Source organism: Filicampus tigris, chromosome 1, assembly GCF_054856515.1.
Source record: "Filicampus tigris isolate MCC_2025a chromosome 1, RoL_Ftig_1.0, whole genome shotgun sequence".
In the NCBI taxonomy this organism is placed as follows: domain Eukaryota; kingdom Metazoa; phylum Chordata; class Actinopteri; order Syngnathiformes; family Syngnathidae; genus Filicampus; species Filicampus tigris.
This window is the reverse complement of record NC_141217.1, coordinates 12,314,337-12,458,515: the sequence shown is the minus strand read 5'-3', so window position 1 is coordinate 12,458,515 and position 144,179 is coordinate 12,314,337. Positions and strand designations below refer to the sequence as shown.

The window sequence follows — 144,179 nt, the reverse complement described above, 5'->3', positions numbered from 1 at the left end:
TTGTAGCTAAGGTAACCAATGGCAAACACTCCAACACACCAAAACAATAACAGCGCAACTAATACAACTCTGGCAGAACCAACTAAAACTGGGAATTAGTGATATGGGCAAGAAAAATGTATTTTTTTTTCATGATAATTTGACGATATCCTGCAAAAAAATACTCTAGATCTGTACTTTCTTCCCAGAACAATGATGGATAGACAGCAATTCTGAACAACAGTTCTTATTCATTTTTTACTGATCTTCTGCAAAGCATTGCACAACAATATACTATGGCAGTATTTAAAAAGTGGAAGTCAACCCAAACATATTTTTTCAAGAATATGTTCCATGCAGGGCCACTATTTAAAACACGGCATTCTGATTAATATTGCGTTTGTGGAATATGAGTTAAGCAGCAAAATCCACCCTTTTTTAGCCATCTCAGGGGGTGGCCATTTTGTCACCTCTGTTGGCTGACAATGACATCACAAGTGCTCAGGGCTCAGGTAACGACCGATCGCGGCTAACTTGTTTTCTGAAACAGAGCCTTGATTGGTCGTTATCTGAGTCCTGAGTATCTGTGATGTCATTTTCAGTCGACAGATGTGACAAAATGGCCGCACACAGAGAGGCTAAAAACGTGTAGATTTTGCTGCTTAACTCATTCCACAAACGGAATGCACTGTTTCAACTAGTAGACCTGCGTAGATCATATTCCTGAAAAAAATATGTTTAGGTTGACTTCACCTTAACAGTGAATAACTTCAAATTATGTCCAGGCTATATATATATATATATATATATATCACAGCAGAATATGTCAGATCAGGTTTGCTCAATAGTTTCATCGCAAAACTTTTGTTTATAAAGAAAAATGTCAGCAATTATCATTAAACAAAGATGAACGGTAATGATGTCTCGCAAATGTTTACTTGCTTTGTCATGAGGGTACAGTACGTGTTTGCAAAACTGCTTTTCTGGGTGTGCTGCGCAGCTTGACTTATTTAGTAATAGTTGTGCTTGTGGCGGTGCGAGTGGACGTTGGTCGAAGTTTGTAGACAGAAACGCAAACCCGTTTAAAATGATAGGCAGACAGGATTATAGGCAATTACTATTTGTTTCGGCCGGACAAAAAGGCAGATAGACGGACGGCGGAAGGGTACCCCAGCTGTCGGCAGAAGGCGATAAATGGACTGGGAAATTTTTGTAAAATGCCCTGGTCTGAGTATTATTATTATTATCTTGTGTTGATTCGCATAAGAACAGTGTTTCTCAACCACTGTGCTGACAGAAATCAGATCAATGGCATTTTTCCATTTATTTCAATGGGGAAAGATGATTTCAGAAACGAGTGATTTGAGTTACAAACGTGGTTACTAAATGATGTCATTTCAAGGCACCACTGTATATCCGTTCTGGTTCAACTAGGCCCAAAATTCACACTGTAAGTACATTGAAATGGGATTATTATGTCAATTTCGGACTCCTTCGCATATGTTGTGACGTTCCAGGTTTTGTAGGGTGCTGTGAAATTTTGCTGATGTAAAACAGGTGGCTGAGATCAATGACGCTTGGGAAACACTGCATTGGATTGTGCAGGTGTACCTAATGGAAGAGTCCTGATGGGGGCCGAGACGCAAGACTTCGCAGCCCTCTACCCCCACCTGCAGTCGTGTGCCAGAAAGCCGCTGTAAATAACATCAATCACGCAAAGTGATGCGTTGACGTCCGATCCGAACATGCCAATTAAGCAAAGGTCGTTTTAAGAACGTGGAGCGAGTAAATGCTGGCAGACAACATGGATGACATCGTTGCAAAAGTAGACAGCTCCAATGTTGTTCTTTAGTTTCCGCGGATTAATTGAAACTCGATCTTGACAATCATGACGCGTGCTAATCAGACGTGCGAGTGGCGCACACGCAAACATAGCCTACGCCTACAGACACACACGCACACTCACACACAAGGTAATGCAGCTTTGTATGCGCAAACTTCTCAAAGGCACACCTGACTGCAACTGCGGCACCGTGCACGTGCAAATGTCTCACTTTGGAACATCTGCACACTGCAAGGCCGGCTGGGCAGAAAGGCGGGGGGGGGGGGGGGGGGGGGTGTAAACAAGGATGCGCTGCATGCACGACTCACTGGAAGACAAACGACTTGAAGTTGCACACATATGTGTGAATAAGGCTCAGAATGATGGCAATACAAAACAACCGAAACAGAAAGAAACATAACCCTAACAGTTATCAGGAGAGAGTGTGTGCCTTCCTAAAAAAAAAAAAAAAAAGAGCTCCCTCTAATAACCCCCCCCCCCCCCCTTTCAGAGCCCCCTGGCTCCTGCAAAGACGTGATGAAACTACAAAACAAGGTCCAGTCCAACAATCCAGCCCCTCTCTCCGTCCCCAGCATCTCGTCACGCCAAAATCAAGTTGTCCACAAAGTCACTCAGCTCTCGCTTTCCCTGCATACGCACGCCCACCCGTACACGCGCGCGAATGTTTTACCTTGGCTGCCGCACACCAACACCGCCATAAGATGCACGAGTTGGAGCATCATGGTTGAGCAGCTCCTTCGCAGCTATAGAAAGACGCCGTGCAAGAAAAACACACGCAAGGATCAGCTCGGATCCGTTCATCCACTCCGTCTTGGAGTCCGCGGGCGACTGTGGTCCACTGGTTCTTCTCCACTCCTTCCTCCGCCCCTTCCTTTACGCGCGCTCCCGCTGCCACGCTCGTTCACCGAGCACGCGCTGCACCCTCCCCAGCAGCTTTCTGCCAAGCTAACGTCACAGTTTGGCCAGAGGTGACAAAAGGAGTCACAGTCTGTATACTTAAGTCGAAGTTCAAATATTTGTGCAAATAAATACGAATGGTACAAAAACAAACAAACAAACTCCTGCACTTAGCTAAAAGTAAAGGAGCACAAACTCTGAAATTTACTAAGTACAAAAGTGAAGATGAATTGTTGTGTAACTCATTATGACAACTTGACAGAACAAAAAAAAAACGGACACAAAATAGTTTTGCTCTTTTACGAACTTGCATTGTGTTTGTTCAGAGACGAAAAAAAAAACAGCTTTTCTGGCACAAGACAAAACATTGGCCACAAATTATTCTTGTAGCTGTCAACAACATGACTATACCATATCTTGCTTCTTCAAATCTGTTGCATCATTGTTCACGAAATCTTTTTGTTTTTTTAATTCCCATTTTATCAGTCCTCAAAAGCTCAATCTGTGGTTGATTTCACTTCTCTTTACGTAGTCATGTCCTTTTTACTCTGTGTCGTCATCCGCAGTTGGGGGAAAAAAACATAAGCTCAATTTGACAAGTAGAAAATACAGATATCTGTTTTCAAAAGTAGGGAGTAAAACCAATGTAAAATACAAATGCCTGAAAAATCCATTGAAGTACAGTAGGTGCACACCAGTGTTTTTGTACTTCATTATTTCCCACTGCTGCTGTTGGGATAAATACATTTCCTGTTTGCTAGTTTTGGGAATTTATTTATATTATTGATTGCTTGTACAGTTTTTATTGGTTGGTTGACTTGGTTGACTTGACTCATGTCATTTTCAACCATAGCCTAAAGTGTGGGGAAGGAGAGCGTGTGAAGTTAGAGGGGTTCACCTCTGGTATTTCATTAGAAAGGTGTGCCTTCATGGTGCTTGTTTAAACATTGAGGATTGTCCACAATGTCTACAGTTAAGATTCCGGGGGAAAGCCTTTCTTGATTGCTTTACTGACAAAAAGGTGTGTCTCAAGATTTTCTTTGCATAAACATGAATGAGCTTCAGGTTCTCCCTGACATGCAGAATTGACTTGAAAAAGGCCCCATCCTGGTTATATCCTCACAAGAAGAAAGGCTCCATGATGACTCATTGAACGAGAGTCTTGGGAAAGGTTTGCACAAGGCCATTTCTTCAAAAAGCTCTCGTTTGAAGCAAATGATAACCGCTGTCAAGATATGCCAGACAGTATCTAACAGGCAGAAAAATCACTTCACTGATGCAATTGATTGCATATTCTAGCTCCTTTTTGAACTGCTCAAACAAAGCAGCCCAGGAAATTGCAGATGCTCTGAGTTTCAGGGAGTTTGATTTTTTAAAAGAGGAAAATAATCCCATTCCAAAATCTTGAAGAAATAGAAATAATCTGTTCCAGGGTTTTGCCTTATCAACACCGTGTACGCACAAAACGGGTCCTGAAAGATGCGTACGCAACTTCCCGGGCAAAGTATGTGACCTATCAAAAAAAAAAAACTTGACGGGAAAAAGTGGACAGCGGCCGGACTTATCAAAGCTGCGTGCGCACAAAACAGGCGTGAAAGATGCGTACGCAATGTGCTGCGTTAAGTATGTTACCCTCTCCCCCAAAAATTGAGGGGAAAAAGTGTGCACATTTACGGACGTTTTAACCTATCCGTACGCACATTTTAGGGACAAGAAAATTCAGCAATGCAGTCGGTGTGGTGATGAATTGAAGATCATGCTTCCGACACGCGTCCAGTTTCACTTCAAATCAAGCGTAAATCGCGTGGATTGTATTAATAGATTTAGCACTTTATGTGCAACTTTGTTCTTTATGTTCTGCCTGTCCTTGTAGAGATGCTGCTCATGCTCTTTAAAGTGCCCTTCTGGGATAAATGAAGTGTTTTGATTGCAAAATCCCATATTTGTTCATTGTGGTGTGGTGCGGCGGGGGTGGCGGTTCCTTCGAGCAACTCTCCTATCTCGTAACTCTAGAGGAATAAACAAAGGACACAAAACCACTTTATTATTTTATCATCACTCTTGCACTTATTGTATATTGTCATTGTAATACTGAACAGTACTTCAATTTCTTGATCATAGGCATCAATGACTCTAGTTGCGACAATGTCACACACACAAATAACATCAACTCGGGGAGGGGCTTTGTTTTTTTTTTAGTTTGGACGGTTGCACATATATAAAAATAACCGGGGGAATTGTCTACTCCTAAAAATATTTAAATAAGTGTGACGAATTGGGTTATCTGTGTTGTGATGACATTTGTGTTTTGCTGAGTTTTGTTGTTCCCGAGGTTCCTGAATGCATCGCGTGACTGGGTATGGGATATGTGTGCAAGTGAGGGAGGGGTTAGCAGAAGGCGAGAAGGAAGAGAGATCCATCCATCCATCCATTATCGATACCACTTCTCCCCACAAGGGTCGCGGGGCGTGCTGGAGCCCATCCCAGCTGTCTTCGGGCAGTAGGCGGGGGACACCCTGAACTGGTTGCCAGCCAATTGAGGGGCACACAGAGACAAACAAACATTCGCACTCACAATCACACCTAGGGGCAATTTTAGAGAGTCCAATCAACCTACCAAGCATGTTTTTGGAATGTGGGAGGAAACCGGAGTACCCGGAGAAAACCCACGCAGGCACGGGGAGAAATGCAAACTCCACACAGGGAGGCCTCAGCCGGGCTCGAATCCACAACCTCTGAACTGTGAGGCGGACGTGCTAACCAGTCGACCACCGTGCCGCCACACAGTGCCATTTCATATATTTTTCTAGGAATACACAATCACAAGTTTGCTCCATGGGGCGTGTAGCGACTCCAAGCAGCCTTGTCGCTTCTGAGAGAAAGTGGGTGGGTTGGGTACTTGTCTGACGCGCTGCTGTTACGGTGGCTTGACAGTTGAAACACTTGAGTCTTGAATGCGCTTTGATTGGTTTTAATGAAACAGTGGCTTTCACAGATACACTCTGGATGGTTTGATGGTAGCACATTATGCCATAATGAAACTGTAGCGTATATTAGCGTAGCGTGGCGTGGCGTAGTGGAGCAAAGTGAAGCGAAGTATATGGCGAAGCGGTCAACAAAAAATACGGCTGCCCAGCCCGACTCTCTCTACCGTACAGCTGGTAAGCACGCCTATTTAAATTACCCGGCATTCACCACTTACGACATGTGACCCGAGCACCAGCCCGTTACCATAGCAACCAAAACACCACATGACATAATTCAATTATGGCGCCTACAGGGCGGACTCATAATTTGCTCTTATTATGCATACTAGATGTTATGTTGAGACTCAACTGTTCTACAACTAGGTACCAATAAAGGGTGCTGGTGGTTTGGATATGCCTGAGTTACCGAGGAGACGTAGAGTGAACTCCCAGTCAGTTCTGTTTTAATGTTAAGTCACCAGCATTAAAGCCAACTCCGATGAAGCTGATGTGTGTGCATATATTTATTAATATGCCAATATACACAACACACACTATCTCAGTGTCTACAAACACGGTATACTGTACTTATGTAATATTTGTACCAAAAAACATGTAAGGACAACAACACACAGTAAGATGTTACAGCGGATAAACCTCACTTGTGTCAGTACAATTCAGTTTAAACTAGTTCGCAGTATAACAAAATAGCCCTCTGTGATATACAAACAAATAATGTGCAACATTTTTTCTTTTGCATCAAACACTACTTGTTTTTTTTAGTTCTGTGAGAATATTTTAATTAATCAATAAAAACGGAGCAACCAATTTAGCAAGAGCTATTAACATTATCCCTACAATACATTTTTGTCGACGTGCTAAATTGTGGGTACATAGACAGATACGTTGAAAACGGAGCTACATTAGCCAATACTAATGCTAACAGTGAAACGCATCATTAGATTGCAATCTATCGCCGTAAGCTTGAGTCCAAAGCTATTATTTGAGACAGAACGACTTAATGAAATACATATTAATAAATTGGATATACACGTTGCTGACTTTACCTGCTGTGAAGATGCGTCTCCTGAGCCGCTGGAAAAGCCGTCCGATCCGCTCGCGTTCGACATCTTTGTTTTCTTTTCTACGCATGTGCGGGGAGAGGAATTGTGGATCGATTAGCTCCCCTTGGGACCTGCCTGTGTTCTGCGTGACATCATCCTAATTTGCATGTTGTGCAGATTGGTCCTCTCACAAAGTGATTCGTATCCTCAGCTGGCAATTCGTGCGTAGTGAAGATTCGTAGTCGTAGAAGCGAGAGTTGTATTCACTCAACAATGACACCCACAGTTTTATTCGTACTCACAAGAAAAGAAGTCAAACCCTCACAATTTTGATTCGTACACACAAGAAAAGAATTGAAACCCTCACAATTTTGATTCGTACTGTCAAGAAAAGAAGTCAAACCCTCACAATTTTAATTTGTACTCACGAATTATTACTATTACGGATACGAATCGTTAATCGCGCGTATGCCTTTTTGACAGCAATCTTACTCCACAGTTTGATAGGTCGGATTTTTTTTCGTACACCATTTTCTGATTTTGTGCGTACGTACACTTTCAGTTTGAATCCTACGCACTCTTTGATATGTGATACCCTGAGCATTTTGCTGTAATCATTATTGTCGACTTTCTGGCTAAAATGGCGATATTGAGCTGAGCATGAATGATTAAACTGTATACTGCTTGAACACAACACTTACAAACATTAACAAGCAACAGCTAAGCAAAGTAGACACAACAAAAGCCTCTGACCAAAATTACTAAACGAACGTTTCTTGACAACATTGAAACACATTAACACAAGACATTTAAAAGTAAAGAAATAAACATAGGGTATCTGACTAAAATACTTTACTGTGAAATTAATTTTAAAAATGGACCTTGAAGAGGGAAGTCAACCCAAACATATTTTTTTCAAGAATATGTTCTATGCAAGCCCACTGGTTGAAACAAGGCAATATGAGTAATATGAAATATGAGTTAAGCAGCAAAATCGTTTTTAGCCTTCTCAAGGGGCAGCCATTTTGTCACTTCTGTCGACTGAAAATGACATCACAGACCCTCAGATCTCAGGTAACGAGCAATCACGGCTGACCTGTTTTCTGAAGCTGAGTTGTGATTGGTCATTACCTGAGACCTGAGTAGTTGTGATGTCATTTTCAGTCAACAGAAGTGACAAAATGGCCGCCCCCAGCAATGGATAAAAATCGGTGGATTAACTCGTATTCCACAAATGCAATATTAATCAGAATGCTATGTCTCAACTAGTGGGCCTGCTGGGAACAGATACTTGAAAAAAATATGTTTGGGTTGATTATCACTTTAAAGTCGAAGTCAACCCAAACATATTTTTTCAAGAATATGATCTATGCGTGTATTTGTTGAAACACGGCATTCAAATTAATATTGCGTTTGTGGAATATGAGTTATGCAGCAAAATTCCCCCAATTCTTTTGTAGTTATCATGGTCAGGTGCCCTGCTCTGTGTTTGTATCACAGATAAACACAAAAGGCAAAACACACTTGTGGAGTTCATCTCGTATGTCAATGGGTGTTTTTATCATGGGCCACATTGTAGTTTCAATTGCCCTTAGGGGGAAAAGCACATAAATGTATAATCGCTACGGGTGTAATGGAATGCAGAAAATCACGGGTCAGTATGGAGCTTATCTTTTGCGTAAAGGGGACCAGATTTAATGAGTTTTCAAATGAAACATCAAGAGCTTAAAAATTTTTCCTTTGAGGAAAGTGCAACATCAATAGTTAGTCTTCTTTTCATGCAATGAAGGATGCAGTGCAGACAAGTGCAACAGTAACAGTTTGAACGGTGAATTACTACGCTATAAAACCACGAATGGCATTTGTTATTGCTTAAGCTAGACCTGACGAGCTTTGGAGAGGCTGTTGAAATGCCGCTGGCAGTGGCGTTTGTACTTGTCCTTTAACGTCTTTTTTTTTCTAGCATTGCACTGATGTTCACGTTGGCATGTTTAACACACATTAACTTGTTTGACATTGGAACTGAACTGTATAACTTTGTGTAAGTTCAAGGATGTTTAAAATGTAGCGATTCCACAGTAAAGTAACGTATTGATGAGCCCACTCGGTTCTTCTTCTTGATGGTGTAAGATAAGCACAAATAACCTTGAAAAAGTCAAGCAAGTGGAAGGAGCAGCATGACTTTTGTTCCTATGAACATTATTGCACCGCATTACATCATGTAAACCGAAACAGGCCATGATGACAATTTCTACCAGTTTACACATTTTTTTTTACCTGTGATAGCGGATTAATTATGGATTTTTATTAAAGCACCAACGAATAAATTCATGAGTTGGAATAAGAGCAACGTCTCGCTTTTCTCTTCCCCTAGATCTCGCAAAGTTTACCGAGCTTGCTTCTTGAGGGAGGTGCTTTTTATTTCTCTTAAAGAGGAAGTCAACCCCCAAATGTTCTTTACAACATGTTCTATGCAGCCACACTAGTCTAAACTTGATATTCTGATTAATATTGTGTTTGTGGAAAGCAAATTAGGCAGCAAAATCCACCTGTTTTCCATCTCAGGGGGCGGCCATTTTGCCACTTCGTAACTCATATTCCACTATTTCAATTGTAATCCAAATACTGTGTTTACACTAGCAGGGGCGCATTCAACATATTATTGGAAAGAACATTTTTGCGTTACTTGCGCTGGTAGTGGTAGTGGTAGTGAACGTGTATGGCTGCAAATGATTCTTAGATGATATGCCACTGGCTACTACCAACAAAATAACCAAGAAAGGGGGGCCTCTTTGTTGAGTATACCCTTATTAAAGTTCAAGTACTGTAGGTCACATCCAGTGTCATATTGCTCTGCTATGCGTGATGGTGTGTTACTATCCACTATTGAAATAGGCTGACCAAGTTTATTAAACTATTACACTCATATTTACACAAAGGGAGTACCACCTCAATTACTGCATGTGATTGAATTAACACACCTCTAATATAAAATGGGTATCGGGGTCATTGTCTGTTTGGAAATTTAATTGCTACTCAGGCACTCTCCTCTACACACATCCGTTAGGCGGGAGATGATGATAGCTTCCGCTATTATTTTTATTATTATTGTTATGATTATCAGCATATGATTATAACTGAAGACTGTAGATGTTTCCTTTCATTCATGAGATGACAAATGAAACCACATGTACAGGTATGTATGTTTTTGTCATATCATTGGTACACAGAGGAGAACAATCACTTTGATTGAAAAATCATCCACGGGTCTCCTGGCAAACAATGTGCAAGGTTGACATAAGTATCATTCCACAAAAAACACACACACCACTTGTAGTGTCTCGTGGTAGTAAGTCACTTTACCTCTTTTTGCCGGTCCGTCCTCCGTCCACAACCTGGATACCCTGACGTCCTCATCCCTCCATCCTCATTCATAAAAAATTTCAGCCTCCTACCCCGTCCGTCCTCATCCTTTTAAAGCGGTTTTCGTCCTTACTCTCCGCCCCTGCCTCCCCCATAAAAGTGTTTCTTTTTAAAAGAACCCAACACAATACATCAGCCGGGACTAGACCCGGTTAGGGACCATTAGAGGGATGGACGAAAACACTACCTCCGTGCTTGCTTAGACCGTCCTTACTAAAGAGAGTTCTTGTCCTCCGTCTGACCGTCCACACATGGGCATCCGTCCGGGACGGACCATTCGGTCCCTGGGATGGAATGCCCAGCTCTGGCGATAAAACTTTAAAAAATGGGAAACTTAAAAAAAATAGTCAGACTAAGCATAGTCGGACGCCCATTTTTATTCCCTGGTTAAATTTACTCAACTGTACTTCGTCAGGTGGTTGCACAAAATAAAATAATCTACATCCAGATACATTTTGTTAAATTGATGTATAGTTTAATCAAAATTGTATCCGGATTCAGGTGATTATATTCCGTGCAACCACTTGACAAAATAAAATTGAGTAAATGCAGAGCGACATTTTTTTCAGTGTAGGCAGGGACCGGAAGTAGGAAGCGGTTCTTTGAAAAGCTCAACATGGTTGCCACGATGAAAGAAAACTTTCATTTGTATTTATTGCCACAAAAAGGGGAAGGTGATTTGCTGCTCAAGCAAAAAACATCAAACATTTATTTTGATCTCGGTCTAGTGATGCAGATCAACAACAACTGTGGCATGAATGTCTGAGCAGTGACAATTATTGTTTATTGGAGCTTGCAATACTGAAGTTGAAGTGGATTCTTTGGTATTCAGATCAGTTTCAGCCAAATGTGGCAACATGCATCTAGTAATTATTGCGCGACAGTGTGCAGCATATGGGTAATACTGTGGTGACATTTATTGTATCATATACTGTATGTATTTATTTAGGCACAGAATCACTAAATTAACTTTTACGGTCTGTCAGTGGCGTGGGCCACACAAGAGCCATAAATTGAATTTATGCTCACAGATTGCAAGCTTTTTTGCCATTAAAGGATTTTACACCACAATTGGCACTTAAAATGTCTGAATCATTTACATAATTAGGCAGCAATTTCACATTTAAATCTACATGTATCATTATTTTCAGACGGACCGGTCTGCTTATCCCCCTATGACGGACGCCCATTTTGTAGGCGATAAACGATTGACAGGAAACTTAAAAAAAATAGTCGGACTAAGCAGAGTCAGAAGCCCAATTTCCCTGTCTATGTAATCGTCTATTTTCGCGATAGTAGACGATTACTATTTGGTCCGGATAAACGGACGGCGAGTTGTACCCCGGCTGTAGGCGGAACGTGACAAATGGCCCGCAAATTTGTAGTAAAATGCCCAGCTATGGTTATTTTCCTACACTGGCAGATACTTTCACTTGTTTTTAGTCTGAATCCTCTCAAATCAAGTATATATTTCATATAATATTAGACGGGTCATTTTTACAGTGTATTTAAAGTTTCAAAGGTTCCTCCAGTGACTCCAACCGAACAAGGATAGAACGGTAGGGGGCGCGGTCATTCTCCTCATTAACAAGAGGCGTTACTCATGGAGTCACTTATTTCCTAATTTCTCCCAAATGTATTGATAAGATAGAAGATGACAACTCTTTTCATTTTCCTGATCAAAAAATATATAAAATGAACTTGTTAGTGAAAACATGGCCATCCCAGGCCCATCGTCCCTTTAAACAGCTCTGTCTTTTTTGGAGGCATTGACCATTATAAAGACAGCAGTGAGCGTGTGGGCTGCAGATGATGTGAGTGGTTAGGTGAGATGTGAGATTGTCCAGGGGAGTCTCTCTCCAAGTAATCCCCCCCAGGCACATCAGGCGAGCCTCTCAGTGGTCAGACGTTCGTCAGCTCGCTCATTAAAGCGCCTCATCCCTCCCTCCCTCCCTCAATTGCTTCTCTTCGCTTCAAATTGCCTTCCCAGCCTCATGCTGCGCCAGGGCCAAGGGGTCAACAGATTATCTTCTTAATCCCGTTAATCCGTCCTCACATCAGGCAGAGATGATTCTCACAATAATTGTATTCGCTGGCGCCTCAATTAGACAGAAGCAGAGGTCTGACCGAATGAGGTAGAATTAGACGGATGGCCATACATTTGTGGCATGGAATGTGTGCGCGTGCATGTGCCAATGCAAATTCACGGGTGTCCCGATAAAGTGAATTGACGACAATCTGTGCGCTCCCCATCATTTCTCATTAATGCTCTTCTCCAATGTGTCCATGGTTGCTGCCACCTGTGCATGCTTTCCCTGTGCTCATATAGATTCCTTTATTCTTGCATTCTATTTCTTCGTTTGAGTGTCTTCTTGACACATGTTCTTCCTGATTGGCATTTCCACCAAATAAACTTGATTAAAAAAACACACACACACTCAAGAGGGTCAAACATAACACACACGGCATGCAGTCTACCCTTTGATTAGAAGTGACAAGCATATGGCATCTAACCAGTCAGTGGCAGCTATCCAGTCGGCCAACGTAGCTGTCTACATCTTCACTCAGCACTCACGCGTGGCAAACAGCACAAACAGATGGACTAAAAAGCACGACACCAGTCATCTGTCCATCCGTTTAACGATCCAAGAAAGAAGTCCTTTTTTTCTCAAAAACCTCCTTGGTACCGGTTGAAAGGGACCTTTCAAGCGGAACAACAAAAACATTACAAAAAAAGTTCACAAAATAAAATGTAGCAGCACTAAATGTGGGCTTCTGTGTTGTTGTTTTTTGTTTGTTTGTTTTTGGAACACTTAAAGTGGAAGTAAACCCAAACATTTTTTTCAAGAATATGTTCCCATCAGGCCAAGTAGTTGAAACACGGCATTCTGATTAATTTTGCATTTGTGGAATATAAGTTAAGCAGCAAAATGCAGTCCTTTTTAGCTATCTCTGGGGACGGCCATTTTGTCTTCTGTCGACTGAAAGTGACATTACAACTGCTCACAATGACCAATCACGGCTCAGATTCAGAGAACAGGTGAGAGATGGCTAAAAAGGAGTGCATTTTGCTGCTTAACTTATATTCCACACACGCAAAATTAATCAGAATGAAAGGTTTCAACTAATGGGCTTGCTGGGAACATGTCATGTCATCTTCCACACCGCTTATCCTGTATAAGGCCGCGGGGAGGTGCTGGAGCCTATCCCAGCTGACAATGGGCGAAAGGCAGACTACACCCTGAACTGGTCGCCAGCCAGTCGCAGGGCACACACACAGACACCGTCACTGAGCGGGAACCGATCCCACGCTGCCCGCACACAACTCAGGCATGTGTACCACTACACTATCAGCGACTTTGCTGGGAACATATTCTTGAAAAAAATATGTTTGGGTTGACTTCCGCTTTAAAGCATAAATTTCAAGATGACTGCCCTTTTAAGTAATCAACCTCTCTAGTCACCATGTGCTTATCAAAGGTACGGTAGAAAGTATTGTTTTTGGATTTGAGGTAGCCTACTGTGTTTACATTACACTCCATCCCACATTTCTATTGAGTTTGTCGATTTACAATGGTGTCATGCAGTTATCCGTCAACTGTCACAGGACTCCAGGTTTGTCATAGTTGGTTAAGAAATGGGCAATGATGGAGGGGGCTGACATTTTTCGGGTACTATTGGGGAACTACTGTACAGCTGTCCTGAATGTCAATCAAAATTCCTGAATTTTTAGGCTGGCTCACTCACCTGTATAACACAGTATAGGGCATTACCGATGTGTCCCTTCTGCATGGCAACCCCACCATCTGCGACAAAAGCTACTACTCCAAGATGACATGCGCGTTTGTAAATACTATTAAGTGTTGAATATATTCATGTTTTTGGAGGACATCAATTTAGTAATTCATGCAGTTCAAATGAACTGTCAAGAGTCCTTGTGGGAAAAAAAGCGTCTTGCACACTTTTGAGCTTGGTTTTATAGTGGCAACTTGAGTTTAAATCTTTCATGGCTGATGGTGTCTCAAAAGCATACAAGGTAGATCATCTGTGTCTCAATTCAGTATAATTTGCTTTTAATTTTACCTGAAAAACACATCTTTTTTTTTTACCGAATCTGTTCTTTGCTGAAGCATGAGGGTAGCCAGCTGACGGTGCCACTGTAACTGACAACTTCTGTTATTTTTGTTATCAGTGCTTGTTTAATTCTAGGATGCCTGTATGGAGTAATGAGAGCCTCTCAAAGACTGAACTTTACCATTTTCCACCATTCAGAGTATATTATCCCACTGTCGTGAATTGTGACTGACAGAGGTTAGGTTTACATTTCACAGCAAATTTTGTCCTGACGGACTTTGCTTTCATTTCATTGTTGACGGTTCTGACAACAGGTGGGGTCACTTTGAGTGATAACAGGTAAGCGGTATTGTTAGTGTAACCCAGAAGTGGGAGGGTGCTACATTAGTCCATTCATATATAAATCTGTGGCCAGGACCTGCCCTCTCTCCTTTACAGTCTACAGTCTACAGTCTTGAGGTTGGCCGAGCTCTTAAGCGCTGTCTGCCATATAGTGCTGAACACTTACAACAACGTTTACCGCTCAGCTACAGTAAACATTTTTATTTTCAAAAATGAATCGAGGACCACTCCAGGTGTGGATGGGGGGCGCACTGCCAGTTGCCCAACCATATTTCACTGTTACAACCCTATAATCATTTTGCATTCAACTATACATTATCCCATGCCATGGACCAGAGTGGCAATATCACTTGCGATGCATTGTGCTGGAGCCCCAGGGTCTCCACTTCTCCAGGGTGCAACGCTTGATTAATATGCTACTTGATACTCAGCAGGACTCAGCTTCAGGTGTTTTCTGGCTACGTTCCTTTTATTACCGTGCCTGACTAAAAGGGACTAAACTGAAAGTCAAACAACTTTCTCAAAGGTAATAGATATCATTTTACCACTCTAATTCAAGTACAAAGCTAAATCATAGCTTCAGAGGTAAGTTTCTGCGGTGTCTTCCTCTTTGACCTTCCATGCCTCCAGATTTGCCAATCTGATGTCATTTGAGGTGACCTTTTTCTTGCCCCTTTCTGATGTAATGCTTATCTTTGTGGCCCATAACACCCCCATTGCTGCATTCATCCTGATGTGGAAAAGTCAGCTTTCTTCATATCGGCAGAGGCAGCCAGAAAGATTTAGGTATCTTGAGTGTGCGCGTGTATATGTGTGTGCGTGTGGCAGCAGTGGGCCCCAACTGACAGAAAACGTATGCGAGCCATTCTACCGAGTTGGTTGAAATTGCTGTCCCACAACGAAAATCAAATTTTCAAAACAAAATCAAAGTGTTGAGACCTTGCATATTTAGTAATATCTTGTTATGATCTATTTTACCACAAGGCATTAATTGAGATACTATTAAACTGAATGTATAAAAAGTCATCTTTTATATGTCACTTCCTATTGGGAGGTGGCTTTCCCAATCTGTAACTCCTAAATTTCAATTCATGAAAAAAAAATGTAGAAGATTTTGCCAATTTAAAAAATACTTCACTTTTATAGAAATTTTTGGTTGCTTTTAAATGCATGGTGAAAGATTTACATTGATTTTGTAGATTTTTTTTCAAATTAAAAGTTTTCATGTAGAAAAAACTGTCCCAACTTTTCATGTTACTACTGAAACGCAGAGTATTTGTCTGTAGTCAAGGCTTGGTTTTAGCCACATCCCCAGAAATGTCACCAGTAAGAGACATTACCTTCATGTTCATCACTGGGCACATGGCGAGTAATTAGTTGGCAGCATTTTTAAGTTATGTGCCCTCCAAATTCTGAAATTCAGCATGTGGTTCTAAGGACCGTCAACACCTCATTTTGGCAATAAAATGAGCACTTTTGATTTTAATGCTAAATGTACTGTTTTGTATCTCCGTACACATACTCAAACCTGTCTGTGGTAGCCACGTTGTGCCTGCATTGTTGAGTATTGTCAACAACTATCATAAAACGTCACTACCAAAACGGTCACATAATGGTTTCGGTAGTGACAATATGATGTTTATTTTTTAATAAAGTAAGTTTGAAATTATATTTTACATAAATACATATGTCATAAATAGATCCTTCTGATTTTAACAATATTATATTCCATATTTTATCAAAATTTGAAGAGAAAAATAAACCCGAAACAGTCACTACCGAAACATACAGATAGGTTTCGGTTGTGACATAATGGTTTCGGTAGTGACGATATGATGCAGTGACGATATAATGTTTATTTTCTAATAAAGTAAATTTTACATAATATAATACATAGATACATAGGCCGATGTCATACATAGATCTCTCTGATTTTAACAATATTCTATGTCATATTTTATCTTAATTTGAAGGGAAAAACACCAAAATGCCAAAAAGCCTAGCAGAGACAGAGTACAGGCCAAGGGTTACAATGACCCAGTGAAATCCAAAGAATATTTAATAAAGGAAAGAGAAAGAAATAAGAGGTGGAAGGAAGAAGGAAAGCTAAAGTCTACCAATGAATTATCCGGCTGAGGGCAAAGAAAAGTCAGAAGAGCATGGAGGAAAAGACAAGACTACCGGATGTCTCTCAAAAAACAGAGAGAGAGGGAACATACCTACAGGGAAATGTATGTTACAAAAATGTTTGCCATTTCAATTAAATTTTCATTTGGAAGCTGAAACCACAGTTTTTCAATGTTGAAGAGCCCTGTGATGGACAGGTGAGCGGTCCAGCGTGTACCCTGCTTTTGCCTTAAGTCAGCTGCGATCAACTCCAACCCCCTGCAACCCTGAGTACAGCACAAAGCAGTAGAAAATAGGAAAAATAATGTTTCATTAGTTATAATACACGATAAAAGTTAAAATATAGCAAAAGTAGTTAAGTGATTACAATGCTACCCTCACACAAAGTTTTAATGTAACAGCAGCAACAATATGGTCACTACTGAAATGTTGCAGTCACTACCGAAAAAAATGATGTTTCAACAAAAATAAAAAGTATTGAATCATCAACCAACAATTTTTGATAATGATTGTATAAGGGTATGTTTGTTCTAATTAATGATGACTTTTGAAGTCAATATGATCAACTTTCTACAGTTTACAATGAAAAATAGCATATAAATTTTGATTTATTGCGGAAAAAGTCATATTAAATTCTGTTAAAAATTCATTTTGATTGGTTTTGATGTCAAAACCATATATATTAATTCATAAAAATACTCTGTAGAGGGGGGAATGGAAAAAAATATGAATCGGCTAGTAGAATTATTTTTATTCTTCTGTAATTGTGTGTTTCGGTAGTGACACATTTTAGGGACATGCAAGATATTCGGTAAAAGCTAGAAAATACTATTTGAAAATTGACTGTACTTTTACTATATTTGTGCCCCTTAGATATGGTGCAACATGAATACAATAAAAGTTTTTCGGAAATAAATTCAAATTTCACACATTTTCCAACTCTGAATTTGAACCAATTCAGTCGAATGGCCCATTCAATAACATCAAACTGGTTCATCTGTGATAATGATTGCAGGATTTTTTCACAGCTATTCCCACCAAATAAAGTAAATTAATGACCCACTTCTCACTGAGGCCGGTTTTGTCTTTAGCGGGGAAGAAAATGAATGAGACTGTACTCAGTCCAATAAGGCTTCCTTCTTTCCATGGTTAATCGATCAACCAACTGCATCGACACACAACACAAAGGCGACCATCATTTTTAATTACTGTATTACTTGGATGCTGAACTTGCAGATGCTGCATGCCAAAGAAAGTAGCAGTTGTACACCAAAAGGTATTTGCCAACTGCCAAAATAAAGTAGAAGAAGACATGAAGATGATTATGAAGAAGAAAAAAAGAGGAATTAGTCATGGGAACTAATGTGCGACGTATCGCTAGTTTAGCATGCGGCTTCCGCCACTACGAGAATTTAGCGGCACACACACACTATCAGAGTGGTGTTCGGGGCTCAGAGTGAATTTCTGAACGCACGTTAGGGAACGGAAATTTTGGGTGCCATTCCTAGGTAAAGTCGAAATTTATGTCAAAATACTTTGTATAAAAAAGCAAAAATGCATTAAAATAAAAAGCATAAGATGCTGTACATAGCATGACTGCTGAGAAGTGGATGGAGAAGGAGAAGAGGCGAAAAAGGCAAAGACACTGCTGGTGTGGGTGCCAAATGTGATCAGGTGCAAAATTGTCTCGGGGTCCTTCGCTTGCTGATGACGTCATGCTACAGGATTGCTGGGAATGATCTAAGTGACGTAGAAGATTGTGGTTGGTCAGGCAACTTTAGATGCGGGAATACGCGGAAATGTTTTGCACTTTAGAGTGTAAGTGGAGGGGTTGTTCGGATGTAATCCAACGTGGATGCTTTTTATGAAGAAATATTTCATTACTTATCAAAAGGGACTTATAGCAGCCGTACGACTGACTCAAAATGGTCGGAAAGCCGAAAGCCCACAATACGCAAGGCATCAAAAACCTACACAATACAAAGTGACTGTTTGACTTTTTATTTGTAAATTTGCAACAAACAAATGTCTTTTTTTTTTTTGTTTAACTGCATTTATTCTCAACGTAAGCAGTGATTTGACGTACACCCCACTCTAAGTAATTATTTTCCTGCTACTTTAGATAACCACTCTTATTACAGACATCAGGACAGGCTCCGCTTGGTAGTATATCAGGCGCAAGTGAGCGCTATATTGAGGAGTTGCCATGACAATCTTGGCAGTGGGCATCATTCAGGAAGATGCCGCACATTGGAAAAAGTGTTGGCATCCTACCACTGGAAAACCGGAAGGAAAGATGTAAAAAAAAAATGGGTACCGGTAAATTATTATTGTTATTATCAGTAGTAGTAATATGGTAATTAATTATTATCATTTGAGTTGACAGAAATCAGATGGTCTTTTTTTTATTCTCAGGGAAAATGCTCATTGTAACTGCCTCTTAACTCAAAATAATTATTTTGAATGCTTGTCAGTCACTTTGTGTGTATGTAGTCCTCAAATTGCTCCAATTATACACTATACTGTGTTCTGAAGGTTTGCATGTTTGACGTCTCGAACCGGGAGGTTCCGGTGAGGTGGACTGTGCTGTGTCGGAGATCAAGCTAGCTAGCATCCGGGCTAGTTAGCATCCGTCGGCTAAGCATAGTCATCCTCTCTCACGGCAGAGCCCCGTTGCCCTCGGACAGTCTACCAAGCCAAGCCTCCCCTCGCCAGTGAGAACCGACCTTCATCCCCCCTCGTACAAGGAGAAAAGTCCCCGCTCTCACCTGCGCTTCCTACGGAGAGGATAGCGCTCTCGAATTCATGCAAAATAATTTGGTTCAATAGAACATAGAACATGACTGTTATGAATGTAACAGATGTTTTGCATTTTATGTTGCAGGTTCATTTTGACAGCCACAGACCTTTTTACAAAGTGGGTTGTGGCTAAATCCCTCCAAACAAAAACTGCACCTGAGGTGTCCAAAAAAATTGTTAATATTCTCTTTGACTTTGGACTTGTTGAGAGGATCATTACTGATCAAGGGTGGGAATTTGTGAATGAGGTACAGTTATGTATTTGAAAACAAACATTCTACATTTGGAATTAATCATAATGTACCTTATAAGCAATTCGGTTGTGTCTACAGGTCATCCAAGCAGTTTTTGAGTCTTTGGGGGTCAAACACTGTATTATTACCTCAGTGTACCATCCCCAGTCCAACAAACAGGACGAGCGCACCAATGGCAACATAAAGACTGCACTTGCTAAATACTGTGGGGAAGATCAGAAGGACTGGGACGTCCATCTAAGGGGAATTGTGGCAGCAATTAACACATCGAAGCAGGTAATATCGTTGTAAGAATGTCTAATGGAACCGATTTCACCAAGACAGAAAAACTTTAGAATTCTACTGTTTTGTTGTTATTTTTCCCCCTTTTTTTGTGTAACAGTGATCTACAAAGTATACACCGTACCATGCTCTTTTTGGAAGACACCCTCACCCACCTTGGTGTAATGAACATAACTCAAGAAGAGGGTGGTGATAAATGTTTTGTGGTGGTCGAGGACGCAGAGGAACAGTTGGAGGCAAAGACTTCAGAAGTTGCCAACCTGCATGTAAAGGAAATGGTGAAATGGAATTGCTTGTGTCTAAGAATCCTAACCATGACATTTAAGCCATTCAATATTTTTTCAGATTTACCAACATTAAAAAAAACGCACAGGACAGACAGAAGAAGTCGTATGACAATAGAAAAAGGTGGAATGTGAAAGCTTTTAGCTTTCAAGTTGGCGATGAGGTCCTGAAAGCAAACAAAAGGAAGGAAGGCCAAAAAGGAGGGCAATTGGAGGCCAATTGGTCTGGGCCATACATCATAAACTCCATTACCGAGAAAGGAGTGGCAATGCTTTCAACCACTGCTGGGGCTCACATGAAACAAAATATAAATGTTTCACAACTGAAGCCTTTCATCCGGCCGAAGTTGAGAGGTACTATAATTGTTTTTAAAAAGACACACTGCAGGAGAAAACTTGATCTGCAATACTTACAAATACGGTGTTCTCTAATTACTCAAGGTGACAGCTCCCAAGGTATGTCGATATTTTATTGCATTTTATTTAGTTCATAGGGCTATGCCACCGAGTATCAGAACCTACTGTAACTATACTTCAGCTCTACCTTTGTTTTCAAACTGAAAAAGAATATAATTTTCAAGTGTTCTTCAATCTCTGATCGCTGAACAAGAGCCCATTTCCGGTCATTTGATACCACACGAGTCAGTACAATGACCATGACATTGGCTAGGCCTGGGATATTTAAAGCGTATCAAGCCTGTTCACGCCATGCTGGTAGGTGTATGTGTCTGTGCGTGTACACTTCAAATTAGATTTATACGCAATATTTATTGTTAAGAGTTCAATATTTTTGGGTGTTTTTCGATTTGTAATTTGTTGTTTGTAGCTCAACTATGTACTTGATGGTGATCAATCTGGGGCAGAGGTTCTTGTGAAGGATGGGGACATCTGTCTTACGAGGGAAGACTTCTGGAGCCTTGGTCTTCCTCAATATATGGAATCAAATGGGTAAATATGTCAAAGCTATTGCTTTGGGCTTCAGAAGAATACACTAAGTACTTACTGGTACTTCTGTTACTCTGTTACAGATTGGAAATGCTTGTTTCAAGCTGATTAAAGAAGCTGCCCAAATATATGTATGGTTTTGTCATGTATTAAAACATGCATCACACCCTTGTAAAAGTAGGCCCTAATAGGTTTTCATCTTATTGAAAATCTTTTTCCAAATGCTTTAATCTGAACAATGAAACGTACCTGTTGTTTAAGACAGTTTTTCATGATGGACATTTTTTTTAATCAATGTACGGAAACAATATCAATGGTGTGGACTTATATGTTGTTCCAACATGGAAGGACAAAAAAGTGGACCCAATGGATGCTCCGCCGGTAAGTTATTTTTTACCTCTGATCATCTGTATTTTTTTGGCATATCTTTGGAAATTCACTTTAAAATGCCAGGATGACATAATTTCCAAACATTTGGTAATCATCCCGGCCCGGAGTCGACAGCCCGGAAAAGCAGATCACTATTTGCTTTGTGTAAGTCCATTTTAAATCCCATCAACAGTGTGAATAATTTATTATAATTTTGATCTTTTATTATTATTTTTTTAACATTTATCTAGTTTTATGCTGTGTGTAATGTGGGTTCTTTTGAAAATGGTTCACAGGTACTGAAGCCAGCACAAAAAGAAATGTATGTGCTGGATTCACTCAAATCCAACTGCTTTGGGGACACTAATTTCCAGACCATCTTTAGGTTTTGTAACATAACATTCAGCCCTGTTCTGTGGCTTGTTCATTATGGGAATACTAAAGAATTCATAGTATCCAAAAATGCAAGTAAACAACTAATTGGTCTGATCTTGCACAAAACTTTATTTTCAACCATTGCTTCACAACTGTCAGATCTGCTTGAGGATACTATGAATTTCAGTTTAGCATGCATACGATGGAACATAGAGTCTCGTTCAAAGGCTGGTTTGAATGCAAGACTCATTCATTGGCTGTAAAAATGTTTTTGGGGCTTGTTAAAGCCCTGTTCAGTGGCTATTTTTCTGATATGAAAACAAGTGAGGTAGATCATAACTATTCCTAATCATTTCTACAGTGATCTAGCTCATCACATTAATCCAGGCCAGTGGGCAATACAATAAGGTTTGGCAGAGACATTCAGGTAAATCTCATGAGTACATTAGGATTGTATTTTGAATGCATTCTTTTTACCATAACACTGCTATATTTACACTTTAACATCTTCCTAAACATGGCTTCCCGAACCAAACGAGTGGAAATAGTTGTCGTATCTTCATCTTGATGGTAAATACTTTTCAAGTGTAGCTTCAAAGACTTTTGGGCTATTTTTTTATTTTTTTATTTCATAACTGAACAGATATTGCTTTTACAGTATGCACTCAGCATGAGCACAGGTGTTCCACTTTTGTTCACTGAGGTGGGTACTTATTTTTCTTACATGGAAGCAAATTTAAAAATTGATAATGAATTAAAGTAATTATAAAACAATGTCCACAGTTTTCACAAGACTAAACATGAGCCAGTAAGCGTTACTGTTTGCATGACTCTTTAAAATGTCTTTTAGATGGATATGGAACACATCCGCAAATGGTGGTGCCTCAGTCTGATGGAACGGTTCCAGATAGATGGGTAATCTAATGATTTAAAATGTAATTAACCAAAGTACTTTCACATTACTTAACTTTTTATTGTGCCACTAATACATTACTTACAGCCATGGACAGCGATTGGCGCACTGGACCAATGAATCCAGAGCCTTGCTCCAAGGGTCACTGCAACCAATTTACAGGATCCCAAAGGCCAGAAAGAGAGGACTTGAGGTAATCTTGGTAATAGCACCAATGGCCTGCTCCCATTTATGATTGAGTCATGTAGAATATTCATATTATGTTTTTCCATGTGTCTATTTCGTCATCATACCTACCAGCCTGCTTGCTTATACCTGCTTACAAACATACAGTACATACTTACATAAATGCTCACTCGCTCACTCACTCACTCATGTTTTTCCCCAAAGGTTAAGTTGGAAAAGGCCAACAGCGTCGGTGCGCGTACCGCTTTAAGACAATTACGTGAACAACACATGAACTGTGTCGACTCGGCAAAAGACGCGCCAAACTGTGTTTATAAGGAAGCGCGTCTGTCAACGGGATGCACTTGCCAAAACATTCCAAACTTTACGGACCTTTGTGGACGTCGTGCATTATGAAGCAACCCCAGAGGAAAAAAATTGTCTGCCGTATGGGATTATTTTGATCTCATTTTGGAAAATAAGGTAATTGTTTCAATCTCCTTATTTCACCCACTTCCTCCCAGATTTCCGACTTATCTTGTTCCATTCTAATTTAAATTAATGCCAAGGTAATAGCACCTTAGTTTACTATTCACATTTTTTTTTTTTGCAAGTGAAATGTCGCATTTGTCACACAGAGCTGTCTTAAGGCCCTGATAGACCAAAAAGACGCTGACAGACGCTTACCCTCTGTGGCGTCGGGCCAGCTGTCGGCACGTCACGCTGGAGGAATACACCGCAACGACAGACAGCGACGCTGACCATTAAAGTACCTTCTGCGCATGCATAAGATGTAATACCCTTCCATACCATCGGCGGCGGTAGTCACCATTTCTCATGGTTAGAAAACTCCAACCAGAAAGCTGTTGGCCGGGTGTGGGTTATAAAAACGTAAACAATGCATTCAGCTCTATTCTTCGCTCACGATAAACTCCCACGCGAAGTAAACCATCACGTTCTTGACACGGTATTGTGAAATACTTACATTGTCAACCCTCGCTCTTGTACTTGTAAGAAGATTAAAGCAGCGGCGGCGTGCTCACTGTTTTTCTGCATTTGTCAGTTCCTGTTGGTGCTCCGAGCGCTGATTTGCTAGCTAACAGCCAATCAAAGTGACCAAATGTCACGACTGGCAAGGCCGATTCAACACACGTAAACGCCCCCAAGATGGGTTACGACACTACGACGGTGGCCACTACACCAAACAGACGGCGCATTCAGACGCCACGACGCTTCACGACCTTCGACGTCGGTTTGGTCTATCAGGGCCTTCCCACAACAAAAGCACCTCCTCACTGCTAAGGCTGTTATGACTCGTTGTTACGTGACGTACAGTTGCTATGCAGTTGCTATGGTCCTTTTATGCTTTGGCCTTTCTGATGTAATCTAGGCCTGATCTGTTTTACAGTTTAAAAGTTTGAGTTACTCAGTGACACGTTGTCAGTACAGCAAACTTTTTTTGAGTGAGGATGCAAACTCTCTTCCAGTTCTGAACTCTGTTGTTACTTTGTATGTTGGTGATAAAGACTTTTTACTCTTCAACTTCCGCGTCATGTCCATGTATGGGTCCAAATCCCGATCCTCACGTGACAGAGGCACTAGGGGGCCAAGCATGAGAACGAAGTTCTCGATTCACCCAGGGTAATCTCAGGTATACAGCCATTCTCTTACTTTCTCACAGTTGTTTTGTTGATAATTAATTGGGAATCAGTAATTATTACTGATTTATTCTCCACTTCATGTTCAATATTTAAGCTTCCAGGAAGCAGTTGCTTGATGAGGCACTGCTGAACTTCAGTGTCATGGACTTCCAGCTATTTCAAAAGTCCAAAGATACTTGACAATCCGACCCCCCCCCCCCCCTTTTTGTGTGGTCGTCTCGAGCACGGCTGGCCATCACCGCCGATATCATACCGGGAGGTTGCCCTGGTTGGAGAGTTCTGGATACCTCCGGGGTGTTCGCTGTTCCACCTCTTGGTAGCGCTTAGGTTCCTACGGGGCAGCTGGGGGCGATGCCTGTGGGATGGGGATAACCTAACCGTGTGGCCGAGATGGCTGCTGTTGCGTGCAGACTTGCCCACCCGGTGGGGGGTCCGGAGTGAGATCGCCAGGTGGTGCGTCCCCTGGGCATGGTCTCAAATTGTTGCAGTGAATGGCTCGGAGGGGACCTTCCTTCCCCTCGGGCCGTATGGTGAAGATGGGGCGATCTGGCAGCTGGGAGACCACCACAAAGGGTGTTGGGACCCACCGGGGTGCAAGCTTCCCCTGAGCCCGGCGGCAGAAATTTCTCAACAACACCCTCTCTCCTGGTAGTAACGGCAGGCGGCGGGCATTTCGGTTGTAGTTCTTCTGGTTCCAGTGGTTACGGCATCCGGCGTTGTTACGAACTGTGGCGTAGGCCTGCAGGAGGGTCTGGTGATGGTGCTTGACCCACCCGTCCAGGCTGCTCCCTTGCTGGGGTGGCGTGACCTCGTAGAGCACGTCCACCGGTAGCCGGGCATGCCAGCCGTGGACCACGTAGTGAGGCGTCATCCCCGTGCTCGCATGGGTAGTGTTGTTATAGGCGTACACGAGGGCAGGTAGGTGAGTTGGCCACTGGACTTGGTGTTGGGCGCCGATCGTGCTCAGCAGTGAGAAGAGCGTGCGATTCAGCCTCTCGCAAGCCCCATTGCTCTGTGGGTGTTACGGGGTGGTCCTCACCTTCCAGCACTTTATTTCAATTCCCCCAATCATGAAATCAAGTTCCTCGTAGCCCACAACAGGGATGCGAAGGCCGTTGGCCGCCCTGAAGTTCACCCATGATATGCAGTCGGTGTATTCCCTGAGTTGGTTTCCAAAGTGACACTGGAAGAGTGTTTGGCTCATTAGTGTAGCTTGTGAGCCAGTGTCCAGAACACAGCGCTGACGTTGGGGGTGGCAGGGTTGCGGGCGCCAGGGTGCTTGGGGACCTGCGGCGGCTGCTGGGGGTGTAGCAATTTGGGCCGCCCTCAAGTGTTCCCGCAATTCCTCTATCACCGATTTACTCAGGAGGGTCACCTGCTCTTTGAGTTCCTGTCGTAGTTCATTGCGCAATTCCGCCTTCATCAGCTGTCAATCTGGGGTTGGTGGTGGAGCCCTCTTAATGGGAGGAGTGAAGACTAGGGAGTCTAGGGCCTCTTCAGCCCCACCCAGCTCGCGCTCCAGAGCCCTTGCCTCCTGACAAGCCTCCGTGAACGTGGTGGCAGAGTTCCGCCTGAGCTGCCTCTGTAGCTCCTGCTTCACTGGCCCAGGTCTCAGTCCCATGATGAATTGGGTCCATAGCAGCTCGCTGTCATCTCCAGCTTCTAGCGGTTCCCTGGCTCTCCACTGATGGTTCAGTTCCCGCAGCCGCAGTATGAATGCCTTCAGTTCTTCTCCCGGTTCTTGTTTGCAGTTGAAGAATTGTACTCGGAGCTGGGCTACCGGCTGTGGTGCCCCATATAATCTCCCTAGCTCTGCTAGGATTTTCACCCTGTATCACGGTCACCCGCAGCCGACAACACTCATCTCCCACTTAGCCTCACCATCTAACGCACTCATCACAAAGTCTACTTTCCGTTGCACGTTTAGCCCCTGCGCTCGAATAGATGCATCTACCTGCCCCACTACTACTACTAAATAGTCCAATACTCCACCCCCCGTTGGCTGCAGGCTCCCTCTCACAGCCCCGCTTAAAAGAAACCCCGTTGCAAAAATTTCAAGGATTATTAAACCACCTTAAAATAATGCTAAAATAAGTTGTAGCAGCGCCGGTGCGCGAGGCGGGGGGATTGTCCTTGTGCGGCGTTTGGCGTGCGTCGTACGCGAGCATCGTACGCGAGCATCGTACGCGAGCATCGTACGCGAGCGTCGTCCACGAACGTCGGCTGTGGTGTCTCAGTCGGCGTGCGTGGCACCGCGGGTCGCTCCTTTTCCCTCTGCGGTGTTTCGATCGGCGTGCAAGCATGCGGGCCACTGCGGGTCACTCCTCTCTGCTGCAGTGTTTTGATGGATGGACGTGCGTGTATGCCACTGCGGGTCATTTGCCATTGGTGAGTATGATTGTTGATATAGCTTCCACTAATGTTCTTGCCTTGGGTGGATAAGGCAAGAAACTAGTGAACAACTTCCCCAGGGTGGCGGACACCTTGTCTCTCTGTTTGACTGCAGCTTGGACAAAGACGACCATACACAAACTCATATTGTTGTTGTTGTGAGTGTTTTGAAACTGTTTTTGAAAAGTGTGTTTTACTTTTTATACATACATACATGCACACGCACACACACCCCCACACACATACACACACACGCACACACACACACACTTCCTGCAATTTTTGAACAGGGCTCTGAACCTGCCTGTCGAGAGCTGAACCTGCCTGTCAAGAGGACACTCGGATCCGTTGTGACATTTATGATCGCTCTTGCGCAAATGTCTGTGTGTGGTTTTTTTATGTATAGTAAAATTTGAACATAGAAAAGAAAGATGTTCACTTTTGCAATTAATGCATTCAACATCTTAAAAAGAGAAAGCAAAATTTGCGACTACAGCTAGTAAAGTTAACGTACACATATATATATATATATATATATATATATATATATATATTTAAATAAATAGATATTTGCTCCAATAAATAATCCAATATGGCACACTACAAATAAAACGACATGTTAAACTTTGTACATTTTGTTCATAAAAAGAAATGCAACACAACACACCTTGCATGAATTAAATAATTAAATTAAAACTACACCACAGGACAGACACGTACACACATGCAGGTTACAAATACCATAGTGACCAAAACATTTGAGGCTGAGTACAGAGTATATTGATGAGGAATCAACATTGCATTATTTCATTATCATTATTTCCATTATCATAATTATCAATATGCACCACCACATCCCACCACAAATCCCAGTGCAGGGTTCTCTTTGAGGAAAACTGTAAATAATACAATATTATTCATAGGGCTCAAATATCAAAATGGACTGATTTAAAAAAAAAAAGTAAATAAATGTTTATATAAAAGCAGGATTAAGATATAATAAAAGTGTGAAGCTGAAATAACAGTAAAGTAAAATTGTGAAAGAGAAAGAAAAATAATGTATAAAGTAAAACAAAAGCAAATTAAAGTTATAATTGTTCTGTACTGTAATTGTGTACTTTATGTTGAGAGAAATGGTCAAGGTGAATGGGGAAACATTACAACTAGGTTATTCGAGCAGTTTGCTCAAGTGGAGGTGCTGTGATGTCATCAACAAGCGCGCAGGCCACCGAATGACCCCGAGACAATTTTGCAGCCCGATCACATATGGTACCGACACCGGCGCACAAACAGACGCGATCGAGACACTCTGCACATGCTCATTGCTCAACCGCAAGAAATGCTGGTCTTTTTTTATTTATTTTATATGTATCAATAAATTGGAAGAAAAGCACAGTTAGTACAGCACCCATAGGCTATGCCATATTCTTTTTGTGGGCTATTTTGAACCCCGTCACATTCTGACAGAATACTCCTTAACTTTCAGTGTCACATCAAAATTAGGGTTAATTTGATGAATTAGTATTTAAAAGGGATGTACCTTCATTTATAATGTTGCACTTGACAGTTAAGAATAATAAATCCTCTGCTTCAGTAGGAAAAGAACATTGTGTTCTTCCGCGATTTATTTTATTTTTTAGACCTGATCGACACTTTTCTTTGCCTACTGCTCATTTGTGCCAACGTGTATTTTATTTAGTGATTTTCATTCTTTCTTCAAGCCTGGTAGGTCCTTTCCAAGCACCCCGCCCCCGTTTTTTTTTAACTTATCTTCACTGAGGTGCGCAGCAGCCTGATCACAATCTCGGATTTTCTTTCCCTTCCATTGCACCTCTTCAAGAGAGAGCTCTGTGACTTCACAAGGCTTTGCTATTGATCACTCCATTTTCACAACACTGTTTTTATTTCTTCAGTGCACTGGAAGGTCTCCAATTTGGTAATTTCTCTCATCATCACACGCCTGTTCCAGTTCTATTGTTTCTCCAATACGGTATATTTTGATGATTACTTCAACAAAAGAAAGACTACCAGTCCGTAGCAGAGTAACACTAACTGCTGGATGCGGTGCCAGGTGTGTACAAACTGATGAAACACTGTTTGGGTATCAGTCATAAAACTAAAATGGTATGTAGATCTTTCCATGGTGACATTCATCACAACTCGCATATATTTGTTTTGAAAAGCAAGATAAAGTTAAACAGTAAAAGTGGAGTGGCACATGCACTGGCCTAGAAGAGCGTTCGACAGCCCAAAGCATTTTCTTTGGTTGTAAAACCCAATGCAGCAGTGATTTACGACATTCATCATTCAACCCTCTCCAAGTTGCAGAAACTCCTGGCTGACATAAAATTCTATTATTGTGGCCAGCCTACGGTGGATTGAGCCTCTGAGACCTGGATGCAACAGCCTGCTCTCCCTCATTTCACTCTCCTAAACAGGAGTAAGAAGAGGACATGGGTGAGGTATGGTACCAAGGGAGCTGCCCCTGTTTCGTGATCCGCCTGCCCAGCTATCAATCTCACTCAGGCCTCGGCACTGGCCCATGGATCTTTCTGATTGAATTCTTCCAGGCCCTAACAGCTCCCAAGCCTTCTAGCAACACGTGTTGCATTTCTGAGCCTCGACTTATGGGAGAAAATGCATGCATTTGATTCTCATTGTAATAAAAGCTTTGTTGCTGTACTTTAATGTATTTCCAGACACACACATACATATACAAGTACACACACATATATATACATATATATATATATATACAGAGCTGGGCATTTTCCACAAATTGAGCGTCCATCATCCATCGTTTTTCCCAGGGGAAAAAAATAGTACAGGCCGGTCCGCCTCTACCTTTAAACGGCCGTCCGTCAGTGTGTCCGACTAAACTTCAACACTTATAATTTATTTTCCCAAGCCACCAGAGCCGCAACATAAGGATGAAAGAGGCGCATGCGGCTCCGGAGCAGCAGGTGGTCGACCCCTGGTCTAGCCTTTTCCAGCCACTGTTATGTTTTCTCAATGTCCGCCACTTCGTTAATCGTACATGCCATGCGGGAGCTTTTGTACAAGTGTATATGGATAAAATTCAACAACTTAAGACTGAATCCATACCAACAAACCTCCAATCCAAATGGAATTCATCCGCCACCTACATTTAAAATGTTCTTGAATTTCTCACACATTGATTAAACAATACAATTTTATTTATATAGCGCATTTCACAACAGCTTCAGCTGTAACAAAGCACTTTACATACAACAACAAAATAGCCATAATGCAACAAGTGAAATCAATAAATTAACACAAAACACTATGTACAATAGACACCGGAAAAACAGCTGAAAATGCGTCAGTCTCAGGTCAGAACAAAAGCCAACGAATAGAAATGTGTCTTCAAACGGGTTTTAAAAATGGACAGAGAGGGGCCATGCCTCACATCCAATGGAAGGTCATTCCAAAGGGAAGGACCAGCGACAGAGAAGGCTCGATCCCCTCTGAGGCTCCGCTTCGTCCTCGGCACCTTGAGCAGCGCCTGGTCCGCAGACCTGAGGCTGCGGGATGGTGCGTTCTTTATTCAACCAACACAGTATACTCAACACATTTGTTTCCCAGAACTTTCAAATGTATTTAGCAGTGACAAGTAAGTGCCAAAATGAAAAATGACTCCATGATTCAGAGTCTGTATCACATTTTGGAAAAGAGCTCTTCATATGCATATTTTACAGGAGCCACCGACCGACACACATTTAACCCAGTAGTCAAACACTTGTTCTGCAAAGAGCTTATGAAAGTGTCAGTGGTGAGAAACAATAAAGCATCTTTACGACAACAGCTTAAGAAAATGCGACTGCGGAGAGGCAGCGTGTAGTGGTTTGCATTGATGTATGGCAGAGGTGAGTCATAATTAATTTACTGATGTGAACGTGGAAAACGCCATGCCAATAAAGAGGCGGGGAGGAAGAGGACTATTAAGAAGCAGCTTGCCTGTCTGTCCCCAACCATAAATACTAAAAACATCATTACTGGCTAAGAACAGAAACATCAATTATCCCGATTATTGGTGATGGAGACCTGTAAAGCAAAAATGAGCTTGCCGGACTTTAATGCCCGTCGTCAAGTTAGCGAGCATGAATGTGTTTATGTGAGGAGGATGACGAAGGATAGAGAAGGTGACGGTGATAATAAACATTCCAGACACATTCAATCGAAAAGTGCTGTGATGACTCAGCACATTATGATGTTCCAGAGTTTGAGCAGGAAGAATTGTACCTATAAACAAAACAGCTGCTTAATTAAGCCATACAGAAGAGGATGAATATTTGTAATTTTTTAAAATGTTTTAACATTTTGAGTTGCCACATATACTGCACTGTATTATTGTTTTTATCGAAGCACAAACAACATGGCGCACCTGTGTCATGTGCTCTGACACCAACAGTGAGTATCACTTTTGAGCTAAGGAAGAATAAAAGAAACGTATGCTAATACAGTAAATGGAAAATGAGTTAAATTAGCCTATTTGAGTTATTATTTTTGAGTCTACAGCTAAGTGAGCGTATGAATATGAACGGGAATATACACAGCAGCAAATTCATCAGAGCCATTTAGTGTGTCATCGTTTACATTGGAACAAAAATGAAATGTATCTAAAATACTGAGTTTGCGCAAGTGAAACTGTTTTATCGCTGTAGTGACTACAACGTTTTGCTCCTATTTGTGTAGCACTCAAAGTTTTGCTGGGTAAATTGCTTCAGACGCTTGAAAAGATGAATGTCCAGATGTGTTGGGATGAGAATACAAATGGTATTAGTTTGTTGCCCATATTCCTCTGAATTTAATGTAGTGTTGTATGCCATCAAAAATAATAAAGCAAACAAAAAAAAAGCCTCAAGTTGAAAGCAAAAAAAACATCCATGTGTCAAACAATTCCAATATCAGTGTTCCAAGCCAAGGACCGTGTGCTAAAGACCGTGTGCTTCTCAGCCAAAAAACTCCTGCTGATGGGGTGGGTACTTACTTTTAAAGTGGAAGTGAACCCAAACATATTTTTTTCAAAAAAATGTTCTATGCAGGACCAGTGGGTGAAACAAGGCTTTTTCATAGATATTACGTTTGTGCAATTAGAGTTAATCCACCGGTTTTTAGCCATCCCCGGTAATCGGCCAATTTGTCACTTCTGTCAACTGAAAATGACATCACAACTGCTCAGGGCTCAGGTAACGACCAATCACAGCGCACCTGTTTTGTCAAGCTGAGCCGTGATTGGTCGTCACCTGAGCCCTGAGCAGTTGTGATGTCATTTTCAGTCGACAAAAGTGACAAAATGGCCGCCCCCTGAGATGGCTACAAACGGATGGATCTTGCTACTTATTGTATTCCACAAACGCAATATTAATCAGAATGCCATGTTTCTACTAGTGGGCCTGCACAGAACACATTCTGGAAAAAAATATCTTTGGGTTGACTTCCACTTTAAAGATAGAGGACTGCCTCACCTGTAGAAGGAGCACACTAAACAGAAATTATTACACTGAACACATGATAACGATCATGATCATGTCCAAAAGAATACATAGAAATTGGCTCCTGCAATCGCAGTTTGGAAAATATATGCAATACATAATACAGTACATCCCTGAGGTATTAATGTGATCTTGTTGAGGGAGTGTAAATAGTGGCGCAATACTTGTAATCTTCATATCTGGGAGGAACCTGCTCCTCGTTTGGAGGAAACTCTAGTTCATTAGCCTGTCCTCAAGCTGCCACCGAATTTGCTCAAGAAACTGATTTATTCATTGAGTGGCCAGCACGTGGTCCAGAAGTTTGCAGAAGCACAGAGCACTCTGCCAGCTTTGCAGAATTAATCATATGGAATTGGCATTCACAGGCCGCTGTGTTGCAGCCGCTCCTCAGTCCGCAGCAGCCCGGTGACTGGCAGCTGTGGGAATAGATTGTCCTAAATGATTTGCTTTTCCTCCCGAGCCTGGCGTGTCACCAGCCCGCCTTGGTCTTATCTACGTGGGTTTCGCCGTCTGTAGCCGCCGCCGCTAGCGCCGTGCGCCATTTGCGTGCCAGCCCTGACAGGAATCAGCCCATCTGAATAGGGAGATGTCATTTTCTGATGTGGTTCACTTTTTAAACATTGAATTTTCACGGGGCTCCGGGTGTTCTGGGGTCAAAACGCACCGTTTTGTGTGTGTTGTTTCTATTTGGAAACAGTCAAAACCGATGCAACAGGGGATGTAATAACTTTGCACTTAGGGCATTGAATCCATCGCAACTGGATTGTTGAGGATGGAGTTTCGCCTCTCGTCCGAGCTGGCTTCATCAGTTCATGCTCTGAGTAAGAACTGATGGGTTGGGGAAGGACTCAAGTATTTATCCTCTAAATTAGAGCATAATCAAGATGGGATGCAAAAGGACAATTATAAAGACTTAGCTTACAACATAGTCATGTGGAATCACCTGTGTTAGTACAGATTAATCACAAGACAAGAGGTCCATCTAGTTGCGAGAGCAAAGTGGATGGAAAAGACAAAAGTAACAGATGCACAACTTTGCTGCTCCGTGTGGATCAGGTCTATCTGAGAAACAGATTTTTTGTTTGTTTGTTTGGCCAAGAGAAGTTGACCATCTGATACACTTACAAATGTGGTAACACCCTGAGACAAAGGCTAGTGGTACAAGCTAAAGATTAGTGATCCCTACCCAGAAAAACAAACACAGAGGATGCTTTAATGCTAGTATGAATGTGAATATTCACAGCCGTCCTCGCCCTCCTTTGCGCTATCTTACTATGTTGCTCACAAATGTAAATGATAATACTTTCAATTGGGACTGCTCGATTTAGCGATTTTGAACCGTAAAAGAATTTTCTGGATAAAACGATGTTAAAAATGTTCAAATCAAATCAAAGATTTTTGGTGTATCTTAGCCACCGTAGTTTCCTCTGCATTTCCGCTTCCTCCCACAAGTGCACAGTCCGAAACAACGACAAGATCCATGGCTACAGGCGATTCTGCTATTTGATCAGGCAAGTGAGCGTTCAGTTAAAAAATTGGGCAAAAATAGATCTGCAGTGTAGTGTTTGCCCCGCATCTACAATACAACCCGTGAGCAAGTAACTCAACGTCTGAAAGGCGTCCCTTTTTTCCTCCTCTACAACGGACCACTGGTCCAGTCGGACTATGCATCCGTACTTAAGCTTGACGGTGCACTGTATTATTGAGTAACAGTTTTGCACTAATCATTGATTTATGTTTAAGTAAGACCAGGGAGAAAGGTGAAAGGCTCACCACGAGCTGGTTGGCAAAATGACTTGCTGACAGACCGTTTGGTTTACAGACTTGACTGTCTACCTTCTCTCATGTTGATGATTTCGTTTCAGATGGTATATGCACTTTCTTCTTTCATTATTGGTTTAATTAAGAACAGATCTGAAATCTATTGTGTAAGTAAAATGCTGTTAGTCCCAATGGATTTTTCTGTGTGTATTAAGTCAAACTGACCTGCATTTTGAGTTCAAAGAAGGAAAAATTAAGTTAAATAAAAGACATTAAAAATACTTCATTTTTCATTTTTTATTTTACAAAGAAATCGTAATCGTAAAATCGGGTTTGAGAGAAAATAATCGGGATTTTCTTATTAGGCAAAATCGAACATCTCTATTTTCAATTAAATACTTTTGTTGGCAGAGATGGACATTTTATGAAAATTTGCTGGGCCGTTTATCGCATTTCGGTACCCTTCCGCGGTCCGTCTATCCGCCTTTTTGTCGGATCTAGGAATGTATGGGAATTTTGGGGAGTTTGCTGGAGCACCTCGCCTACACAGGCACTCAAGTCTAAAAGAGCATGGCTGGACACAGTAGTAGAAACAGTGTGGCTTTACATTTTTCCTCGTCATTCGTTGTGATCAGGCAGGAGGAGTAGGACCAAACGGCAAGCAAAAAAGAAAGAAAATGATCGAAATGGCTTACATCTTTGATGCAGGCAGTGCCCAGCAAGGGATCAGAATTGTTATCTGTAAGACCATATGGCCCCCAACCAAATGTTTATGACATATGAAGGTGAAAGGCTTCACCTTGCTGGTGTTAAACTGGTCTTTTGAACGGCCGCACAAGTTGACCCATCGATCACATTTATCCCTCTGAGTTTTTGGCTTCGGGAAATGAGATAAACAAGCGGAAAACAAGCAGCAGTAACAGGAGTCGTCTGAGAGCGTGCATCTATACTTGGTCTATGTTGACCCTATTCTTCATAATGTGATGTCACGCGGTCTAAAAATAGCACTTGCGCGGCACACGATGAGGACCCATTAGCTGACCAAAAACTTGCCTGATTTAAAATACACGAATCAAGTAGCAAACGTACCTGCATCAAACGTAACAATAATCATCAATGTCAGATTATAGACGATAACATAAACGAGCGAAAATGCCCTTCCACTTCTTAGTCTGTGTTTGTTTTTTTGTTTTTTTTTTCACACGCAAAATGGGCATCCATCATAGGCGGCTAGAGGCACCGGTCTGTCAGCTAGGGGGAGTGCCCAACTCTCCTTGATGGTACAGAAAAACAGAAAAATCCGATAGTAGCACGGCTGACTCAATTAAATGGTGATTTTTTTGTTTCAAGCTTCAGTTAAATCCATTGAATCTTCCCCGACATTGCTTTCATTTCAAGCTTATATTCGGACTTTACTCAATTAGAGAAAGAGGCTGACGTATTTGCTATTGCCGGGTACAGGTATTATGTGAGATATTGCGGGAAAATGTAACATATCCAGCATTGTACAGAGATGTGCGTCATCACTAAGGGAACCAATTCATGCTCAGCATTGATGTTCTCCAAAGTGGCATGATAGTGACAAAAAAGGTGCCTCCAAAATGGGATGCAAACAACCCAGCTTAGGCCAAATCTCTCACGCAGCAGACGCCGGTGCCTTTTACAGGTGTGTAGTTCACTTTGATGTTTCAAATTAAGTTGAGTGTGACTTCTGTGGAGGTCAACGACATTCCATCTGGTGCTCATGGCCAACGCTTAGACTCCAATATAACCATTGTTTTGTGGCCCTATTTGATGGATTGCTCTGTGTGTGCTTGAGAAAAAAAACAAAACAGAGGCCAAGCCAATTGGTTAGCTGTAATGACATAATATTGACTTGCTGTGTCGTCCAATCTCCACTATTTCAGACTGCAGAGGCTGCATTAGATTCAATAATGATAGCTTCACTGTAACAATGCCATTTGTAAATCAGTGAACTGATGCGGAAAGTCTGTTTTAATTTAGTCCCTCGAATTATCATGGTAATGTTTTTCTAATTAAAGTGTCTGCATGACCAGTAAACATTAGCATTTACATTCACTGCTCAAATGATTTCTTTTATGACCATGAAAATAGCCACAAAGCTGCGCTGTTATTGTTGCTAATGCACTCTTATTGTCTCTTGTTGTTTGTCAATCTAATGGGAATTATCCGCCCCTGTCCCGGTAGATGGAAGTCAGTCTCAGAGATGTGATGGCAAATGTGACGCTCTTGAAGTGGGCGAGAAAAAAAAGGGAATACTATTTTTCTGATTGCCACCACTGTGATGACATTTTTTTTTTTTGTCTCCTCAAGTGTGACATTGGAGTCCATCCGGTCGGATGCAATGTAATCTTTTTCAGTCACATCATTGTGTTTTTCTGTAACCTTCAAGTAAGAAATTTTTTTTTTGTTCCTAACGCTGTTGAAAAAAAAAAAAAAAAAAAAAATCCAATCAGATAAAAATGATAATAGATGGCAGGGGAGCAGTAAAGACATGGAAGCGTGCATCAGACTGGCCCATAAAGTATTTCAATGTTACAGTACTTCATTTTGACGCCATTTGAAGGTTCTTATTTCATTGCTGATCGGCAGGTGAAAGGTGCCTTTGAGGAATCAAAGATAAGTCACATAAGTCATACTGTCACACTACAGTCCCCTTTTATAACCTAAATCCTGCATTGCTACTGCGAGCTTGGCTTTCCTTTGAGTTGAGGAAAAGATGAATCTGAGAAGATGGATTCTTTCGCGACAGCGATTATTCCAGCCCAACACTTGAGGTTACGCGGGAAAACTAGCACAGGTGGTTCCGTGAATGTATGCCATCGCTCCACGGTGGCTTGTGGGCAAAAACGAGCCTCTCTCTCCCTCTTGTCGTCTCCTGCCGGGAGCGAGCCGGGGTTGCAAATGAATGCGGTTGCCAGACACCCATATTTTACCTTCTCATTAGCAGCAAAGGAGGACGAGGTAATTACCACGCCAGAGCAGCAGCAGGGCTCAGAGCTCCAGGAAAGAGGCTCCAAATGATGAGATGTGAGTTTTAGCCGGGAAGGATCCCCAGCCTGCAAGACAACAAAGACATCAAACAGCTAAACATTGCAAAGAAATGTTTCATTTAGTCGAGGAAATATATAGCAACAATCAAAACAATACCAACACTAACAAACAGACCGGATGATGATGCTCCATCCAAAGATGCCTAATACTAGCAATAATTGTACTCTCATTATTGTACACTCTTGCCAAAAACAGATGAGCCATGACAGTTAGACGCTCAACAATTTCAAGCTGTCCGTCACACACGCAGCATCCTTTCAGGCCATTCCAATTTTCCCAACATTCTGCACTTTGACTGAAATGTTAAACCAAATAACAAGAGCTCCCAGCTACATTCTTGCAAGAGATAATGTCAATGCAGCAAACAGAATTGAAAGCAATTTAGACTCGGGCATAAAATGAGAAGTTCATTGGAAAGTACAATTTATTCCATGCGCATAACCAGGTGTTTTTTTGGGGTTTTTTTTTTAACTAAAAATGACAACAATGCTAGTTTAATCTCCCCTTGCGCTATACTAACATGCCCTCTATCTTTATTTTTGGAATCTTTCAGTCATTTTAGAAACTTTTTTGTCCTCTTTACTTTTAAAATGTGTTTAAATCTTGTCATTGTACGTTCTCTTAGTAAATTTTGTACTGCTGTGGTTGCTTTTATGCGGTGTCTTAGCGTGAAGCGCATTGATTTGCCTTGTGTATGAAATCTACAAAATAAAGCCAAATAAAGCAGCCTTTCTCTCCCTCTTTGTCTGCGAGCAGTATAGAAATGACTAAGAAAGCTGACTGGACCAGGTCATGACATGTCTGCTTTTGTTTTAATCAACTTGCACAATCGCATTGCAATATGAGCGTGGATCTGAAAAGCGACAGTTGACCATTCCAAGCTCTTATTGCCCTTCAGTTGAATTGAAATCATTTGAGGAAAAGCATTTACAACACGTGTCCGCTGATAGTGTAGTGGTACACACGCCTGAGTTGTGTGCGGGCAGCGTGGGATCGATTCCCGCTCAGTGACAGTGTCTATGTGTGCCCTGCGACTGGCTGGCGACCAGTTCAGGGTGTAGTCTGCCTTCGCCCATTGACGGCTGGGATAGGCTCCAGCAACTCCCCGCGACCCTGTATAGGATAAGCGGTTTGGAAAATGACATGACATGACATTTACAACACAGATTGAAAGAAAGGCTAGTGCACATAGCGTTAAATACTTTGGTACGGACCGCGATAAATGCGAATCCATTGACACGGCAGCTCACATCCATCGCAGATTTCTGCAAACGAGCAGTTCGATATTGAGCCTGCCGAATGATCTCGTCACACAAAATACACCGGAGGGAGAACTTGACCAACTCGCCCCAGCAGCACCACCTTTTCAATCATTGTCCCCATAATGTTGGCAAAGCTGATGTGTTTCAAGCAAATTACAGACAAGTGATTTAATTAGCAACCACGCACACACCCACTGATGAAATTGGATTTTTGTGTGTGTGTGTGTGTGTGTGTGACAACTGGCATTGTGGAGTCCGCAGCAGACGCCCGGCGCGCTTGCTATTTGACTTCCTGGCGCAGGAAGCGAGAAAGCGGTGGCGTTACATCAGAGGGAAGCCATTACTCCTGGGTTGTGGGCGAACGTTATGCGTGGCAATGACTTGTGTCATGTCCCATTAATAATGGTAATGATGGCATTAGGGGGCTAGCGCGGGATGTAATTCAAAGATCTTCCGAGCGCGAGTGACAAGGTCATCGCAAATGACAGCACGCAAGCCTGACAGTCACTTACAAGGAGAAATATGCACTACTTCTTTAGGATGACTCAAAGTATCACAGAACCCGGGACTTACACAGTGTCATGAGTCATCAGCCACAATCAGGAATTGTCACATTAGCTGATAAATGAACGTGTAAATCCGCCACACTGCTTCCATTTGCTGTGGATGCTAACAGACTGTATACAGGTATATCTCACAGGTATTATTGATCATTTTGTCTTTTCGGATCAGTTTTTCTCAACTGTTGTCACACCGGGACACGTTTCTTTTCCTAATGTCACTCTGTTGTAACCCGTTTGTAAAAGTTCAAAAGAATGAATAAAACATATTGTTCAAAAACGGCATTTGTGAATAAACGTGTGTCTTGGCTTCCCAGCTTCCAGACATGAATAGGACATGTAGATTGTTTTTGTCCAATTAGATTTCAGCTGCTACGCGTCTGATTTTGCTCATACTTTTGAACCGGAGAGGCTCGATGTGATCTTATGTTAACGCAGTAGTAGATTCATAATGATAGACAATATTTGAATGAAATTCACATTAATGTCAAAGATAAAAAAAAACAAGCCATTAACCAGAGCTGGGCACTTGACCCTTTTTTGCCCGTCCGGCCTCGACCCCCCACTCTTATTCATAAAAATGATCCCCACCCCAAAACCCCCACCCACCCGCCGATTTTTTGTTATCCTAAAATTAAACTGCACTGAAAATAAAAATGCAGGTATTCGCCCCTAAATAATGGGACGAAAGTTCAGGGCAATTAATCCCAACTATCAGGCGCTGTCTGCGCTGTTGCGTTCAATGTGCGTGGATTCCTCTGCTTTTCTGAGTTACGTTTCTAATTTCCCCGAAAGGGAATCCACAATAAATCCTCATGAGTAAATGTGATCATAAAAGCAATGCAGACTCGAGGATCGTTCATGTCCTGATGAGAAGTAAGCAAACAAAGATTCAGCAGTCTCTTTCAGTGGCGCCTGCTGTCTCAACTGCAAACGCCACACGCGACGACGATAATTCAGCTAAGTCGCTAAGGTGCCGCACATCATAAGAATCCATTTTGTTTGGGGGAATTCATCTAAATTTGCTCTGCACTCTTTCTGCAGGGACATTTCATTCTAGGACACATTTTATTTTGAGTTACCGCTCCGCAGCGGAGATGTTTTACAGCGTCGCCACCACACGATTGATTTCTTTTACTTGGGAGTAATGGCTTCTCCGTGGGAGAGGCATCTTTCCACTGCTGAACATCTAGCAGCCATTTCTCCCTTGGCTCCCTTGGCTGCGCTACCGCAGCGATCTGTCTAACTTTACTGCAACAACACTCGCTGTGGCTGCAGGAGCTGCTTACATCTGATTGAGTGAGGGTACAGTTGACCTTCAGCCATTTTACTGAGACTGTATTAAAAAGGCCCGGGAAGAGCTGGGATTTTTATGGCTGAGCCTTCCCAAGGTCCTACTGACCTGATGGATATTACGAGGATAAATCAAACTTTCATGCCAGCATGGAGTCGGATGAAGTATGAGCACGTGGTGGCAGGATGGCGGCGCGGCCAGTTTGTGCATCTGTGCGCGTGTAAGAGTTTGGTAGTTTTGCAAGCAAAGTGTGTTTGAGTGACTTTTGGCCTTACACGCATCCAGGCTTTTTTTAGACAAATATTGAGCCCCCCCACACACACACACACTCTCATTAGGTGTTGGAATACACATCCTCGTTTGTTAAAAACGCAGCTACACTACACTGCGGAAGTGTGCTTTCAAATGTACGCCAAGCCTCTAGGCAGCAGTAGTTAGCTCAATACTGTCCATTCAGAAGGAACTTCCGTCCTTTGACGTCACTTGCACGAACGCAAAAACATGGCGCCAGGCTCGTTCATGAGGACCGACAAGGAGTCGGAACTGCTTTTAAACATTTCAACGAGAAGTAGTAGTTGGTTGCGGACAAATAAGCGCCTGGAGAATGGCTATAACCGGCGCAACTCCGCGGGCATCCATGTTGACTCACTTGAAAACACAAGTCGCACAAGTGACGTCGGAGCACTTTTGACGCATAGTGACGACGTAAATCTCCTGGTCTAAGTGTCCACAGCCAAACGCGGGTCCGGAGAAATCCGCAAACTTCCTTTTTTTTTTTTCTTTTTTTACGTTTTCAATGAAAATAATGTGTGGATGATAGGGCTAACCCGCAAGCTAATAGCCGCCTTTTGCAAAACCTCCGGGTACGTATAGAGTAGACAAGGCCTCCATGACTAGCGTGTGGGTGCAGGTTTGAAACTGCATGCGGCTGTCAATCAGACAGCACAGTAAAGGCCCGCAGTTTGACAGTTGTAGTATATTTAGCCTTGTCTTCTGTGCTCGGTGACAGCTCGCTTTCATGCGCGCGGCTTAACAATGCAATGGGGTGAGTGCGAGGACAGCGGCCCATGGCCGTCATGTGCGCGCGCCGCTGACCACAGTCTCGCATTTGGGCGGCCAGCGAACGTTCGCCATGCGGATTTAAGCCACAGTGAGCGCTGACAGCTTGATCAAACTTGCTCCTCTGGAATTACTGAGGGCAGATCGTCTTAATGACGCACGCGCAGTCGATGACTTCTTAACGCTGAAAGCCTCTTATTTTGGCTCTTCATCAAAAGCATATTGTGGCAGCAGTGCCCAAGCTGAACAAATTATTCCAGCTTGTGCGTGTATTTAAATCAACACTGACAGGTATATGCTCGATTTTATGGTCAAAAAGCTAAATAAAGGAGTGAGGTTTGCAGGATTTATATCAGCTACCATCGACACTGCCCGAGGAGGCCCAGTGGCATATCGGTTAGCACTGTTCCCTTGCAGCAAGAAGGTTCTTCAAGATTCAAATGTCTATTTTAGAGCTATTGATGTTCTGTGTGTGTGTGTGTGTGCTCTCTGCAAATACTCCAGCGTCCTCCCACAGACCAAAAACATGTACTGTTAGTTTCATCAAAGACTCTAAACTGTCCGTAAGTGAGACTCTGTGGTTGCCTGTTTTCTGTTTGTACTCCTCATTTTATGTGTATGTCGATGATTTTTTTGGGGTGTGTGTCAAATCAGATATTTTGTCATTTTTCTTTAGCAAAATATGCCGGCATGGCCAACGAGCTGCATCACAATAAGGTGGATATTTTCCCATCCTCTGATTTGCTGGTCGGATCAAAACTTGTTAGAGCCAAGTTTGACTATAGCAAAACATATCTGTAACAATCTGCACGCATGAGTACATTTATTTATTTATTCTAATAACCACAATGGCTGAGTGAAGCCATTGTGAAAAATGAAGTGAAGTGAAAAATCAACTTGATTTAAGCCATACTTAAAGTAGGCCTGTTCGATTTTGCCTAACAAGAAAATCCCGATTATTTTCTCTCAAACCCCATTCCACGATTACGATTACGATTTATTTGTAACATAAAAAATAATGAAAAATGAAGTATTTTGAATGGCTTTCATTTAAACTTATTTTTTCTTTCTTTGAACTCAAAATGCCAGTCAATTTAACTTAATACACACAGAACAATCCATTGGGACTAGCAGCATTTCACTTACACAAAAGATTTCAGATCTGTTCTTAATTAAACCAATAATGAAAGAAAAAAGTGCATATACCATCTGAAATGAAATCATCGACATGAGAGAAGGTAGACAGTCAAGTCTGTAAACCAAACAGTCTGTCAGCAAGTCATTCTGCCAACCAGCTAGTGACGAGCCTTTCACCTTTCTTCCTGGTCTTACTTAAACATAAATCAATGATTAGTGCAAAACTGTCACTCAATAATACAATGCACCGTCAAGCTTGAGTACGGACGCATTGTCCGACTGGACCAGAGGTTCGTTGTAGAGGAGGAAAAAAGGGACGCCTTTCAGACGTTGAGTTACTTGCTCACGGGTTGTATTGTACATGCGGGGCACACACTACACTGCAGATCTATTTTTGCCCGATTTATTAACTAAACGCTCACTTGCCTGAGTAAATAGCAGAATCGCCGGTAGAATGGAAGTTGTTGTTGTTTCGGACTGCACGCTCATAGGAGGAAGCGGAAATGCAGAAGAAACTACGGCGGCTTAGATACACCAAAAATAACAAAATCGAACGTGCCGATATGAACGATTTTAACATCGTTTTATCCAGAAAATTCGGTTACGGTTCAAAATCGCTGAATCGGGCAGCCCTAACTTCAAGATTCATTTTTAAGGTTGACTTTTCCAGAAAAGCGAGCTTCACGCCTTGTTTTAGTGCGCTTTCGTACCGTATTGACGGCTGCTATAATTGCAACATGATGGTGGTATTAAGAGGTCGATTACCTCAAAATGACAAAGACTTCCGAGAGCCTCTGCGAGTTTTGGCTGCTGACAACACAGAGATAAATTTGAGACACAATCATAAATGAAAACTTTGAAGACATTATCAGCGCATTTCTAATTAGTCGGACAGAGAGGTTCTTTGATATAAATTACTTCACAAAGACAGTTTTTAATTACAGTTTTTGTTACGATACACCAAGAAAAATGGTGTTGTTTGTAATGTTTATTTTGTTTTCTATTATTACACATAATTAATCTATTTGCTTTGGTTATCTTTGGCTGCATGTTGCTTTACCCTGCACTTCTGTAACAGTTCAATTTCCCCTCTGGAGTCCAATGAAGGATGATCTTATCTGAACTATCTCAAATTGCTGTGTATGGGGGCCATTTATGACACTGATAGATGTCATTTATCTTCACGTACCTTACACCAAATGTTTTTGTTGCGTAATTGTCATATGATCAGTCCAAAGCAAAGTAGCCTTCCTCACCCCTTGACCCTTAGCAGAATAAGATGCGCTAATGGATGAAGGGACGAATGGATGGCAGGACAAAATATCTTCTGTCAATTATTTTTCATCTTTGTACTACTTAATCGACTTTTGTAGTTTCATAAATGAGAGGAAAGAGAGAGAGGACGCGATTGCACCAGCCCTCCCGCCTTGTTTCTATCTATTTGTCATATTATATTGGGTAAGGAATAAATGACAAATAAAGATGATTTATGACGAGGCCAAAGCCGTCTCCGTCTGAACAGCTAATTAACTGAGTGATGCATCTGTTATAAAACATGTTTGGTTTTTTTTTGTTTATATTATTATTTCATTTCAGTCAGCATGAACGACAAAGGCTGTGAAGGCTAATGGTGACTATGGCGTACAGAGAATTAAAGAGCCAACACAGCACAGGCTTTCATACAAATTATATATTGGGCGTAAATTTAACAGCACCATTGTGTTCCATCACCCCGAAGAGCATCTTGGACCATTATGCGGCCTCCCGTGGCAGTGTTCCCTCTGTCTCCTTTATTGTGTTTAATCATAAATCCATTTCTCTTGCTTCTGGGCCAGACCCTCTGCCCGATGAGACACCATGTTGCTTTAAAAACCAATAACAGAACGCCTTTGGCAAGTTTTCATACCATTTATCATTGTTGTTAAATGTAACCGGTATGATGGGGGGATGCTCACAATTAATTATATGGCAGGTTATGAGAACGAGAGCGAGACTAGGACTGTCAACAAGGTCACCGTTAGGATCGCCTGTGGTCCAAGTCGCCCTCCGAGTCAGCGGAATAAAAGCAGACAAATCAGGTGGGCTTTATTTTGCTGGACCAGGTATTTAGTCAAGAGTGGAATAACTTGGAATGGTATAATTACATGACAGGCTGTCAACGGTTGAGGGGAGATTTGTTTCCAAAATCCACATTTTTTTTTTATGTGTGTGCATTTATCATGACTTCTCATCTGTAAATAATATGCAGCAGCAGCGGCTATAGAAGTAGAGGCAGAAAAAGATTGTCTGTAGTGTCAAGGTAAAGCAATTTCGATGGAAACAAATTACGGTTGTGTTTTGCTTGTTTCCCAATGTGTGTTAAATAAACAGGTAATAGAAGATCAGTTAAAGCTAGGATCTAGCTTTCTGTTTTTCAATTTCCAATTTTTAAACGAAAAACGAGAGATCGTTGGCATTCAACGGAGACAGCAACACTGCTTTCTAGCGGATGGAAGAGGGACAGGCCTTTCTACACATGAGAATGACGTTTGTCTCATAAATGCACAGTCACTGAATTTAAAACACCATAATTACATCTTGTGGGGTTTATTTACTGCATGCCCTTTGTTTATTATTAATTTGTGGTTAATGCTATGGTAAGAAAAAAACATTGATCTATGAAAGCTTTTTGTTAAGAAACAATATTTTCTCCCTGTATTGACTTGGATATGCACTTCCATCTCCATGTACTGACAGGGATTTATTATTTTATTTAATTCATTTTTGCACTGATAATAAATCATTTAGCCAATGTTCAGTTCTATGAGGTGCTCCTGCACTTCTAAATCAAACTACTTTGTTTCCTGAGACGAAAAAAAAAATGAGGTGACAACTCCAAAACTGAATCGGAGAAGAACAAAAACTCGGAATCGGTATAAAAGAGGCTTCGGAACTAAGGAGTAAGCACTAACATATTTCACTGCATACCATGTGTGATATCTGATTTGGAGAGATCCCCTCAATGTATTTTTTAACAATTGTGTTTGTAACAGAAAATTGGCCAAGCTTCAGCACAACAACTAACACACAACATTTCCAGGGATCGCTTTTTTTTCTGCACGTGAACCAGTTGTCGAAAGGATTCAAATGTCACCAGTGACATCATTTGCCTTTAACAAATCACTCTTCATAAATTACTCCCTGAATTTCTCGACACGCTTTGAAGCCTCTGCGCTTTGTCTCCCATCACTAGTGGTGGCATTGACAATTTGTTTGACTGCATCGAATCATTAGCGTTAGTTCATTAAACAGATTTGATGAATTAACTCTCTCATTGCTCAGCTCTGTGATTCACATACACTCTGTAACACATTTATTTAATAAAAGCCTGCCTCACCACGCATCTCTCTTTCTCTCTTTCAGATAGCGCCTCCACAAGGGGCTGCAAATATTCCAAGCAAATGCTTATGATTAGCACGTTATACCATTACACAAAAGAAAAACAATTTTGATTATTTTTATTTTTTGTGGGGGGGCTGCACATGATGCACATGTCAGAAAATGTTGCGATCAACATAATGTGTGAGGAAATTGGTTGTGCTGGAATAGCAAACATTGGTAATGAAACAAAATATTCATAAGCTTTTGCCAATCTCTTCTGATTGGCCCGAAGGAATCAAGTTGGAGAACGACAAACTCCATTGTGGCGCAGAACACACAACAATTTGTCCTAGCCGACTTTTCCAAGCGTGTTTTTCCGTCGTGAGGAAGCAGCACTCTGGCTTTAATGAATAAGAGATCAAATATGTGATTGCATCTGCTCCACTGATGGTATCTTTCTATCTGTACTGCGCCGCTATGGTGCACAATGATCCAAAATATTGAATGTGAAATGTCACCAAGATGAACGACTCCATTTCCAGTTAACTGAGGACATTTCCTGCTCGTGATGGATGTGTTTATAGCGTGGCAAATGACCTTGACAACAGACGGTGATTACACTTACGCTTCTTTTGTGCCTTTGCAAGGCCTGTGTGCAACCACAACAAAGCAATTAAAACATAAACAGAGGTAGCACATAGACTCCCCTTTTGCTCACCGCAGCTACGTTGAATCAGGCGGATGAGACAACGACAGACGGGTCATGTTTTACTCTGACCCTATGATTTCTTATTTAACAGAAGCGCATGCATCATTCAGGTATTTGTGCAACTAATCACTATATTTTCATATGAGGATTTGGAGCCATTTCAAAATAGTCACCTTTAAAGGGGGAAGTCAACCCAAACCTATTTTTTTCCAAGAATGTGTACTATGCAAGCCCACTAGTTGAAACAACGCATTCTGAAAAATATTGCGTTTGTGGAATAAGAATCAATCCATCCCTTTTTAGCCATCTCAGGGGGCGGCCATTTTGTCACTTCTGTCGACTGAAGATGACATCACAACTGCTCAGGGCTCAGGTAACGACTAATCACGGCTGACCTGTTATCCGAAGCTGAGGGATGATTGGTCGTCACCTGAGCCCTGAGCAGTTGTGATGTCATTTTCAGTCGACAAAAGTACAAAATGGCCGCCCCCTGAGATGGCTAAAAAGGGATGGATTTTGCTGCTTTAACTCATATTCCAAAAACGCAATATTAATCAGAATGCTGTGTTTTAACTAGTGGGCCTGCTGGGAACATAATCTTGAAAATAATATGTTTGGCTTGATTTCCCTTTAAGGATTACATTTAAAACTTTATAAATGGGGAAACATGTAGCTCAAGTCACGGATTGTGACAAGCATTTCACCGATAACCTGCCAGTGGGGCATCTTATCTTATTTAAAAGGAGAAAAAAAATCACTACATCAGCGTATTTCCAGTTTTTATACACTTTATGAACTTGGCTTTATTCATTAATTTTTCTCAACAACTAAATCTTCCAGGCAGAAAAGGTTTGAAATTAAAATGCTAGCAAGCTTCATCAATAGATCATTAAAAATGAGTTTGGTTCATAGCTTCTATCTTAAAGTTTTTTATTTTATCATTGTGCAATTACCTTTAAATCTAAAATTTGCTGTTCTCTTCCATCCTTCCTGCCAGGTGTAATTACTCATTTGGAAGTTTGAGCCAATCTGGTTGTTTGGAGATCTGTTCAAATAAACCCCTTTGGTTTAACGAATGTGGACGTGCTCTGGGACGGTTTCCCTCGCCTGAGCTAAAAAGGACTGAAAGGAGCATGAAAACAACTTTAAATGTGCCGTTTGTCACTCTCTGCAAATTGGAGCTTGGATCTACTGTAATGCGCTGCCAATTCACCGATAGCACTGTAATTAGTTCCTGCCGTGCCACAAGTTCACACACAAACTCTTTCAAAGGGAAATTCACAGGGTTGATTGGATAGAACACATCACACAACCGAGTCGATTACGAGACAGTGTTGTTATGTAGAACAAGGTGTTCCAAGTGCGGATGCCAGGCACAGAAAATAAACAACTTCAATCCTCACTCTTTTTGGGAGCAGTTGCTGGGCAACTAATCACTAGAAGGATGGAAGTTTTAGAACTAAAAAAAAAAAAAAATCTCAAGTCATTATGTACTTTCGCCTCGGATACATTATCCTCAATAAGATACTTCGTCCGTAAAATTATAAAGAAATAGCCCAGTCAATCAAAGAAAAAAAGTTCTGCCTGCTATGTTCCTTTTAAAAACACAAGTATTATTATTAAAATAATAATCATTACAACCATTAAGTATGGCTTGACACCAGGAAAAACAAACAAACTAACCCAACAAAAACGCATTCACTTTAATAAAATAGCCAGAAGAGAAAAATCCGACAATTGCACGGTATTGGACGTAATGAAAAAAATAGAATGACATTTTCATGTATTCTGCCCATTTACGGGATCCAGATCTGTAGAAAGACATTCATGATGAAAAAAAACAACAACAACAATAACAATGCAATTTAATATACTTAAAAATCCTCTCCAATGCTCCCCCAAACATTAGCACTTATTATATAATTCTGGACTTAAAAACGTCTGCAGGAAAAAATAAAATAAAATCAATCCCCACCAAAATAGATTTTTAGCATTAGAAATGTTAACATAATTTGAGGTGCTCTTATGTTGATGTGAGTGCGCAGCAGTGTATGATAGCAATAAAAGGCGTAATACCAACTTGGTGCTTGGAAACCCGGATGGATGGAGTTCTTTTTTTTACATTTCCATAACACATTTTTCCAGATTTTGTTCTTGTCCAGAGAAACCATTGAAATCAGTGAAATATGGAAATCAAAAGTGTACAGGCATGCATACAATCAACCCCATCTTAATGCAGGGGATGGGGAATGGGCTTGCCCGCAAATAGCAAAATTCAACATATAATTGATAGCCAGTGAAATGCATTGGAGGAAAAAAGGTTTTTAAACTTCAAACCCCAAAAATGTATTTAAAAAACATAGATACATATTAAATACATGCTTTCCACACAAAACGGGGGGAAATTGGTGGAAAAAAAAGAAAATACCCCCTTCCCCCCCCCAAAAAAAAAAAATGTATATATATATATATATATATATGTATATATATATATATATATATATATAAACACTGTGGGCTAAATCATGTATTCATTTTCTATTTTTTATGCTTTTATGTAAACTCCTGTGTGTGTATATATATATATATATATATATATATATATATATATATATATATATATATATATATATATATATATATATATATATATTTATATATATATATATATATATGGAGAGAGAGCGAGAGAGCGAAAGAGAAAGAGAGAGAGAGCGAGAGAGAGAGATGCATTACCGTATTTTCCGGACTATAAGTTGAATTTTTCATATTTTGGCTGGGGTTGCGACTTATATTCCAGAGTCACTTATGTGTGAAATTATTAACACATTATTAACTGTATATCATTTCACATAAAGAAACATAAAGATAAATCCTTAAAGCTAATAAAATGCATGGATAATTTAAACAGTTAAATCCTAATATTTTGTTAAATGAGTAATTAAAATAGTATGTTAAAAAGGCAATTTGACTGTCTATCAATACATCTACTTGCCGTGCCTGTGGTCTTACACACACGAACGGAGCGGAGAAGACAACAGAGCGATAATTACGGCCAAATACATAAATACTTTTGGAGTCTTGGAAACATTCTACATGGTTGGTGATAAATGAAAGACTTATTTAATCGATCTACGACCGTTTTGCGGAGTTTAAATTTATTTTACCTTGTAGTGTTGTCCACATTAATTTAGACAATTTACCCTGGCTGAAGCAGGTAGTATAGACCAATGATTCCAGTCAGAGAATCAGGAGACACGGAAGAAACGCACCAAGACGGAACTAAACTTTGGTTCCCCCAGTCTTTCTGACATACCTGTTGTAAATTCCTCATTAGTCTGTGTTTGTACAGGCATTGGTTTACTGTTTGACTTGTGTGTTTTACACCAGACATTTTCGGGCAGCTAATGGGTCCTTTCTTGACGTTGAATTATGTCGGGCATATTGTTGGACAGCTAAGGGGTCCTAACGATAGACGTTTGGAGTCTGTTAGCCGTTAGAGGTAGCCACGTTGTTCGCTATCACTGTGTTCGGTCACGCTCGTTGAATCGAGTGACTGTTTGGATGAGGCGCCCCCGGTGAATCCCCCCCAAATTCACATACAGGCCTAACTCTGCGTCTGTTAGCCATTAGCGGCTAGCGGCAGATGCGCGCCGTCTCCGTGGTCATGTACGCGCTGGGATTGAACGAGTTGTTGAGCTCTGTGGGATGGATTGAAGTGCTACTGAAGCCACGTTGTTCCCGATCACTGTGTCCGGTCATGCTCTCTGGTTCGAGTGACTGTTTGGATGAGGCGCTCCAGTGAATCCCCCCCAAATTCACATACAGTCCTAACATTACCGTAACTTTCTTGTAATTCTACATGTGTGAATGTAAGCTAAATGTTACCATCGTAGATCGGTGGAAATGATGTGTACTAAGCGCAAAATTTTATTATATGGATTTATATGGACACATTTATCAGCGTTACGCAACGGAGGCAACTTGGCTTCCGGGTGGTGGAGGGGGGGCGTTGTGTAATGTAACGTAAGCATACCGTTCAGCCTGTTGTTGTCTCTATTCTATTTTTATTTTACATTGTTCGTCATTTAAATTTTAAATGACATGTCTATTCTTGGTGTTGGATTTTATCAAATACATTTCCTTAAAAATGCGATTTATACTCCAGTGCGACTTGTATATGTTTTTTTCTACTTTAATACGCATTTTATGGCTGGTGCGACTTGTACTACGGAGCGACTAATAGTCCGGAAAATACAGTATCTAATTTTTGGGAGGGAACCCCCCCAAAAATTCTTTACGAAGAAACCTCCAATATACATTTTCTACAAAAAAAAACTTCAATTTTGTCATCCCCATGACCTCCAATTTCTAATACTGACAAAAATCTGCCAACAAGTGAATCTCTGGGTGCCAAGATGTGAGTACGTGGGACTCCACTGTAGAGGAATCAGAGGAATCCTAATTCCCCCGCCTCTCGGAACATGCAGCTCACTGGCCACCATTTCCCATCCCTGAATCGGTGTGACTATAGTCCCTCCAGCCACTAGGCTGTTTTGTAACATTGACTCCAGGTGGGCAGGCTTCCTGGGTCTATTTCCCTGCAGCAGCCGCGGACACCAGCCAAAGGTCAAGGAAGGAAAAATCATCATGGAGGATGGATGACAGACAGAAAGCAAAATGCGTGTGGTTTGTCAAAAAAAAAAAAAAAAAACTTGTTGACGAAAGGCGCTGTGCATTAAGACTCAAACCGCAGGCCTTGAACTGAGAATAAATGAAGCTCTGCCAATCCAAATGAGTCCTTGCGACCTCATGTTACCCTCGCGGGCGTGATGTTGATTTGGTGCAGGGCTGCGGCCACATCTCACAGTCCATTACAAGGTCTCCTCAGGATATTTTGTCTGCATTTGAGGCCATAACCTCAAAACAATATCTTCATAAACATATGGCAGCATCGGAATATTATGGATGCATGAAAATGGGCTCTCATATCTCGGAGCATTGTCCCCATGCTTGGAAAGAACGACGAGCTGGCAAGTCACTGGGAGGAGGAGCATCATTGAAAGTCTGGATGATGGCAGCGGGGAGACTGAGGAGGCTTGGGAAATATGATGATGTGCTGTTCAGATGAACCAAAATCAATAGGAGGAATTCACTTGTCAGTAAAATGGCCTGTCAGTCAATAGCAATGCGCAGTTCATCTGGACCAGAGCGCTGAAAAATGCTAATGGTACAATGTCCATTTCATTAAATGTTGGTAATTAATAACTAAAACATCAGCACACTTCTTCTGCGCTTGAACTCTGTTGGCCTGCAGAAAATTTGCACAATGAGACCCTGCTGAATAACGATCAACGGGTTATTTGAGATTGCTGCCGGTTCTTTCCTCTCCATTTCAGTAACTGCCTGACAATAGCGAGCTCATATTTGTCCAATATATGAAGGCATTAATAATTGATTGGCACTTCTTTATCTGTTGCTGCTTCCTCTTGGTCACGGTGGTACAGAATGAAAAGAATCAAGAGGCATATTAGCAATTTTTCCTAAAACTCCTGTCAGTCTGAAGCCTTTTTGAGATTCCGCACCAAAGATTCCATTAGGATGAGAAATTCACTTTCCATTCCCCCAATGAAATACGCACCGCCGGAGCATTTGCAACATTTCTTAGAAGCAAAGCTTTATGATGTATCCGACTACAAATCCTGCCAAATTCTCATTCAAGTGTGCGGTCCTTCATTATTTTGGGTGGAGCTGTAATGTTTCAGAAAAGCTCAATCAAAATTAAATAGAGAGGTTTGACATCAGCTCAGAAATACGACAAGTATATTTAGACTTTTGAGAATCGAGAAGAAATGCAGCATTTTATGTCTGTCTTTGCAGGAGCTCAAAGTGAGATGAAAGTGGACAGAGTTCAACCAAGTTTAGCGCGACAACTATTATATCCATTTGACATGGCATCAAGGCGCATGCAGGCCTCCGATTTAGGGAAAGTGCAAGATGCTTAGAAGTGTTCATTGTGACTGAGGTCAATGCAATTAGCCTGACGCCAGTGAGGCGAGTGACCTTGGGGTCGAGCAACTTTGTCTCCGAGTGGATTTTGTGGTTGAGTGTCAGGGAGGGGAGGTCAAGCGCCGGTGCTGTATGTAGTACAATTCATCAGAATTGTAATCAGCCATCAAATTAAACATATTTCCCGATTTACAAGGGAACTGACCCACATGACTCGACCTTATAAGACTATGTCCGCATATTGTAATAATCCTAATTAAAATCTTCTGGATGGACTCCGACAGCTGTATCAAGCTGCATAGTGACATCATTTTTATTTCTTGAGTCGCAACTCCACTTCTACATGAAGGAGTTGACACATGAAAAGGCTCATGACTCAACTAAGAATCATTAGAGACCTAAGTGATACCTGACAGGTCTGTCAAGCTTCATTCAAGAGAGAACGGGTAAACATATCACCGCCGTACCTATGAGGCTCAACTTGTAGAAAAACAGCACCCTGCCTTGAAAACAGGTCAATACTCAGCCTCACACACAGTACGGCTTTGACTTCAAATGCATGTGACCACACCGACTTGCAATGTTTTTCTTCATACACAATACTTTTTGCTCACCATCACTCTCAACACTCTCAACACTGAATAGCAGCAGAATAGCAGAAACGGCAGCCATAGCCAAGTTGTAATATGTCCGACCTGTCGAGAACCCATGAAAAAATGGGAAAAAAAAAACATAATAAAATAAATAAATACAAATTAAAAATAATAAGAATGTGTAAAGATCATGTCTACAACCTCTTTGTCTTCATTTTGCTAATCATCTCCTAAATTAAAATCACACCAAAACCTCACAAACACACAAAACATGTTTTACTCGCACCCAACAATTCACAAAAAAACTCTGTGTGTTTTGCAAATACAAAACATCTGCCAATTTACATGACCGTAAAAGTTCTACAACCGGGACTTATCTGACAATTGCAGTAAATTAGATCTGACATGTTTACATGCACTTCACATACGCTATAATCACACACACAAAAACCGCACTCAAAAAAAAAAAAAAAATTCAAAGAAACAGTGACTTTAATTAATGAGAGTGTCATTATCAAGGCAGCATTACACTAAATATGTGTGTGGATCCATGCCTGCCATGACATACGCCTCAAATAAGCATAAAATAAAATAGGGCCTATGTCAAAAAAAGAAAATGACCCGCACCCCGAAAAAAAGCTGAAGCGATTTGTTCGGTTGTGCCTACATCACTTCAATTTTGGTGATATCAAAATCCATATTTACACACGCAAACAAATCTGAGTACGGAAACCAAACTGTGTTCATCTGCTTTCTCATCATCGAATAACAGCTGCTATCCAATAAACCGCAAATTGTTGCATAATGCTGCTTACATGAACACTTGAACAGTTTGATGACCCCAGAAATGATCAGAGTTGATTAAAACGCACATACAAAAGGGGATTTTTCTGGACAAAATGCACACTACTGCCACCTGGAGTTGAAATGAAACTTCGCTGTCTATTCAATGGCATTCAATCCATAAGAATAAACATTTGTACTAGGATATAGCGTTGCCATTCAGTACCGACTGTGCCTAAAAGTACGTAGCATTTGCCTTGCTTCTCACCTTTAGGATAAAATGTGAGACTTGAAAAATAAAAACACCACCAGTGTTATTTTTACTGGTGCAAAATGGAAATCCAGGTGTGCTTGAGCGTCAAAAGGATGGTGCTATCTTTGTGTGAAATTACTTGAGCCAGTAGGCAAAATTAGACGTGTAACAAAAGTTTCCTTTCAAGTTTGTGAGAAATGAAAAGAAAGACACACCACAGAGAAGAAGCACCCCCAGCCCCCACACACACACACACACACGCGCACCCCCACGCACACATCCCCAGCCCCACACACACACGCACACACAAATATGAAAGTTGGCTAAACGCGCAGGACTCTTTTACAATCGTACTTTGAAGGATAACTTTGGGTAACTTAACTAAATGCCAGCGATGAACATGCAGCGGAGAAGTACAATTATGAAACATGAATTACTTATTGTCGTATCATTTACACTGTCAACCTCGAAGCTCAGGTCACAGTGAGAGTCTTGTCTCAAATAATTAAACCAATCGTCGAGTTAATTAAACTGAGGGCAAAGACGTCTCGTTTAGCGGCAAGATCACGCATCATTGGCAGGTGGAGAGTGCCGATGGGTGGGTAGGACACCCTTGTTAAATTACAAGCTATGTTCATCTATGTTCAGGATTGACGGCAGTGGGCAAAGGAGACACATTTTTATGCTCCAGCACTCTCTGTGAACCATCTGGCGGGCCTGACCTGCTGCCTTTTGTGGCGTCGACCTTCTTTGCATATTTTAACATGTGGCGATGATTGGCACGCTATCAACTATTTAGTGAAAGTGAAGAAACACGCCATTTCAGGCAACCAGACTTGCCATTTTAACATCCAGGACAGAATATTTGTCTCGTATGAATATAAAAGACTTCACGCAATAACATGATTAATTTCCACGTAATAACACATGGTCATTAAATTTAATGGTGACATGAACAGGATTTAAATTGAGGCCGAGCCCTTTTTTAAATAAAACATAATGTGCGCATCAGTAGTACACAGAAATACTTCATTTAGGGCAGCAAGAGAGATTAATGGGTGAATTAAATGATTCAGTGACCCCTGCGCGGAAATTGTGTTTGTGTCTGCACTGCACTGTCAAAAGGTCAGAGCGCCTTCGGACCCGGCCCGCACAGTCGGGAATGCAAGCCGCACTCCAGTCAGCAACAAACACTGTATGGCAGTGCATGCATTGTACTATTTTAATTCTCTAATTATCCACATGCTTGTCTTTAGTCCCTCCGCTGTGATTCGTCATAATCACAGTTTATGTTATTATGTTATTATGAGTTACTGCATGTTATTATTACCAATAATATTAACAGACTTCATTAGTGCCGGCAGGTAGACTGTATCCTCATTTAGCTTGATAAAACAGTGATACAAAGATTGTGGTGTTGTGTTCAGAGAACAAAATGTCATTTAAAGTAAACAGCAGCCGATTAAAAAAAAAAAAAAAAAAACAGGATATGCACATTTTAAAATATAACAAAGTACTGGATTTAAGAATTCATTCTATTGACAACATGCATAGAAAAATACTTTTTTAGCATAATCAGTGGTCTAAAAAATGCTAATCATCGCTCGACTCACTCTGCTCGACAAAGAAAACCAGGACGAAGTAGATATTTTCAAAATTAGTTTACCCTCTGAAACACTTCAGATAATCATGCCTATTTGTTGTGCTCTTTTTGTAACACTCCACAGGTGAGACTCCTTGTGAGTTGGACTCCAGAAAACTAAACAATTAGATGTAGTAAAAATTACATGTAGAGAAAAGTATGGACTGCTATTGGCCGTGGATGAAGTTAACAGCCGTCAGCTGCTGACAGTAAAGTACCTGTACGGTTGACTGCACCACAATAATATAAACTAGAACAATACAATAAGTAATAAAAGAGTTGAGCTAGAGGGGTCAGAAAAGTGGCTAAATATAGCTACAAAGATGAACATTTTCAATGGTGTGTGTGTGTGGGGCGGGGGGTGGGAGTAGAACAATTATGCAGTACTGTGCAAAATTCACCAGCTTTATTATTTTAATGACCTTTTTTAACTGCAGTCATTTTGAGATCATAAAACAGTAACGAGTAGAACAGGCACAGCAGGACTACATTAAAAATATATGCAGCTGAGTTTCGCAAAACTCTACAGAGGGGTGACACTGGACCCATTCAATTTTGGTGACGGCTCTGGATAAAAAAAAAAAAAAAAGGTGTACTGTCGATGTATTGTATGCATTTATTTTACGACTTTTAAAAAGGATGGAATTTACTGAAAATGCAATAGTAACACCAATCTTCTGTTGTATGGAACACGTGTGTGGACTGCAAACGGAACAGCAAGGGGATTGTGATGGGCGCAGGGGGTATCTCACACATGACCTTGAGGTAACAATACTTTTAATCCACTGTCTGAGGGGAAATCACTCACTGAACTTGGCTCACATGGTTGTTGGACTGGAAGAGACAAGTCAACATCCAACGTTGAGTATGTTCCCTTGCAAGGACACTAAGTGCTAAGATAGCCAGCTAATGTTTGTATTGGATTCCCCCCCCAAAAAAAAATCAACTGATGAAATGCATGTGTAAGGGAAGACATTTTTCCTTGTATTAAATTAGTACTGGAAAACTACGATGGAATATTAAAGGTCTAACACGATCCAATTCAAGGAATGCTGGTCGATTACCATTTTGCTTGGATGAACAATTTTCCCCATTGGAAATAATGGGAATAATCCTTTCCATGGTTCATTTTTTAATGTTAATTTTACATTACATGCAACTTTACATTTGAACATTTTTTCTTAACTGATACAGAAGAGTAAACCGAAGTTGTTAATACACTGTAAAAAAAGAGAAAAAAAACTGTGTGAACGCAAAATTTCGAGGCAACAAACTTCAAAAACATTTTAAGTTGGGCAATTCAACTCAATGTTTTGCTCTTGTGAAAATTGCCTCTCCTGCATTTCATAACATATAAGCGTTAACAGAAGGGTTGGCCCTTTTATTGAACTTTAAGATACAACTAAAAACAACTTGCTAACATTGCTGCCATAAATGTCAGTAATTCAAATGCGCAACTATAGAACTGTAAGGCAGATGTGCTAACCACTCCTCACCAAGCCGCACTTTTAATACCAAGAAGTACAAATAAAATATTCCGCCCTGACTCTCATGTGTTGTCGGACTTTAGAGGCATACTGTATTTTCCCTGCTCTGTTTCCAAATTGACAGCCACGAGCATCTTCACGCATTCCTTCACGCTGCATAACTCGAAATTGAAGTGTTACAGATCCACTGGTGCTGTGTACGCTGTCCAGCTAGACCGTGAAAACATTACGTAATCCATTTGTAAGTAGTTTTACGGGTGCAACATGGAAGATTTTTGACCAGGGCGACCTTTGGCTTTCATGCATGTTGGCTTTTTGTGGTGTGCAAGCCAGGTCATGTGTTAATGGGATCTTGTCAATAGCATTGACCACTAAACACAGCGACATGGAACCAGAGTGAGGCTGATCCTCTGAAATACTGCTTGCACTTCGTCTTAGTTCCCTAGCAACAATTGTCTCTCTATTTCTTCCCAATTTGTGTCATGGATTTGTACAGAGTGGTAACTGCAGGGGGGTTGACATGATTAGTCGATGAGTTGACTTTACTTCTCTGCTTTTGGCGTTGTCTTTGTCTCAACCCTTACAAAGGACTTTTGACTCACCCGTCTGATGCTATCACCGGACACCCCCCGCGCGGGGCAGTGAAATACTTGGTCTTCATATATCTGCATGGGTCCAAGAGTACAAAAATAATCGGGATGTGGATGAGAATAGCGGTAAGCCTTGACAGTTTCGTCTATTCCAATCATCAGTCTAAAAACACGGAAACAAGCAGCAATGTAAAATGAAGCTGCAGCTTCGTCGCTAAAATGTTATGTCCGGTAAGGCATGGGCAACAATGTTATTCATATCCAGAGATGGGCATTTTATCCATTTTTTGACAGTCCGTCCACCAACCTGGGTAGTACCCTTTCCGTCCTCATCCCTCCTTCCTTATTCATAAAAATAATCATCGTCCGACCCCGTCCGGCCTCGTCCCTTTAAAGCGCTTCCGTCCTTACATTCCGTCGGTCCGCCCCCCCGCCGCCCTCGTAGACCGGAGCCCGCCAGGGGAGATCGTAAGAATATTTAAGATTGCTTTATAATGCAAAACGTTTTCAGTTTTTATTGTGTTATTTCACAATTAAATAATTATTTCAAAATAACGCAAAGTTATTTTAGGAGGAAATGAAAGACTTCCACTTTCGGGTCATTTAAGTGTACGTCAGCAATGGCAGGGATTTTTACGGTCAAAAGCTGTCCCACACAAGGACATACTTCATATGCAACGGGATAAGGTTAGTTAACAAATCAAAATTGCCATTGACCTATTTCCTACACTCAAGACATTTATTATCCTGGACTACACACACAAGACAGACAGGAGTCAGTCAGTGAAATGGCATAATCCATGGTATAACATGTGTTGAACCACTAGAGGGCAGACTATGCCTGTGCAATGTTCTTGCAGGGAAGGCACAGGGAGAGTGTTGTACAGACAGTTAATTAAGGCGACTCCGTGGTAGCACAGAAGAGAACAATGAATGGTCTTGCTTTTTAAAAGAACCCAACACCGCACGTAAGTCAGTATTTGACCCAGTTATGGACAAATAGGTAAAACCCACTACCCTCCCCTTGCTTAGTCTGTCCTTTTTAAAAGACTTCTAGTCCCCCGTCCGTCCCTCCACAAAATCGGCGTACGTCACGGACGTTCCGTCCATGGGAATGACCATATCTGTTCATAAAACAACATGCACCAACATCACCACACTTGTTTGTCTTTACGACACGGTCGTAACACTTATCACACTACGGCATATGGCCGTACTATGCTGCAAGCGTGTGGAAATATTTTACCAAACGCTTTACCGTAGCATGGTTGATTGCAAAACTAACTATCCTCAAATACAATAAAAGCACAAGTGAAACTGCAACTGTTAAACGAAAACAGCGGTGACTTCTATTTTTAAATATTTTTTCTATGAAGCTCAGGCAAAGTAAGTAGGTCTTCATGTGAAACCAGTGTCCTGAAATTCCTTCCTGCCCGTCGAGATGTCCTACCAATAACGCCGATAGCGAGGTGGGTTAAGGTTGGGGTTGGTGTCCGGCTTAGGCTGTCAAATCAGCCGACGGTAGGAAATTTCGTACGGGTAGGACATTTTGACAGAACACCGGTCCATGGCTCAAAAATATCAATGACATTGTTGATTGAACAACTTTGACTAATATAGTTGAATACAAAAACAAAACTTTAGTGAGTGCAAAAGGAATGTAAAATTTGTCTCACAAACCTGCTTTATACTTGCTTGAGATATATACAGTAAAATGACTATGCTCCATTTGCCTCAAAGGGGAAGTCAACCCAAACATGTTTTTTCAAGAATATGTTCTAAGCAGTCGACTGGTTAGCACGTCCGCCTCACAGTTCAGAGGTCGTGGGTTCGATTGCGGCTCCGGCCTCCCTGTGTGGAGTTTGCATGTTCTCCCCATGCCTGCGTGGGTTTTCCGGTACTCCGGTTTCCTCCCACATTCCAAAAACATGCATGGTAATTTGATCGGACTCTCTAAATTGCCCCTGGATGTGATTGTGAGTGCGGATGTTTGTCTTTGTGTGCCCTGCGATTGGCTAGCAACCAATTCAGGGTGTCCCCCGCATACTGCCCGAAGACAGCTGGGATAGGCTCCAGCACGCCCCGCAACCCTTGTGAGGATAAGCGGTATCGATAATGGATGGATGGATGTTCTATGCAAGCCCACTAGTTGAAAGAAGGCATTCTGATAAATATTGAATTTGTGGAATAAGAGTTAATCCACACGTTTTAAACCATCTACGGGGGCGGCCATTTTGTCACTTCTGTCGACTGAAAATGACATCCCAACTACCCAGGGCTCAGGTAACAACCAATCACGGCTGACCTGTTTCCTGAAGCTGAGCCATGATTGGTTGTTACCTGAGCCCTGAGCAGTTGTGATGTCATTTTCAGTCGACAAAAGTGACAAAATGGCCGACCCCTGAGATGGCTAAAAAGGGGTGGATTTTGTTGCTTAACTCACATTCCACAAACGCAATATTAATCAGAATTCCGTGTTTTAACTAGTGGGCCTGCTGGGAACATATTCTTGAACGGGAATTTTTGAATGTATTCATACAGGAGGACGCATCTACAGGACGTAATTTGTAAAAGTTGAAAATTCCATCATTTTTCTTAAATGGCATGTTTTAAGGTTTCAATTACAAAAAAAAACATATTTTTCTTCCATTACTCTTGGTTTTATTGGATTGTTAAAAAGTTTCTGTTTTTTTTGTGTCACCCTGTATAATAGATACACTTTTTGTTGATAGTCAATATACAGTATAATAGTCTCTTTTTCTTTTTTTGATAAATACTCACTAGAAAAGTCCATCAAACAGCAACAAAATTGTGAAGGTGGCAACACTAATGCTGATAGATAGAAACAATGAAGGCCGTGTGAAAACAAATATGTTTGGTCTGTATCAAGCGAGGAGGAGGAAACAGACATTTAAAGAATCGTGAAGGATCGATGGCCTAAAAGGAGAGCAATTACTTGCATCAGCAGAACAATTGTGCTGTGAATTAAAACTGCGAAAAAAAAGACACACACAAAGAAACAAATGTGGCCGTCCTAAGCTGAGACACAGCTTGAACGATCCATTTTGTGGTTTTGTTTGGCGTGACAATCTCTCTTACTTTTCTTGAATAGCAGGCCGGCTCACAAAAAAGTTTGTGTTGATAATTTATGGCGTATTTGCTAGAACAAACATGCTCGCACCCTCAAAAACAAACACAGCGTTCTCCGACCAATCTTAAGAAGTCCTACGTGGAAATGCACAGCACGTTTCACTTGCTGCCCCTTAAAGTCGGAGTCAACCCCCAAAAAATCGTTTTATGCAGGCCCGTTAGTCGAAACACGGCATTCTGATTACTATTGCGTTTGTGGAATATGAGTTCAGCAGCAAAATCCACCCATTTTTAGCCATCGCGGTTGGCGGCCATTTTGTCACTTCTGTCGACACTTTCAGTCGACGGGAGTGACAAAATGGTCGCTCACTGGTGCCGCCCACTGAGATGGCTAAAAACGGTTGCACTTTGCTGCTGAACTCATATTCCACAAACACACTATTAATCAGAATGCCATGTTTAGACTAGTGAAGGCGCATAGAACATATTATTGCAAAGAATTTTGCGGGGGTTGACTTTCTCTAAGAATTTCAAGCAAAATGCTCTGTTGAAATTAATCTTTTGGGCAGCAATTAGTCATGCCAGAGCACAAACACTTTAAAGCTAGTTGTCCCCCCCGAAACATACATCAAGATAAATGGGAAATCAATTACAAGTCTGAGCAACATGGAAAAAATCCCATCCCTGATGAAGTCCATGTGGCTGAAAATTGACACAGGTGTCAGCTTCAATCTTCGCTTCACTCTTTTTCCAAACTCAATCTCACACATCCAATGAAATCGCACATTCTCTGCAGTTTTTAGATATGATATTTACTCATTTCGGTATGCAAATGAGTCTATTAAAACAGTGATGAGGATGGTGGTGGGGGAATCCATTATGGTCACGTTACAATGGTGCCACAACATGTCGTCATTATCCAGGTCGGAGTTTTTGGGTGGTGCCATTCTGCATGCAGAAATGGAAACGTAAGTTGCTGCTGCACCTGCATCGCTCATTCGTTTGCCAACTTGGAACATCCACACTGTTTATTTCCATATAAATAAAGCTCATTTAAATTGCGGTGGGGGGGATGCTGATCTAAAATTGGCCACCAGTATGTCTAAAATGAATAAAATACAGCTGCTGCTGCTGCTGGTACCCACTCATTATTTCTGCTGTACAGTATTTAATTCACATGTGGCAGATTTTTCAGTCAGATGCTGCAGATCTCAAATGGTGGAAAAGTAACCAAGTGTGTTTATTTGAAAGCAATACTGGAGGCCAAAGTTGAGCAAGAAATAGCCAAAGCTCACACTGGAACTTGAAATGTTTGTACCCTGAAATAACTGGCAACTCTGCATTAGGGACAAGGATGGCACTTCTCACCTGATGTTTTCTTAAAATGTTGTATTTAATACAGGGCAGTGATTCCATTGTCTCATAATTCCCAGGGCTGGTTCTGTCTGATTTGATGAACCTACAGGTGCATTTTTTCCATTGCCCTATTGCACAGGTGTCAAACTCTGGCCCGTGGGCCAGATCCGGCCCGCAACATCATTTTACGTGGCCGGCGAAGACAAATCATGTGTTGACTTGACGTGTTTTTGTTTTTTGTTTTTTAATTGTCTTCACTGTTAACACAATGTATTCGATATTTCAAGCATTTACCAATCCTTCCTTTAAAATACATTGAAAAATAGTTGAACAAACTATTTACTCGCTTCTGATTTCACAACTAGTGATCCATCAATTAGTTGTGTATAAGGCGATCATACATTTGCACGGGTTAACAGTCGTGACGGCCCTCCGAGTGAAATCAGAACTACGATGTGGCCCGTAACAAAAATGAGTTTGACACCCCTGCCCTATTGGGTACACTGAAAAAAAAAATTGTTGAATTTACTCGATTAAAATGTAAATGTAAAATGAATGTGAATCCAGCTGATTTTATTTTGTGCAACCACTTGACGAAAGAACATTTCAGTGTAGTTATATGGAGCCCTGAATTCTATAGAATAAAACACATTGTTTGTGTGGTTGGTTGTAGCTAAATATACTTAGCTACAAGCAAACACATAAACATGTCATGGCCATGAAAAATTATCCAAGCGATTCTGTTGAGCTACGACACTGATACAAGAGTTTTGGTTGTTACTGTAAACATTAATTAAATAATAGTGTTTTACATGCAATTCACAACATAGCAAATAAAAGTACATCAGAGAGAAAGAGAGCTTGGGTTCCCTGGTAGTCTAAATGGTTGGTCTCTCAACATTTTTTTTTCAATACAAAAACTCCACTTGTGACTTCCCAGCTAAATTGTGAGTTTGTGGTCATTATGGCTTTCTGTCAGCAAGAGTTTACCCCGTCACCCACTGCTCCTCCACCTCATTATTCAGCTGTGGATGGATGGGAGGGAGGTTTTGAATTGCTAAGTAAGGAGATCTGTGTGTGTTTATGCCCTGTATGTGCGTATGTACAGTGGGTACGGAAAGTATTCAGACCCCTTGAAATTTTTCACTTTGTGTCATTGCAGCCATTTGCCAAAATCAAAAAAGTTCATTTTATTTCTCATTATTTCTCTAGAAAGAGGTGTGGTCTTCCCAAACTTCTTCCATTGAGGATTATGGAGGCCACTGTGCTCTTAGGAACCTTGAGTGCTGCAGAAATTCTTTTGCAACTTTGGCCAGATCTGTGCCTTCCCACAATTCTGTCTATGATCACCCAGGACAGTTCCTTCGACCTCATGATTCTCATTTTCTCTGACATGCACTGTGAGCTGTAAGGTCTTGTATTGACCTTTCCTAATCAAGTCTAATCAGTTTAATTAAACACAACTGGATTCCACTAAAGGAGCAGAACCATCTGAAGGAGGATCAGAAGAAATGGACAGCATGTGAGTTAAATATGAAGCTCGCTGCAAAGTATCTGAATATTTAGGACCATATGATATTTCAGTTTTTCTTTTTTCATTAAATTGCAAAAATGTCTACATTTCTGTTTTGTTTTGTTTTTCTCCGTCAAGATGGGGTGCTGAGTGTATATTAATGAGAAATAAAATGAACTTTTTTGATTCTGGCAAATGGCTGCAATGACACAGAATGTGAAAAATATCAAGAGGCCTGAATACTTTCCATACCCACTGTGTGTTTTGTCAAGTAAGGTAAGTTTAGCCTCAGAGAATGTAGAGAAGATTCATTGCCAGCTTAAACAAGGCGCTTTTGTAACCTATTGTGCAATACTCGTAGATCCTAGGGGCTCCAACCTGTAAGACGGAGAGTCGGTCCAGGTTTCCCGTACTGGGAATAAAACCCGGAGGATCTGACAGAACATATTGTAATATCATCGTGAACAAATGACTCAGGAGAAGTCAGAGCAACTACAGCAATAATACATGAGACAAAAAGAAGAGGATTGCTATCACATTTGACAAAGACCCTTCCAGCTGCAGCGTATAGAACAACGAGCCGTGTGCCTTTTGATTTTCCTGCCGTTGTTCTACCTTTAGACTCAGGCGTCTGGAGCCTGGCAGCTGAATTTATTAGAGAGTTGAGACAGCAATCAAACAGACAAAGGCGGCTATCATTAACTTGCTCTCTCCTTCTCACTTCCTCTGCGGCCGAGCACATCTGAAGAATGACGGTGAAGCCTGCTACTCCTACTGTCTGCTAATGTCTGAAAAATGTGCGCGGGGAAACAAAAGACTCTGGAATCATCCTTGCACTTGCGATTCTCCTCCTGAAAATTCAACCTTGAATTTCATTTTATGTGAACATGCTCACCAACGGCAGCCCAATGCAGGCATATCGCTATTCAAGAGGGAAGTCAACCCCCCAAAAATTCTTCACTAGTGTCTTCCCTAGTCTAAACATGGCATTCTGATTAATATCGCGTTTGTGGAATGTGAGTTCAGCAGCAAAATCCACCCGTTTTTAGCCATCTCAGGGGGGCGGCCATTTTGTCACTTTCTGTCGATTGAAAATGACATCACAACTGCTCAGGGCTCAGGTAACAACCAATCATGGCTCAGCTTCAGGAAACAGGTCAGCCGTGATTGGTTGTTACCTGAGCCCTGAGCAACTGTGATCATTTTCAAGCGACAGCAAGTGGCAAAATGGCTGCCCCGTGAGAGGTACAAAAACAGATGGATTTTACATCTTAACTTATATTCCACAAACGCGATATTAATCAGAATGCCGTGTTTCGACTATGACTGCATAGAACATATTTCTTGTAAAAAAATATTTTGGGTTGACTTCCCCTTTAAGTGTGTTGGAAAGGGAAACTGCCGGCCTTGCCGCTGGGTTGGTGTGGGGCCAGGTGGTTCTGAAACCTGTAATGGAACAGTGGCTTTAGTGCTGTACCAAGTACCAGTACCAATACCGATTTGTCAGCAAAATGGCTCAGTGCAATTATTTTTAAGTATCGGTATTTGGAAAATAAAAATGAAGGCAGCAAAGCGCAACGCTGTATTAAAAGGGGCGTGGCGGTAAGTATGTCAGTGTGAATATAGAGACATCAACATTTCTGGCTGCAAACTCTGGCACACTTGCAGACATTAAACCCCTCTCAACAAAATCAAAATGCACAAAATATTCTTAGAATTTTATGTATGAATACAAATAATTGGAAATGATTTAGCTCTCAGCTATTATTCCACTGTTTTACTTATTTTTAAATTTTTGCCGTAGTATCATTTCAATAACGGTATCGATGTACTAAGTGCGGGTAAAGTATCACGAAGTAAAACTTTGGTATCGTGACAACTCTAATCACTGCAGTAGTGCCTTGCATCTGAGTGTAATTCAGAGGATGCAAAAATGCTGACGTCATGGCCCCGACCGACCTTGTGAGAACACCTGAAATCTGATTGGTTTAAGAAACAGGCCCATTGCTAATATAATTTCAGTTAGCGCTAATGATTCTGAAGGCCCTTGACGGATTACATTGACGTGGCAGTACATAGTGGTTGAAATGATTGGACATTTTTTTTTCTTTAAAAATTGAACATCCACACACAGTACTGGAAAAAGAGCAGTCAAGAGAAACACTCAGAATTAAGAAAGTAGTGTGTTGGGAATAAATTAATGGAATTTTGTGGAACAATTATTGAAATAACCTAACCTCCCACCACTGTCACAACGATACTGAGGGAATTGATATGGGGCAACAAGTCTAATGCAAATCATGAACCGTCACCGAACTAACTCAGCAGAAAAAGAAAAAGAACTTCAGTTGGATTTGCAGAGTTACATTGCATGTCTGTAGATGTCCCCTGTCCCCCCCCCACAGAACCCCCCAACCCCCCACCCCCAACAGCATTTTGAATGTTTGCATGAAGGAACAGGGTGTGCTCAACAGAACTTTGTAAGTCCAACAAGGAACTGAATCTTATTTTGTAATAAATAAAAGACGACAACAGTGTAGCCGTTCAATATTTAATGAGTGGCTCGGTGCTCATCTCTCTCTCAGCATGCGATTGGCATAGGACAAATATGTAACAGCCCACCAGCTGTCACTTATTCAAATACAGGAGTGGTGCAGACTTGAAAAGTCATGCTTACAATCTGACTGTTTCCACTGGGTGCAGTAAAGCTACCATCTTAATTTTGTTTTGAGTCTTAAGAACTAATGGTCAGTGTACCCTTTGCTACACATCAAAACGTACACATTCAGGTAACAAAGAAAGCATGTATGTATGTGGGGAGGTTGTAGAGGCACACACACGCACACTCACACACACCTACACACGCACGCACACGCGCACACACAAACACGGCTAGGACTCAATGAAGTGTTGTTAATGTCCAACAAGTGTCTTCAGCAGATTTATTTTCAGCATCTGACACAACACGAGACACAAGGGCATGTTGCAGTCCTGGTAACTCCCGGGCTTCTCGCTCTAATGATCCCACAACTTATTAATTGCAATAACTAATGAGGCCATTCAAACTAATAAGCTTTCCCACCATTCACTAATGAGCACCTACAGTGCTCAAGCTTCCAGGCCTCCACAAAACCCCTCAGACCAACTTAACACCCTACCTGCTCATCACAGGGACGTCAAGGTACACCTTGCGCATTGTAGTGTGACCTAGACTCATGTTTGGGAGGATTTTGTAGGCACAACAACAAAAAATAAAGGCAACCCTTATTTTAATGCATCTGGACTCTTCTTGGTTATTGAAGACGTTTCCCTTTTTTTTCTACCGTTTGAAATTCCAAGCTGAACAAGACTTTTTTTTTTTAACTACAGGAAATAGAAACGGCAAATGATAATAATAATGTATCATTTTTGTCAGCATCAAATAGAGGTGTTCTGTCACGATGTTAGCTGGCTAACGCTAATGCTGTGTATGTAAACGTAGACTAGCGTAAACATTTGTTAGTAATACTGGCACCCCAAGCTGGCCCAATTTCCCCAGTCATGAAGGTGACCACTTTCCTCTCTCCCCTTTTCAACATTAAATATAACTTTGGCAAGTACTACATTTCAGCTCACTATCACCATGACAACAACCTCAGGTGGACACACGCTGATGATTGTACAAATCTTCACTTCATAGGCACAATTAAATGGCTGTATGTACCACTGCACAGAGTGAATATTCATTTAAAGGGGAAGTCAATGCAAACATTTTATTTTTCAAGAATATGTTCTATGCAAGCCCACTAATTGAAACAGGGCATTCTGATAAATTGCGTTTGTGGAATAAGTCTTAATCCACTAGTTTTTAGCCATCTCTGGGGCGGCCATTTTGTCTTGTCTGTCTTGTCAAAATTAATCAGAATTCCTTGTTTCAACAAGTGGGCCTGCTGGGAACATATTCTTGAAAAAAATATGGGTTGATTTCCGCTTTAAATCAGAGCCGTCCCCACCGGTTGGCCCGTAGAGGGCCGTGCCCGTCAAGGTGCTCATAGACAGACACATGGAACAGTCTAAAATTCAACGTAAATGATAAAAAAAAATAATATATATGTATTTTTTTAAATGCTTACAATGCTTAGTATTTCAGTATAATATTGGGTATTTTGTGGACAAAGTGTTTTCTTTACTAAGCGATATACACTAGTGACTAGTCAGCGCCTCTCTGGAGAGGAAAAGGCAGAAAATCGTTCATATTGGGGCAAGCACTCTAATATTTTCAGAGGTTGATGTGAGCATAAGCAGAGATGTCAACATGATTTTTGGTGACGATTGACAGAAAATTTCAGACATTAGGGGACATTTAGTTTTCTTATATTACGCCTTTAGACTGTACCTGGCACAATCCAAGTACGGCTAAAGGGGAGGGACATATTACATGACAAGAGTCATTTGAACCCGTCTGATAAAAGGGGTGTGACAGTTCTCCCTCGACACTCATATTTTGCAAAAGTGGCTGTAAGCTGTAGTACTTGAATGGCTCAAATTACCAGTGACTAATTCCCTGTGTTTTTAACAGACTTGGCCTATAAAAGATGATTCTGTTCTCGAATTCTGATTCTGAAGAAAACACAAATTTTAGTGTTGTAAGGAGTAGATGTGACAAGCATTGCCCAGCACATCAAATTAATGTGAATTACCATCTGATACCTCACGACAAAGTCGCTATTGTTAAAGTCTATAATTAGCTTAACATGTTTTTGCGTCTGTAAATCATAGAGGCTGGAACGGCGCCTGAGAGAAAGTGGGCCACTGGGAGAACTGATGGATAGTATTATGCCATCATAAAGGCGCCATGGATCATAAACGATCGACATAACAATCATGAGTCAGTGTAAGGGTGAACGGGGGGAGAGAGCCATCTACCCACAACAATAAGCGCAGCAGTTAAGATGATTAATCAGATAGCCACAAACTAAAGAAAGGCCAAGCTGGTGCCTTCTTCGCTTTGTCCTCAATTCCACCTTCATGGAATGTTGCAACAAAACCAGAACGGCACCGTTCTCCCACCACCCTCTTTGCTCCAGCTGTTTAAAAGAAGCATTGCGGCTTGATGAGCTACGTTGAGGACATCGACTGAAAAGTGCCAAGACCGGAAATGACCTCTTTCATAACTTGGTGACACAAGGCTGGACCTGATGGGCAACATCGTTGCTCACAAACGACCCTCAACAATGATTTGCACTTTACAAATTACATCATCAACGACTACATGCGGGCCTGCAGAAACGGGTAGAAAGTGGTCTCATTTGTCATCATCATAGCGGCTTAGGACGAGGTAGAGGCGGGAGCCTGTTGATGCTCCTCAAAGGGATTTGCAGCTCTCAAAACTGGACAAACACGCTTTGGGGCTCAATTCCAATGTCTATTTTTTCAGATGCAATTGGTTAATTTGCCGATCTAATTCTGTCACATTTTGTCACATTCTCACCGTTTTCTCTTTTGATTGCCGAACTTTTCCATTTAGATTTCAGGCAGTCAGTCCTAGCAAATTTAATATGTTGTGGTGTCAAAACAAGAAACAATGAGTGTCTGTTGCAGTTAAACGCTAATTACAATCTTTCTCTCGCAATCTTTTTGGCCCAAATATACACAAAAACATTTTCAATTACTGTGGAGCCGACAAATAAACAGTCAGTCGTTGCATTCTGCCATTTGATGAAACCGGCTCTCAGTTTGCCAGTTAGAACCACTGTGTCATTATTCTGACAATTTCCAAAGTGCCCCCCTTTAAGTGGGCAGAGACTGTGTCACATTTGATTATTCCACTCGGGTTGTGAATTTCTTTCAATGCGTTACACAGTCCCACACAATTGCTCATACCTTTTTGAAATACATATAATGATCTATAATGTTTCCTCAGCGACACTGGCAGGTGAATCGCGTCAAAGGTTGGAGTCACAGCCATATAGGAAAGGAAAAGGGAGAATGTTCACGTTACGAGGAGGAAAAAATGGTTTTCCATATATATATATTCATATATAGATATTTCATGCCAACAGATTTTTAAGCATGCTTAATTATTCAAAAAGCTTTCAGAGCATAAATCTATTAGGCAAAATGTTTGGGCGTGCTCAAGCACCCCTAAATTGATTCCCAGCACCCGTCAAAATCGAGAGGATTTTTTTGAACTTCGTTTTTATTTTTAACGTACGTACGTCCTTTTTTTAAACCAGCTAGAAAAGTGTACAACCATACAGTACTGATTAAAATGTAATAGTTTACCAAAAAAAAAAAAAAAATTTAAAAAAAATACAACTATGATCCTCGAATGGCCCCTATCAAAAGGTAAAATCTTCATCAATCATAACTCACATTTTCTTGTCCTGCTTAGATGATGTCTTTTTTAGTTTCCTTAACAGCCATCAGAGGAAAGCAAGCTGTGCAAAAGTGCGGGGGATGTTTTTTTAGGTCTAACCGCAGCATTAAAAATTTTCCAACCACGTTTGTGCAATAACAGCAGGGAAAGTGTGGGTGTTTTGAACCCTTTTAACAGGATAGGAGTGGGTGTTGCAACATGCAAATTCCATACGAGGGCCACGCCTCTGACAGCCATGTTGCCATCTTATGCGACGCACCGCAGCCCCTTTTAGGAGTATACGATTCAAATATTCTAGTAAGTCAGTCATCCTAGACTTCAGTTTCATTTGCCGAGTGCCCAACACACAAATAGGGAGGCCTTTCATGAAAATATACAAATAATTGCACATTTTGACAAATGTGTTTATCCATTAATGCTCTCACCGTGCACATGAGGGGGAAAAAAGACATTTGAAAATACATTTTTTTAAATTATTCAACGCATCATTTGGCACAGAAGTCAGAGCCCGGAATCCGGCATTTCAGGATGTGATGTACAACAACAGAACCTGGACAGGAAGGCAGTCTGACTGCAGCCAATATGTCAAAATATGATTAATTTTTAATGGCACTTCTGAGCTGTCGAGGTGGGCATGTAAGACCGTGCGCTACGCACAAAGCACTACAGTGTTGTCTCACTTTTCGCTGGGGGATACGTTCCAAGCCTCGACCCCCGGTTTTAATCACATGACCTTCTCAATATGGCGGATTCTTATCATAAAAACAAGTTGTCATGCTGAAAATAAAATGATCGCGATAAGGAAGTCATTTGTTTATTGTTGACTATATTTCATAGAGTATATAAGTTCCACTCCAGTGTGTTTTCCATGTGTGTGCAGAGCCTGCTACAAAACTAAAACTGTAATATCGTCGCTGTCCAATTACTGTATGTCCAATTTTTATTTTTTTTTCACATTAATGCGATGTCTGTAACCGGAAATACCATTCACGTATAAATAAGAAAATCGAAAAAAATGGACATAAGTGTTTTTCACAGGATAGCGGCGATATACTATAAGTATTTCTTGTGTAATGAAATTCATCGTTTACTGTGCCCTCATAACTATAACCAAGCTAAAATGTATTCTATAAATCAAAGTACAGTGCAATTGTACATCTCTACATTCATTACACAAGTTTAAAAACATACTAAGTAACACAATGTTCATTTTCAAGCGCGGACTATTGTCCAGCATGTGCAAGGAGAGAATTGATGCAGTGTTGACTGTGTTCTTCACTTATGTCAAGGTATGACCAGTCTGTATGTATGAAATCATTCACAAAGAGAAAGAGTGCAATGTTGCACAACTTTTATCTTCCGGTCTGCCTCCGCAGAGTGGTCAAAGGTCACGGTCGGCTCATCCCGCTCAAGGACACGGCAGAGAGCAGATATGGTAAGCCTGAGGCTACGGCAAAGGTCAGCCTCTATTTCAGGCATCCGACTGTAAACGTAATTTATCATTGCACACATTCGGGTTATACAACCACATAAATAGGTCTCTTGAATACATAGATAGGAAATGCTGCTTGCTTTGTATGTTTGTTTATTGGATGGATAAAACGTAACAGAAGATAACGTAATAGAATGTTGGGGTTTTTTTTTTAATTAAAATGCACATCAAGCGTTATCGTTAAGTACAATTTACATGTTCAAAAGGAAGTGGGAAGAAGGGGAAAAAAAACATATTTAGTCCCACTCCTTGTCCTTTGAATATTTTGATTTATTTCAGGTTAGTACAATAATTGTTTATTCATATAGTGTGGCCCAAGCCCCCCACAATTATGGTGTTTTGCGCAAAAGTCCCCTTTCCACCATATTTCTGTTATTTTTTACCTAACTACTTTTAGAGTGCAGATAATCATGTGGTTAAGTTCAACATCTAAAATTGCACATAACAGTATATACAATTGAACTTGGACATGTGCATACATGCGCTTTGCCCTGATTTGGAGAAAGGAACACTTTGTCTTGCTTTACATTCATTTATTCAAAAGAGAATCCTCTTTGGTCCATAAAAATCAGTGGAAATTATACTTCAGGGATGGCAGAGCATGGAACCCGTTGTTGGTGCATTTATTGTACCTTGCATATCTCCGCTGACTAATACTTGCAGGGCACCTGAAAGTGGGCTTGTCTATTTATGATCTCTGCCAAATACAAAGTTATTGATTTGGAATTATGTCCATTAGCAGGATTATGAAAAATAAATGTTCTGAAAATCATGAAATGTTGGCCAGGATATGAAAAAACATGCAAGTACAAAATTGGGTTCACTTTTTGCCATTACTGTCCACTAGGGTTGCCAACTGTCCCGTATTAGCCGGGACGTCCCGTATTTTGGGCTAATTTGGTTTGTCCCATACAGGACCTTAAATGTCCCGTATATTGACTATTAACTCAATATACTCTTGCAAATACGGAAAACTGCAATCTACCGATCCTGTAATAAAAGATGCTTTTAGTAAAGCTTTAGATGGCGATCGATTGTCAATAACGACGGACACAGACGAGTTGGCAGCTAAATGTCTTTTACTTGTGTACTTGCTCGAACATACATTGCTGGTTCTTAAACAGTGATAGCACATTACAGCGCTCCTAATGGAGACTCTCGGGACTACACATGACAGATCCTAGATCAGATAAAGCGTCAACTTCAGAACAAGCGGCTATCACTCCCCCTGTCATGTAAGGACTTCTCTCTGGCTGCGCAAAATGAAAGAAGACTGCTTGAGTCAGTCAAAAGCAAGCAGAAATATCCATAGAAAAAATTAATTTGGTGAATCACACTCCTCTTTTACATTTCAGATTTCTTACACCCGTTTTTTGATGAAAAGAGCCAAATTGTGGTTTCATATGAGGTTTCATATGAGGTGACATATCGTCGCTGTCCTTTTTTAAAAAAAAATCTTATTTTTACGTGAATGTGGTTTCAGCATTAACGTGAAAATTAGGGGAAAGAAAATAAAAAATTCATACATTATGCTCACACCACCGTGGCACCGTGCACCTGTGCCTTATTTAGGCGAGAGAAAGTTGGCAACCCTACTGTCCACTTGCATCGGGTCAAAGGCAAGCAGTGGCAAGGCTGATCCAGAGGATGGCGTTGCAAGTGCAACAGTTTGAGTTTATACAGACAGACATGCGTTACAATTGTTGGGCCAAAAGCTCTACGGGGTGCTGCTCTATTTGATTTCGTAACGTACACAATTTAACTACACTATACTTGAATACAACTGGTCTTGTAATAAAAACCCTTGTGTGGATACATACATTTACTGCATGTGACATTTGCTCCACTCAATTGATAATAAAGATATGTATGTTTAAAAAGGCACCAGGGTTGCAGTTTGGTATTGACAATCGAAATGGAATCCCAGAGATTCCCTTTAAAGGTTCCCATGCGGAGCATTGATACACATCAGAGCGCATAAGATAAATTCCTTCCTTCCTCCATACACGCCTAGCTGCCATTTACGAACCCGCGCTGTTACAAATGTGTATCTTGTTAGTGCAAAAGAGAGATTTTCTGTTCATTGACAATCATGACGGTGCGTCTATCTGAATGATGACAGGTGAATCTTTTCACTCCCACATTTAACCTTTTCCCTTTTTCTGGAAGCACCATCGACATCAATCTGAAATCGGAAGGACCGAATTCTCAACGTGTTGTACATTTTATCAGCTTTTCCACACGGACGCGCCTGTCACAAAGTTGCTTCGCATTAACCTCTGCTGCTCGAGCTCCGAATCGATGATCCATGACACTAATGATTGATGAGAGCGTGACATGTAATGTTTTATATTGCTGTAATGAAACTTTTATAAATGCCACCGAGAAAGGACAGCAAAGCTTTAAGACTCAGTGCTGCTATTCGTGGATGCGTGATGAGCTCCGTGTCACGTTGAGAAGAAAAAAAAAAACAATTATAAAACAACCCCAGCCCTTAAAAACAATTGAATAGCTTGGATATGTCAAGAACAAGTGTCATGTTGAGGTAGTCATCATAAAGAGAGAAATACCACTATGAATTCAATTATTTCATCAATAGTCAAGCTTGACGGACCAACTGTAAAAATGCTCGCTTGTATCAAGTTGGGTTAAATGCCAGAGAATAAAAAAAAAAAAAAAAACGATAAAGGCGAGCACACATCAGCTTTTTTTTTTCTCCTTTTTTTTTAATGTACTGCATTTATCTGGAAAGATAATCTTCTATCACAGTGCGCACAGAGGCAGCTTCATCCCACAGAACTGATGAGTCACAGGTCGACTTTATCGACCGCCGCAATGTTTGAGCTCCTTTATCCTAATGACCCCTCCCAACCCGAAGAGATTTCTTTAATTATAGCGCCGTTTCTTTTTATAAGACAATATATAACTTTCTTTAATCAATAATGTTGGTCTGTTTCCCATCGACAACAGCATAGTGGCTTCCATTTCTTATCCGGTTGATGAGTTCTTGGCTCTGCTGTTCGTAAATGTAGGGGAGAATACTTAGAACACCACATTAGCTCTGCCATATTGCGCTTCCTCACTCTCGTAGCAGGGCTCCAGACTAACTTTTTTTTTTACTAGGAGCATAGAAGCCCCTAACCTGAAATTTGAGGGGTGAAAAGTAAAAGATTTAGGGGCACACACAAATTTACAGACTGTACACTCTTAAAACTGTTGGATTAAAAATAACCCATTTTTGGTCAAAAATTGACCAATTCACAAACTGGGTCAATTTGACCCACCTTCTTGTGTTGTTTTGTACAAAACAGCCCAGTTTTTGGGGTTGTTTTGTACAAAACTACCCAATTTTGGGGGTTTTGCAAGAAAGACCCAAGTAGTGGATCAGTCCTTTTTTGACCCAAAATTGTGTTATTTTTAACCAAATTTTTTTTAGAGTGGAAATTGACTTCTTTTACTGTATTACTGATAAATGGCCTGAAGTGTGGAGCAGAAGTTTTTTTAGCATCAAAAAAATATTCAAGAATCGTAATTATTAAAAAAAATAATAATAATCATACATTATATACTGACGCAAGTAGATGAAAATTGTAGTTGCACTGTCTCAAATTTTAGGGTTAAAACGCTACCATGGAGGGGCAGCCAGCGCAGGTTTTGAAATACATGCATTGGGGCATCAAATTGTTACGTGCTGCTATTTTTATATCACGGATCCAAATTTCAATCAGTAGATCTCAAAGGTTCTGCAATGCTTTAGCTTATTATTAGCCTATATTTCACATTTTTTTGTATTTGTTTTCAAAGCTTTTAATTGTTCTTCAATCGATTCCACTCTGCTCAATGATTTGAGAGCAAGAAAAACAAAAGAAGAATTTAGTATTAGGTCTACTTCATTGTTGTTGGCTTGTTGTTTGTTTTTGGCTAATCTCGCTTTTTGAAAATTGAAAAAAAGAAAGCATTTGCTCTTACCTTGATATTAAATATGTTCTGAAAGCTCTGATTATAAAATAACGCACATGCACCAAAAAAAAGTTTTTATTGAATTTACTCAATTTTATTTTGTCAAGTGGTTGCGTGAAATAAAATAAAAGTTGATTAAACATGAAATGATGAAATAAATTCCACACACCATTTTTTCCCAGTGTGTGTGATGTTTCGAACACACCAAACAGGGGCAAAATCGTTAAAGAATATGACAAAGCTTGATCAATTTATTGGCGCCAAGTTAACTCAATACAAATGAATGGGAAAGATCGCCGGGGACTCCCGGTTGAAGATGGCAGCTCGGTCTGCACATCCTCAACCATTTCGGAGCTTCCTCCAGTGGTTCTGTAGGTCTATGTTTTCTTTTTATTCACTCCACATGCAGGGGAAGGGACAGGACTGCCTCCCCATACCGCACGACCCTGATGTGCTTGTTGTCCATAAACATCCCGTCAGCTCTCGCAGCTAACCGGAGCGCAGATGAGGTGGCCTCTCATATTGTTAAACAACAGCACTTGTTTGTGCCGAGTGATTTAATAAACACAGCTCCAGTTAATTGATAATTAGCGTGTCGGTCACAGCAACACTGCCAATTACTAGTCTCATTTTACACAAAACACATCAGCCGTGACGGTAAAGGCTTGAAAGCTCTCCGTTATATTAAAAGTTGGAGGCGTTGCCTCCATTTGTTTTCCTGTTTTAAGATGTCAAAGTTGTTGCAACTGCCACCACAATTATTAGCACACCCAAGCCCGGACCAAAATTCAATTATGCTCTTACGTTGACTACATTTTAGCCAGTTTGACGCATACGAAATAAAAAACAAAACAAAAAAGTCTCTTTGATTTTTTTGTGGAAGGCCATACTGTCGTATTTCAAGAGGAAATGACAACTCTTTGAAAGACCTTTTTAATTAAAAGTTTTAGGTTTTTTTCAAATTAGCCTCTTATTTGCTTAATTTATACTAATTTAGAATACCTGAAATGAAATGTATTAACTTTAACCCGGATACCAGAAATTAAAAAATGTACATACAGTAGGAGGGCTGTCAAAGTTAAAGCATTAACTATGGAGATTAATTTGAATTTTATAATGCACTAAAAAAATTAACTGAGTAAACTCAGTTTAATTTACTTCCTGGCAGCTGAACTCTGCTCATTGCGCGGCCAAACTTAGAGAGTCAGTGTCGCAAACACTGACTTTTACGTAGTTTTACTTTGAAAAGTTGCTCAATGGCTCATTGGAGAAATCTGAAATAATTTGCACACTTGGCACAGCCAAATTCAAATACCATATTAGTTGTACGTCGTTGGTGTATTGTTCAACTGTTGTATTTTACAGGAAAAGAATGGTATTCAAGGATCAAAGAAAGCTATTAGAACAGTCTTTGAATCGAAATGCACTTTTATTTTTTTCCACATTAATTCCAAGATATTACTCGAGTAAATATCGGTTCCAAGCTTCGTAAAAAAATTGTAGTTGAAAAATACAATTAAACACGATCAATTATGAAAAATTTCGCGATTAATTAAATAAAAATTTTCATCGTTTGACAACACTAAGTTACATGTACATTAAATTCAACAAAAACGGTGATATCTGATTTTGCGTTTGAACTCTATCTACTTCACCACCACATTTTGAATTGCATGTTTGCAGCTTGTGTAATTTTGAATATTCCTACTGTTGCAAATCAACTGGAAAACCAACATGAACCTAGAAAGGTGATCAAAACAACACCTCTTGCCCTGACGTTTTTGCCCTTAGCAGGAGGTCATAAAGTGATGAGTCCAACATCGCACTGTCCAATGGAGTATATGCACCTCATTTAACGCTTAAAACACATTAGGTTATCGTGGGAAAAAAAAGTTTTCCCCAACAAGCCTTGTGGTCTCACCCGCACCAACATCCTCTAAATAATTCACGGCCGCTGAAACGGAGATAAAATATTCATGCAAAAGCATGTTAGAGAGAACAAGTTTTCTAAATAATCAATTAAGATTAAATCCTGCCATCTCTTCAGAGCGTGAATGTAAATTCACGGGCTTGTTTTTGCAACATTAAACTTACACACTGCAAATGGAATGGTTGGAACATCTCGACACTACGGGAAGTGTCGAGAACACGGACGTCCTCAATCACGTTTCCGCGCGACAGCTCAGCTCACCAGTATACTGTATTTACAAATTCCATCCATCCACTTTCAAACCAAGCATTTGTTCTCATTGGGGCTGCGGATGAGCTAAGGGGCGGAGCTACGTGGTGGCCAGTCCTGGCCATTTTGCTTGATTTGAATGAAAGAGACATCGATATCAGTATGCAAAATGGTGTCGGCCATCAGTGACAATTGATGCATCTGATTGGCGGTTAGCTAGCAAATCATGAGATATAAGTAAGCTATGAGATCACACGGCAATAGTTAGGGATTGTAAAGCTTCATCTGACTTGTGTTGTGCAGCAATGCAACACAGTGTAAACAGTCAGCAAATTCAACAAATAAGAGAAATATGACAGAGGATACGCATGCTAATTATCCAGAACTGCTCGCTGCATTCTAATTGATCATTTTGTGAAAACGATAGATATAAAGGAACGATTCTTAGACGACAAATTAACTGCTGTGTGTCTTACTTTTTGGTGCTGTATACCAGTGTGGTTGGTAACCAAACAGTGCCGAAGTGAACATTACACATCTGTTAAATTGGTACCCAGATAACCTTTTACAGTAGTATAAAGGGCAAACATGTGTCCCAGAAAAAACTAACAAAAAAAAACACTGCAGCACTTGTTGGAAGCACTACTTTCTTTAGTGAAGACAAAATTGTAGACTCTAGAAAAACTGTCTCGATATGACACAACAATGCCTAATTAGAACTTCTTTGAATATTGTCATTTATCCAGGTCATTTGATTGATTGCACCTGGACTGTTATGGTCTGAGCTGTCCCCTCTAACCAATGTGCCTGGCCTGATGAAGACGGCTCAGACAAGAGGCGGAACATCTTAGACAGGCAACCTGCTGCTCCAGATCCGCATGCGGCTCTTTCATGCTTATGTTGCGGCTTTGTGTGGCTTGGGAAAATAAATTCTAAGTGTCTGATTGAAGTGTGTTATTCGTCTCAAAAACGTCTATCGTGTCTTCTTATTAAGTCAAAGCTTTGGGCCAATTTTATATGTAGTAGATCAGATACCGATCTGATTTTTTGCAATGCGACCGTTGCCAAAACCGCTCCAGGTGACCTATATCCGACATTACTGATGTCTTCCGGAGCCCAAAATGCGCTGCGCATGGGCGGAGGGAAACTGGCGGCCGGGAGATCGAATCTGCAAAGTTGTTTTGAATAGCATGATAGACTTTAATACCATTTGAATCACGAGGTATAAAGTGGATATTTATGGTGATAGTAGTAATTCAGCCACGGTTCACATCGGCTCATTTTTTACACGCGGTTATGACGTGACGTCATCTTTTGTGACGTCTCCATGAAATGAGATGGAAAAGCCTCGCCTCATCATTTCCCCCAAATACTGTACAGTATTTCCACCTCCTACCGAATCGCTCCGCTGTCGAAATGCCCCGACACACTGGACCACATTTACCTCCGTAAACATCAACGAGAGACCGAGGTCGCATTTATGATGTAATAGGAACGCTAAAAAAATAAATAAAATAAAATAATTAAAAAAATTGGATTATTTCCAAAAAGATGGCAGATTACAGTCCTGTGTAAAGATGAAAGTGTCTTCCTATAGCCCTGATTTGCAGACGCTGTGCGCAGAGGTTCAGGAGCAAAATTCCTATTAACCAGGTAAAATAAATATTCAGGCAGTTATTTTGCAAATATTTATTTCCATCGTTCAGTGAAATAGTGCTCTTTTTTCCATTGTATCTATAAAATTCAGGTAAAAGCTACACGCTCCAAAAGCCCCAAGGATGACGGCTCACGGCAGTTTTGTTTGCTAGACAGATAATTAAAGTTCAACTTTTTAATTTTTGAATTCATTTGAAAGAAACCTTCAACCCTGCTTTTTTTTATAAGGGTTCAAAATGTGTTCGTTTAATACATAAAAATTAATTTTCTGTATATACACACACATCTTCATTTCAGATGTCAAAAAGTGTTTGCTGCTCCCAGTGTTTTCGTTTCGATGGAAACCAGGTCGAAATGGCTCTTTGAGTCTTAAAGGTTGCCAAACCCGGTCATCCGGTCTAGATGGATGTTGTCAAGTTTAACATGTCCACCCCGTTATTAGAGAAATATCTATTGATTCAAAAAACCTTTCAGAAATGTGAAATATATTTGATAAACATTTAGCTTTCCCACTGAGACTTTTTGCAAAATTAATGTCCATCATGTGCTCATTAAACACTAAGATTAGCCAGAAATGTCCACCTAGTAATTGTCCACCCTGTCAGCGAGCTCATTTTGCTGATTGCACATACGTGCATTGTCTACTTGCAGCACAGTTTCCATTTATCGAAAAAATAAAAGAAATAAGTGTGGCAGCTTAATAAATATACATTTGTAAAAGCAAAACGTCTAATTATTACAATGAAAATCAAATTCAATGGAAAATATAAACTTTTTGGGTGAAATGCAGAAGTCTCAAACGGCACCTTACGTTGATATTGACTTGAAAGCCATCAATCACATCCAATCCGTTATCGATACCGCTTATTGCACAAGTGCTGATCATACTGCCGGTCCTCCTCCCCCTAAGCGGATTGTGGCTCTGTTATGATGTTTTGGCAGCTCCGGTCAATGATAAGGACAACCCTGTCACCTCCCAGAAAGCTTCAGGCCAACGCTGACCTGTCTTTGGTGAAAAGCAGCATCCTGTACTTGCGATGAAAATGTTTGAGAGGGGTCGCCGAGCAAATTTGGCTGGTTACGCTGCGTCTTAAACAGAATAGATTATTTTTTGTCCCTGCAAAGATTTCCTTCTGCTCTTATTAATTTCAGAAGTTTTTGAAAAAGTTGTCAAAAACATGTTTGACTGTATTTTCATTGCCAGTTGGATATAATTCATAGAGCACTCAGAGCACGAAAAAAAAGTAGGACATCAAGGACGTTCCAATGTGCTTTTAGATTTGACTGAATTCAAGTAATGAAAACAGCATTTTAGTGCTCAGCAGCTGTGAAAAGTGACACTAATTTAGGCCTTATGTCACGACACACGTCTTGCTCTGCTCTGCAATTAAATCAATTCTTGACAAAAGAAAACCATCTCCTGCTATTTGAATGTAGCCCGCAGCATTTATTTTGTTCAATTTTCACCTTTGAAAGGGTATCAATTTGTTGAGTGAGGAGAGGAATTTTCAATTTACGAAAACGTCAAATCCAGATTGATTTTCAACATGTTCGGCGGGAGCCTGCATTTCACCGCAGTGAATAGGAGCGATGCAAACAATTTTAGCCCGGCACTTATGACGGGTCACTGCTGGAGAATTTGGCCACCATTAAAAACACATTGCAGTCCTGAAGCCGTCAAACACTACCTTCTAATTTGTGCGTCAATTCCATTGTATGGTCTCCACCTTTATGACTCCCGTATGACATAATTCAATAATTAAAAAATAATTTCAGAATTGGGTCCGACGGCTATTAATGAGCGTAATGAGTGCCTTTCTGTTCCTTGGAAACGGCATGGTAAAAATGACATGTGACATCAATGCATTTTCTCAACTAATGGGCTCACAGTTATTTCTTAGTGCCATTAAAGCCTAAAGTAGCTCGTACAAGATGTGATGCTTTTAAGAATCAGCAGTATGAATACCAGAGCCTGGCACTTGACCCTTTTTTGCCGGTCCGGCCGCAACCCTCCACCCTTGACCTGGGTACCCTTCCGGCCGCGACCCCCAGCCCTTCATTCATAAAAATGATCACTCCCTGCCTCGTTCCGCCCCCCCCCCCCCCCCCCCCCCAAAAAAAAAGAGTCCGTGATTGACGCCGCCGCGGGAGGGATGCGAACGGCAGAGGCTTTTTAAAGATCATTAGCTGGCTAATTTACTATTCGAACCCACTGTGGACACGCTTCAAACCAGTACTTTACTACTTACCCAACTGCGTGTGATTACTTCCATTGCGAGCCCTGGGGTTGGTTTTGTCGTATTGTATAATTATTTGGGTCCAACAGATGGCCAGAAGTAGCAGTCAACAAGTTACTTATTTATTTTGCACGCTTCCCCTTCTCCACCGCCTTAAAAATAAAAGATGCCAGCAAACCACTATACACAGCAGCTTTGCTACGGCATATTTCAGGAAGTCGAGAAGTGTGTGCGTGGCATGTGTCGCAGACCTGTCGCCAACAGCACAATGCGTCGGTCATCTGAATCGTGAATCAATGCACCGACGCGGGAGTAGAGAAAAGCCTAAAAAGAAGCCTTTCACTGAGTAGGCTGAGATGAAATTTGGCCGCCTCACGACCACATCAAACGCATGAGGGCCGATTTGTGGGCTGGACTAAAATCCACTTCCGGCCATGCTTAGTCCAGCCATTTTTTAAAATTTGTCATCCTCCACCCCTACGCCCCAAAAATGGACATCCGGCCCAGGGACCAACTGCCCAGCTCTGATGAATACCATTATTACTTAGAACAAGAAGCATAACTAAAACCCTTTATCTTCCAATACATCACCTCCAAACAAGTGCAAACCTCTACGCTACGATATACCAGTTCACAATCAAGAGCTATTTCATAACATGACAGAAACATAAAAACGTTTAATGAATTGCATTGTACTCAACAAATTTACTGATTATTTCTGAACAAAATGCATCCACCTTTCTTTGCTCCTTGGGTATAGTTAGTTTGTTAAATGTGTAGTAACAGCGAAGTAGTTTTTGCTGCTCTGAAAATGCAGATAAATCTGGGCTGACACAGGCCAGCCTGCAGCTACAGTGTTGTCTGAGCCATCCTCACAATGTCCAGTTATTCATGAAAACTTGACCTTGACAGTTAATTTTTAATAAGGTTCAGCATTCGTCCTCCTCAGTCACCCACTTGACAAATCGCAAGACTATTTAGCGCTACACGCTAAAAACCGTCGGGTCAAAAGCTAACCCAATTTGGGTCAAGAAGGCACCGGCCCCAAAACTTGGGTCAAACTTTCTGGGTTGTTTTGTATAAAACAACCACATTTTGGGGGTTATTTTGTACAAAACGATCGGTTCCTCTTCCAATTCAAAATGGGTTATTTTTGACCCAACTGTTTTTTAGAGTGTAATCAATCAATCGCAGGACAGAAAAAGGCACACAAAGCCTCCACAACAGCCAGTAGTGCTGAAAATGAAATCGGATTGTTTTTTTAAGGAAAAAAAAAAAAAAAAAAAGCTAATAGTGTGTATGTCATGAGTCAGCACTCCTGATTCTGAAGGCCCTGGGAAGATTACCGGTACATTGACATGCCCCCCCCACAATAAAAATAAATAAATACACTACTGAATACACTAATGGAAGCTGGTGTCAAGAAATTCGCTATAAAATGAAGATGATGTACTATTGGAAATAATTTATCATAGTTCCATTAAGTTGTAAATGTAGGTCAGTACTTGCTTCGTGTAGTGTTTATCTAACATAGAAAAATAACCCAGGTCACATTTAGGCCAGCAGAGATGGAAAGCCTTGCAGCACCTGATTGCGCTATATATGTTTGAGGCAGGGTGGACGACTGGTTAGGACGTCCGCCTCACAGTTCAGAGGTCGTGGGTTCGATCCCGGCTCCGGCCTCCCTGTGTGGAGTTTGCATGTTCTCCCCGTGCCTGCTTGGGTTTTCTCCGGGTACTCCGGTTTCCTCCCACATTCCAAAAACATGCTTGGTAGGTTAATTGGACTCTCTAAATTGCCCCTAGGTGTGATTGTGAGTGCGGATGTTTGTCTCTGTGTGCCCTGCGATTGGCTGGCAACCAATTCAGGGTGTCCCCCGCCTACTGCCCAAAGACAGCTGGGACAGGCTCCAGCACGCCCCGCGACCCTTGTGAGGAGAAGCGGTCTCGATAATGGATGGATGGATGTTTGAGGCAACCACCAGATTAACAAGCCCGTAGCCACTGTACCTCTGAGAGCGCAAAGATGTTTGTTTTGCAAGTGTGCCGTTCATGAGCACATAGTCGACATCCTGGGTGGGTGCAGCTTGGGTTAGGCCCGCACCATGTTGATTGATAGTGGCGGAGGCTAATTCCATGGCAAATGATACTATTATTCAGGGGCTCAAATTGAATTACTCCATCCATTGAATCTGCTTAACATTTTCCCCATGGATAGTTTAGCAACCGGTGTAATCTCCCCTACTTACTTACAAGCCCAGTTTGTCATGCCAGGCGTTCTGTCTACCTCCTTCCCTCCCTCCCTCCGACTGAAGGCTTACTTTGAAGCACCGCTGCAGTGAAAACATGATTCATCCTGCATGTGCCCACAAATGCTTGTAAAGGTAAAACAGCACATCACGCACTTAGCCTTCAAATACGATTATGCTTCTCTTGGGCTGGTGGTAAACTCAGGTCCAGAAGGAGACCGTCCGCAATCAAGAAAAGTCCATTTGGAGCCATGTCATTAGCATTTGCGTATTGTCCGAAATGTTGACTTTTATTCTACACCCTGATTGTGTTTCACGCTCTTCCTAAATCTTCCTAAATTTCTACGTGACCCCATTCTGTCAAATTCCAAGTCTATATTTTGGTTGTTTTGCGGGTTGATATATGTTGTGTTAAGACAGAAAACAGACACACACAAACACCAACCCTATTTTTGTCTTTGTCGCCTTTCCCCAGCACACCGTCTCTGGAACTTGTTTGCAATTCCCACAAGGTCGCACCAGTTTTAAACTTCCTTTCCCCAGACGTCACTGAGTTTGTTGACATAAGTTGCTACATTCGGCTAAACATTATCACTGCTCCAAAAAGAGCTACGAAGAGCTTCGTAGTGGAGCCATTGCAGTGCTTTCCTCGCATGATGACTCGAGATGACCTAAGAAACCAAATGACCTTAGAAAAAAAAGAAAATAATCAAGATCATTTAGCATGGCGATCCCCAATCACTGTGATTTTGTACACTAGTCAAAAGCGCGCTGGACACTGAAAAACGTTTTGTTGAATTTACTCAATTTTAATTTGTCAGTGGATGCACAAAATAAAATCATCTGATTGCACGTCTACTTAAAAATCTATCTGGATCCAGATGGTTTTACATTGTGCAACAACTTGACAAAATAAAATTGAGTTAATTCAATTCATTTTCTTTCATTGTAGATATGTCCTCAACACTGGGAAGAAAATAAGTTGGGTGGACTTAAAATTGCAAAGCAACAATTGCGATAAAATTTTAAGTCGGGCAATTCAACAAAATATTTTAAGTATGGTGTCGTAAATATTGGCTTTTCTGCATTTCACAGCAAAGAAATAAGAGTTTACAGAACTGTTGTCCCTTATACGCCCCCCTCCCCGACTTAAAGATTGAAGTAAAAACAACTCGGCAAATTGTTTTGTTTTGCTACTAACACTGTTGCCATGAATGTCAATAATTTATATTTAAGGTGTCCCAACATCATTGACTGTTTTCGCCCCCCAAAAATACAAGTTGTGTTTTTTACACAACACATCTTCCACTCTTTGAATTGAAGCTATCTTAAAAATTCAAAGAACACAAACAAAAAGAATCCGTTCCCAAATAGTGTAACTTTTGAGACATTCACATTTTGGGCTCCCACTGTTGCAATGAAAGCTGTCACCATGAACGCATTTCCAGAATGCCAACGATCAGACTTACTGACAGGACTGACTTGATTCTTTGTATTTGTGTCAGTTACATCCCACCAGCCAGTCGGCTTCTTTATGTAAACCACGAGCCCGAATGGTTGCACGCAGCCACAGAAGGCGGCCCTCTTCGCTCCCAAATGAGCATCACTTGTCAGTTCCGTCAACACTTGGATAATCCCAGAGCAATAATGTGCGTGTCCACCAGTCTCATAAGTCACTGATGCATCGCTTTCTCTCTGCTCGAAAACAACCGCCTCATTATCCTTTTTCTGGCTGTAGACAGGCGACACACACTTGCCAGCGTGCAAGGGGAGATGTCATGAATACACTCCTCTCCTTCCCTTTCCCAAGGATGTCACTCGTCTGTATCTTGCTTTAGTTACTCTATAAAGATGTATGCTATTCTATTCTAGCGGACAGCAGCAAAGTCCTCGAGCTATTAAGTCATGATTTCCATCCATTACTATACGATAACCGGACGATTACACGGTGAATTGCAACAACACACAATGCAGCATTGAACATTAGACACACGTGCATTCACATCAAAGTCTGTAATAGAGCCACTGTACCCAACAGATGCAGGTCGGACCACTGGACAGCATTAATGAAATCATAATATCGTATAGCGTAAGCATCTGCGATGGGGTCTATGGCTAAATGACCCATACTCGCTCGTGTAGCTCACTTTGGACACTATGTGAAACGCACTATTCCACAAATGCAATCTAGGTATTATAATGATGAACAGCTGGTGCTTTCATTCATTGCTAATGTTGACAAATTAGCAATTAGCAGCCAAATTGCACACAGTAAAATACTGTACTGTATGAGGATCAGGTCTGATCTCCACCACTCACATTCAATCAGCAGCTTGGGAACAGATAGTTGTTCATAGCCAGTGACATTTTCATATGAAATAACAAAAATAAATCAAGATAATAATAGGGGAATTGAAGTAGCTGAGGTTTATCGCACTATATAGCTGTGCCACATTTGGAGTCAAGGTAGCGGGTTGAAAAAGAACCAGACACAAACAACAACAATTGCCTCAGCAACCAGCAAGGAGAGGTGGAGCAACTTTGATTACAGTTTTGCTGCCAGGAAACTGGAGAGCCTCAATTCTCTTGTGATCTTATTGCCAATGGAGATTCAGTGAAAACTATTTGCCTTTCAGTTAAGAAAAAAAAACTTAAATAAAAACTAAAGCATGCAAGACAGGAGGGATATTGTACTCACTTTTAAACTTGTGTCCAGTCAGCAAAAATCTAACACACAAATTCACACATTATCCAATAATAAAGATATGATCATAGTATTTTTTATATATTGAATATTGACTGCAAGCATATATATATATATATATATATATTTTTTTTTTTACACTTGCATGACAGTCAAAAGGGGAGTTAGTGATTCCACCCAGAAGTAGAAGTCTTTCGTTTTCCTCCTAAAATGACAATGTGTTATTTTGAGATAATTATTTTTATAAACGAAATGTAAGAACAGACGCGCTTTAAAAGGACGAGGACGGATGGGATCGGAGGACAGTTATTTTTATGAATAAGGACGGAGGGACAATGACGGAAGGTGCTCAGGTCACAGACAGAGGACGGAGGACGGACCGGCAAAATAGGGTAAAGTGCCCGGCTCTGCTAAACAGGAGAAATCAGGAATGTTATCAGTCCGGCATCTTAAAGATGAAGTCAAACCCCCAAAATTCTTTGCAATCATATGTTCTATGTGCATTCACTAGTCTAAACCTGGCATTCTGATCAATATTGTGTTTGTGGAATCCAAATTGAGCAGCAAAATCCACCTGTTTTCAGCCATCTCAGGGGGCAGCCACCACAGTTGTTCAGGGCTCAGGTAACGACCTATCACGGCACACCTGTTTGATGAAGCTGAGCCATGATTGGTTGTTAGCTGAGCCCTGAGCAACTGTGACGTCATTTTCGGTTGACAGCAAGTGGCAGAACGGCCGCGCCCTGAGATGGGCAAAAACGGGTGGATTTTACTTCTTAACTCATATTCCGTAAATGCAATCTTAATCTGAATCTTAATATGTTTTGACTAGTGGGACTGCACAGAACATATTATTGAAAAAAAATATATGCTTGGGTTTACTTCCTCTTTAATAAAACCAGTGTTGATGCCTGAGTGAGGAGGATACTTCGTGGGGCAACATTAAGGGACTCAATTACCTACTTACCACCACCCATCCATAAATACATAGAGTGAAATCATGTGTTTGCACAAATTTTCACACCCTCTCAACTGTGGATGTGATAAAAATTGACATCACATTCACACTCATGATAAGTTGGAGTCAGCACACATCTTCCACCATTTAAAGCGCCTCTGATTATTCCAAAGTTCAGGTGATCGAGACGGCTTTTCCTGACATTTTTTTTGTAGTTACAGGCATACAAAAGAATTTCCGAGGCATGAATTATGCTATCAGCGATTAGAGCACATGTGTCAAGGTCAAGGCGGCATCACTCTTTGAGGCTGCGTTTCGTTTCTTCTGCTGGAACTTGCCATCCCTGGAACTTACACACAGTGTGAAGTCAGTGTTACCGTGAAACCTACTAACTACAACTACCACTAATTGTCTCTTTCTGGCATTAGCTCTCGACCAAACGTGTATGCCTTTTTTTTAGATGATGTCTTTTGTTATTTTGTCATTGTCTTTGTCACTGTGCGCCTGCTGCAACATTGGTTTCCCTTTTAAGGACAATGAAGAGATTCTAATTCTGACTGCTTGAAAGATAATCCATGTCAGGAAAAAGCCTGCAAGAACATCAGAACTTTATTTGGGATTAAAGCAGAGGAACGTTACATGGTGGCCGGTGTGCGCTGACTGCTAGTTAACATGAATTTGAATGACTGGTTAGTTCTGAACACAGCCACGTTCCTCTCTCGAAAATATATTATGATTATTATTTGTTTTTTTTCAATTGAGTGGTACAGGTTGCAGTTAATTACTTTCATTTGCTCCTTTTTAAAATCACAAAAATCTGGCATTTGAACAGGGGTGTGTAGACTTAATATATCCACGTTTTGCATTGAATCATGAACGACTTGCATACTGTGAAAAATCGCGTTCTCTATTCCGAGACGCAATAATAATTGAACTTGTCAGTGTCAGTTTAGCACAGTTTTTCCAATTTAATTGTAGGTTAAAAGAGACTCATTAGCTTGCTAATTAAGTCATGTTAGGCTATCGTCATTAACATAACATAATATTTTCTCAAGGTTGACGGGTCTGCATCACAATTTAACACACATTTACATTTCATATTCGCCATTAACCTTTCTAAAAAAATAATAATAATAATAAAAATTAAAAAAAAACAGCTGGCTGTAGTGAAAATGGGGAATGAGGAAAAAAGATTAGACCAAGGGGCTCTCAAACTTTTTGGGACCCCCACAGTGTAGGATGCCAATTAAATAAACACAATGTGCAGGCCTAATTGCCAGGTGATATTGTTTTGTTTTTTTTGAGCTTCAACCAAAATATTCATGACATGTTTAATAGAAAATAAATAATTAGATTCTAATTAACCACCGTCGTTAGCTGACTTGTATTGCTTCCACTAACAACATAGCTGCAAACAGAGAGGTGCCAGTTTATAAAAGCACAGTCAGCGTTGTCATCTTACAGTAATGACAATTAATACGATTGTAAATAAACAATTTATACATCCTGATTGATTCATTGAGACTCCTTCGGGCTACTTGGGGGAAGTATACATTCATGCAGACAAACGAGGATGTGTTTCATAACGCCTGTAAGTGAATCAGTATGCTGCTGTAATATTAGAGGATAAAGAATATATGCCTGAGTTCTGTTTAATTGTCTGTCTACATGTTATGATGTACCGTTTGTGTTCAAATATCCATAGCTTAAACACCGCCACATAGATGCTATTTGTTAGCCCGTTTGTGGCTTTTTGCATAGTTAGCATTAACCTTACAGACTTTCCTAAGGCGAAGCTAAGTGGGCGCTTTAAATATATGACGTCATTCGTCATGTCATTCCTCTTTGTTTTATATTTAATTTGACAAACTACAACTGCGAGTGAACTTAAACAGTTTGAACAAAACATGCTGTATGTTAGTTGCGGAAGGTTGATTTTTAAATGAACTGAGAGCAGAGCACACACGCAGTGATACTGGGCTTATGTCTGTGTTGGCTGTTGGGTGGGAATGGGTAGGGGGAGTGTCAGTAGGAGGAAGACTGATGGGTGCTGGACGTCAGGCATTTAGGGAGAAGTCCGTCTGTTGCACAGTGTAAGCAGAGGCAGCCACCATCCATCTCCATTACACACGTCCACATGCCAACTCCTCCGAGAGTGACCAGGGGGAGGCAAGGGTGGCGAGCGCAGAGGAGGAGGAGGGAGGTGCCTGTCTGTCAAAACGTATGCATGTTGCGCTTGTGTTAATCACCGGTGGAGCAAGACGGGCAAGAGGAGGGACATGACAAGAATACATCCTCAGTGTCTGCTCTCTCTCTTGAAGCAACACTTTTCTAGTTTGGTATTCATGCGAGTGAAACATGAGCGGTGGGAAGTACAAGTACTTCATGACTTTAATTTGCATTTTTCTGGTAACTTTACCATACTTGACAATTGAAACAGATGACTGTTCGTTTTACTCCTAAAATACTGCAAGCTTGCTCTTTTTTTTTTTTTCAACCTCCACGGCTGACAAAAAAAAAAAAAAGCTGCAAATAGAAGGCTGCGGTTGGAGTCTTGATTGATTTATTGAGATCTTGTGGACAGCAGCAACACGGAGGAGCGGGTAGAAGGGAACATTCGCAACAATGACGCAACATAGTTGGAGAAGCAATATATTCCCCATACCAGGCCTTGTTTAAGAGATATCTTTGGTGCTGTCGGCTACAAGAATGATTGGTGACGAACGAATACAGTATGTTTTGTGTCAGCCTAAAAAAACTCAAGCTTCTAGCGGTCAAACATTCTCCGTCTAAGCTGAAAAAAAGTACGGGTAAGGTGTATTCTTTCCATTATAATAACATATTTTTTTGTTTTGTTTTTATGTCAGTTCTAATGAACCTGTCAGAATTTCAGTATGAGCGCTTTTAAGTTAACAAAGGAGGAAACATATTTTCTGTATGAGCCTTTTTTTTTTTTTTAGCAACATGCATATTACGTATCATTGACAGTAAAAAATAGTTTTTACTTTTTCATTTTCTACTAAAGTATATTTCACTGTTGTTTTTTTTTTTTTTTACTTTTACTTGAATAAACGAGTACTGTACCTGTAGGCTACTGCTACTTATTTTAAGTTACAGAGTGTACTTTTGCCATCGCTGTAGGAAAAAAATATACGATGATAGTGAATCTAAGCGAAAGGCACTTCACAATAGGATTTGATGAGTTGGTTTTCTGTGTTGTTTTGTCATACTGTCTTCTCTGTTGCATCATGACTGTTTTGATTTTGGATTCCCACCATGCTTCCTCGCCGCCCCGTCACCTCACCTTCTGATTGGCTGCACGTCACTGTCAACCAGCTGCGTCCTTGTTTGTCCTCGGACTACTCCACACCCGGTGCAAAGTCGGGCCAAAACAATCCAACATGTTGACTATCCCCAATGTGAGGTTAGACGTCCTCGCGACTGGCCCGAGATCAGGCTGAGCACACCACACATGGCAAGCTTATCTGCAAAGATTATCTTTGGAGCCATTACAAGAGTCGGCCCCGAACTACGATTGTTGGAAGGTGGAGATTCGAGGCTTAAATCGGGTTGATAATCCCGCCGTGTGAACCGCGGGTTTAACGCAAGGTGGAGTGCTCTCACAGGTGCCCTTCACAAGTCTTACTTTTTAACAATCGTACTTGTCATACAAGTGTAAAAGCGACGTTAACAACAACTAGAAAGACAGAAACATGAAAACCCCACACTTGAACTTTGATACATGCATATTAGGGCTGTAACAAAAACGGTTTGAACTGGAAAACCGTTTTTTGATTTAAAAATTGCGAGTGCATCGAATCGGATTGTTTCACTTTGAAATGTATCGAGATACGTATCGAATCGTCTTTTATTGAAGAGATATGTCTTAGAAGGAATTGGCACATTTACAGTATTGAGAAATTCATTCGAATGTGTGTAAAATAACAACAAGAAAAGAATTGTAACATACACTATCGAACTGAGCCATACTATATTGATTCGAATCGTAATCTCACGGAGTCCAACCGAACCGTTCCACTTTCAAATCAAACCCTACTCGAATAGTTTCGCACCTAACATATCGGCCATGCTATATCGAATCGTAACCTCACGGAGCCGAACCGAACCGTTCCACTTTCAAATGGAAAAGTTCTTGAATAGTTTTGCACCTAACATATCGAAAACCTATCGAATCGTCTTTTGTGGAGAGATGCACACGCCTAATGCTTATGCTGTGCATATTCTAACACTGGTGTCTTACCGCTTTGAATGTGAGTCTTATCACATTACATAACTTCTTCTCTTACATTCTTCATCTCTTGAGGCCGCTTGTTAAGGCTGTTCCTTTTTTGCAATATGTGTTGAAAAAAAGCCGCAAAAATGGAAAACCCACACTATGTCTCTTGTCTCGTGACGTCATGCATGACGCAGAATCGCCCTTTTAAAGACCTATTTTTGAGGAAAGTTTCTAAATTTATAAAGTGCCTCACTAATGCAATTCAGACATCGGAAGCAGCAGCGGTGATGCTTGCAGTGTTTTATAAAGGCGGAATTGATCTTGTTTACATAGATGAAATGAATTCTCCACAGTTCTCCTCCTGAAAATACATCACAAATGATTAACAAGTTCCGTGGTGTGGCAGCAGCCCGAACAAACATCCTGAAGGTTTAAAGATGCATATTTTTGAAGCTTGGAGAGAAATTTGCTCCACTGGATGTTTTCCTTTCCACTCTGCTCACGGCCACAAACTCTTTATTACTACAAATGCAAACTCAGTGAGCTTCTTACCTCCTAATTCCTAAAGTCAACATCGTTCACAGACTCGCCAAGTCCATGACATAACCAAACCTGGTGCAATGGGTGGATCGTAGTTTTTTAGTATGAGGTTAACAAATGAGCTAGCACGCTTTTATGAAACAGTCAGCCGCTAGCTGTATCCATTGAGAGAGTGAATACTGCATACTGCACTTAAGGTCAACCCTATCCCAAGTAACATAAACATAACCAACTCCAGCGTACACAGTGCTAAACCTGTGAATGGAAACATCTGAAAGATTGTTCTAGAGCTGCTAAAAATGTGACAACGTGTACCTCAACTCTTCCATTCAGAATTGATTCGAATCAGGCAGGACCACCTTGAGCAGAAATGGACTTTTTCAAGGCTCAACTTGGAGCATCCTTAAGTAGAGGGGACTTTTGTGTTGTGTGACAGGTAAGTGGCCTGTGTGCCCATTTATTGTATTCATGGGCAAAATTGCGACATCGTTGAGTAGGTAAGAAATGCATGACCATTTTTAATCCAACAACCCTTTTTCCATGGTTTACTTGGGTCGTTGTAGTTTCAGTAATGGTATATCATCAAGAACGGGGAAGGTCTTTCAAAAATTCATCACAGATTTTTGTGTTCCAAATTTAAAAAATGAGAAATGAGTGCACTTATGGTCCATTCAAAACATCATTTTGACCAACATTGCTTTCAGCACATTAGTTCCTTGGACAATGAGATATTATGAGCCTTTGTTGTTTTTACATCCACACATTTCTATTTCTAATGTTATAAATAAGAAATAACCTATATGGCAAATACCGACGAAGTAGTGACCAGATAATTTCTCAATAGACAGTTTTGGTATTGTGAACATAGCAAGATTATTGCTGCAGCAATAATAGCATTTTCGATGTATACAAAGGTAAGTGAATAGACTACAGAGAAGCGCACGGTAACATATTCGAAGATGTGTTTTTGAAAAAAAAACTGTGGGCTTTCGATATTGGTACATCCCTACTGATGAGAAGATGGTTCTCATAGGAAAGGCAGTTTTTGCCTGATGAAAATGTCATTTCAGACCGCGGCAGAATTTTTAAGGAAAAAAAAAGTCTCACTCTCTGTCTGTCACATACACACAAGTGAAGCAGCCCACCGCTGTCCACGTCCAAGTGATTAATGGTTGTTCTCTGCTCCTCCCACTCACCTGCACTCAGCTATTTGATTGATGGGCCTGGGGGCTTGACAGATGGACAGATGTGGAATGCTGGAGAGCCCAGGCAGGGAGCTGAAGCTAAATCCCACTGGCATCAACATCCTTTCCCTAGGCAGCGGCAACGATGCAGTTTTATTCCTATGCGGCCACATTCTTTTAATTGCACAGAGATGAAAAATGTGGAAAGGTTGGTGACATTATGCACTTCTGGTAATGTTTACATCAACAAATGGTGTCAGAACAGTCCATATTCACATTTCTATTATTGTTATTTTGGATCGCTTAAAGCAGCAGTCAACCCAAACATATTTTTTCAAGACTATGTTTTATGTAGGCCCACTAGGTGGAACACGGCATTCTGATAAATATTGTGTTTGTGGAATAAGAGTTAATCCACCCGTTTTTAGCTATGTATGGGGCGGCCATTTTGTCATTTCTGTCAGCTGAAAATGACATCACTACTGCTCAGGGCTCAGGTAACGACCAATCACGGCTTACCTGCTTTCTGAAGCTGAGCCATGATTGGTCATTACCTGAGCCCTGAGCAGTTGTGATGTCATTTTCAGCTGACAGAAGTGACAAAATGGCCGCCCCATACATAGCTAAAAACGGGTGGATTAACTCTTATACCACAAACGCAATATTTATCAGAATGCCTTGTTTCAACTAGTGGGCTTGCATAGCACATATTCTTGAAAAAAATATCTTTGGGTTGACTTCCCCTTTAACTCATATTACAGAAACACAATATTAATCAGAATGCTATGTTTCAACTGGTGGGCCGGCATTGAACATATTGTTAAAAAATATATGTTTGCGTTGACTTACGCTTTAAAGACAATTCTGATTCTTCTGACATTGTGCAAGAGGTGAAAGATAAAAATCATGATTATATAATTGCATTTGGTGCCTCTGATTTTGTCTCATAATGATACCGCTGCCAATCATTTTCCAGGACACATGGAGGTTAAATAAGATGATGAAACTAATTATTGGCTTGAAATTAAATCCCAGCCAGCAATATGATCCACTGTATGCAAACCTGCACGAGGTATGTTTGTTTTTGTCATTCTAAATTTGCATTCACAGTAGTGGACTTTCATGAAACTGTCCTCACTATAAACCAATACAGAGTGTCTTTATCTCCATCAATCAAACAGTCTCTTTATAACAGAAAGACTTTGCGGCTGTGACAGGGTTCCTCCATCGCTGTGGGTGAAGCTCACAGTGCAACGTTTGAGTAACAAGACAAGAGGCAGCGGGAAGGCGGGTGGCTCCCTTTGCCGTTATCTCTGTTCTATTGTGAAGTGAGAGCTGCAGTTTGTGGAGGAGCAGAAGGCAGACAGAGCCATAAATCACTCGTCTTACTAATGGCAGTTCCAAATGAGGCCTCTCATCAGACAAGACAAGTGCCGCTCTGTGTGCTACTCCGAGCTCCGATGTAACATCTGTGCGCTCTCAAGCAAATGTGTCTGCTATGTGTGTCGCCCTTGCATCCATTAGCAACTGTCTACTGAGCCTTAACAGTTCAATTGCGTGTCATCTGGCTTGGATCTTATTTGTGCAAATTTTCTGAGATTCCATCGGTTTACTTTCATAAATTCAAAAGGTCTCTGAAGGGCTTCGATGTACTCACTCACCATTTGTGTGTTCAGGCCAGGAGGTCAGGATCCAGGTTACGGACGGTGGACGGGTTGATGACTTATACAAACAACGCTGATCTTTACATCTTGAAATGAATGCAAAATGTCAAAATAATGCTTTGAAAACGCTTATCCAGCAAGAGGCCTGCATCCACGCTGTCTCTATTGTCATCAATGAGTGCGCACGCACGCCTAACTTGAGGCGGCCATCTTACTTTTAACCTTTGACCCTTGCAAGCTGTGTACACCTCTACGTGCAGTAGCCATGCCTGGCCAGTGGGGGACACAATAAACAAAAACCTCAATACTAAGATGAAGACTTCAACAGTAGAACTGAACTACCGTACAACAAAACTACAACTTCTTTATTTATTCACCCCAATAATAAAAGTTTCTTTTCATTTCCACAGCCAATTATGAAAATGTGACTAAGACACAAATCGGAAAAGATATAGCGGTGGCAAACAATCAGGAGGAGCAGAAAGGTTGGCCTATGGTCAAGTGTCCTGCATCACAAAAAAGAATGCATCTTACAGAGTAGTCCTTATACAGTGCATTCACTTCTAGAAAAGGGAACATTTTACCCGCGGGGTAACCTTATTATAAGAATCAGGCTGCAAAATGAGCATAATCTATTCCACCACACCCCATGATCATGAAATTGATCGAATGATTTAGGGTCAATGCAGTTTATAGTTGAGCCCATGCAGAGGCGCCCAATGTTTCTCTCTGAGTGAGTCCCGGGTTTTTGTTCTATTTGGTAAGTGGCTGATGACGTTTGAGGGGGAATACTGCTGCTGTGTACAGATAGGAGCTGAAAGGAAGAAAATGCAATTACTATACCTGTCGAAGCAACAATGGCCGCGCAGCCGCGTTGCTACTCACTCCACTTGAAGAAGCTGACAAGTAGTGTTGAATTGTGGCAGCACAAAAGCCACCCTTGCTGAGCTCCCACGTCAGTGCTTGGTCCAAGATAAAAGGTTATGTGACACTCTTATTTTAAAAGGCCGATATGTGTTTCTCTTAACATATTTTGTGCATGAACAGTATTTTAGGTCCAAGCTTGGAAGTACAATACAACAATACAATATACTCAGAGCTGGGCAGTCTGTCTATCTGATGGACGGGTCCGATTATCCGTCACTGACGGACGAATCTTTTGTCGACGTTTGACGAAGAAGGGGAACAATTTTAAAGCAACACTGGGCAAGAATTCGACCTTAATCCTTTTTTTTCACAACTCCTTTTGATGAAACATTGACTTCAAAGTAATTGAATGGGACTTTTGTCATGCCCAGAAGGGCTCTGTATCATATTTACTGGCACTGAGCAACTTTGAAGCGGGAGGGAGTAACCCTGGCACACACAAAAAATACAAATGTCCTGAATTGCTTTACGGCATACTCACTTCCTCCTTTCGCTCTAAGGACAGGAAGTCGATTCAAACGTCTACGCTCTATTACTGGTGTCATGCAGAAGCCCCAAAACATACAAAAAAACTAAAGTATTTATTCAACTAAATTAGATTCATGATCTCATCGCTATTCATCTTTCACACAGCCACTGGACATAGAAATGTAATTCAGTCCAATTGGCAGGCCAGCGAGAGCTCAGGATTTCACGACGCCACGCGCTGGCGCTCATGGGAAATGCGGTTGACTTTCGTCAAAACACTTTTGTCCACATGACGCCGCCATAATCAACAAAAAGTGAGAAATGACACAGTGTTGCTTTAGACGGATTAAGCATTAGACGGAAACCCCTTCATTTAGTCCGCCGTCCGTCCGCAATCCGTCATTAGTCTATTTTTAGCGGCGAGGCTTCGATGGCCGCGGCGAGCGCATGGAGGAAAATAGTGAGTTGTTGTTGCTTAGGGGACAGATTTGAGTGAGGGACTCGATGCTTTTTTCAACATATTGCTCAAAGACACTTGGACAGCAAAGAAACTGGGATGGATTGAGACAGCAGTCTGTTCACCCAATGGGTGACTCTGCCACTCAACTGGGCATTGCCTTTATTGCAACTTGACAAGCGTCACAGATTACCTGTCATGCTCCGGCCTGCCTTCCCTTTTTGGCGACAGCTGCTGAGTCGGCACACGTGCGGCACTGACTCTGCAAAGGACGCTCAGTGGGTCTGCTGTGATTGGCAAAGAGATATCAAGTGGAAGGACCGATGCAAAAGCAATTTTCAGGAGATGTAGGGAATATATTGAGGTCAAGTGAACTTATTTCTTTTCCCAAGTTCGCTTCTCATTGAGTCTATTCTTCAACACATTCGGGACATAAAGAATTGAGGTACCCAGGTGAATGCTGACTTACCTGGACACCTATGGTCAGAGGCGTGTTTCTAGTATGTGCAATATGTAAGGCCGCAGAGGAGAGAAAAGGTTTTCTATAATAGATAATTGGCATTGGTATGGCGAATCTGCACCCCCCGTACGCACACATAAGGAATCTTCAAGGCTTTTCCGAATGAACGTTGTGAAGTGAGAGGTTATGCTGTCAAGGAAGTATGACATTTTCTCCTTAGATCTAGGGGTTAAGGTTAGCTTGATTTCATAGCGGAGTGCTTCATTAAAAACACAAGCTAATCAGTGACATTATTGCTTGACAAATCAACAACTGCAAGTTGTTCTCTACTTTTTTCTGGCATTACATTAAAGTAGGAGTAAGTTAGTATTTTTCAAAATGTGTCGGTATAGCGGCAGCCTATAGCTACAGATTAAATCTTAGGACAAGTGAAAGTTTCAGAATAAAAGTACTCAGCATGCATTAAATGCTGAAATTATTCCTGTATTGATAGTTGAATAAATAACATTGTAAAGGGTGCTGCACAAAAGTTTTTTTACTAGGAGCACAGTATCACTAACTTAAAATTTTAGGAATACTGGAATAAAATGTAGGGGCGCGCACGGTAAATTGACTTGCAAAGTATGCAAAGTAAATATTTACACTTACCTCCATTAAACTGTATTACTGATAAATACTTGCAGAAACGTCCATCCCGTGGACGGGCTGCTAACGCTCGTATGAATCTAGCGGCGATCAGGCTAGTCAAAGCTAGCGACCTAATGCTAACTCTAATTCAGACCCATTTGAGTTGGAGTCTTTATGTTCCAGTCGCGTTTTCTTTTTGTGTCATCACAACATCCTGTTTCCGCCAGTGAGAAAAGTCTTTTGATCCAAAGTGTGTCAGCAACAAAAATTCATTTCATATTCTTTTTACTGTTGCTGTGTTCTTGCTTTTTTTTATGATTCAATATATTTTAAAGAAAAGATAAAATATAAATGAGATGCCATTTATAGGCCCGCAACAGCCTACAGTATGGCGTATCGAACACATGATGAAATTGAAGTGTCACATTTATGGAAGACTATGCGTGTTTAAAAAACAATCAGTCGAATCTTGATTGTAGTCACGGATGAAAGCTGCCTTCAACATTTCAAAAGGAAATCAAAAACCCCATAATTGCTCACATGTGGTGCTTCTAAGAACGTTTTGCTAACTTTGAAGAGCCTCCGCTGCTTCTCTAGCACAGAATGAGAAAGGAGAGTAAATGCTCCAGGACATATGATTGTACAGATGCCAATTCAATGTGTCGATGTGATTCTGAAGCTACATCTCAAATCGTGAGGTTTATTGACCATTCCTTTCCCACATTCGCTGCAATGACCATCAATTCAGCCATTCCTTCCTTTACAGCTTATGTACTCCACAGGTGTGCTGCCCAGGGAGCAACTAATAGAAAGTGGGGACATGAAGGGGAAACCTCTTCCATCAAGCAGCTTGATTTGAAATGAGGGGGGTTGGTGGTGACACAGTAGCCTAAGATTTGGGAATACAGGGAGACAGGTGGGTGGTGAATAACTGAAACATAATGAGCCCATTAGATACAAAGGGTTTTATCAAAATGTGAGTCTGTGCAGACTTAAAATTACATTGTCCACACACCAAGTGGCTTTAAATGGATTTTCCACAAAGCGGAACACAGGTGTCTATTGATTAGGATGAATTCAACACTTTAAGATTTTTGTGTACTGTTAAGGGCTCATTGGTTTTCATTGTGTGTTTTAGTCATATTTTCAAACCAGTTCTTGTCGTAATATGAGCAGGAAAGCTGACAACCTCAAAATCCCCCTTCAAGTACTGCAAGGCCATTCAAGCTATGAAAAGTTGCCATCACTGTGACATTAAAAAGTCCATGTTTACCAGTTCAAATCATTAGCTGCCTTTTTACAGCAATGATGTCGCTTTTGCGTCGAAAGGCACGCTTTCCTGGCCCAAAAATGACACAAATACAGTGGTGCCCTAAAGGCCAGGGTGCAAAAATGTTTCAGAGTCTGTTAAAATTCATATTCTCATTTGTAATAGGTTTTATAATACATACAAGTCACTTCCTGCGAGTTGTCAACCACAAATCGATTAGAAAATAGGTTTTACTTACGCATTCCGAGTGTTTCCGAACCTCACGGAAGCTCGGGGAATCGTGGCTCTAGCCACCGGAAGCGACGTAGATGTAGCGAAACCGCTCGCTAGCCCGTAGACTACAATTTCCACGCGCTACAAACACAGCACATTCAATGGCGAGCGATGTTTTGGAATGGGAGGATTTTGAAAGACACAAGCCGACAGAAGGGGGCGTTATTTGACCGTTCATGATTAGTAGTCACTGAATCCTCTGGCCACTGTGACGTCACATTTCCGGAAAAAGCCGAAGATGAGGGGGCGCGAGATTCAAACGGCAGACGACACATTCTGAATTGCATTTTGTGATTAAACTGCTGTCTACCAATGACCTAATCACATTGTAATGACAGATATGCATTGTAAACGGGGCTCTAGAGGGCTACAGAAAAGTTTTCGATGTTTGCACCCTGACCTTTAATGTGCCATTAATGTGCTTAAGGGGTGTTAACACCATGACACCAATCCTATTCATTAGCCCATCTATATCATTTGGCATTGTTAGCATGAAGCTAAGTGGATTTCTAAGGCAAAACTATGTGGTTGTTTTACACAATGCATAATGTATTTTGTTTAATTTGACAGTAAACTTCATGTGGGAGCAGCAGTAAACACTTTGAAATTTATATTTTTTTACTGGCCAAACTTTTTGTGAAATGATTTGAGTTCACTGCCTCCACATTGTAAAAAAAAAAAAAAAAAAAGTTGCTCGTAAGTCCAAGCAAAAAAATGAACGATTTAAAGACAAATAAAATAATCTTAAAATGAAGTCTAAAATGTGCAGGAAGCCAGTAAAGGGAGGTCGGAATTTGAGTTATGTGCTCCCTCTTACGAGCTCCAGTTAGGAGGCGAGCAGCTGCATTTTGGACCAACTGAAGATACTTAATTAAGGGAGGACAGGCTGACTCCAAAATAAAGTAACTTGTTGTATTACAACGCAAACGTTTTTTCAATAAAATGCAATGGCATTGCGTTATAAATCAATCTTAAATATTCTGATGATGTCCCCTGGCAGGCTCCGTTCTAGTGACCGATGTGGTTGTGTTGGCAGCTAAATGCTATCTTGGTCATGTCATGTCATCTTCCAAACCGCTTATCCTATATAGGGTCGCGGGGAGTTGCTGGAGCCTATCCCAGCCGTCAATGGGCGAAGGCAGACTACACCCCGAACTGGTCGCCAGCCAGTCGCAGGGCACACATAGACACTGTCACTGAGCGGGAATCGATCCCACGCTGCCCGCACACAACTCAGGCGTGTGTACCACTACACTATCAGCGGACGCTATCTTGGTTAAACAGTTCAATCCACTCACCATACTCCCAGCCGGTAAGTGGATGTGAATAGAAAATTAGCCAGTTAATGAGCTTTAAATAATGTTTATGAATCATGAAACCTCTACCGTCCGTTAGCATCTCTCCCACGGCATGCACGGACAATTTATTGATTGAATTTATTTATTTTTGTTCAGCGGGTAGGACGGACTGACGGAAGGAGGACGATTATTTTTATGTACGGAGGACGGACCGGCGAAATAGGATGAAGTCCCCATCTCTGGTCACTTGCGTAAATAAAGTTGTATGGCCATACAGTACATGGAACAGGGATGAAATGATTGCAGAGGTAGCCACTGGCTGAGCAGTATCATTTCCGCTGAGTGGCAGCATAAAGAGAGGGTCACTCTCAAAGTGTGCAGACTAACTCTATAAAACATCTCCACTCAGGGCAGAATCGCTCTCCCCTAGTGTCTGACTCACCCCTCAGGGAGCAATTACTCTTCGGTATCTTCACTACCTTTCGAGACATTCATTTTCCTCAGCCCATCAACATCAGAGGTGCTCTTCTCTCCATGTGACAATAATTCTGAAGCAGCCAAAGCATCAACTGATCACCGCTCACACATGCACAACATTGATTTCCTTTCAGTGCTCGGATTTACAGTCCTACTTGTGGGGTCAGTGAATGCAATGCTTGAAAGCTTCCCTGCTTCTCCCTTGCCAAATTGACATTTGTCGTGACGTGAGGGGTTGCGGGACTGATGTAAAGCCGTAGAAAATGTCTAATAAGAAATGATGGTGTCATGATGGATTCAGTTGTAAGTAAAGAGGCAAAAAACTGCTGGCCTATACTTTTTGCCTTGCAGCAATTACTGTTAGCATTGCTACATTTAAGCATCTGGCATATGACAAAGAAATGTGAATTATGTAAAGACAAAACAGTTAAGAAAATCAAACCATCAAATGATGGAATAAAAACTTCTCAAAGAGGCTTAACTTTTATCCTTTTTTGCTATCGCCATGGGTGGTAGCAGTGAGTCACGACTGTAATAGTGACATCCATGCAGGCAGTGTGACTTCAATTCCCACAGTGATGGTTTCAATGTGAGTGTGAAAAGTTAATTACCTGTCCGGTTTCCGTGATTGACTGGTGACCAGTCTCGTGTTGTAGTCTGTTCATTACTTGAAATCAGCTTGGATAGGCTTCAGCTTTCCATGATCCGGAACAGGATAAGCATTATAGAAAATGCCTGAATGCAATGAATTGATGGTCGGAATGGGTATGAATAAAAAAAAGTCCACTAGATATTAAAGCACAAGTAAGCTTGTTCACAGTAATGTGTCCTGAATCCGCAATAGCTGTTTTTTTCCCCAGTACCAAACATTTAGACCACATCCAACTGGTGATATTTAAAGAAGTCAACCCAAACATATTCTTTTCCAGAAGGTGTTCTACGCAGGCCCACTAGTTGAAATACAAAAACATTCTGATTAATTGAGTTTGTGGAATATAAACTAGGCAGCAAAATGCACCCACTTTTATCCATCTCAGGTTGCGGCCATTTTATCACTTCTGTCACCCAATCACGGCTCACTTGTTTTCTGAAGCTGAATCATGATTAGTCGTTATCTGAGGCCTGGGCAACTTCGATGTCATTTTCAGCTGACAGAAGTTTCAAAATGGCCGCCCCCTGAGCTAGCTAAAAACGTGTGGATTTCTCATATTCCACAAACACAATATTAATCAGAATGGCATGTTTAGTGTTTGTAAATAAAACCTATCATGCCAAGGATGTTGATAATTTAAATGCAATCATGAGATGAGGTCACTAGAGATAGAGATGTACTTTGCTCGTCAAATTAAGCTTGCTCTGACCAGCCAATCAGAAGCTCATTAGCTTAAGAAACAGTCGCACTGCTAATATACAGTTAAAAGTTACATTACTTAGCACATTGGATTGGGCATGACAACACTGAAATCTGATTGGACTAAAAAATAATTACTCCTACATAAACATACTGCTCCGAATTGAAGAGCAATAGACTGTTGGGAATAAGTCAATACAATTTAATGGAACAAATATTTTGGTTGTAAAAGTAGGCCCGTGTTTCTGATAGTGTTTAGGTCACCTAAGAAGTTCTTGCTGACGCTGGTAGCCCACACCTGCCAATCATATTTCAGATCTAGAATTAAGCTTTACTTTTTTTATTTTTTAATTAAGCACAGTTGACTTTTGTTCAACTCTGCATACACTACCTGATGTTCAACAATTGCTCTCAACAATAATGGTGCAGTGTTGTCACTCACACACCGCCCTACACAGTTTTCCGAATTCACTGTGGCTTCTCCCTCAACTTCTGCTGAGCCAGTGCCATACGCCGTAATTTTCCCATCATAGTTTTTTAACCTTTATCTCACGTCTCTTCCGCAAATTCCACTCCCTTCTTTTCTCCTCTACACCAATCCTGTGAACACCTCATTATCCCTTATCTGCTTTCCTTATTCTCTCACCTATCTCCCCTTGCCTTGCCGACCTAATCTTCCTTTGTCCTGCCTCTCTCGCCTGTCACTAACTGCCACCTTTTTATAACTGCAATCAACGTTGGCACCGACCCCATCAGTTGTGCTAGTGCCACCAAACACTAAAGTGGGGTACGGTTTGGGTTGACAACTCAATGAAAAATAAATGAGCGACACCTCATCAGCAGGGACGGCAGACTTGACTGCCTTTAACCTTCCTGGCGTGATTTTTTTTTTAGCCTTTTTTTGTGGGTGGATTCATTTTTAACTATTCAAAACCGAGTTGAATAAGATGCGTATTTTTGAATGATATGAATACATTAAAAAAGTTATTATTCAGAAATGAACAAAATTAACTAAATGAAAGAAAAAAAATCTCTCAAATAGAAACCTTTTCCGCTTAACTTAAGAACATTCATCCTGCAACTTATGAAGACTTATAATACTTTGTCTTCCTTCTGCTCCATTTCATTCGAGATTGGCGAATATTTGTGTTCATACTATATTGTTATTTATTCTTTTATAAATGAATGAGATAAATGTAAAAAAATGAACAGCTGAATGCCACATTATGTGGAGACAGCCTATTTTTTTCAATTTATATTTCCTTTGAGATCTTGCCACAGTGAGGAGCGGTGTGTCTTTGAAAACTGCAGAATAAAATGCTGAGCTAGACATGTCATAGTTGAGGCTCACAATGAGCTCACCTTTAATCAGCAGAACATTCATTCCACACATTTGTCCCCTTACTCTTCATAAAATAGAAAAAAATATGTAACATTTTTCCCGTTTTTTCCCTATATTTATAATTAAAATGTAATATATCGGCTGCTTGTACAGTAAAAATTATACATATCTGTTTGAACTTGCACTTGTAATAAATGTAAGGCTGTGCATGTATTCTTTATTATTCATCTATGTATTACTTTTATGCATTATCTATTTAACAGAGCTGGGCAATTTACTAAAAATTCCCGGAAAAAAAATATAACCATGTGTATTCTTACTGCTTTTATAATGTTTGCTGTACAAGGTAAATGACCCAGCAAACTATACACATAATTGCATAATGAGGAGTCTTCTTGCGTGTACTAGATGGCTGTCTTAGTACCAAGACTGACACGTTAGAGGTATATATATATATATATATATATATATATATATATATATATATATATATATATATATATATATATATATATATATATATATATATATATATATATATATATATATATATATATATATATATATATATATATATATATATATATATATATATATATATATATATATATATATATATATATATATATGTGTGTATCTAGAGTTTATTCACATGGAAGCAATTGTTAAATCATCAAGCTGGAACTTACGTTCACCTTTTTAAATCAGTTGTTCAACCGGAAACTTGGGTTTCCTGAGATTTTCAATAAGCATCTAAAAAGACAAGGAAACATTTTTGACTCACTGATGTGAGTATAGACATGTGGATGTCAAAGATTCCTAACACTGGATTGCCCTCTAGGGGCAAACAGAATAACTGCATGGGGTAAAAAAATAATAATAATAATAATCATAAAATAAAATAAATACATAAATAAAATAACTGCCTCAACTGGTTTTTGCATTAATTCCTCCCGTGTAATTGCCATTTTGTTCAAACATACGCATGTTTATTTTTATTTTGTTCATAATTCGCTTTATCTATTTTTTTAAAGCTAGCTTTTTAAGGATAGCATTTAACATTAGTATTACACTGAAAAGAGTACATGGGGTTAATTCGTACAGTGCATTCAATGCATATTAGGGAATGCTCCATGCATTCCGGTTCGTATTTGTTCATGATAGTACCTGTGCTTCAAGTCTTTTCATCCTCTGTTCTTGGTTGCAACACACATTACATTTTTCAGTGGTGCAGCTTCAAAATCTGCAGTCAATAAATGCCGATGTATGTTTTTCTCATATCATCATGGATGACATTTTCAGTCTCGTACAAAATAAATAGCCTTGCTCATTTCGAGTGGCTTTTCTGCACTTGGGAAACTCTGTAAAAAGCATCCTGCGGGTATTTGTACAATCTATGCCGGAGCGTTCATGTTCCGGAAACCAAGTCAATGATCTGAATGATTCCCTGACAGCCTGTTCAATATCATCTGACGTTATTAACACTGCACCAAGAAGCTGAGGCTTACATGTGCCCACAATCTCAGATCGATGCTGGCCCTACAGGCAACACTTTTCGCCCCAATAACAACAAAGGTATTGATATATGAGGTCAGGTAGATACTATTAGGATCAAAGGATTGTACACTGCTTCCATCAGGTTATACGGCATTGTGCATATTGTCATCTTCTTAAATCAATGTATTTTGGGATGACAACCATTTGGATATGTGCAGACCAGGGGTCGGGAACCCGCGGTCGGAAACCAGCCGCATGCGGCTCGTTCGTCCTTATGTTGCGGCTCTGCATGCCTTGAGAAAAAATAAATTAGAAGTGTCCGATTGAAGTGTATGTTATCCGTCTCAAAAACGGGTATCATGTCATCTTGTTAAATCAATGTTTTGTGGCCACTTTCATATAACCCTTACACATATATTGATATATACACATATATATATATATATTGATACATTGATTTTTTTGGGGCCCGATATGGCACCGTGTGCCTTGCTCCGAGGACAAACGAGCACGCAGCCGATTGACAGTGACGTACAGCCACGCGAGGTGATGGGGCGGCGAAGTAGCACGGTGGGAATCCAAAATGAAAACAGCCATGCCGCAACAGAGCACAATGTCTTTTTGTGTCACTTTTTTCCACTGAAAAGAATTTGTAAACTTGCGCCACTGTCAAGACGTGACCTGTGACCCTTTCGTCCGCCATGTTTGTTCACTTGGAAATCTCGTTTAATCTCGTGTCTAATCTCGTGTGTTGATTTTGCAGTGTGGCTGCACACTACACAGTACACTCAAAAATGTAATACTAATACTGGACCGGTACGCGTAATTTTTTTCCTGGTACTATTTTCTAGTACTGCCCCGTCAGTACAGTAAAATATTCAGGCTCCTTGAAATTTTTCACTTTGTCATTGCAGCCATTTGCCAAAATCTAAAAAGTTAATTTTATTTCTCATTAATGTACACTCAGCACCCCATCTTGACAGAAAAAAAACAAATGTAGAAATATTTGCACATTTAAAAAGTAACACTGAAATATCATATGGTCATAAGTATTCAGCCCCTGACGCATTTTATTGATCTTGGGAATGATGCAACTGAAGATTTTCAGTAAATGTTTATATTATTTTTGTGAGTTTAAGTAATTTTTTTTTAACACTATACAAGTCACAAAACGATGCAACGGGAATGAGTCAGTGTTCCATTTTTGTTTAATAACATAGTAAAAACATATGATACAGGAATAAACAACTGTATAGTAAACGTGTACATTTTGATGCGAGCCTGTGAAACCACAGTTTTATGGCTTCCGAACACAGCATCCTTCTCCGTGTTGCTCCTTTCTCTTTTACGTCGCACTTCGATGCTCCCAGGCAGGTCTTTCCCAGACATGCTGCAGACTGCTGCAGAGTGTTGTTTACACTCCACTTGCTTGGGACAGAAAGCAAAAGGGGACAGCCGTGATTTGGGGGTGGGTCCAATCAGTAAATGAGGTTAAAAAACCACATCATATGTGTCACTGTTTGGCTGTGGCTTATTTGCGACAGGTGGGAGTGGCCTCTTGTAAAACTCTGCGGAGCGGAAGAGAGAGCTTGGCTAAGTTACTACACAGCCAGTTCATCGTGAAATAAATGCATGCATTACTCAAAACAGAATGGGATCAGAGGGTGAAGATGCTGCATGGAGATGGGCTGGACGGACGGATGAATGAATGAATGTAAAGACCAACAAGTTGTTGGAGATGATCAAGCTCGACGCTGTCGAGGGTCAGCGGCATTAAGAGTTAAAGCACGGCTTCAGTGTTTCCTCTGCAGTGCCAAACTGAAATGTTGCCTATAATGACAACAACAGCTCTCCAATTATTACTCGGAAGAGAAAAGACTTCTAAGCATTAGTGAATGAAAGCGCAATTATTGTTTGCAAGCATGAGATTAGATGAAAGTTGTTCAAAAATGAAATGAAACGATGAATTCGATTCTCGACACGGCTGTTTTTACCAGAGGCTTTTGAGTCCCAGAGAGGCTCTAGTTTGGGCAGCCTAGAAACTTTAGGTGACGCCCATCCAACTACAATAGAAAAACAAAAGCGGTAGAACATTGAAGGATTCATCAGGGAAAATAAAGTACCTTTCAGATGTGATTCCCAACCACTGTACATGACTGTTCTGTTATAGATCCACTTAATTGGTCGGAAAATGATTTATTTACTACCAATATTACCTTCGTTGTTCTACCTGCGCCAGCAACTTGTAGTGACAGGCAGAACAATTAAACGCTGGTCCACTGGATGGCGGGCGGCACAATTAACCTGTGTATAATCTTGTTGCTATTCATACAACAGATTATCTTTGTAATTAAATAGGCTCAGATTTCACACAAGAGCAAGTACACTTGTCAGTAGGTTATGACGAGAACGTCTTTACTTCCGTATACTGTGTACTCTAGACCTTACGTGACATCTTTGCTTGGTGACGTGCAGTGAGAAAGTAAAATATTTCCCCCAGCTCAATAAAGGTTAGGAAACACTGACACGCTATACACACACACGTACACGTTTATACGGTACAGTGGTGCCTTGAGATACAAGTGATCTGATTTTTGGGAAGGTAATTGGAGATTTGACTGTTTTGAGCGAAGTCATGGATAGAATTAAACTCGAATCTCAAGGCACCACTGCACTCAGGATATTCGAAGCATGAGGAACGAATGCTAACAGCCGACAGTCTAAAATGCAATAGTGGCTACTTGTTCCCTCCTCAGTTTCATCAAGAAATGAAAAAAAAAAAAAAATTGACCATCATTAGTGCAAATCAAAACTTCGGTTTCCTCCCACATTTCAAAAACATGCATGGTAAGTTGATTGGACACTCTAAATTGCCCCTAGGTGTGATTGTGAATGCGGATGTTTGTTTGTCTCTGTGTGCCCTGCGATTGGCTGGCAACCAATTCAGGGTGTCCCCCGCCTACTGCCCGAAGACAGCTGGGATAGGCTCCAGCGCACCCGTGACCCTTGTGAGGATAAGCGGTATAGATAATGGATGGATGGATAGTGCAAATCAAGTTGAGAAGCGAACGTGTGACGTGGAAAAGACAAACCTGGCAGGGGTGGAGGTGTGGGTCTCTCCGCTTGCTCCTCTTCCGTATTCAGTGGGTCCACACGGTGCTTCCTCTTCAGGTACAATTTTCTCCCCTTTTTCCTGCTTTGCTCAGTGGCCGTGCCTGTGACAAAATGCAGCGCAATACATTTGGAATGATGAGGAGAACGATGGGGAGAATCACCACCGTTGGAAAAAAAATGCATCAATTTCTTTTTGAATATTTGAAAACATGTCTATAAGGCTGTCTGGACGTTATTGTTCGAGTATTTCATCCAAGAGGGTGAAATAAAAAAAATAAAAAAAACATTTAAATGATTCCCATTAAGTGTCACCGAAAAAAAGCCACATGCTACTTTGGCAAAAGTTCTTCACAAGTGGCCACTGCCTTCATCTCATTTTTCACCACTCGATGGTGTGTGTACAGTAGTTGAAATGTATACTAACAGTCAGTGTGCGTCAAAAGTGATATTCAATGAAAATCTGCAGACGTTTACCATTCTAAAAGGTGCCAACACACTTACTTGAGCTGGAATTATCCGGAGTTTGTTCAGCATCGCCCCTCTCTTTGTGATTCTCCTCCTCCTCGTACTCACCGCCTGCCTTGGGACTGTTAACCGTGCGCTGCTGCAGCTCTTGTTGCCTTTTCTCATTTGCTTTATCCCCGCTCTGAATTAAATTTATGATGCAAGAGAAATTGTTCGCACACACACAGCCTTGTTTTCATGTTCGGTAGCCTTTTCACACCTGAGTGATGACATTTTCAATCGGCTGGAAGGGGTTGGCCATGTTTTCTTCATCAGGTTCCTCTTCGCAGACCTGCCTGCCCTCCCGTTCTGCCTCCTCCCTCTCTTTCTGCTCTCTAGAAAAAAACATGCATTAACCTTTTGGCACCTTCATACACACATCTTTGGGGTGCTGTTATCAAAAATAATAGGGTCAAATGTGTTTACCCTTCACAGAGGTGGGAAAAAAAATTCATTACCCTTTGGTTGTAGAGAGCAAGGACAGATATTGTCTTCTATTCTTGGGTAGGGTAAGAGTGCATGATACATAATGTATCTTGCCACACCTCCTCGCTCACCTCTCTTCTCGTATCCGTCGGACTCGCTCTGCTCTTTCTTTCTTATCCTGCTCTTCCTGAGCACGTTGCTCCGCTGTGTCTTTCTGCACACGCTCAGTAATGGCCTCATAGTCTTTGGCAATGTTGTTGAGCAGCCAGCTCAAACCCCTTTTGATGGATTTGTCAACCTTCTTGCCGTAACCCAGAACTGCGGAGCACGGCTCCTGGAAAGGCAATACAAAGTGTTTGTTTAGCGCTGCCAAGTTGAAGTAGGCAAGGGCACTCACTATACAAAGGAAGCTGTGATTTCTATAACTGGCAAAGCTCATGTCACTCAACGGCCATTGCACAGCAGGTGCAGAAACACTTACGATCTGACAGAGACACTGGTTCTCATTAACAAGTTTCTCTAACGACAGGTTCTCAATGATGTCTGCTTCGGCCAGTGCTCCTTCCTGGTCCTGTTTGTTGGCAAGTCTGGAAGCAGAGGCAAGAGCTAAGTGAAAACAGGCATTTTCCTGCATTTAAAAAGTTGGAGGCAGCAACCTCTGTCTAATTGACAGCCGCCTCGTACTCTAAAACCTCTGAAATTGTGAACATTGACAAGCATTGCACTATCATGGTGTCATTTCCGACTGCAATCCAAAGCTGTTGAACAACAGCTGAGAATTATGTATTTTTATATGTGTATTTATTTATAAAGAGAAAATGTGCCCAACAATTGTGTAGATTCTTAAGCACGTAAATATTGTTCCTCCTGCAACCAAGCATTTGTGATTTCTTCGAAAAATATGAAGCCAACAATAGCAAAATGACACCAAAATCACTGTGATTTATGTGATTTCAGACTTGAGAATGAAAATAATGGCCTAGGTCAGGCATGTTCTAAGTCAGGCCCAGGGGCCAAATACAGCTCGTGTTCAAAATTCCACCTGCCCGCAGGCCCTGGCATGAAATTAATAACGCATGGCCCGTCAGCAGTGTTGACCACAGTACAAAATAAAAAGCTGGCAAAGAAAGTTGACAGAGAGGGCCGTTGCTTCCAGGACAAGTGGAAATATATTGTTTAAATGAAATACAACACAACTGTGTCCGCCTAGTTTGCTAAGAGACTGTAGCTGTTTTCAAGGAATTCACTGCCAGAATAAACATGCAAACTATGATAAGTTGACTGGTAACAAATGCCATGAAAAATTAAACTTGAAGCTGAATGGTCAGCCCCCATACATTTTCACCTCAGCAAATCCAGCCCCCTTTGCAAAAGGTTTGGACGCCCATGCCTTACGTCATATTTTGAAACAAAAACAAATATGGTTGCCTGAAACATCTCCTCATGATGCTGGCCACCTCTGCTAAAGTTGGCTACATGCTTAGTTAAACCGATCATTCAATTCAATCCCTGAAATGAAATGATTGATAAATATAAACAGAATTTGATTCAGTTTTTCTGGAAAGAAACGATTAAGGCTATTATATAAGGAAAGTGATGTTAATTACTTCAGAGGCCTTCAAAGAAAAGTGCTTGTTGAAACGTAGCCCCACCGCCATACAAGCGCATGCATGCACCTCTCCCACAATTCCAGCCAGAAAAAAACCCTGATTCTTTTTTACATCCAACTTCAAAAGATTTTGACTTCCGGTGCGTCCGCTCACACAAGCACAGGCTTCCCGGCGATGCGCGGGTGCTGCAGAACCTCCGCCATGGTCTCTCGCGTCTCCTGAATCCGCTGCACATCGCTGGAGTCCACCACAAACACCACACCGTGTGATTCCGAGTAGTAATTCTTCCATATACCGCGGATCCTCTTCCCACCACCCAGATCAAAGATGGTGACCTCAAATTTTCCCTGCTTCAAGTCAACCTTGGAAAACCCCACAGTGGGAGCAACATCCTGGGGATTCTCTGAAAACCAAAAGTCAAAGGTTAGCAAGGACAAATATGTCAAAGAACAGATGGAAAAGCACTGGAAACCAGGTGTCCAAACCTCCTTGGATGCCTCGAACTGTGGCCGTCTTTCCGGCGTTATCCAGTCCCACCATCACCAGAGTCACTTTTCTGTAGGAGAAGAAATTACTAACAATCAATACACTTCACTCTTAATAAACTCATATTCCAACTCATCAGCAAGAGACATTGACACTTAGTTATCGCATTGGAAGGCATAGATAAGCCAGTTAGAAAAACTGTGAAATTACATGACTGTATTATACTACCTTCCGGGCGGTGGCCGCGGTTGGCACAACAGAAGCAGCAGCACAAATAATAATTGGATTGCAGCATTAAATCATGATGCACAAACTGTTGAAATCTTTACATTTGTTATTTCTCAGGTTTTCTTTTATAAAGCACAATAGTGCTGTTTTTCCTTATATAAAAACGCAGGGGAAAGCATGAACGGATTATTGGCAATTCCATGCATCTCATTGGGGAAAGGTGATTTGAGAAAATTGTTTTGAGGTACGAGCATGGTAATGGAACAAATTCAGCTCACATTTCAAGGCACCACTGTACACCATAAGCCTTTTAATGGACAATTATTACAAGTGTGTGCTGAATGAAAACGCAGTTTGACGCTCCAACATGCAAAATTTAGGCGCTCATCAAGTGACAAAGATAAACGGTAGGCATTTATAGCAAATTTAGGATTGTAGGGATGTCTCCAAGCTGACAGTAAGCACATACTGTATACACTCTGTTCATTTGTCTCCTTTCTTCATACTTAACTTTGACACTTGAGTCGAATGGACATCAAGCACTTAATCCATCTAACCGTTCTCTGGAGCCAGCTGGCCTTCATCGGAGCTGCTTCATAATGTAAATCCACGGAAAGCCGATATAATGAGCGCCCACTACCTGCGACCACATAAACCTTCACATTCGACGTTGCAAGCCCCTCGCCGTAATGTGTCGAAGGAGACTTGCCGAACAGACTTGACTGTGGGATTAGATCAGGATTTTCGACTAAATCCACAGGATCAGATTCCTCACATGTACCACGTGGGTTGTGCGCAAACCTTTATCCTTACGTTATGATTCTCTATTGCTGTATATGCCACTTTTTTTGGGGGGGGGGTGTCAGGGGAATAAATTTGAAACTTATCAAAACTAAGAGAAGAGTACAATACAGGAACCTGTAAAAAATAAAATAATGCATCGTTACACTATACACTTCTACTGTATATTATGCCATGGCTGGTGATTTTCAAAACAAAATGCTTGTTTAGAAAATTCCCTACAAAGCAAATCTTCACAAATGCCTAAATGGAGTGATCGGAATTTGTGGCACAACAATCCTGTCCAAAACAGTGGTCCTAAAAAGAAAAAAATGAGTCAAATTAAAAAAAAAAAATTAAAAACACCGTAATAACCAATATCAAAATAAAGTAGTGCAGTAGGCCTAAGCGTTTATAAAAAAATGAGGCAGAGGTATTATTCCCAAAAACTACGAATCATGCCTGCACTTGATTCGCTGTGGCGACCCCTGAGGGGAAAAGCCGAAAGGATAACAACAACAACATTTAATAGCAATATTTAAATGGTAAATGGTCTTTCACTTGTATAGCGCTTTTCCACCTAAAGGCACTCAAAGCGCTTCACACTGAGTTCACATTAACAAACATTTAACTGTGCTTTAATATAGAAAAATAATGAATAATGAAAAAAAACTGTAAATTTAATTACAATTAGAAATAAATGATTCAATTCAAATGTATTGCAGATAAGTAAAATACAAGTTGTACGAGAATGTTTAAAAACAAACCAAGATTTAGTGAACAGGTATTGTACTTAATAGTACAAATACAACTGAACTGTACTTTAATTTGTACCCCCCTTCATTGTCAAGATTTTTTCATTCATTCTAATAAGTTTGGCTAGTCACTGATTGTGTAGGGTACACACGCCTGAGTTGTGTGCGGGCAGCGTGAGTTCGGTTCCCACTCAGTGACGGTGTCTGTGTGTGTGTGTGCCCTGCTACTGAGGGTTGCGTCAGGAAGGGCATCCGGCGTAAAACGCTTGCCAAATCACAGATGCGAATCAAGCATGCAATTGATTCGCTGTGGCGGCCCCTGAAGGCATAGGCCAAAAGGGGAACAACAACAACTAATAAGTTTGGCTATATTTCATGTATTTTATATTATTTGCATTTAATTGAGTAATTCTTTAATGTGCCACTAGGGAGAGCTCACGTACCACAATTTGCGACTCACTGATATAATGAAATGTATTTTAGCAAGGGATGCACACATACATTTGAGTACTTGTCGATACTGAATACTGATAATTGAGACTTGTGATGATGATGATGATGATGATGTTTTATTTGACCCAATTATTGTTCAAAAACACAATTTTACTTGAACATGGCCTTCGTTTAACTCAAATTTAACACCGTTTAGTGTAACGATTAACTCAAATATAACACTGTTTTCAAGTAACAGCTTGTCATGATTTTAGGCATGTGGTGTCCCAAACTGAACTTTAGGGGGATAAAGAATAAACAAGGGACAAAGAAGTACACAGAGCCTAATGGACATAAACACGGAGGAATATGGATGCCATGTTATCTCTCTGTGTTTTAACTACAATATAAAGTGAGTCTAAAGCAATAAAAGAATGTTTCTTGAGAATACCACAAGTTACAGAGTTTGACTACTGCACACGCATACAATATATATACCGATACTTGTAGTCTAATTTCATCACAAATACTGCTTGTAAAAGTTGTCACCAAAATGTTCCAATTAAATTGCATTACATTTTATTTATATAGCACCAAACCACATCCTAAATTGTCTCAGAGTACATTACATATGGAGTAGGTCTAGAACACATGAATTTGTTCTATTATTACTTGTGGCATTTTTGTCCTTAATCTGAGTGCTGAATTTCTTTTCAGTCTTGAGCCTGCATGTTGAGTGTTTTTAATAGCACCTGTCAGTGTATGACAGGGTCACAAACATGGTGCCCTTGTACACCAAGTAGCCCCCAAGTACGAGTAGTCTGCAGGGCTACTCGAAAAATAGCTGTCCTGCAAGATGCGTCAGCTTTTTGGGGAGTTACTCTTCTCAATTAATTAATTAATCGGTTGGTAAATTAAAAGCAGCACTTACAACACAATTGCATTGACACACATTCGGAAATTATAACATTAAAAAAAAGTATACTTCAAAGGTCTGTATTGCAGCGCATGACCGATCGTAGTGTTTGCAGCAACAAGATAGTGGGCGCAAACAAGATAATAGAATTAACACCAACATAATTTAAGATAGTTTGTTACTTCATAAGTGTGTATCAAACTTGGCCCCCTTCACACTAATCCGTACCCAAGAGGTTACTCTCAGATTAAAAATGGCTGGAACGTTGGTGGTCCCAGGTGTATGACTCCTAAACCACGCGAATCAAACTCAAAGCACAGGGGCCAGATCTCACCCACTGCATCCTTTTAGGTGGCCCATAACAACAAATTATGTTGGGGGTTTTTTCCAAGTGGCAGAAAATCTGTCCTGAAATTAACTTTCACCAAATCACTCTAAATTGGACAATGGTTGGAGTGAATAGTATTTTTTCATCTTGCCACAGCATTCCATAATTTCTGATTTGTTGTTTAACAAATATACAACGACAAGGAAAAATTGTGATGAGGCGCTTACACATGCTGATGCTTTCAAAGTCATAACCGTCCTCTGAGGTATACACCAACTGTTACTTCGTAAAATGACTTTTTAACATGGTTAACTGTGGCGCATTTACAGCAATGTTTATTAATGGGATTAAAAATATGATTGACCACTTGTTAATTATTTGAGCCCATTTTCAGAGGCTACACAGTTGACAACTGCAAATCAATGCTATGCACAAATTGTGAGATCAAATAAATACATCCATCCATCCATTATCGATACCGCTTATCCTCACAAGGGTCGCGGGGCGTGCTGGAGCCTATCCCAGCTGTCTTCGGGCAGTAGGCGGGGGACACCCTGAATTGGTTGCCAGTCTATCGCAGGGCACACAGAGACAAACATCCGCACTCACAATCACAGCTAGGGGCAATTTAGAGAGTCCAATCAACTTACCATGCATGTTTTTGGAATGTGGGAGGAAACCGGAGTGTCCGGAGAAAACCCACGCAGGCACGGGGAAAACATGCAAATTCCACACAGGGAGGCCGGGATCGAACTCACGACCTCTGCTAACCAGTCGATCACCGTGCCGCCCCAAATAAAAACAATTCTATTGAATGTTGTATATTTTTAAGAAAAATAGCTTACCTTGCGGGCTCCCGCCAGCGTTTCAGCCAGTTACAGCAATTCGCCATGAGGCTAAACATGTCAGGCCAAGTGCGGGAGTCTGCAGTCAAGTGGTCATCGAGCCTCAGGAGTCCCACCACTTTTCAGTCGCGTTGTGTGGCGACCGTTACCCTAACTACATTATGACAAGTCCTTAACAGCATGAGCGGCCATTTAAATGCTTAACATCACTTCCACTTGTAACCTAGGCGATCGTCCAAATTGTGAAGCCCCAAACGTAGAATACATATCCCAAAAAAGAAAAAAAAAACTCCGAAAACCGTTAACTGCGGCTAACGCTAGCGCTTCGAGCTGGCGACAACCGCAGCTTGTAGACGTTTTGGTCTCGACACACGTCAGTTACCTTGTAAGAGTTGGCATCAGCATGAACCGAGAGTCTGGTTTTAAAAGAGCGTAATATCAAACCGATTAACATGTTTACATTGCGAACGAGGCACTGAGCTATTAGCTTCCTTCCGCTTTGCTGCGCCTTCTTTTCTGTTGCTAGGATGCAGGGGTGGTGACGTCATATTCCCTCGTCAAACAAATCCTGAAAGAAATCCTTGTTTTTTTCAAAGAGCGCCTCCTGTTCACAATCTTGACACTACACACACACGTGAAACGAAAAAGTAAAGAAGGCAGTCTATGGAAAACTTTAAACCATTATAGAATCATTAATAAAAAACGAAACACATAAATGGGCCATGACATGTTTAGCTATATCAAAATTTTAATTATCCAAACATTGATTGCAATTTAATTTCAATATTTAATTCAAGCATTTATTTCAATCCATTTTTATATTTCAATATTTGATTACATTATATAATTTTTAGAGGTTGAAAAAATGAAAGAATAAATCTAAATGACCATTCAAATAAATACTAAAAAATAAATACGGAACTAATATTGAAATAGATACTTCAAGACACATTTCATTATTACTTTATATTTATTTGAGTTGGGCACTCTTGGTCCTCTACAGAAAATCTACAGATACATGGCTAAGATTTGTTGAATACAAGTTGAAAATCAATGCACCAACTTTATTGAACCATCAACATCAGTTACATTACAATGAGTAAACAAAAACTATTTTCCCTCCAACACCTCAAAACTAGCGGCATTGTGTTGAACGCAGAAAGACCTTGTGTAGGATATTCAATTTTTTATTTTTATTTTTGCAAACACGCACAAGCAGCAAACACTGTAACAGTGCACTGTAACTAGAAATGAAGATCAACATTAAATGCCAGTTTGTCAAATCTTGATTTACGAGAAATGTAAGAGTCTTCATTCTTATATCCCTTTTCCCAAACATAAGTCTCAACCATTTACAATAATAGTAAACAAAAGCTTTCTACCGGAACAAGCAACTTTCTTTTTGCACAGCAAGCAGATTTCCTCCGTAACAACCAATTTCTTCAAACAAACATAAAAGACCCAACCTCAAGCAATATGAATGACGTGCCAGATGTTACAATAAAGTTAAAAATGGATCCCAAATACCATATTTCAGAAAAAATTAAACCAGTACTGCACTGCACCATTCACAGTCACAGCTCGTCCGTTGACTCAGACAAAGATCGCTCCCTCCGCTCACGGCCTGTGACGAAGTTGAGCAGGTCAACAGCGGTTACCACCCCAAAGACCATCTGCTTTAAAATGGGGGAGCCGTCTGTCAAGTCTGAAATAGAAGTAGAACAAAAGAGAAAAAAAACAAGTCTTGTTTAAAATCAGACATTTCATAGAAAATTGATTTTTGGATATTTGTATAGGCACAGTTCAGAGGTCGTGGGTTCGATCCCGGCTGGCCTCCCTGTGTGGAGTTTGCATGTTCTCCCCGTGCATGTGTGGGTTTTCTCCGGGTACTCCGGTTTCCTCCCACATTCCAAAAACATGCATGGTAAGTTGATTGGACTCTCTAAATTGCCCCTAGGTGTGATTGTGAGTGCGGATGTTTGTGTGCCCTGCGATTGGCTGGCAACCAATTCAGGGTGTCCCCTGCCTACTGCCCGAAGACAGCTGGGATAGGCTCCAGCACGCCCCGCGACTCTTGTGAGGATAAGCGGTATCGATAATGGATGGATGGATATTTGTATACAAATAGTTGGGTCTCTCAAGGGCCTGCCTAACACACGTAAATCTTATCGGCCTTTGTAAATGTAGCTGCGAGCGAGCCGTTCATCAATTGTGCTCCACTGTAGGGAAACAGTGGAATTATTTAACAGAATAATCACCCCACACCAAGTTCCTCAGCCAATGACATGATCAAAAAGGCTGGCAAGTTCCAGCGCTGCAGTGTTAGCACAGATGAGCATTCGCTAAGAGTGTGTGAGGTGGGACTGGGCATGTATTCTGGGCTTGACCATGTCATGCACCACACCGCTACATGAATTGAGAAGTGTGTTTCTGTGTCCTGGTGATGAAGCTGGCTTCACAAGTTATAATCCAATGTCATCTCTACGCATGGGCCAATATTAGACTCTGACGGTATGATAGCAGCGAGCAAAAATATTGCTGTATCAAGGTATTGACAATTTCGAACATATGTGCATTTCACGATACAATGCATCTTAGTCAGTGAAAACATCCCACCATATTGTATTGCTTTTGCCTGTGACTACAATATAAAGCTCGCATGCCTAGATGATGATGTGCGGTTGGACAGTCCAACCGTAACATGATGGAAACTAAACTATCATTCTATATTACTGTGTGGACTCTGAACGTCGGAGAAGGTGGGTAAACGGAGTGAAGAAAGTGGAACTAGACGGTTCAGAATGGAAGATAAACAACACCGCAGTGCTTTGTAGAAGCATTCTCAAGCGTGATAAAGTGCACTGTCTTCTTTCCTAGCTATTTTGGACTTCAATAACAACGACCCAAAATTCAATGCTTTTCAATGAGCCCGACTTCACCACCATCTTGACAGCCCGGAATTGTCAATTAAAATGATAGCTCTAAAATGACTCTTTTTTGGTTTATACATTGAACACTAGTTTATTTTTAAACAAACTACTGAATATTTGGCACATTGAGAAACATGTACAATGTTAAGTTTATTTATTCCTGCCAGACATTTTCAGACCCTCTTTTACCCTAATGTTTGAAAACATTTGAAAAAAAATATAAAGAAGTTCCTGGGATTGAATGGCTGGACTGTGAAAAGACAAATTCGTCAATGGCAGTGAATGAGCTAACATTCTTTTTGTATCTCAATTATTCTTAGTAAGGCACAGTGTCCCGTCACAGGTGAGGGACTCTTGTTGTTCTTGGGGGCCAATTATTATTATTTTTTTTTGAGAACAACACACATTATCCAACATGGCAAAAAATGCATCCACACCAGAGTAAACACAGTGGCTAAATCTCTCTCACTCCCTCTCTACTGGTGTATGTGTAAATGCTCACCCCTTGCCGACGGGGTGGGGGATGTTTGTGTTTGGCGATGTGACCTTGCCCCACAACAACACTTTATTTGGGGCGCTCGCTTATTTTGTCCACACTCTGAGCTGCGCTTCTGATAGTGGAAGCAAGCAGCTACCGCAAATACCCTACGCTGAGTGAGGCCGAAGAGGCAACGGCCAATGGCCAGTGGGATGGTGCCCGTGAGTTCCAACACACTGATTGTTGTGAGAACGAAAGTCGGGCTCACCATTGGCCCAGGGGAATGTGGGGGCCTCACTGCATGAGGTAGATCAACCCCTACAATGAGCCAATTTTACCATGTCAACAAATTTACTGAAGAAATGTTGCCATTTTTTTTCAACCTTGGGATATTTTGCCAAACCTACAATGAACGAACAATGTATAATATGTATGTATAATAAGTTGTGTGACCTAAATCAAATATATGTATTTTTTCCACACTACTATTAGGTGCCAGAATGTTTAGACAACTTACACTGGATCTGCTCATGAACCACAAGGGCAAAGTGATCCATTTCCAGAATTCGGGACAACTTTCCCAAGTTATCCAACAGGCGGATCTGAAATTATGAGGCAGGGGGACAATGAAAGAAAGAAAACATGAAACAACACAAAACAATAATCAATAAAAAAAAATATGTTTAGGCAAATTTAGGCTTAATGTGTTTGACTTAAAGAGAACTATGAAAACAAAATAATCCAGTTAAGAGTCCGATTTCATAGGGAGCCTAAGGCTTTTCAGTCAAACACAATCATTTTGTCTAACCTGTTTGAACTGCTTGTAGAGCACTTTGCTAACCGGGTCAGACAGCTTGATTTTCCCTGCAAGTATAGACGCCAGCATGTTCCCTAAAGTCACCATGCCCAGGATGACCCTACACACAAACACACAATGAAACATTTCACCGTGGCAAACGTTTGCCGTTTGTGTGCTCCAAGGTCACGCACCCTGATTCATCCACCACAGGCGCCTGGTCAAAGCCCTTCTCTTTGAGGATTTTGATCGTCTTCTGGCAGCTGACAGTCGGCAGGACAGTGAGAGGTGCGGACAGGTTCAAACTTTGGACGTTCAGGTTCCACCACCTGACCAAGGAGAGACATCATACTAATGAATGTTTTATTTATATATGAAAGGAATGCACATTGAGATTTTCTCGGGATGAAAATGTAACATACCAGGGTTTTTTCACCATGAGTTCCTCCTCGCTCAGGAAGCCCTTCTGCACCATCCATTTGTCACTCAGGAATTTGGACCTTGTAGAAGGAATTTTTAAATTAATTTATCCTAATCCAATGTGATCAGAGTGCATCATTAATTCAAAGTTGATTTGATATATTGGTGGGGGAAAAAAAACTTCTGGACCCTTATAACTTTAGAAATCATGCTGCAAGCTATAAGCAATCCATTTTCTATATTGGTTATCCTTTTCAGGGTCACGGAGATTGAGACTGATCATCTGTCAATCACAGGATGAACGCATAGGCTGGATTTACATTTCATTGGTTCAAGTGGTATAATTCAGATATGATTCATTGTAGCATCAAAGTCAGCCTTAATCTAAATGTGGAAAAATAATCAGATACACATCGCCCTATGTGAGAACAATGTAAACGCACAGATTGGATATACCTTGTCAATGGGTGCTTGACATCACTGAAATACACCTATCAGTGAAGAATACACCCCCACGTCAGCCCAAATTACATAAATAAACGCTAACACCAGCTGTAAAACCCCAAACTACAGCAAATATGGTACATTAGAAGTGTTCATGTTAAAATAAGGAAAATAATTGCAGAGGGTGGACAGTAGAAAAATATGGAGAATTTTGAACAAATGTCCAAAACCTGATCTAACAGCCTGCCTATTTTTTGGGCAGCAGTCCAAACCACGCAGGCCACTGTACTGGCCCGCTTTATAACTTAATGATGCTTTACATGTAGTTTCGGACGGAGTCTGGAAGGATAACCACACAGCGCTGTCCCTCTTTCAACTCTTTGGCAACATTGACGGCAGCTGCCATGGCAGTGCCGGAGCTTCCCCCTGTTTAACACACAAATTCGTTCATTGCCGATATAAGCTAGCACGGTGGTTGCAATGTTTACTGTTACTTCAAGTATGTGTCTGGTTGGCAGGTGCAAGCGCTTACCGCACAGCAAGCCCTCTTCCCTGATCAGCAGCCGAGACATATTGAAGGACTCCTCGTCATTGGATTTGTACCAGGTATCAATAACCTGACAACAGCAAATGAAGACATCAGTTATCACAAATTAAAAACAAAAGAAAAAACAAAAAAAAAGCATTCAGGAAGCGATGGCCGGTGCAACTCACTGATCTGTCAAGTACAGTAGGAATGAAGTCGTAGCCGATGCCCTCCACTTCGTACTGAGTCTTAGTCGTCTTGTTTAGTTCTTCTGGCTTTGCGAGGCAAGAGCCTACTGGGTCCACACCAACAATCTACACACACAGTCTCAAAAGTTAGTTCCAGCTGATAGCTGACACATCATATTTTTCTAACAATTTGACGATCTTTAGTTGGGCCAGACAGTGACAACCAGCTGTTAGGTTGGAAACCGTATGCTGGCTTTTGGCCATGTCCATCCATCCAACCGCTTATCCTGTCAGGGTCGGAAGCATTAGCAGCTGACTGTGGGCAAAGGACAAACTACAGTCCAGGTAATTGTAACATTTGTTGGTGGGTAATATTGCCACAGTGGTAACAATTAACACGCTATTTACAAATTATCCAATTTGTATTTGTTCAGTGGAACCTATTTTCCGCTATTTGCGACTCCCAGTTTTTCCCAGAAACTCCCTCAGATGCCATGAGATGGTGACAAAGCCCAAAGTATATATTGCTGACTCGAATGAGGCGTTACAAGAGTAGTTTATTTTATTAGAATTTTTTTTACTGATTTCTCCAAAACAAATAAATATTGATAACATTTGCAAATGCAAGCCAATACCATTTTCCTGACCAAAAACACATCGTTTCTGAGATAAAAACAGGTCATCCCGGCCATATGGTCCCTTTAAAAAGGAAGTCAACCCAAACATATTTTTTTCAAGAATATGTTCTATGCCGGGCCACTAGTTTAAACACGGCATTGTGGAATATGAGTTAAGCAGCAAACTCCACCCGTTCTTAGGACCAATCACAGCTCACCTGCTTTCTGAAGCTGCGCCATGATTGGTCGTTATCTGAGCCCTGAGCATTTGTGATGTAATTTTCAGTCGACAGAAGTGACAAAATAGCCGCCCCCAGAGATGGCTAAAAACGAGTGGATTAATTCTTATTCCACAAACGCAATATGTATGAGAACGCGTTGTTTCAACTAGTGGGCCTGCATAAAACACATTCTTGATAAAGATATGTTTGGGTTGACTTCATCTTAAAGTATCCTGGGGTGTTGTACATGAGCAAGGGAAGAATGACGCAGGACCTCGACGTCTGCAGTAATGATGACTCTGTATCGATCTGTCGTGGTGAAGAAAGAGCTGAGTTGAAAGGCAAAGCTCTCAATTTACCAGTGAATTAACATTCCTACCCTCACCTGGGTCATAAGTGAAAGAACAGGATCGCAGATACAAGCGACCAAAATTATTTCATCCGCAGGGTGTCCAGGCTCTCCCATAGAAATAGGGAGATAGCTCGGTCATCCGGGAGGGGCTCAGAGTAGAGCCGTTGTTCCTCAACATCGAGATGAGCCATATGAGGTGGCTCGGGTATTTGATTAGGATGCCTCCCGGACAGCTCCTTGGTGACATGCTGGAGAGACTATGTGCCCTGGCCAGCCTGGGAACGCCTTGGAATACCCCAGAAGCGCTGGCCGAAGTGGCAGGGGAGAAGGGAGTCTGGGCTTCCCTGCTTCCCTGCTTAAGCTGCTTAAGCTGAGTCGGCCGAGTCTTTTGATTTTGAGATCTGTGATCTGACGATACGTCGGATCTCTGATCTGCCGATACCCCGATCCGATACGTCGGCAAAGCATAAAGAAAAAAAGGTGTACATCTGATTTTTCTGAATATAGAAATTTACATACATCAATGTGTATGTTATGTGTTGTTATATATATATATTCATATTTTATGGACCATCAGACCAAATCAGTGCCCCTTCCTTTTTGTAATACTCAAAATATACTCAAAGTTGATATTTTTTGCCTCTTTTTTTTTAAGCACAAAATTTTGTGATACACATATTGATCAACTCAATGTGCATTGCTTCATCTCAGAAGGTGTTTTATCATGTCAGTTTTTCGTACTGAAACTCTTAGTGGGTTTTAGCCATGACATTTACACTAATTGAATGCTAACGTTAAACACAATACATGTCAATGTGCTGGACGCTTTGTAAAAATGTATTTTCATGTTATTGCCTGGACATGCAAATGGCACCAATTTGGTTGAATGGACCATATAAGCATTACCATAGAATGAGGGATTTTTCAGTTTGACACATTTGATTTAATGGTAAACAATACATTTACATCGTTATTTAAAGGCTTGTGCAGGCTAAAATGAATGGCCCACGCAACTGCGTACATGCGTGACTTCTACAAACGACGCTATTGATTTATGACCTCGTTAAATGCAACCGATGGAGAACCGGCTTGATTGTCAGTAAATAATTTACAGTCGTTACACTCGTTTTTGAAGTTACGTCATTTGGGCATGTCACAATTGCGAACTTGTCCGTCTCAACTCGATGCCGTTTTGCGAGGAGGCTGGCTGGCTTATGGCTTAATTCTTTATATCAGGCAAGGCGGACTAATTTAAGGAGTATCCTTTTGGTTCGCCTCTTGCTTCAAACAAGCTATGAAGACAAACTCACCGCTCCATCTCTGCCTCGCTCACTATCTGCAGCGGAGGAGAAGAGACATGCGCTGTCTGCAGCGGAGAGTGACATGTCTGTGCGTGTGTGGGGCACACAAACTACATCGCGCCGGAAAAAAAAAGTCACACTACTGTGTTGTATAAAACTAAGACACTACTGTAATATTTGGCAATATATTTGCACATTTGGATTATTTTGTAGCTTTGTGACCTTTTAAAGTCAGATTCAGAAAATAATAAAAAACAATCTTTCTCACCCGATACCCGATCAGCTGTAAATCACGTGATCGGATCGGAACAAACCTAATTGTAACCCCTTATACAGTAACAACTTACCTTGATGTTGGGACAACGTTCCTTTAGTTTGCGGGCAATGCCTGTAATGGTTCCTCCGGTGCCAGCTCCTGCTACCAGAATGTCCAGTTTACCTGAGAGAGAGAGAAAAATATCAGGCAAGCAATCCCAACATGCCATCAGAGTGCAGTATTTGAAATTGATTTGTCATGGTGTGGATGTCCTGTACCGTCACACTGCTCCAGGATTTCTTCTGCTGTGGTGTCGTAGTGAGCCAGAGGGTTGCTCGGGTTGCGGTACTGATCCAGGATGTGGGAGTTGGGGATCTCATTCTTCAGGCGCCAGGCAACTCCCACGTGCGATTCGGGGGAGTCAAAGCGAGCGCTGGTAGGTGTGCGGACGATCTCGGCTCCAAGTGCTCTCAAGACATCCACCTGCAAAGAGAAAGGGTATTTTTATGAATGTTCGCAAACAAGTCTCAAGTGTGCAGAGGAAGCGAGTGTGAGGAAAATACAAAGTCACCTTCTCCATGCTCATTTTCTCTGGCATGACGATGATGCAGCGGTAGCCTTTCACAGCTGCAGCCAGAGCCAATCCAATACCTCAACACAAGCAAACAAGATTTACACGGCTTCTGCTTTCAGCTCATTAAAATACCTTTCGTCATAGCAACGAACGGTCTTGTGAACACAAACATGTGTGCTCAATTACCAGTGTTGCCAGAGGTGGGCTCAATAATGGTGTCTCCTGGTTTGAGGACCCCCGCTCTCTCTGCGTCCTCCACCATTCGCAGACTGATCCTGTCTTTGACACTACCACCAGCATTGAAGAACTCGCACTTGGCCACTACGAAAACATTATGGAGGATGAACGTAAACAACTTCTGGTTAGTACTTTATACCAACCTGTATAGCGATTCAAGTGACTCAATTTCTGGGTTTTTCTCGATCCAAGCTAGGTATTGGCGCGTAGCAATACTAGGTATCTGTCTCGGGCCGATACTAGCCATATTTTATACTAAAAGGGTCTAAATTTATGGCGACCCCAGAGGTGCACTTTTTACTAGTGCTGTCAAGGGATTCAAATTTTCTATCGTAGTTAATCACATTTGTCATAGTTAACTCGTAGTTAATCGCGACCCCAGAGGTGCACTTTTTACTAGTGCTGTCAAGGGATTCAAATTTTTTATCATAGTTAATCGCATTTGTCATAGTTAACTCGTAGTTAATCGCATATTTTATTTATTGTAAAAAAATTCCTTGATTTTTCTGTCCCATTATTTTCTTGAATTTTAATACCCTTAACATGAATAAGAGGATTGATTTTCTTATGCAAATACTTTATCGAAGTCAACCCAAACTATTTTTTAAGAATATGCTCCATGCAATCCCACCAGTTGAAACAAGGCTTTCTGATAAATATTGCGTTTGTGGAATAAGAGTTAATCCACCTGTTTTTAGTCATCACTGGGGGCAGCCATTTTGTCACGTCTTTCAACTGAAAATGATCACAGTTGCTCAGGGCTCACGTAACGACCAATCACAGCTCACCTGTTTTCTGAAACTGAGCCATGATTGGTCGTTATTTGAGCCCTCAGCGCATCTGTGATGTCATTTTCAGTCGACTGAAGTAATAAAATGGCCGACCCCTGAGATGCTAAAAAATGGATGGATTTTACAATTTAACTCATATTCCACAAACACAATATTAATCAGAATGCCTTGTTTGAACTAGGGGGCCTGCATAGAACATATTCTTGAAAAAAAAAAAAGTTTGGGTTGACTTTCGCTTCAATTGAAAAAACTGCATTTTAAGGGCAAGCATGGAAGGTCTATCTAATCTAAGCAGTCTATGTAACCATAGGATTTATCTGTATGTACAGTATTTATGTATATGCTGCAGCTACGTACGATCTAAGCTAAATATTAGCTGGATATGTGCATTTGTGTGTTGAACTTGTTGGTTCAATGTTGCAATTAGACATACTTAGCCGATTCTGACTTTGGGTCATGAGCCGCATTGCGTCATTCTATGGCTAGGCGTCGGCCAAATGAGCCAGCCAGGCCAGCCGGGCAGGATGACCACGCTTGCCGGCCGGGACGAAGCGAGCCGAGGAGCTGAGCGCGAGTCGGCGTGAGCTAACATGCTATTGCTACGCATATTTTTTATTTTTATTTTTATTTTATTTTTTTTAATCGGTCGTACTCTGTTCATAGCTCTTCTGGGCGGCTAACTAGGAATCGAAACTTAGCACCGACATTCTAAAATCTGAACGTTCCGGGTGAACCGTAATGATGGAACCGATTCCACTCGATTCTGAGGTTTCGGTGCCCAACCCTAAGGGGGACACAGCCGTGCATGTGTCTGCCGAGCAATTCATCCTCATCGTCAATATTTTGAAGCAGAGGTAACGCCTCCTCTACTCTACAGCTTTTTTTTTTTTCAAGATACATGTATAGATCATGGTGACCAGCAGCCTTTATCAATGCAGCCGCTGGCTGCTATGGAAACCTTAAATCATGCGATCAAAAAAATTTACGCCCTCAAAAGGGTGTTGGATTAACTTCGAAAATAACGCGCTAAATTGACAGCCCTACTTTTTACGTTAATTTTTTTTGCAAATTATTAAAATCCAAATTATGTCGGCCTCAAAGTTGTGAAGGATATAAATCTCTATGAATGGCTTTATATTAGCCAACAAGTTAACCAAAAACCAATATGGCAATTACACATTTACGGATAATCAGTAAAAGGTGTTAGTCAGCATGCCCAGATCTGATCATGGGACCAGCTGGAGAGGATCAGCCCTACAGTCAGGGAGGAGACCAGCCCACATTATGTTTGAATTTGAAAGAAAGTATAAATGTGAGGGCTGCATGTTAGATCGTGCCCCTTTTCTGCCCTCGCCCGTCTTGGGTGAGAGCATTCGCGAGGATGGAAAAGCTGCCCAGATCTGTTGATTGTATGATTCCTGAACTTCAGAGATGGAAAAGACAACTGACGAGAAAATTCAATCAACTTGTGTGAGTCTTTATTTACACTAGACACCTTCTTGAAAGATAAAACGACCAAGAATTGAGTAAGTAGTTGTGTTGTAAATTGCTAATTGGCCTTATGCCCTAGTGACCTACAAAACATTCCAACAAAACCCATCTCCTTCTAGGACCCAGATGCTTAAATAAGGGCAGTAAAACAATCTTCAGGCCATAACAAAAAATGTGTGTCAAACACCTCACGATGGGATAATAATAATCGTGACTTGTGTGCACGGAGACTCACATATTTCACATTTGAGTCCAAATGATTTTGGGATTTTGTTGAGCCGCACCAGGGGAGTGTCACCAATCTTGTGCAAAATGTTTGGAAGAATGTTTGGCGCAGCCATTCTGTCAGCATAAGAAGAATAAACAGAGGCGTGTCAGCAAACACATTCATGATAAAAAAAATGTAACTGTTTATTCTATTTGCAATGACTGTTCTGCCACACAATTTGGTTTAATTAAAGCATTTTCTTCTAAACTAAATGAGAAGTTTCTCACTCACCGTGGGATTTGAGCATGAGGGGAATCTGCCTGTGAGGCCCCGAGGCTCCACTTGCAGCGGCTAGGGATGTCCGGACGGATCCATTTCCTCTGAATGCCACCGTTCGGGTCTGCATTATCCTCCACTGCAGGCGCACTGTCAAGCCCCTTAAGCGGTACCATACTCTCACGCAGCTTGACGTCACCGTTGGTTTGGTGCAGTAGCTTGGCAGTGTGGGGGCAGATGGGGCTTTTGACAGGGGTCTCTTTGGACATGGGAACTGACGGCATTGCTTGCTTTGGAAGAACCAGAAAAAAATATATACATTAGATTAAAATGCCATGTTCAAGTAATGTGCTATTTAAAATGTCCAGAAAAAATTGACATTTTGAGCAACCTTTTAAAAAGCATATTTGAGAAAGGACACGGCCCATGTATTTCTCATTTGAGATTATTCAGCAACAGTCGGAATACCAAAAAGGCCGCACAATAAACAAGCACACTGAAATTATTTTGTAACCATTCATGTCCAGTCATGCCAACAATGATTAAATGCTGGCTGGTTTTTTCCACACAGCCCAGACTGTTGTTATTGTTGACTTTCTCAGCACATATTTGATTTATAAACACATGAGTTTCATTAGAGGGGACATATTGTGAAAATTTTTGGATTGTTTGTACACAAATAGTTGGATGTCGAGAGAATCTTCACATGCATAAGACAACTGTTGTTGTAATAACTACATTTAAAAAAAATGTTTTTCAATATTACAAGAATAAACTTAGTAATGGTCTGTTAGTACAAGGTAAAAGCAACATGTAATGGAAATAAATGTTTAAAAAATGTCTCAATTCAGCAACAGTCGGAATACCAAAAAGGCCGCACAATAAACAAGCACACTGAAATTATTTTGTAACCATTCATGTCCAGTCATGCCAACAATGATTAAATCCTGGCTGTTTTTTTCCACACAGCCCAGACTGTTGTTATTGTTGACTTTCTCAGCACATATTTGCTTTATAAACACATGAATTTCATTAGAGGGGACATATTGTGAAAACCTTTGGATTGTTTGTACACAAATACTCAAATAAAATGACAAACTGAATAATATGAAGTTCAGATCTTCCTTAGACAACCACAAATATACCATTCTTAATAGTCAATACAATAAAAAAAAACACAACGAAACACAAATTCAAAAATCATTTCATAAGAATTTACAAAAAATGTAAAAGTATATTTTTTTCATGAATCTCACCGGGTAGCAGTCTGTCAATCTGGGTGGGCCTGTGCCACCCAGGCCTGTGCCACCCAGGCCCACCCATCGCTCCGCCCTTGCAATCGGAGCTCACAATAAAGGCTGAAATTAGTCATTCTCTTCATATCTTGAGATAGATGCATTTTAACAATAGTCACACTCACACAATAGAACCTTGTCAAAACTCAAGTCAACATGTAGAGCCTGAAGTGCAGTAAAATCCAAACAAAGACAGGCTACTGCAACTACTTCAATTCAAATTGTTTTCAAATTAAACAGCCACAGCATAAAACAAGAAGTATATCAAAAATAGTCAGGAGATAACAATACTGTAACTACAATCAATTTAGTTGTAAACAAACGTGTCCACCATAGCAGCACTATGCACTTTCAGAACCAAGGAAAGCACTGACGAAACACTTTCGGTTATGTCCATCACAACTCAAGTCTTTCAGTTTTCTCCAGAACAGCATCAGCAGCCACAAAGTTCACAGAAAGCTTTATCTGACTCGTCTTTCACTGGCTTCATGGACCCATGGACAACGAGTTCCCAGACCTTGTTGTAACTGCATTTCATTTTCTTCGCAGTCTTCTTACTTTCCTTAGAGTCCTCCATTTTCAATGATTCATCACAAATTACTGGAGCGCGTCGCTAAAATGCTTGTTTTTGGTAGGCGTATCTTTAAAAACAACTATTGCCCGCATGTGCGCCTGGCTGTTTGATTGACAGCATACCCCTGCCTCTCACGGTCGCGCAGTCACAGTCACGCAGACAGTCACACCCGCCCGAACACCGTACCCCCCCCCCCCCACACACACACACACACACAGCCCGAGACCCGCCCCCATAATAGCCTCCAACTGTGTGTTGTCTCCTCTCAGCACACAGGCGTTTAATAAAAGACAAGATTTTAGACGCACGTTTGAAAATTGGTGCTTGCCGATCATACATGCGGGACAGCGAGTCAATTTACGGGACGCATCAAAAATAATTTACATCGGGACTTAAGGTCACCCTATGTGTTGTTTGGTTATTGTTAATTGTTCCATTATGAAATACATTATTACAGTTTACTTCGAATCCCATTAAAAACAAATGTATTTTACCTAACACGTTATTTCTCAAAGAATGGTGCGCACGTTACAAATTTTGCAAAAGTATGTAAATGTATAAGCACAACTGCATCATTGGAACATATGTCATTCAGTGCAGGTCAAGCTGCTAATTTCAGTGGCATTGGCGACACGAGGAAACTTGATCTGCCGTTCAGGGAACAACTGCATATAGCGCTCAGTTACACGTGTATGTTTAAACAGGGATGATCGATTTTGTATGTTTACAATTTGGAATTAAATGCTCCAAAGAGGATAAACCAGATACAATTTGTGTTATCCTTAACTTCTCTATGGAGGCATAATCAGATGTCGAAATACCAAATACTTGTGGGAAAGTCGTTTTCATCTGAAAAAAAGAAAAAACCCTGTCTGCACAGTCAGCGGAAAGCACAACGCAGCAACCCAGACAGACATAACAAAGGGGATAACCATGAATAGCAGGAATGCAGACCAAAGAAACACAACGTGTTAAATGAAAACATAGAACAAGACCTCCACGTGTTTGGAAGCCGGTAGTGCGTCAGTAAAAGGCAGATGCTTCCGGTGTTGCAATCTTGCATCACAACAAATCACATTTACAAACATAACCTCTCGATCTAATTCTCAAAAAGGGAAAATTCCGCACAGCATCGCCCTTTTTCAAAGATTGTACATGTTATGCTAAAATAGTCGTTTTCTGCCAAATAATCAACCCAGACATTTAAAAGAAACACGCAAGTGGTGTTGCGTCAGCTTCTGCGGAGGTACAGATCACGGCTTAAGCGCTATCATTTAATATGATTACGTTTCTATCCACGGTGGCGCGATTGCTCGATTTTCACTCACCTATTAATTCAAACGTGGTCCCCCCCCCCCAAAAAAAAACAAGACTATAAGAGTCGAGACAAGCGGAGCACACGCGAGATGCTGTAACAACACTGCGCAGTGAGCACCGAGCAATTTGCAGCTTCTGTGTTGAAGCAGGCGGACTTGATACGTACACTTCAGGGGTAAGCGTCAGTGCGCTCGCTGATTGGCTGTGGCGAGGGCGTTTGCTAGTGATTCTCCATATTAGAAACGGAGATTTCTCCACACCGGATTGGCTGCGCACAGTCCCCGCCCTCTGTTGATCGTTTGTTGACAGAAAGGGCGGGTAGATAATTATGTTTGGAATGATGACAGACTCCCTCGAGCTAAACAACAAACTACGAAAGAAGTAATGGTGAAAATTGAGGAAGGTACTTCCATTTCAGCTAAGAGCTGCCTTTTCTGTAGACATTTTCAAAAAGCTGTTACACCGGATGGGGACAGGGGACTGCCAAACCGTGACTAGCATAAATAAATGTGCTGAGCCGCAAGTATGCGGTCCCTCTGCAAACAATTTATTTAGGCAAGCATTCCAGTTGGACTTGTTTTCTTTGTTCCTTTGATAATGATATAAAAACTACACAGAACGTCGGTGATATTCGACCCTTGCGTAAAGTTTCTGGTTGAACCTAAAGTGCACTAGAATCACGGGTGAATTTAATTTGACCTTCTGGAAACGTTTGAATGCACATGTCCAGCTGTTCGCTGTGTCGGGACTTTTTGCACAACACGAGAACGCAACACTCCTAATAGGCGCTTTATTCATGAACAGTTCCAAGGGCGTCGACTTCTGACTTTCCTGTAACTTTGACATCCTGCTGACGATAAGCTTGGTGCCCACACATTAGAAAACAAAAAACACTGAACATTTACCAGTGGGACAGTGTGCATTGAAAAGTTTAGAGCTCAAAATAGGTTTTAGGGTCTTCCTGAAATCTCATCTCAAAGCCCAAGTACCAAACCTTTTGAGTAGTGTTTATGCTGACTGATATTAACTCATGTCTTTTTTTAACTTTGTAAAGCACTCTCTGTAAAGTCCTCTCTGTGTAGTCTTACATAAATAAAATGACTTACAAGATAGCAGCTCAAAACGATGAGGAAAAATAGTTGCCACTGTGACAGGCAGATATTGCTTCATTTCTTCACTAATAAGAGACATAACCTTCTACACACACAAACACACAGCACCCAAAACGGCACTTGGTTTGAATTATTTCCCACACGTAGGAATGTAGCACATGTGCATCTCTTCAGTCTTGTGGCTTTTTAAAAGACTGAAGTGATACTTTCTGAAGTAAACAATGCAGAGTAACAAATCTGTTTTATTGAGAAAGCAACCAGCTGTTCATAAAAAAAGGGATCAAAGAAAAGCACGTTAATAATTCACCAAAAGTCTAAACAACTTTTTCACTGTGAGGGTTTTAGAGACGGGTTTGGGTAGAGCGTTTTATCTTCCACCTTCAGAACCTTCCTGAGCGTTCTCTGTCTCTCGACCTCCGTCTTTCACGGTCCCGTCGCCGATCCTTAGAACGGGAGCGTCTGTCCCGGGAGCGCGAGCGAGAACGTTGTCTGTTGGCCGAGAAAAGGCAAATCAGTTCATAACAAAGGAAAAGATGATTAATGAATTTAACCAACTGATCTGCACAGCGTGAACGGGGTCCGAACCTTTTTCTACGGCGTCCGTACAACTCTCGCCGAAGTTCCCTTGATATAGGTTTCAGGTGCATGAAGTTGCAGAAGCCACCTCGGGTGCACTCTCTGGAAGACAGTTTGTACGTATGATCAAATTGCATCGACCAGTATAGTGGTGATGGGTTGCACTGTGCCGTAGAGTGGAAGGTCTTAGACTGGCCAAGACAATCACTGGACCATCACCCAATAGAGTATGCATTTCATCTCCTGAAGAGGAGAACCACCCAGAAACAAACGAGAACTGAAAGAGGCTGCAGTAAAGGCCTGTAAAAGGATTTCTAATGAAGAACGCAAAAGTCTGGTGAAGTCAAAAGATTGCAGGCTTGCACTTTTGGTTCATTTAATAAATATCTGTTCCAATACCTTTGCCCACTTGAAACTTGGATGGCTTCAAACAAAATATGCTCTGTCCTGAGTGGTTCAACATCTTGATGTATAGTACAGGGAGTCCTCATTTTATGAGCGAGTTACGTTCCTACACTCGCGATGTAACACGAATCTCCACGTATGTCGGATTTCACCATTAAAGACGAAATTTACGTCAAAATACTTTGCATTAAAAACAAAACAAAAATACGTTAAAATAAAAAGCATAAGATGCTGTACTTATCATTACTGCTGAGAAGTGGATGGAGAAAGAGGAAAGGAGGGCGAAAAAGGCGGCACGTAAACAGACCAAGATCAAGACACTCTGCATGCTCATTGCTCAACCGCAAGGAATGCTGGTCTTTGTAGTACAGGAAGTGCTTGTATGCGTCAGTGCATTGTTTGGCGCGAAACCCATCGCAAATACACAAGCAGAGGTAAACAAGCTCAGAGACGCAGCACAAAAGCACACTTTTGGAGCGAGAAGGAAACCGGCTGCATCATGTGGTGAGTGGCATGAATGTCAAGTGTTTTATTGACAGTTGAAAGTAACAAGCGGAAAAGATGTCCGTTTGAGTCATGACGACTTGTGTCGCCATACACGGTGGCTTATTCAAATGCCGGAGCAACTCTGTCTGCTCAATCATGTAAACGGTAGGGGTGGGCGATATGGGGAAAAAAAAAAAAAAAAAATCGCTCGATATTTTGTGCAAAAACTCGATAACGATAATTTGACAATATTCTACAAAAAATACTTTAAATCTGCACTTGCTTCACAGACCAATTGTGGATTGACAGTGTTTGTGAACAACATCTCTTTTAAATTGCTAAATATATACATCCTGTTGATTAAGCAAAAGATAGTGTACAAATCTATGTAAGTACATTTTATTTTTACAGCACTTCCGTGTTTCACATGGTGGTTAATATACCTGCAATAACAGGTATGTTTTTAATTGATTGGGTTTTTTTGGGGGGCGGGGGGGTTTCAATCCACAGAAAAAGCAGCACTCAGTTCAAGTGGAAATGCTCCCGTTTGGGCGCAAAGGACTGCAAGGCTCTTTGCACCTTTTAATCTTATGTGAGGGACAGCAAGAAAGAGGCGGTCAGCAGAACCGCAGTGGCCTCGCAGGACAATGAAAAGAAAAGACGCGAGATCCACCAAAATTGGAGGAGCCTGACCATTAAGCGCTCCGTAAGTGACTGTTAAAATTTAGTCCTGGATGCTAAAATGAACAGATAGCCATTGCAGGGATGACGAAAACGTTCAATTTCAAAGCAGCAGCACAGTTCAAGGTGTAGGTTTTGATTCTGTGTTAGGTCAAGCCCGAGGATGATTACGCAACACATCTTTTTAAAGTCATTGCACATGCATGTAGTCATAAAGAGCCTGAAATCAAGATTTTTTTTTAAACTTCTGCTGTTCATGTAATCATCTTGAAATGAACCTTTTCAGGCACACCTGATGCAAAGCATCAGAGGAACTTTAAGAAGCGTCATCTGGCCAGCCATCATTCTATCGGATTCGTGTATTAACATTTCAGAGCAGCTTTTGAGGCTTGGGTTGTCCGCCTGTTTTACATGTGTTGTCCACTTGATGGCATAAGAGCGCTTGTGTCCAACAAATGAATGAATGAATTTGAACTCAAAATGTATACGCTGGACAGATGTATTTTTGTTTTGTCTGTTATAAGTACATGATCCATTTTTCATTTTTCATCCTGACTGTGGTGAGTTACTCACCCCATTTCGTACTGGCGGCAGCAAGCTTCCCTGAAGTCAGTGACAGGGGAGAGCTCAGCGTGGACGGGCTGGGCGTTGAACCAGCGGTTGTTCAAGTCCATGACAGCTTTTTCCGCGTCCTCTTCGCGACGGAACTGCATGCAAAATTGGAAAAGTGGTGGTTCTTGACATCCCAAAAGGAAAACTGAACAATTTAGTCATTCACAAACTACCTTGACATAGACGTTGCCGACAAGATGGTCACCCAAGTTGTCACAAACGTTCATCTCTTCCACTTCCCCGTACTTCTCCTCCATCTCCGTGAAGACCTCCTGCACAAATGCATGTTGAGTTTATTCAGGGGCCAAGCCCCTTTTTCAAGGTCAGATTCCAAAGATTTGCTTTGGAATTGTTGGGAAACCACAGAACCGCAGCATGCAAAGCTCCTGATATGAAGGTCGGATATTCTTCATTGATGAAAACACAACTTGCATATTGTCGCTGTCCAGTGAAAAATACTTATGTCCAATTATGTCTTGCGTCCAAATTTTAAATGTTCATGTTAATGCAATGTCTGTAACGCGGAAACACCATTCACGTAAAAATAAGAACATTTAAAAAAATGGACATAAGTGTTTTTCACAAGGACAGTGACGATATACTGGGGGGACTAATCACTCATTACCCATTTATTTAGGTTCTTTTATTTATTTAGGTTGGCTCACTAAAAGAGGAAGTTAACCCAAAAATTCTCTTCACTACGTTATGTTCTATGCAGCCCCACTAGTCTAAACACGGCATTCTGATTAATATTGTGTTTGTGGAATATGAGATAAGCAGCAAACTCCACCGTTTTTATTCAATTTCAGGGGGCGGCCATTTTGTCACTTTCTGTCTACTGAAAATGACATCACAGTCATTCAGGGTTTGAGGTAATCAACCATGGCTCAGTTTTAGAAAACAGGTGAGCCATGATTTGTCATATCTTGAGCCGTGAGCATCTGTGACTTTTTCAGTTGACAGAAGTCACAATATGGCTCCCCCCTGAGATGGCTAAAACGGTTGCATTTTGCTGCTTAACACATATTCCACAAATGCAATATTAATCAGAATGCCTTGTTTAGACCAGTGAAGGCGCATAGAACATATTATTGCAAAGATTTTTGGGGGGTTAATTAAACTTCCCGTTTAATTAAATCATTATTTCCACCCACTCTATCCAACCAGTCATGACAGACGTGAATAAACAAGATCTGGTTGACATGTTACACTTGGGGGGGGGGGGGAGATACAAAAGGTCACTCACCTCAAAGAACTCGTCATAGTGTTCCTGCATTTCCACATCACTGACGGCACCTGCAGTGACACGACAGCATTGTCAAGAACCTCAGCTGGGGACATGTACTCTGCCCGGGCGACATGAAATAATAACAACAGTCTTGTGTGTGTGTCTTATGTTGAGAAAACCTAGAACTTGGCCTGGTCGGCTTCCTCCTGGCTGTACATGTTTTCATTACGCGCAGAACGTCACAGTCAGGTTCTTGATGTACTCACAACAAACAGAATCTGGGGTCAGCGACCCGCTTCTGTAGATTGGACATTGTGTGCTTAGTGTCGGATGAGCGCAAAGCCAACCGGCTCAGACAGACAGGTCTTCATACATAGAGTCTCAAAGTTCTCGTCATAGTTAATCCAAGCAGGGTTGACTCATGGGCAGTTTTTGGCCGCTACGCCCGAGGAATCAACCCTCCTTGGATGTTTGTTAATTAGTTCAATGTCAGCAAAAAATGAAAATCTCAAGATGCTTTGTGTACCAACACCGCACTGGCACAACGGGTTTTTAGACAGGAAACTGCACCTGGCTCCATCTCGAATCAAGCCAAATTTATACAGAAACTGTGCAGTACGCTAAAATAAGTGCAGTCGGTGCTGGAGGTTCCTACGGATGAAGATGAACTTACAGTGCAAACCATCAGCAGACTTGGGCACAGTTTTCAAGGTTATGAAGGTAAATGTTCAAGGGGGGAAATGGTCTGAAATACAAAACGTAAACTTCTGTGACATACAACAACGAAAAACGTGGAGCTGGGGAGGGAAAACATGTTATTAGAATCCGCCGGAATTGCATCTTCATCATATTTTACGAGCTCAAAAAGAGCTTTACATGCTTGTGCCCCAAAACCCTAAGGTCCAAAGGTTGCAAGTTCCAAAATTTGACTTTCCTGTCTTGATACAAGATTGGAGATCACAACGCTAAAGCTTGCTGTGACTGAGCACAGAAAAACAGCACAGAGGCCAATTTTTTTCTGTGCCAAGGTCAGGTTTCTAATCAGAATGCTGATAAACTTTTAACCAACTCAACTGTATTTCTTTCTAGAAAAAAAAGTGACAACTGAAACAAAAATGCTGCACATACTAAAATCAAACATATATACACACACACATATATAGGTATATACACACACATCTATACACATACATACACACATCGTGTGATTCTAATGGGGGGACGTGAAGTTCGATGATGCAAAAATCCAGCAGGTCACGTGTCCAGTTTACTGTTTAACGACCGAGCCTGTTAGTGGTGTACTTTTCCCCACCAAATGTTTGCTCTGGGCGTTGTTCCAAGACCAGACGTGTTGATGTTTATGTTCTCGTGTGTTGTGTGGCAGGCAGCTGTTTCGCCAAAGTGCCACACGGCAGAGCTACCACATTAATAAATGACAGGAAGTGCGGAGGATACTTACAGCGTGATGCGTCGGCCGTCTGTGCGCTGTTCTGCGGGTTACGGTAGATGTTTTGTATCAAAATGGTCTGCGGAGAGAATGAGCAATTCAAAGGGAAATCAAAATGAGCACGGGGTACATTTGTAGAAATTGTTCACCAACATCCTCCTCACCTGGCTGAAGGTCGGTTTGTTGTGCAATCTCGAGCAGCGATCTCCATGTCTGCAAGCTCCGATTTTAAAATAGAAGGAACAATTGACCCTGGAAGGAGTGAAGGACAAAAATGAACTTATGTACGTTTTGGAAATGCAATGACCTTTCAATTTGGTCAATTAAACTTTTGCGGATGATGAGTTGGTTCGCTGGCTTTGCGCAAAGACCTGCTCTAGAACTTTGGGGTTTTCATCAGTGGTGGTAGTAGCAGGCCTTCCGCTGCGTGGCTTGTGAAGAACAGATCTCATTTTGAGAAACTTGCGATGAATGCCGTTAGGTGTAGTACACGATGGAGCATGTACAATGTCAGTGGGCGAGCCACAGGCAAGTGGAATGATACGCTCACAAAATATGCAAAGCCTAAGCTGTCAAATGTTGATGACTACACGCCTGTCCAAATGATAGCTGAAATGAAAAAAATAAATAAAGGGGGGCGGGCGTATAGTACTGTAGTGATTTTTGGGACACCCTGTATTTTTGTTTTGCATAAGCCTTTTCCAAATGGTCCTGTTAAGTGCATTCTTTCTCTCTCTTTTAGAGCTGACTTATTATTTATGTTTCATTCATGGTTCACTGGTTCACTTCCATCTGCATCACTTCTCCTTACATGCTGTCGTTCGACTCAAGAGACGGCATTATTTTGACAAAAATATCTGAGACAGTGAGTGTTACGACTAAAGCAAGTTAAAATGATGTTTTTTTTTGTTTTTCTTGCATTAGTTTCTAACTTAAACTGGGCATTGTTTATCATCGAAGTGATTGTACTCATCCGTTCTCACAAAATGACTATCAGCCACTTTGTTTAAACATATAAAGTGTGACTATATCATTATATAAGTATCTTGAACTAACGAGTATAGTGTAATTAGTTGGCTGCGAGAATTGGTTCAACGTAGATCATTTGCTGCTCGCCTGCAGCGAATTGAAACGAAACAATCCCGCCAATTTAGGCAACAACTTCATAAGCGACTACTAAAAAGAAGCTGCACGTAAACACTAGGCCGGCTACAACAATATGTGCTCTATGAGTATAGATATATACATATATATTGAGACGGTTTAGCGCCTTGCAGCTATAGATTTACGGACACGGTTTCCTGTTTCATTCATTGAGTTAGCTCAGCTCAAATCGTTAGCTCCTCTTGCTAATATCAGCGTATCTAACCCATTCATTACATGCCGGCACATACAACCGAGCTACCGCTCAAGCTTGGGAACTGCACTGGTGTTTTCTGGCTCAATCGTCTTTCTGGTTTGATTAAACAAAACAGACGAGAAAACTTACTTGTCTTTCTCTGTGCCGAAAATGGACGCCAGATACTCCGCCATTTTCGGCTCGTCGGAGGCGTAAGTAATACCTCATTACGTAAAGGAAGTACGTCATTACGTAAGGACGTGCAGCTTCAGGACGGGCATTTTGCGATGACACACATAACCACACTGAGACGCTGTCTTTCAAAAATACCACGCTAGTTTACTTCTAATACTGTAATGGCAAAATTCCATATCCATAAATGTAAGTTCATGGGAAGGATTCCCAGCTTTACTGTTTTCATTAACGAGTTCAAACATTATACTACGATTAGGTACTCTTTGAAACAGAAAGCAATTACAACTATTTCTGCTTGTGTTGAATTTAGTGTTTTATAAATACTTTTTGAATGTATTTAATCGTTTTGTTTTCTATGCTCTAAATATATTATTTTATAATTATTTATTTATAATATTATATATTATATAAAATAAATATTAAATATTTATTTATTAATTATGTTGTTTTATGTTGTATACTCCCTAGCGTTATGTTCTTGTGTGTGTGTGCGTGTGTTTGTGTGTGTGCGTGGGTGTGTGTGGGGGTGTGCGTGTGGGTGTGTGGGGGTGTGTGGGTGTGTGTGTGTGCGTGCGTGTGGGTTGCGTGTGAGTGTTACAATGCAAATTGTCTTCAGTTTGTTATTTGGTATATGTTAAATGAAGATTTTTTTTTTTTTAAAATCAAAAATACCACGCAAAGCGTTAGAACATTTGGCATGCGGTAGATGTGTGTGGTGTGATATATTTAATTCTGTCAGGTAAGCAGAGCATGAGAACACAAACTGTTGAGTTGTTTTGGTGTGTTGGGGAACTGCAGCTTTTACAGAAGCCCACCCACCAACCAACTCTCACGTACTTCCATTTATCATTTGCAAAGTTAGAACAGACAGAGGAAGTTGCACTTCAGTTTGTGTAAGCAAACGATCATGCACTGGAGACACTCATTTTTAAATGGCTGCAAGGAGAAGATGTGGAGTATCGTCCTCAATCATGAATCATTATTGGAGTGTGCTATTTGGGTCTATTTTGGTGGTGCTGCATCTCACTTCAAGTGTCAGCTGTAAGTTGCTTATCCTAAGAATTATTATTATTATTTGTTGTCCTTCATCGTCTGAGGACATAAAAAACGTCAGTATAAATCCTCACTCTTTCAAACTATATTAGGTGCAGGTGTGATGTATGATAGAGCTTTTGTGGTTTTACCTTTATAGGCTCGCACAGTGTATATGAAATTGAGAGGCAGTAGCAAGCGTTAGTGATTATCATGACATTCAAGGGTCAAATCAGGCCCTCCTTTGTGGAATTGGACCTACAGTGACTTGTCTGCTTGGTAAGAGGTCAGCATGATTGCTATATGAAGGTCTGAAACTGCAGTGGGCCATATTTACATTTACTATATTTTGCGTCTGAAGCAAAATGTTACTGCTGTCTTATAAATCTATGTTAGTGGCAATTTACATGTTTCTCATCCCCTTTGTCCAGATGGTGGAGACTGCCTGAAAATCACAGTGGGGCCGACAACTGATTACAAGACACCAACCGGGGAATATTTAGAGATTAATTGCACATACCACTACTATATTAATTGCACTAACCAATTGCCGTACAATGTCACCTGGTATAAGAAGGAAAAAGGCGCTTATGTGCCAGTGACCAGTGACTCTCATACTAAGATGAAATTGATTAAGTCAAGCGACGTGAAAACTATGTTTTTATTAAGCTTCACAAATATACAACAAAGCAATGCAGGTTTCTATCGGTGTCAAAGTCTACTCACCATAGGACAACACATCAAAGTGTCTGTGTATGGTATGTCTTTATATGGTCATGAACTGTGCTTAGTTTTGGAGGCAATTCTAAGATTACATACCACCTCTGGTTTTCCAGATAACCACATGGTACCCAACGTCGCACTTGGGAATGAAACCAGTAAGAATGTTTTTTTTGCAGCCAATTCTGTTATGTATTTGAAGATGAGTATTTTATCCATACACTAGCACACTGCCCTCACATGATGCTTTCCTACACTTAGATGGTATGTTTCTTCGAGGGAATAAAGTGGATCTTTCTGTCTGCAGGTATGCCAGGGGAAGGGCGATGGATGTATGTGTACTCTGCCGCAGGCACTGTGGCATTCGTCATCATAGTCATATTTATTTCTGTCATTTCAATGCAACGATGTAAAGGTGAGTAGTTTTCAACCAACCATCTTTTTATGCCAATACATACAGTACATTATTCAGAAAACGCTAGGTACTGTATATTCGGCTGTTCTATGACAAGAAGATGCATGGCAAAATCCACAAGTGGTTATATTCACATTGCCGTTCATATTTTGACTTCACGAGACCAAGAGCACTAACAATTGAAATGGCTTCAAACAGGATGTTCTCAGAGGAAAGTGTTCACTGAGCTTAGAATGTCATCAAGAAAGAGACAGAGAGATATTTTTTTCAAGGATATGTTCTATGCAAGCCCACTAATTAAACCAAGACATTCTGATAAATATTGCGTTTGTGGAATAAGAGTTAATCCACCCATTTTTAGCCATCTCCGGGGGCTGCCATTCTGTCACTTTTGTCAACTGAAAATAACATCACAACTACTCAGGGCTCAGGTAACGACCAATCACAGCTGACCTGTTTTCTGAAGCTGAGCCGTGATTGGTCGTTATCTGAGTGCTGAGCACTTGTGATGTCATTTTCAGTCGACAGAAGTGACAAAATGGCCGACCCCAGAGATGGCTAAAATGGGTGCATTTTGCTGCTTAACTTATATTCCACAAATGCAATATTAATCAGAATGCCGTGTTTCAACTAGTGGGCTTGCTTGGAACATCTTGAAAAAAAATATGTTTGGGTTGATTTCCACTTTGACTGTGGGCATGAGCTCTCTCTCGTGGTATGTGAAATAATCACTGAATCAACTGTTCATTCCGAATAATGTTACAGCAGATTAAAGTTGATGTAATTAAGTCAATTTATTGAGTACAGTCAGTGGTATTTAACTTTAAAGCACAATTAGGGATGTCCCATTTTTTGACATAATAACAATACGTATCCCTCATGCAGGTCACGCAAGGAGAGAGACACAAACTGAAACTCAAGTGAGACATCCTAAATCTTCTGTGCAACATAACACTTGGAAATGTTTATCAACAGTATCTATAAACGATTTATATTGATGTTTGCAACAGCTTTCTTTGATAAACCTGCAAACCGGTGCCAAACCACAAGATCTGCCAACCTCCTCCAGCAGCTACCTTGACAGTAAAACGGGTTCTGAGGACGAAAAGTGTCCAAAAACAACGACAAAGAAAGAGGAAAGCTCCATCATGTATGCCGCTCTCAACCACCAGCTGCCCGCTGGTGCTGTCGCTCGACCAAGGAGGCCCAAAGAGGAAAGTTCAGAGTATGCAGATATACGAGTATGACATATGGCCGGTGATGGAAGATCATCTTTCGCCCACATTCAAGCAAGGGAAATGACTTGTTACGCATGGGACTGAAACTAGCAGCTTCCTCTTACATTACACATGTCAATCTTGGTTTTGTAGGAGCTGCGACTTTCAGGGGTCATTGTTCCCCCCCAAAAAAGGTAGTTAGTTACATATCCAAAAAGTGTTTCGTATTATGAGCGGAAGGTGAAGCATGTTGCATAAATCATGGCACATGGCTGTGCATTGTGGGTGTGATGCTTGCGGCTTATGAAAGTGCTCAAGGTTGTCACTGCAGCACCTGCAAAATGAAATGTGCACGGTCATGACACTCTTTCAAGTGGTGCTCACGTTTGTCCCAGCGATTCTTGTATGTACCGCGATAATTAACGAGAGCATTCATAATGGATCGTTTATGTTCATGCTGTTCGGTAAAGACAAAACAAGCTAAATAAATAAAAATAATGAAACAATACCTCACTTGAGGGTCCAATGTTGCCATCTAACGCTGTGGAGGAACAGCAACCTTAAAGCGAGAATCAACCCAAACAAATTTTTTCCAAAGATATGTTCCCAGAAGGCCCACTAGTTGAAACACGGCATTCTTGTTAATATTGCGTTTGTGGAATATGAGTTAAGCAGCAAAATTCACCCGTATTTAGCCATCTCTGGGGGCGGCCATTTTGTCACTTCTGTCGACTGAAAATGACATCGCAACTGCTCAGGGCTCAGGTAACGACCATTCACAGCTCAGCTTCAGAAAACAGGTCAGCCGTGATTAATCGTTACCTGACCCCTGAGCAACTGTGATGTCATTTTCAGTCGACAGAAGCCACAAAATGGCCGCCCCCTGAGATGGATAAAAACGGGTGGATTAACTCTTATTCCACAAACTCAAT

The 144,179-nt window shown here is 41.0% G+C and overlaps 5 protein-coding genes and 1 long non-coding RNA gene across 17 annotated transcripts in view; 1 reads left to right on the top strand and 5 right to left on the bottom strand.

Annotated features, from left to right (window-relative positions):
- The window catches only part of ncam2a (neural cell adhesion molecule 2a), a 239,390-nt gene extending 236,702 nt beyond the window's left edge, over positions 1-2,688 (bottom strand). For all 5 annotated transcript variants that reach the window (XR_015086058.1, XM_086025043.1, XM_086024917.1 and 2 more), the window contains exon 1: positions 2,493-2,688. Coding sequence is in view for 4 of the 5 variants with exons in the window: in XM_086025043.1 (XP_085881169.1) it covers positions 2,493-2,544 (52 nt within the window). In the remaining variant the exon portion in view is untranslated. The remainder of the gene's footprint in view (positions 1-2,492) is intronic.
- Positions 2,689-37,422: 34,734 nt separating this feature from the next.
- Positions 37,423-95,815, bottom strand: LOC147152806 (uncharacterized). The gene is made up of 3 exons (XR_015088987.1): positions 95,613-95,815; positions 93,968-94,129; positions 37,423-37,510 (listed from the first exon to the last, which is right to left on the bottom strand). It is a non-coding gene; the product is annotated as an uncharacterized LOC147152806 (long non-coding RNA).
- An 11,441-nt stretch (positions 95,816-107,256) lies between these two features.
- Positions 107,257-117,037, bottom strand: arl13b (ADP-ribosylation factor-like 13b). Of its 6 annotated transcripts, none has more exons than XM_086024513.1 (10): positions 112,947-113,162; positions 112,206-112,278; positions 111,874-112,123; positions 110,592-110,697; positions 110,242-110,444; positions 109,905-110,019; positions 109,682-109,826; positions 109,159-109,281; positions 108,061-108,129; positions 107,257-107,494 (listed from the first exon to the last, which is right to left on the bottom strand). In XM_086024513.1, exons 1-10 carry the CDS (start codon positions 113,016-113,018, stop codon positions 107,481-107,483), a joined length of 1,170 nt encoding a protein of 389 aa, XP_085880639.1. In that variant the 5' UTR covers positions 113,019-113,162; the 3' UTR covers positions 107,257-107,480. The 6 variants fall into 6 exon arrangements, with proteins under 6 accessions (XP_085880639.1, XP_085880815.1, XP_085880567.1 ...); XM_086024441.1 differs by lacking the exons at positions 107,257-107,494; positions 112,947-113,162 and adding exons at positions 107,495-107,634; positions 116,491-117,037 and having other exon boundaries at positions 112,206-112,276; XM_086024368.1 differs by lacking the exon at positions 107,257-107,494 and adding an exon at positions 107,495-107,634.
- Positions 117,038-117,441: 404 nt separating this feature from the next.
- On the bottom strand, positions 117,442-131,959 carry cbsa (cystathionine beta-synthase a). Its single transcript, XM_086024232.1, has 15 exons — positions 131,794-131,959; positions 128,612-128,886; positions 128,348-128,454; positions 125,780-125,914; positions 125,591-125,670; positions 125,298-125,502; positions 125,111-125,202; positions 122,273-122,398; positions 122,091-122,175; positions 121,879-121,984; positions 121,117-121,194; positions 120,889-121,023; positions 120,707-120,815; positions 120,416-120,500; positions 117,442-118,195 (listed from the first exon to the last, which is right to left on the bottom strand). Exons 2-15 carry the CDS (start codon positions 128,878-128,880, stop codon positions 118,065-118,067), a joined length of 1,743 nt encoding a protein of 580 aa, XP_085880358.1. The 5' UTR covers positions 128,881-128,886; positions 131,794-131,959; the 3' UTR covers positions 117,442-118,064.
- Positions 131,960-133,118: 1,159 nt separating this feature from the next.
- On the bottom strand, positions 133,119-139,910 carry LOC147152803 (splicing factor U2AF 35 kDa subunit-like). Its single transcript, XM_086024117.1, has 8 exons — positions 139,819-139,910; positions 138,494-138,581; positions 138,342-138,408; positions 136,901-136,950; positions 135,828-135,926; positions 135,616-135,749; positions 133,480-133,572; positions 133,119-133,383 (listed from the first exon to the last, which is right to left on the bottom strand). Exons 1-8 carry the CDS (start codon positions 139,860-139,862, stop codon positions 133,275-133,277), a joined length of 684 nt encoding a protein of 227 aa, XP_085880243.1. The 5' UTR covers positions 139,863-139,910; the 3' UTR covers positions 133,119-133,274.
- Positions 139,911-139,967: 57 nt separating this feature from the next.
- Positions 139,968-143,755, top strand: btla (B and T lymphocyte attenuator). 3 transcript variants are annotated; one of them, XM_086023912.1, is made up of 6 exons: positions 140,438-140,904; positions 141,327-141,653; positions 141,732-141,773; positions 141,923-142,030; positions 142,916-142,950; positions 143,041-143,755. In XM_086023912.1, exons 1-6 carry the CDS (start codon positions 140,796-140,798, stop codon positions 143,275-143,277), a joined length of 858 nt encoding a protein of 285 aa, XP_085880038.1. In that variant the 5' UTR covers positions 140,438-140,795; the 3' UTR covers positions 143,278-143,755. The 3 variants fall into 3 exon arrangements, with proteins under 3 accessions (XP_085880119.1, XP_085880038.1, XP_085879953.1); XM_086023993.1 differs by lacking the exon at positions 140,438-140,904 and adding an exon at positions 139,968-140,049 and having other exon boundaries at positions 141,327-141,773; XM_086023827.1 differs by having other exon boundaries at positions 141,327-141,773.
- Positions 143,756-144,179: the final 424 nt, after the last annotated feature.

What these genes read in the sequence shown, in the direction of transcription:
- arl13b (XM_086024368.1), bottom strand. Translation starts at nt 113,018, where the DNA reads ATGAAGGCCAGCTGGCTCCAGAGAACGGTTAGATGGATTAAGTGCTTG. An exon ending in GCCGGGAAGCCTGTGCTTGT is followed by an intron (nt 110,698 to 111,873) that starts GTGAGCGGACGC and finishes CTCTGCTTCCAG; the next exon opens with ACTTGCCAACAAACAGGACC. An exon ending in CGACGGATACGAGAAGAGAG is followed by an intron (nt 110,020 to 110,241) that starts GTGAGCGAGGAG and finishes GTTTTTTTCTAG; the next exon opens with AGAGCAGAAAGAGAGGGAGG.
- cbsa (XM_086024232.1), bottom strand. Translation starts at nt 128,880, where the DNA reads ATGCCGTCAGTTCCCATGTCCAAAGAGACCCCTGTCAAAAGCCCCATC. An exon ending in GCCCACCTCTGGCAACACTG is followed by an intron (nt 125,671 to 125,779) that starts GTAATTGAGCAC and finishes GCTTGTGTTGAG; the next exon opens with GTATTGGATTGGCTCTGGCT. An exon ending in AACGTTGTCCCAACATCAAG is followed by an intron (nt 122,399 to 125,110) that starts GTAAGTTGTTAC and finishes CTGTGTGTGTAG; the next exon opens with ATTGTTGGTGTGGACCCAGT.
- LOC147152803 (XM_086024117.1), bottom strand. Translation starts at nt 139,862, where the DNA reads ATGGCGGAGTATCTGGCGTCCATTTTCGGCACAGAGAAAGACAA. An exon ending in TCGGCAACGTCTATGTCAAG is followed by an intron (nt 135,750 to 135,827) that starts GTAGTTTGTGAA and finishes TTTTGCATGCAG; the next exon opens with TTCCGTCGCGAAGAGGACGC. An exon ending in TGCCGCCAGTACGAAATGGG is followed by an intron (nt 133,573 to 135,615) that starts GTGAGTAACTCA and finishes ACTGTCTTCCAG; the next exon opens with AGAGTGCACCCGAGGTGGCT.
- btla (XM_086023827.1), top strand. Translation starts at nt 140,796, where the DNA reads ATGGCTGCAAGGAGAAGATGTGGAGTATCGTCCTCAATCATGAATCAT. An exon ending in TCTCACTTCAAGTGTCAGCT is followed by an intron (nt 140,905 to 141,326) that starts GTAAGTTGCTTA and finishes CCCTTTGTCCAG; the next exon opens with ATGGTGGAGACTGCCTGAAA. An exon ending in CGCACTTGGGAATGAAACCA is followed by an intron (nt 141,774 to 141,922) that starts GTAAGAATGTTT and finishes TTCTGTCTGCAG; the next exon opens with GTATGCCAGGGGAAGGGCGA.